Source organism: Megalobrama amblycephala, linkage group LG17 (genome assembly GCF_018812025.1).
Source record: "Megalobrama amblycephala isolate DHTTF-2021 linkage group LG17, ASM1881202v1, whole genome shotgun sequence".
NCBI classification, from domain to species: domain Eukaryota; kingdom Metazoa; phylum Chordata; class Actinopteri; order Cypriniformes; family Xenocyprididae; genus Megalobrama; species Megalobrama amblycephala.
Window position 1 is genome coordinate 40,508,865 of NC_063060.1, and position 143,438 is coordinate 40,652,302.

At 37.1% G+C, this 143,438-nt stretch overlaps 7 protein-coding genes and 1 long non-coding RNA gene across 13 annotated transcripts in view; 3 read left to right on the forward strand and 5 right to left on the reverse strand.

Moving 5' to 3' along the window:
• The window catches only part of map1sb (microtubule-associated protein 1Sb), a 9,393-nt gene extending 7,828 nt beyond the window's left edge, over positions 1 to 1,565 (reverse strand). Inside the window, exons 1-2 of the mRNA XM_048164350.1 lie at positions 1,348 to 1,565; positions 1 to 35 (exon numbers count right to left, since the gene is read on the reverse strand). The exon at positions 1 to 35 is cut by the window's left edge and continues 67 nt beyond it. Of these exons, the coding sequence (XP_048020307.1) occupies positions 1 to 35; positions 1,348 to 1,495 (183 nt within the window). The 5' untranslated portion in view covers positions 1,496 to 1,565. The remainder of the gene's footprint in view (positions 36 to 1,347) is intronic.
• Positions 1,566 to 1,705: 140 nt separating this feature from the next.
• Positions 1,706 to 7,083, reverse strand: LOC125251381 (cocaine- and amphetamine-regulated transcript protein-like). 3 transcript variants are annotated; one of them, XM_048164377.1, is made up of 4 exons: positions 6,868 to 7,083; positions 2,494 to 3,310; positions 2,314 to 2,397; positions 1,706 to 1,985 (listed from the first exon to the last, which is right to left on the reverse strand). In XM_048164377.1, exons 2-4 carry the CDS (start codon positions 2,620 to 2,622, stop codon positions 1,878 to 1,880), a joined length of 321 nt encoding a protein of 106 aa, XP_048020334.1. In that variant the 5' UTR covers positions 2,623 to 3,310; positions 6,868 to 7,083; the 3' UTR covers positions 1,706 to 1,877. The 3 variants fall into 3 exon arrangements, with proteins under 3 accessions (XP_048020334.1, XP_048020332.1, XP_048020331.1); XM_048164375.1 differs by having other exon boundaries at positions 6,860 to 7,083; XM_048164374.1 differs by lacking the exon at positions 6,868 to 7,083 and having other exon boundaries at positions 2,494 to 3,498.
• A 454-nt stretch (positions 7,084 to 7,537) lies between these two features.
• gadd45bb (growth arrest and DNA-damage-inducible, beta b) lies at positions 7,538 to 10,634 on the forward strand. Its single transcript, XM_048164371.1, has 4 exons — positions 7,538 to 7,962; positions 8,056 to 8,157; positions 8,244 to 8,469; positions 9,581 to 10,634. Exons 1-4 carry the CDS (start codon positions 7,910 to 7,912, stop codon positions 9,683 to 9,685), a joined length of 486 nt encoding a protein of 161 aa, XP_048020328.1. The 5' UTR covers positions 7,538 to 7,909; the 3' UTR covers positions 9,686 to 10,634.
• Positions 10,635 to 29,587: 18,953 nt separating this feature from the next.
• gng7 (guanine nucleotide binding protein (G protein), gamma 7) lies at positions 29,588 to 70,824 on the reverse strand. Its single transcript, XM_048162785.1, has 4 exons — positions 70,383 to 70,824; positions 64,397 to 64,458; positions 35,663 to 35,784; positions 29,588 to 32,481 (listed from the first exon to the last, which is right to left on the reverse strand). The coding sequence occupies exons 3-4, from the start codon at positions 35,741 to 35,743 to the stop codon at positions 32,356 to 32,358; spliced, it is 207 nt and encodes a 68-aa protein (XP_048018742.1). The 5' UTR covers positions 35,744 to 35,784; positions 64,397 to 64,458; positions 70,383 to 70,824; the 3' UTR covers positions 29,588 to 32,355.
• Positions 70,825 to 76,164: 5,340 nt separating this feature from the next.
• diras1b (DIRAS family, GTP-binding RAS-like 1b) lies at positions 76,165 to 102,496 on the reverse strand. 3 transcript variants are annotated; one of them, XR_007181010.1, is made up of 3 exons: positions 102,325 to 102,496; positions 81,472 to 82,377; positions 76,165 to 77,141 (listed from the first exon to the last, which is right to left on the reverse strand). XR_007181010.1 is itself a non-coding variant. In XM_048164484.1 (2 exons), exon 2 carries the CDS (start codon positions 82,340 to 82,342, stop codon positions 81,746 to 81,748), a length of 597 nt encoding a protein of 198 aa, XP_048020441.1. In that variant the 5' UTR covers positions 82,343 to 82,377; positions 102,325 to 102,496; the 3' UTR covers positions 79,537 to 81,745. The 3 variants fall into 3 exon arrangements, 2 of the variants coding, with proteins under 2 accessions (XP_048020441.1, XP_048020442.1); XM_048164484.1 differs by lacking the exon at positions 76,165 to 77,141 and having other exon boundaries at positions 79,537 to 82,377; XM_048164485.1 differs by lacking the exons at positions 76,165 to 77,141; positions 102,325 to 102,496 and adding an exon at positions 96,694 to 96,984 and having other exon boundaries at positions 79,537 to 82,377.
• A 10,775-nt stretch (positions 102,497 to 113,271) lies between these two features.
• zgc:101744 (Receptor expression-enhancing protein 6-like) lies at positions 113,272 to 121,544 on the reverse strand. Its single transcript, XM_048164210.1, has 5 exons — positions 121,183 to 121,544; positions 116,900 to 116,993; positions 116,603 to 116,741; positions 113,839 to 113,995; positions 113,272 to 113,647 (listed from the first exon to the last, which is right to left on the reverse strand). Exons 1-5 carry the CDS (start codon positions 121,298 to 121,300, stop codon positions 113,613 to 113,615), a joined length of 543 nt encoding a protein of 180 aa, XP_048020167.1. The 5' UTR covers positions 121,301 to 121,544; the 3' UTR covers positions 113,272 to 113,612.
• On the forward strand, positions 117,000 to 119,153 carry LOC125251237. 2 transcript variants are annotated; one of them, XR_007180953.1, is made up of 3 exons: positions 117,000 to 117,515; positions 118,551 to 118,819; positions 119,025 to 119,153. It is a non-coding gene; the product is annotated as an uncharacterized LOC125251237 (long non-coding RNA). The 2 variants fall into 2 exon arrangements; XR_007180952.1 differs by lacking the exon at positions 119,025 to 119,153 and having other exon boundaries at positions 118,551 to 118,852.
• Positions 121,545 to 127,978: 6,434 nt separating the features above from the next.
• slc1a8b (solute carrier family 1 member 8b) overlaps positions 127,979 to 143,438 on the forward strand; it is a 16,742-nt gene continuing 1,282 nt past the window's right edge. Inside the window, exons 1-9 of the mRNA XM_048164606.1 lie at positions 127,979 to 128,034; positions 130,543 to 130,793; positions 132,189 to 132,268; positions 133,153 to 133,368; positions 135,329 to 135,371; positions 135,459 to 135,669; positions 139,320 to 139,419; positions 140,881 to 141,114; positions 141,934 to 142,128. Of these exons, the coding sequence (XP_048020563.1) occupies positions 130,551 to 130,793; positions 132,189 to 132,268; positions 133,153 to 133,368; positions 135,329 to 135,371; positions 135,459 to 135,669; positions 139,320 to 139,419; positions 140,881 to 141,114; positions 141,934 to 142,128 (1,322 nt within the window). The 5' untranslated portion in view covers positions 127,979 to 128,034; positions 130,543 to 130,550. The remainder of the gene's footprint in view (positions 128,035 to 130,542; positions 130,794 to 132,188; positions 132,269 to 133,152; positions 133,369 to 135,328; positions 135,372 to 135,458; positions 135,670 to 139,319; positions 139,420 to 140,880; positions 141,115 to 141,933; positions 142,129 to 143,438) is intronic.

The window sequence follows — 143,438 nt, forward strand, 5'->3', positions numbered from 1 at the left end:
ACACACTGTCAGGTCCAGATCCCATGCGCGAATACCTATGTAAGGAGACGCAAGTATTCAAAGCATTATCAAAACTCAATAATGTCCTTATTGACACTTACTGTACTGGGTTTATGCCTATTACAAAAACAATGAACGTTGATTTGAGAGCAAGCAGGCTAAACCCCCAGAGCAAAAGCACTGCAGTCAGCATGTCACCGAAACATCATGTGAGACACACTGTGGCTTTTAGAGACAAATGAGATGGTTGGCTGACTGGCCATCAAAAAAAGCTTTGTTTCGTGGCATTGGTCTGCTGTACTCATGAAATATAAAAACCTCTGAACAACACTTTCTCATTTGACCATAAAAAGAAGCGACTCATCAGCTAGCACTGAAATAAATAAATAAAAATATTTTAATTGTCCTGTAAGCTGTTATCTTTTTTTCTTGCTCACTACCCACAGAGACAGGCTCTTTTCAGTTTTTGATCACCCAGACATCTGTGCTATCAACATCTGACATATTGTTAACGCCTCATGTGACTACTTTAAAATGGTACCACTGTCTCTGTTGCTGAAATGTTGATGACTGTCTTGCTGGAAAATCCAGCTTAAACTGGTAGCTTTTTTGTTTTGTAGCATGTAGCTGGCTGGTTTAAGATGATCATTACTTGGCTATCTTAGACCAGCTAGACACCAATTACAGTGTTTCACAATTAGATTAACTACTAGATTAAGTTGGATTTCTCATCAGGGTGATGATGGCCACTAAAATTAATTTACATGTAAGCAAAAAAACGACCGCTGGGGTGGGTGTGTGAACACGCACAGACTGAGACTAAACTGTTGATGTGTGAGAAACACGTTAAAAGAATAATTCGTTTCTATATACTGTATTAACGACTGTCGCGTATATTAATAAACATGTGAGGCAAATAATGTACTTAGGCATGCTGGAAAGGGATGCACAAGGTGGCTATTTTTGATGTTTACTATCTGATGCCATAACACTGCAGTGCAGGGACCGCTGCGTGAATCTTGTACCAGAATAAACATGATATTACTGCTTTGAAAGCTAATGTAGGGTAAGCGGTAGGCTATGTACGACAGCTTGTTGAAATATGCGTAAAAATGTATTGCTGAACGCGAGAGAAAGTCTCTGGCGCAATGAGTCGCACTGTGTTGATTGTGTTTCAGCCATCTCAGTTCACCAAACAACCGTTGAATAATTACAAAATCAAAGAATGGATTTTGAATGCAGTTCTACAACATACACAAATGAGAGATAATGATAATATTCAATATATTATTATAACAGCTTGGATGAACTATTATTATACCAAACCCAAAATTTAAAAGGGAGTACCTCGTTCAATCTCCACCACAATATAGTCCAGTATATGCGGTCTATAAAGCGCACCGATGACAATCAACATCGAGTATTTGTCATTGCTGAATCCAGGATGGGCTGTCAGGTCCTCTGGTTCCATCGCTGCCGTTAGACCCGACGCCATGTTGGAAAGTTATTCTTATGATGTAATACACAAGCATTTGATTCAAGCATTTTTGAAGGAACAGGCGGATAATTTGAATGAAACTGAAGCTGACCAATCGAAGTCCGCCGTGTTGCACGCATCAGCAATCTTCAATATTTAGGCTACTTGTTTTTAAGGAACGCATTTACCATGAATCAAATAGGAAATACATATGAATTAAGTACAATGCATTCACTCTACATTAGAAAAAATGTAGGTGAGGAAAGCAAAACAACCCAACCATTCAATAATTCATGACTTTATTTGGAATTTGCAAGGCATTTTACACAGCGGTAATGTGAAACGAATGCAGTGTCTGAAGTAAAAGGGAAAACGACTAGATTTTACATCATTTATCTGATTAAAGGCATTTCAAAATAAAAAAGTGGCATGATGTTCCTTGTGGACAGCCGCATAACTTGCCAACTCTTGCACCTTTACGCACTGCACACTGCTCACCTGCATCACACTGAAGATAAAAAGAAGACATGTAAGTGATGGAATGGTCAATGCAATTACAATACATGCAGGAAAATATTTTCAGCATAATGATAACATGTCATTTTGTTGTCAACTCGCTATTCTTTGAAAGTAATTAAAGTCAAAGTAGTCGAAAAACTGCTCATTTAATCACTGCAGGTTGCACCACTTTGAGTTTAGCTACTTGAAATGTAAGACAGTAATTAAACTTCAGCTAGAATTTTAAAATGCATTCAAAGCAATAACAGAATTAACTTATGATCAAAATCATTTCACGAATAAGCATTGGGTGTTGAAACAATTGAGTGCTACATTACCGAAGGAAGTAGACTAAACTTTTTTCCAGTTTGTGGGAGTTGTTTATTCTTTAACTTCTCAAGAACCTCTTGCAGTGCCTCTATCTGTAAAATAATTACATTTTTAGATCTATTTCATGAGATTATTCAAGATGGTTGGTTTTCTTCATTCATCTTCAAGACAGAACTTAAATAACTCACCAAATTGTTCTCCTCCTGTGTTTTTATGACACTCTCCAAAGAGCGATTGTCAAATGAATCATCACAGCTCGTGAGGATGAAGGACAGGGCAGAAGCAGCAGCGATAAGGACGATCCGTCCGCTAACCATGGTGCTGAAAGAATTTTTCTTGGTCCCCACAGATGGTCGTTGGTGATGAACAGCTGTTCTTTATAAATGAATTCTACATCACCTGCTACAACATTCATGATGATGACGGCCATATTTCCATACTTATGGTAGTTTGTCAGGAAAAGATATGCTTAACATTACAGATGCGGTTCATCCAGACTAAAAAATACTGGGTTTAAACAACCCAAGGGCTGGGTAAATATAGGACAGAACACATGTTGGGCTAATTTTACCCAGCAAATTTGGTTGTTTATTTAACCCAGCATAATAGGTTGATTTATTTTTACTATAATACTTTTTTTTTTAAACTTCATACATGAATTAATGTTTACAGATTAACATAAATCCTCTAAACTTTTTTTAATACTCCACACAACCACTTTACATGATTATTTTCGATCATATTTTTAGTATATCATATTTTATATAGTTTTACATAAAATACATATTGCCTACAATTAAGCTTGTTTAACAAATATTCGAAGTAAAAAATTAAACATTTAGAAGTAATTCAAGAGTAATCGACCAGTTTCTGTTGTCCTGTTTCCACCGTAACTGCGCTGGAGCTCATGCCGGAGATGACTCGCGTTCAGCGGGGGAACTGATAACTTCAGACCGCCACTCTGCGTCTCACTCAGCTGAAAAATGCTGTGACTGACACCACAACCTGTTCATAAATAATCAGTGTACAATTCTGATAATTTATTTTAACATCCTAAGTATTTATATTCTGTATCTTTTTTAATAAAATCATAAAAAAGTATGCAAGCCATCACGTGAAAAGACCGACAAGACACTCCTAAAATTGACTCACATCGCCCATGTATGTTGCTTTGCACAAATTTAAACGATATACAGAAAAATAACGTTTTTTGGATAAAATAAAACGTACACAAACCTGTATTTTACCGAAGACATGCACCAATTTGTTGGAGTTGCACTGCTCTCTCCTGAAGAGGTCGCAAAAAGCCCGCGATAAATAACTCAACCCTGGGTTGTTATGTCTGACCCAGGATCTGGGTAACACAAAAACTATCCAAACACTGGATAACTAAATAATAATAATAATTACCCAAAAGGCTCAACCCAGGACTTGGGAAGAAACAATAACCCAAGGTTTTTTAGAGAGTTTCCTAACTCAATGTGACCATGCTTTTGTCTGCTTATGTTTGTACACTGTTACCATAAACCAGGGATTTTCCTTTTACAGACTGTGACCCCACCCAAAATCTAAGAAAAACCAGGGACCCCAAAAATCTACATTTTCTCTGTAACACTTTACTATTGCATTAATACCATAAACAAATCATTTACATAATATAATAGGAACTTGCATTCAATTTGGAAATTATAGGAAACTTTGATTCACTGTTTCTGTTTTTACATTCATATGTATATTTGAAGCATTTCTTTATTAATTTTTTATAAAGAAACGTCTTTTTTCCCTTCTTTTTTTAAGTATTAGCCTGGTCTGGTCACCGAACCCCTGCAATACCGTCACAAACCACCAGGTGTCGACTTCCGAACAAAATAGCCTACTAAATAATTGTGTAGACCTTGGCGCTGATATCCAAAGTAAATAATTGAAATAATTTAAACATATAATTTCATGATCATTTTAAATAAAATCTCAAATCTCTGAAATTAACACAATTATTCGAGATATGTGACAGAGGATTGCTTGATCTGGATGATTCCGGGTCAAGTCCAATATTGACAATGATCTGGCGAGGAGGAATAGATGATTGGGGTCATGTATAAAGAGTAACCAAGATCAGTGGCTTTGCTTCAGGTATTAATGAGATAACCTGTAAGGCAGAGACACTAAGGCACTTGGGAAATTCTAGCCCAATTCAGAAAATCAGAAATAAAACTTTAATAAGAAACTTTAATGATCCCATGTAAATATTTAATTAACTAAGCACTAAGTAGCCTACACAAGTTCACTGCCCCTCTATGATTAATCTATCTATCTATCTATCTATCTATCTATCTATCTCTTTATATGTTCATTCATTCATTCAGATATATTTCTATATATCTGGGTCTATATTATCTATCTATCTATCTATCTTTAAAAGTTTGTGATGGCACACCGAAAAGCATTTCAAAGCTTTAAATTCAAATAGAGAATAAAATACTTTTGACATTATAGGTCAGATGTGCTGTCATTATAAAATATAAAGCTAAGAAATAGCCAAAATAGATGAATAGCTAAAGTGAGTGCAATTCTCAAATATTTTAATTAAGTGCATGCATGTTGATATTAAGGACATCAAAATAATTAAGAAATATCAAAATGTAAAGGTTATTTGTAGGCCTACATGAACTACAAGATTTAAATTTTACAACAGGCTACATAAAACTTCTGAGTTTATCATTGCAGCGAGCATGGGCGAGGCTAGCCCCTTTTTAGGGGTGCTTCAGCACCCCTAAAAAGGAGCTCAGCACCCCTAAAACTTGGAGTAAGAAATGTTATTCTAAAATTTTTGTTCGTCTTTTACAAGGTTAAATAATGTCCAAATCATACTCCGTAGTTTGTGGTTTAAAATGTAGCCTATGTGTTAAGGATGAAAATGAAAACATCCCCCTTAGCAAATGATGTCATCCTCTTCTCTTCTTCTACTTCTCCTCTGTACCTGCACCGCTCAGCACGACCGTCATCCAGCGCGAAACACACGCAGAGTGAGAACCCGATATGTAGGCTAGTGTTGTGAATCAACTAAGTTGCTCCAAAGCTGTGTCTCACACTTCTTTCCTTTTACCTAGAGTTGTTCCGATTCCGAAACCATATCGGTGAGTACTGGAAAATATTCCCCCTGGGTGATGCTACTCCTCAAACCACCAACAGAGCATATAAAATACCAAAAATATAAATCTTTTTTTAAAACATCGCCAAGTAAAACGCTCTCTTTACGACCACAACAAACGGGACACTTTTCAGACGCGCGTTCCGACCTCGCCTCAGCGCCAGTCGCAAGTTAAACGAGGGAGCTTCAGTTGAACAACAGTGAACTGCGGTTGAGATGTTGTCAGGCTATGTCGGTAAAACTCAGAAAAATGAACACGACTGTCCAATCAGCCGTTATAGCTACTGTGCTCGCGGCGCGCTCTCAAGAATTGCATGCGCAAATGCGCCGGCGCGTGCTGCATAATTACTTTATTATAGCTTAAATAAAGCGCAAAAGAAACTGCGAGCAATGATGGTCGTTGTTCTGTTGTAAGTGAAGTCATGAAATTGCCAAACATGCGATTAAAGCTGCCTCAAAACTGTGCAGGCATGTATTTGTTGACATGGTTTTAAAGCTATTGTTATCCAATTTGTTGGCCTTAAAACGTCTTAAATGCACATATGTACACCAGGGAAATCTAAATTTTCTCGGGGGAGCATGCCCCCCAACCCCCCTAGGAAACTACATTTTCTGACCTCGGTAATTAAAACCCGGCGTGCGGCCCGGCTTATTCTATCTAATGAAATCTGAGGTAAACGTGCATTTCTCCAAGTGTGCACACTTTTGGACTAAAAGTTTGTGTGTATGCACTGTGATCAAAAATAAATGGGACCAAACACAATTGAATTTGTGTCTCGTTATTCAATTAATAACTAGGCTAAAAAAAAAAGAAAAAAAATCTGGATTTTGGAGTTAGTTGAATCAATGTTAAAATGATAAAGTTATTTTTCAATAGACATATTTTTTGTTTTTGTGTGAAAAGAGGGTGGGTGGTGGCAGTGGGGCTCATTGGGTGCTCAGCACCCCTAAAGCTCTGACCCTAGAATCGCCCCTGGCAGCGAGATCTTTTACTAAACTGAATGCTATTAGCTAACTAACTCGATATGCTAGCAAGGCCTTATGGGTATTAATGCCACTTGAAAAGGATTAAGATGATAAACATGTTGTCAACAGATGATTTGTGGTGCTACAAACTTTGTCAAACTATAATCTTATTCAACTGATGTAATCACAACAGCCCTGATTGATTGATTGTCATGCAAAATGGCGGCCATCTGACAATCAAATAACCTCCGCTCCCGTGTTGCGCTTCACAGCTCATCTTCATTTTGTTATAACACATTATCATCACCTGACATAATTAAAGCTAAACAATTTAATCTCATGATCTGACCCTAATCACCGAAACCAACGAAATCGCGGACTTTAGTATAATTCCCAGATCTAGTTATTAGTTTTGATGTAATCAGAGAATGATTACCTACATGATCACCTTAATTTCTGAGGTACTTGCCCGCACATGTCCCCTCTCCTCGTGATCTCAGATGTCCACGAGGAGGTACAGTAACAGTTCTCGCCACCAGATGGAGCGCTGGACAAAGAAGACCGTCCAGACGCTCATGACGGTTGAATAAATGCTGTTCAAGAATTGGATGACTTTTGCATCAACTAATAAATTAATTATTATTATTATTATTATTATTATTATTATTATTATTATTATTATGTAAATTATCATTTGAGACAATAAATGCAAAAATTTAGACTAACATAACGGTTAAATAATGCGCAATATGGTTTCATATAATTAAATGCATTTTTTAATCAGCAACGGCTTCGAACGCGGCTCAACCAATCAGAATCAAGGGCTGGAACTAACCGTTTTATAATAGAGTTTATAAAACTGTTTGAAGTCCACGTACGTTAGTTGACATTATGATGTATTATTTTTTAAAGATATATATTTTTGCACAACATTTTGCAAAGCCATTATGAGATAATAGAAATTAAAATAAACAAAATATAACGTAAAAATGCAGAGATAAAGTTTTTTTGAAAGTTCAACAATACTTGAAATCTCAGCGGGTGCTTCATGCATATCGTGACAAAAACAAGTTTTAAATCCATCTGTCAGGAACTAACTATCAATATTAATGACTTTTCATTTTTAACAGATTAGTCTGCAGGATTTCATTATGGAGAATAGTTCCTTGATCGTTCCTCACACAAAGACATCAACTGCAGATGACACAATACTTCACACAATAGGAGACTCCATAGAAACCTTCGTGGGCAACTAACTAGCATGAGGTTTCGGCTGCAGTTTCAACCACGCCCACTACGCTACTCCTCCTATAAAAACCACGGGCTCCCACAGCGTGTAGTCAAATACGAGCCGAGACAGCATCTTAGCAACAAGTATCGGAGCAGTGCGAGAGAGAAACCACTCGAAATCTCTGTGGATTACTACCGCCATATACTCTGGAATTATATTATTTGGGGGAATTTCTATTTCTGGATTATAACATCATTTAATGACAAACATGACTCTGGAGGAAGTTGTTGGATGCAGCAGCACTGACAGAAAGTAAGTTACTTGTTTCGTATAGCCTAACTAAGTGAGTCTTCTTCATTGTAACCGTTTCATGAGTTAAAACTGACAATTCATTTTTCTTTTAAGAATGGAAACAGTGAGTGAAGCTCTCGAGGAGCTTCTAGTGGCTGCACAACGACAAAACTGTCTGACAGTTGGAGTCTACGAGTCTGCACAACTCATGAATGTGTAAGTATTTTACTCTTATCTCAAATGTAATTCGCTTTTTTAATCGAATTGCATATTAAATTAAATGCGTTTATTAACTTTTTCAGGGACCCAGACAGCGTGGTCCTCTGCGTTTTAGCGACTGATGAGGAGGACGAAAATGATGTTGCGCTTCAGATCCACTTCACGCTCATCCAAGCCTTCTGCTGTGACATCGACATCAACATTGTGCGCGTCTCCGGCATGAGGCGTTTGGCACAGGTTCTCGGAGAGCCTCTTTCCACTGACAGCAACGCCAATGAACCAAGAGACCTCCACTGCATACTTGTTACTGTAAGTAGCTATTTTTATGCATTTTACAAATGCATATTAAACAGGAGCAGTGTGCGAATTATAAAATATCATTCGAGGGAGGGGTGTAGTTTTTTATATCGCTTTTGTTGTCGTTCATTTATTTGTGATATGTAAATATACCGAATAAATAATAACAGTTTTAACATTTTACTAATGTTCTATCCGGTAATGAGCTTTACTAAATGCAATTCGCACCCTTAAAGGGATAGTTCACCAAAAAAATCATTTACTCACCCTCAAGTTCTTCCAAACCTGTATAAATGTCTTTGTTCTGCTAAACTCAAAGGAAGATATTTGGAAGAATGTTTGTAACCAAGCAGATCTTGCCCCCATTGACTAGCCTACTATTGTATTTTTTTTCCTACTATGGAAGTCAATAGGAGGGGCGAGATCTGTTTGGTTATAAATATTCTTCCAAATATCTTCCTTTGTGTACAGGAAGAATAAATTTCATTGTTCTGCTGTACACAAAGTAATATATTTGGAAGAATGTTTGTAACCAAGCAGATCTTGCCCCCATTGACTAGCCTACTAGTGTATTTTTTTCCTACTATGGTAGTCAATGGGGGGGCGAGATCTGTTTGGTTATAAATATTCTTCCAAATATCTTCCTTTGTGTACAGGAAGAATAAATTTCATTGTTTTGCTGTACACAAAGTAATATATTTTAAGATATCTCGCCCCCCATTGACTACCATAGTAGGAAAAAAATACTATGGTAGTCAATGGGGGGCAAGATCTGCTTGGTTACAAGCATACTTCCAAATATCTTCTGTTGTGTACAGCAGAACAATTAAATTTATTCTTCCTGTACACAAAGGAAGATATTTGGAAGAATGTTTGTAACTAAGCAGATCTTGCCCCCCATTGACTAATATAGTCAATGGGGGCGAGATATCTTCAAATATCTTACTTTGTGTTCAGCAGAACAATGAAATTTATACAGGTTTGGAACAACTCAAGGAGGAGTAAATGACAGAATTTTCATTTTTTTCGGGGTGAACTATCCCTTCAACACAGATCAAGAAAGTACCAAAAAAGCTATTGTGAAAGATTTGCAATACTAATCATGTTTCTTTCCTTCTCATAGAACCCACAAGCCGAGCATCTCAAGCTGAAGGAGGTGGGAAGTTACTGCAAGGAAAGCCGTTGCAGGAACCAGTGGGTGCCCTCCATTGCCCTGCAAGAGCGCTGAGATATTCTGCACTGAAATGTGCTGAAGAGAAAAGGAATATTGATGTCGTCCTTCAGCTGTCATGAGGACACACTCATCAGTTCAAGGGGACTGTCTAATAGTCCATTCCAGAGCTTCCACCTCCATGTTTATGGAATTCGAAGTGTCAGAGGATACTAGAGACATTGGTCCACGTTCCTCATAATGCATGATCGGTGTTATCGCCATTTGGAAGGACCGAACGAGCATCAGGGTGGTCGTGGACATTGTTGTACCTCTAAAGGGATGCAGCAAGGATGCTGGGGATGTTTCCAGACGCCGGCGTATGGCCGCACTTTGCACTCCACGAGGAGGGTGAATGAATAACACGTGACTCAGACCTGGGTCTACAGAGGAAAAGTCAATAAGAGACTGCTATTCAAGGACTGAATTTGTCTTACCATAATTTTTATTTATGCACAACACTGATGTCATTCAAAACAAATAATATATTTGGATATTTATGAATTTGCAAAGTGTACTTTTTCTTATGAAATAAATTTTATGCATAATTGTTCAAAAAATTAACAGCTCCCGTTGTGTTTTTTATGTCAACTTTTTGGACATTAGAGGAAAAACCGTCACAGGAGTTCAGTTTAGAGCTGGTCATAAAGACAAATTAGTTAAAAATACTCTTGCTTCCTTATTGGAATAGCCAAGTATCATTTCAGATGTTATTTTAAGCTCACAATAAGGAAGAGATGGACTTAAATTGTTCTGTGGGACAACAGACACTTACGATTAATGGTAAAGAAACATCATTCCCAAGGAGATTGCTGTTCACATATTGACACCTGTTTTTTCCCCCACCTGTATCATGAATCATGCAGCCTAGACGCAGCACTATGTGTACAGAAGTAAGAGGTTCCTTATCTGTTTCTCAAACAAAGGGCTTTGTTTGCAAGAGGTGAAAAATATACATGAGAACACAGCTCTGAGGACTTGCTTTTTAATATCTTCCTGCTCAAGAGGATGAAGGAGAAACTACAGCCAGATAAGATCATAAACTGCTTAGCTATTCTTTTTCACTGCCTTTTCATCCAAAAAAAAAACAGTCGAATAGTAATCTTTCAAAAAGAACAATCGATGCCATTATAGACTGGACATGAAAACATGCATAAACATCTTATTAGTCACAGACTCGTGCTGTTTTTCAGAAGACCGAAAAATAGCTTGATCACTCTGACTTAACTGACCTTTTCTTTGGTGACTGTGAAAGGTCAGGCTGCCTGCAGGCCACATGCAGGAGAGATCTGAGATCACACTCCCTGTGATTTTTCCCATTAACTTTGCAGACAGCTAAAGGGACCCTTACTGCACGTGATCGACTCCACATCTTCCTCTCTATGACTTCGGTGTGCTCTGACTACTGCGCTGACTCACACCATATTCCTTTAAAGACATCTGGGGATGATTCCACTACAACTTTAGTAATATGAAGTGATTAATTGATGACTCAGTGTCATCTACATCTGCACAGGCGGAGTATCAACCTTTTCTTGAGAACATGTCATGCCGTACAGAAGGGTTGAATGGCATGTCTGTATTTTCACAGGGAGCCCTGTACTATGTGGCAGTGTTTACAGTTCCCTTGTGCCAAAAGAAAAAAAAAAATTCACTTGCTGAACGAGAGGTTAAAAAAAAACAATAGTGCAATTCAAGAACGGTGATGAGAAGAAAGTTAGTGAGCAGTAATCACCCACTTTATGAAGTCATCAACAGGGGCCATTGTTTAAGTGGGGTGGATCAGTTAGCAACTGACAGATATATTTGTGTCTTCATTGTAAAACCCCGAGAGAAAACAGTGATTTCTGCCCCGAGGCCCTGGTCCACGCACAAAGCCGACGTTGATGGGCTCCTCTGCAGACAGACATGACTAAAGCATGGTGCGTACCCTGGGCGGCTGCTGGGCTGAGCTGCGCACTTCAAGACTGTCTGACGTCAAGCTGGAGAGAGAAAATAGAAGAAAAACAGGAACAGAAGGCTCTTATTTCCATGGCAGCAATAGCACAGCACTTTAACAACGATACTCGCTATACTGAGGTAACAGCCTCTGCCATGAATAGACTGACTGCATGTTCTATTCTTAGACTAGCAGGAGCTATATTTGAGCATGTCACTGACTCAAATGTTCACTGAAAAGCAAAAAGTGGAGCATGCTGGGGTTTTTACATCAGACATAAACACTATAGTCTGAATATAAACACAGCACAGTAGAATTATGATGTCTGCAGTGTTCATGGGGTGATCTATTTTAAGATCATTAAATGAAGAAAATCACAGGCTACTCAACAGTTCTTTTCCATATTTATTCTAAAAGAAAACATTGGTTGAGCTTCAAAAATATGCATGGTTTATCTTATCCACTATAAAGCCACTGTTGTACGGTGAAGGATAAAATAGATTATTATTTGCTATTAAGAATTCATTCGCACTACTTAATTCACGTTTTATTTATTTGTTCCCTCGTTTTAATTTTCCTGTGGTGAAAATCAAGTTTTTAATGTTGTTTATATGTCTTTGAGGTGTTTTTAATATGCTTTCAGACAAACCATGTGCAAGTTTATCATTCAACACCATTGCTGAGTATTTTCTCCTTAAAACTGCAGACGCGATTTGAAATCGCTGGTGTTTCTTATGTCACAAACTACCTTGTAACCAATCAGGTCAACATGTGGGCGGGCTTTAGCATATCATTAGCTCTGAAGCAGGGGAGTCTCAAGAGAAGCTTATCCCGGGATATTTTTATGTTGTAGATATGAAAAATCGGGTACATTTAGCAATATAGCATGTGAATATGATGTGTATTACGATTTTATGATGGACTATGACATTCTCCACTGGCGTTGTTCAAAGCATTTCTAAGGATGCTGATTTTCAGAAGGCAGACTGAGACGGCAAACAGGAACATGGTTTGTGTAACATTAGCAACACATTATTAGATAGTTGTAAAGAGTGATATCTTTGTGCAGCATTTACTACAGTAAAGTTGACTGAGTGGATCTCTGAGCTGGTGTGAGTGAGTGGAGGCGGGGCTAATTTGCATATTCATGACTCCGCGTATACAAAATGAAGCAAGGGTGTAGAGTTACATTCAAGCTATTTTAAGGCATGAAGAAATTTTTTCACAGAAAACAAAAAAAGTTTAAATATGTGATTTTGGTGATCAAAAATTAACATTAAACATTAAAATAACACAATAAACGTTAAACGTCTCTGTACTGTTGCTCAGAAAATATAAACAATAAAATCCCACATACTGCTGAAGCTTAAAAATGAAATATTATATGAAACATTACTTCAATAAATATTTTTTATATTTTTGAGTACTAAATTAACACCCCTCACATGCCTGAAGAGTTGCATCCAATACTTATTGTACATTTAAAACCTTGTTTCAAATATATATGTTTTTTAAATAATAAATATTTGGATGCAACCATTCAGATGCTACTCCGAAAAATTGTAAATAATCTCACAAATCAGTATAAAACATAACAGGTTCAAATGTGCTATGCATGCTTAATGGATGGCCATGTTGTTGAAATAGTATGAAGTCAGAACGAGAGTCATGTGCAGCTGGGTCACCCCTCTCTGTCTGACACACTAATGAGTTCATGTGTTCTGCTGAGCCAAGGTCAGGGGCCGAGAAAAATAAGACCCTCTCATCACTCCGTCCTTTATGAAGTCCACTTTTGTGCGGCAACAAACAGAGTAGGCACATGACTTTTAAGACTCACAAGACATTAAGGGCCAGATTTACTAAAGAGGGCAAATTAGCGTGGGCGCACAATTCCAAAAAAAAGCGCAGATGGGAGTAGATAGTTCTGCATGTAATCTACTGATGTCACACAAATTAAAGAATGCAGATGCAGCCGGATCATTTTTATTATGACCAACGCAATCTAGCAAGAGCAGGGCAAATGAGCGTCTGGTTTAAAACATGTTTTTTTGGGCAGTAAATAATGGAGCAAATACCAATAAACTGACTAGTATAAACCCATAGGTATAGCCTATGGGGCACATTTCCTTCAAGAATAAAAGTAATCCACTGCATCTTCAGCGGCTCTGATGTCAGGAGTACATGAAGACTGTTATGTTCACCATTACATCCAGCAACAAAACACCTGAGTTGCCTACAAGACATTTTTGTTGCAACAGTTGCTCAAGCCCGGAGAAAATGGCGGACTGTGTACAACTCTATCAGGGCGGGGTCTATGCTAATACAGCAGAGTCCGTCAACAGTCGTGGGCGTGGCCTGTAAAACTGATGTCACTTTGTACAGAATCTGCGAACGGCTTGTTCTGAGACACTGCTTATGTTTTATGGAGATTAAAAAAAGGAGTGAGTGGATTTTTATCATTATAGGGTGGTTGTGCACACATTTATGTTCAAACACCATATAAAAGCGAATTTTGCATAATAGGTCCCCTTTAAGGGCCAGATTTACTAACAGCTTGCGCCAGCGCAAACCTTCTTTTGGCATTTAAAAAAAATACTGTCAGGATTTACTAAAGACATGCAGTGAAAAATTTGCGCTGAAAAGGCGTGGACAATTATTTTTGTGGCTAACCTTATAGCATATGCATTTGAAGAAGTTTCTTTTTCAGATGTAAAATTTATGGGAGGAGAGTATTTAAATGAATCATACAAGGTGATTTAATTTGTTTATGTCTGCGTGAATCATTTTATACCAAAGGGACAATAAAAAACAGGTTTTGCTAAAAAGATGTTACTCAAGGATGGATCAGTAAACTGTTTGTGATCCAGGTTATAGTCTCCGGAGCGATAGGCTACTGGCTACGGCAGTAATGTTTTTTAGGATATAAAGTTTAACAGTTTATTAAGCACCTCCTGAAAAGGCACAAGGTCTGTATAGATTTGTTTACTGTTAGTTGTAACTATCATTTTTGTGTCATTCGCTGTGTATGTTGATGATAATGCAAGGGAGTGAGAGTTTATGGATAAGACTTTAACTTCTTGCACTGTTTTTTAATAATAATAAACTTCATAAAACTCATCAGTAAAGTTTTGGCCATTATTCGGACAGGGTCCGCTACAACAGGCTTGTACTAACAGTGTATAAAAGCAAGATGACAACATAATTTATAACTGTAATTAAAATAACTATACCTGTTTTATCTCCATGCAGCATAAATTGGCTCTGTAGGCATCATTGTCCGACTCCTGTTTGAACTGAACACCGCTACTGACAGTTTGTGACATTTTCAGTGCGTGAGATCGTCCCATTTTGTTGTTGTCGGTATGCCGGAGCATGAGCTCTTGAAGCTCCGCCCTCTTCTTGAAAGGGGCTCATTTGCATTTAAAGGGACACACACAAAAACGGCGTGTTCTTGCTCACCCCCCAAAAGTGGCAATTTTAACATGCTATAATGATCTATGGTGTGTTTTAAGCGAAAACTTCACATACACACTCTGGGGACATCAGAGACTTATTTTACATCTTGTAAATAAGGGCATAATAGGTCCCCTTTAATGTCTAAGTAGTTTAATCAGGTTCTGACTGAATGCCAAAGTCTGTTTAAGAATAGATTATAAAGCAGAATTGTACATTTATGCATTTGTGCAATTCAATTTATTCATTTCATATTTCATTTTATTTATATAATGTTTAAACTGCTAGTCCCATAGATAGAGGGCACATGGAGCAAACCTATAGAAGTTCAGACACACTTATTTTAGAACATACAGGTAAAGACAACAATAAATCACTCAATCAATCGTACGTGCATCCCATATCATTTTATTGCTTTTTGCCCAGTGGATGTGCGCACTTATTGTTTAATTCTTGCATCACATGTCATTAACCGTGAAATCCTAATGCTACACCCACCATTCTCCTTGACGCAATGGGACCTTGTTGTCAAATGCTGGGCCTGTCCTATGGTAGATAAACTCATGAGCATGTCATACACAGCTTTACAGCCCACATTTCCTGTTGTCACCACAGCATGTTTCCTTTTACGACACTGGAGATTAATGGTCTGCAAATATGGAAGAACCAGCAAGAATAGCAACACAAACATGGATTTTTGCGACTGAAGGGCACCAGTTCAAAATCAATACAAATTACTCTATTTGTTCACTAAAAATGACAATATACAAAAGGTGTATTGTCATAATTTGAGCCTACTTTAAAGACATTTTCCATTCTATTATGTATATTGTGTATAATTTGCTAGGTTAATTATTGTTTGTGTTGTGTGTATACAGACTATATTTTATGACTTTTCTGTGATGCCGGTGAGTGCAGACCATACCTTGATAAGAGCACTCAGTGGTTTCTCCACTTCCTCTACAGTCTCACACTCAGGAAACACCATATCTGTCTGACTGAGGGTTACCGTTGGTAACAGAGATTCATTCATTAGTCACGTTAAACTGAAGTTGGGAACACATGGACTCCCTCCTGTGACTGATTGATTAGCAGAAGTTAAGTGCACCGGAGCCAGTGGGAAGTCAGGCACGCGCCCGTCAGCTCTGAGTCTGTAATCTGACAGCACACATTGCACAAAGACAATGCCACACACAAAGCCCTGATCAGATGAGGTGGGCTACAAAACTTAAGAGGGCATGTCCACTTCACAGAGACAGAGAACGTTTATCAGCTTTAAACAGTGTCACGTGCTCCTAATCTTCATTTTGTGAAAATGGCTGATCAAACCAACTGGTTTTTTATTTGAAGTTGTAGTGATCTAACTTCAGTGTTGCCTGAAACGAATCAATCAAGCAAACATTTCTAAAGCCACGTATCGTGCTCATATGTGAAAGTAATTATTAGGCTCCTGTTTCCTCAGTAGAAATCAATCAGTCTGGGGCAATCAGCAGAGGCGGAGAGACGACCGCTAACGCCAAACCTAATATTTCTGCAGGGCTCGGGGTCAGAACCACAGTGACAGAAAGAAGGAGTTTTAAGAGCTACTCAAAACACATGGCCTACAATGAACAAAAGTTTTAATTATAGACAAAAATGAAAGATTTCAAGTGTTACTCATAATCAGATCTAAAATGCAACATCTTTAGTGTACACTCTAAAAATTGCTGCATTAAAAACAACCCAAGTTGGGTTGAAAATGGTCAAATCCAGCGGTTGAGTTTAATGTTTGCCCAACATGCTGGGTAGTTTTATTTAACCCAACTATTGTTTAAAAATGACTATATGTCTGGCTTAAAATGAACCCAAAATAGGTTGGAAATTAAAAATCCGACACATAATTACTAGAGGCAACAATAATAATCAAACATATATTAATAAGAAATTTAATGTTTATTGTTTAATTATTACTCATTAAACTTATTAATGTGTTAGCATTCCACTGTACCGCCGGTACACAATTATTAAACATTAATAAATGTTAATTTCCAATATTTTTGGTTCATTTTCTGCAAGCAATACAGCAATTTTTAAACAATATTTGAGTTAAATAAAACTACCCAGCAGGTTGGGCAAACATTTAACCCAACTGCTGGGTTAAAACACCCATTCGCTGGGTTTAAACAACCCAATCATTGGGTTTGTCCATTTTCAACCCAATTTGTTTTTAACCCAGCATTTTTTAGAGTGTATGATTACATCAAGATCATAGCATATACTTAGATTAAAATTAGTCTAAAAACATGCTATTTCAATATTCATGAGTATAACTTTAAATTTGAGCTAACATTTCAGCTAAATCAATATTACTTGCTCAGACAACACTGTAAAAAAGAGAGAAAAACAATGTAAAAATGCTACAGTACTGTTAATTACTTAACTGTAACTTAATGATATATATATATATATATATATATATATATATATATATATATATATATATATATATATATATATATATATATATATATGATACAATACATGTAACCTGTAGAATTAGTACATGTAGAATTACTGTAAAATATTGGACAAATATTGTAAAATTTATACATGAAAAAGAAAACAATATTTGATCAAATATGTTGGTATATTAACATTAATTTCTAAAATTATATCCCACAATACTTGCAACACTGTAACCATAGTGTTTTTATGGTACAGTTCTGGGAACAACAGCTGCTAGATGTACCAAAAAAAAGTGATTTTTCCCACATTTTTTATATATATATATATATATATATATATATATATATATATATATATATATATATATATATATAAAAGAAAACAGGAAACACATTTACAGCTGCTTATTTAGCTGTAAGCAAACCTATTTTTTCCTCTTCCTTGTCTTCTTTAAGCACTGAGGTCAAAGGCCACCTGATCACTTTAGGTCATCAAAGGTCATCTTATTCAGTGAGTCTCTCGAAAAAAGTCTGAGTGAGCAGGTCATTTTAACAGTGCTTGCTCAGGGGAGACAAACAAGAGGGTGGCTTAACTTTCACTTCCTGCAGCTGAGTTCTCTGAATCGTCTCTAAACTAACTGGAAGTGCAAGAGTCAGTATTTTATGAAATAATAAAGAGTCCAATAACAGTAAACAAACAGGCAGATGCAAACAAACACATCTTGTACCGTTCTATTCCACGAATGCTATTGAACGGCAGAGCAGAATCATGTTTACAGTGTTTTCAGATTGCTTGATGCAGGTACAAACATGCATTTCCACGATAGTGACACTAAATACTGTTCTAGCAAAGCATCTTTTATGCAACGACCCGTTCAGAGAACAGACTGTTCAATAATCACAATGAACCCAATTCTAAAAATCAACTGTGTTCCACTGTGAGTAACAGCTAAATCTTCTTTTCACCAAGCTGGGAATGTGTTGAAAAGCATATTTACAATGTTCACAGCAGGCCGTCTGAACCTCCCTGACTAGCTGGCTCACAGCCAGGCGTCTGTGTGTATCGGTGTCTGGGAGACTGCATGATCCGCAACGGTTACAGCCCTGATCACGCAGTCATCACAGTGGCTTAACAAACCTTCAGCGGCCCCAGCTAACTGTCTAAGTCTAGCAGACTCCAGCTAACTGTCTGGCTATGCAGGTAGTTTTTACACTCGAGAGACAAATTAGGCAAACAGGCTAGTAATAATAATTCTAGTGTGTACTGTCTGTCCTTTTGCTGTGAGTATGTGTCTGTCTAGCGCACGTGTAAATCAGACACTGATACAGTAGAATGCCTTTTGTCTCTATCTTGCAATCTTGCAACATACCGTGCTCTCTTTGAAGATGCCAGGAGATGAAAAAGTATGAAAAATATCTTGGAAAGCTTGAGTTAAAGTGCCAAGTGTTATATTATGTGACTACAGATTGGTTGTTCTCCAGTACAGAGATCTCACTCTTCTCAAAATGGCAAAAACAAGCAGAAAATAGGATTACAGCTAAAGAGACAACCAAATTACACAGTTGTTTTCTCTTTGTCTGAGCTACGTAGACACTTTTTTAAAATGTCATTACAGAATAAACAATCTGAGTAATTAGCCACTCCTCGCATTAGGACTTTTTCTGTGATTGCAGTTTTTTAACATTTACACCTCAGAGCTATTTTTACAAGGATTTTTTGTACGAGGTATATTTTGCATATGCACACATTCAATGTTTAAATAAAAAAATAAATTATTAATTATTTATATATAAACCAATCAGGCATAACATTATGAGCACTGACACTGAAGTGAATATGATTATCTCTTCATCACGGCACCTGTTAGTGGGTGGATATATTAGGCAGCAAATGAACGTTTCGTCCTCAAAGTTGATGAGTTAGAAGCAGGAAAAATGGGCAAGCGTAAGGATTTGAGTGAGTTTGACAAGGGCCAAATTGTGATGGCTAGATGACTGGGTCAGAGCATCTCCAAAACTGCAGCTCTTGTGGGGTGTTCCCGGTCTGCAGTGGTCAGTATCTATCAACAGTGGAGAACCGGCGACAGGGTCATTGTCGGCCAAGACTCATTGATGCATGCGGGGAGCGAATGCTGGCCCGTGTGGACCGATCCAACAGATGAGCTAATGTAGCTCAAATTTCTCAAGAAGTTAATGCTGGTTCTGATAGAAAGGTGTCAGAATACACAGTGCATCACAGTTTGTTACGTATGGAGCCGCAGACCAGTCAGGGTGTCCATGCTGACCCCTGTCCACCACCGAAAGAAACAACCGTGAGCATCAGAACTGGACCATGGAGCAATTGAAGAAGGTGGCCTGGTCTGATGAATCACGTTTTCTTTTACATCACGTGGATGGCTGGGTGCGTGTGCGTCACTTACATGAGGAACACATGACACCAGGATGCAAAATGGGAAGAAGGCAAGTGTGATGCTTTGGGCAATGTTCTGCTGGGAAACCTCGGGTCCTGCCATCCATGTGGATGTTACTTTGACACGTACCACCTACCTAAGCACTGTCACAGAGCATGTACACCTTTTCATGGAAACAGTATTCCCTGGTGGCTGTGGCCCCTTTCAGCAGGATAATGCTCCTGCCACAAAGCAAAAATGGTTCAGGAATGGTTTGAGGAGCACAACAATGAGTTTGAGGTGTTGACTTGGCCTCCAAATTCCCCAGATCTCAATCCAATCCAGCATCTGTGGGATGTGCTGAACAAACAAGTCCGATCCATGGAGGCTCCACCTCTCAATTTACAGTCATATTGCAACTTCAGTGCAAGCCCAGGGATTCTCCAAATGTACGCTCTGCAGTACAGGCCAATCGCACTTTTTCCAGAAACTCATCGCTAATAACACGTCATTTGTAGAGCTAACAGGAAGTGGGCTTTGCATGCTGAGCTGAAAAGGTTCTAGATAAACGGTGACAATGCACAGAAAGAGGGAAGTGGCTCTTCTCGTTTTTTTTGTATGAGAGGTTAATCCTAGACTGAATACAGACGGCTATGGGGGTGACGAAATTTGGCTCAGCACGGGGGTCAAAGGCTCCACCGCAGACTGCAAACATAGAAGCTTCATTATAGGGTTACTGGCTGCACAAATACAAGTTAAATGCATCTTGGTAGCTAAAAAATGCATCAAACTAAACCTAAAAACTAGATCTAATTATGCTTAAGACCTTCAAAGACATGTACATCAAAGACAAAAAGCACTGCTGCGGTAAATACTCTGAAGTGGCAGTTAATTCTAAAGAAAGAGGGAAAACATGAGGTCAGAATTCCCCATCCCACTGTCAGTAACACACGGATTGCATTCCTTACATTCCACATTCCAAAGGTCACTGCAGGAGGCCGGTATACAGTACTGACTACACCCTGAACAAGTAACTGCTTGATATGCAATTGTACAAGTCTGATTGCCTCCAGAAGTTTGTGCAACGTGTTCAGCATTCCTGTCATGCATTAGACGACTTTGACCATGCTAATTGCCTAATTTCATGAGTTTCGATGTCTATATTTAAATCAATCCTGGCTTCCAAAGCCTTGATAACTGTCTTGTTATTTGTCTCTTTTTCTGAGGTGTGTCAAATCTGCTTCTTTTTCTTCAACAATGATAATGTTAGCAAAACTGCAGTCAATTATTGCATTTAGAATGACTTGTTGACTTGTTGTCAACTTGATACAATCAAAGTGACCGTACACACCCTCACACTGCAAACAAATCATACACCCACCCGCATAAATACACACATTTGGCCTTAAGAAGATTTCCGAAGCTCAGTGTAAAAGCTGCAGTTCAATGGGGTCCAGTGTTGCATGGACAAAAACTTCAAAAAAAACTTCTTTTGTGTTTTACAGAGAAAAGAAAGTCACAGGTTTGGAATGATGTAAATGATGAAAGAATTTCCATTTTTGGGTGAAACTATGAACTATGCCGTACAGACAGTTTGTACCATCATATGTCAGTAATGAAGTATCAGGATAAGACATTTTCAGGTATTTCATCTTGTACATTCTTATAATTCCTTGTACATGCCACTGATGCGGTTGACAAACTCAGTTTCTAGACACATGCCGTTACATGTTTTACTGAAGCATAATTGCTAACTGTTACCCATATATGGGTGTCATTTATAACAGAAACTTCCTGGTATTTCATTGTCTATGTAAATAATTGACTGTGCTCAGGATGATGGACATACTTTATCTCTGAACCTTTTCAAATCATGCTATAAATCTGACATGAGCTTCAGAAGAACTGCCATCTAAGGTAGTTGCTTTTAGACCAGGCTTATTGGAGCGAATGTGCTTCCTTTTTAAAGCATATTTAATTATTGCAGTGATAATGTAAGTGCCCTTTGAGGGCAGATGGATTCCAGTGTAAAAAACGCTCATGTCACTCAGTGTCAGCAGGGGAACGAGTGCTCATTATCTGAAGCCCACCTGATCAGCAATGTGAAGACTTATAGATCATTTATGTAACCTTCCATGTGCAGCGACTGAAGGGGTTAGCAAATTCTGCTAATAATACTGGAATTACACTAATAATTTATTGTTTGCTTTGAATATCATAAAGGCACCTCTAACATTTCCCAGTGAATTATTTTATTCCTCTTCCATAATGGTACGGTAAGAATTTTTTTTTCACTGGCCAGTAGAGATACAATATAATAGTGTCTGACTGGTCATGTGATCAAATATTGCCCCCTAGTAATTGTACAAAAAGTAATTTTTTTATAACATCTGTCTGAAATAATACTATTTTTGCAATTATATACAAATTATATGGGTGCACTTTTAAACAAACGTCTCCAACGGCACTCCATCTTTCTGCTTTTCTAGGAGTCTGAAATATAAAAGAGGTTTCATGTGATTTTCTTTCTTACTGTTGACAGCATTGACACCGTTTAAAGGCATAGTGCTTACAAAAATTAAAATTCTGTCATTATTTACTCACCCTCATGTCATTCCAAACCTGTATGAAACCTTTCCTTCTTCTGCAGAACACAAAAGACGATATTCTGAAGAAAGTTTAAACGTTCAACAAAATACTGGTCTCCACTGACTTTCATTGTATAGACAAAAAGAGCTCTGTCATGACAACTCTTGGAGTGTTTGGCATGCTAATGGGTATAACAATGTTGGTATGTTTTGTCTTGGTGGAATAAATCTAAGACGCTGCTGCTGCTGCTGCTGCGGTTGGTTATTCCTTCTGCTGCTGCTATTATTGCTGCTGCTGTTATTGCTGTTGCTATTACTGCTGCCGCTGCTACTTCTGCTGCTGCTGATATTGCTGCTGCTGCTATTACTGTTGCTGCTGATGTTATTGCTGCCACTGCTATTATTACTGCCACTGCTGCTATTACTGCTGCTGCTGTTATTGCTGCTGCTATTTCTGCTGCTGCTGTTATTGCTGCCACTGCTATTATTACTGCCACTGCTGCTATTACTGCCACTGCTGTTATTGCTGCTGCTATTACTGCTGCTGCTGTTATTACTGCTGCTATTTCTGCTGCTGCTGTTATTGCTGATGATATTGCTGCTGCTGCTGCTATTACTGCTGCTGCTGTTATTGCTGTTGCTATTACTGCTGCTGCTGTTTTAACTGCTGCTATTTCTGCTGCTGCTGTTATTGCTGATGATATTCCTGCTGCTGCTATTACTGCTGCTGCTGTTATTGCTGTTGCTATTACTGCTGCTGCTGTTAATACTGCTGCTATTTCTGCTGCTGCTGTTATTGCTGATGATATTGCTGCTGCTGCTATTACTGCCACTGCTGTTATTGCTGTTGCTCTTACTGCTGCTGCTGCTGCTGTTATTACTGCTGCTATTTCTGTTGCTGCTGTTATTGCTGATGATATTGCTGCTGCTGCTACTATTACTGCTGCTGCTGTTATGGCTGCCACTGCTATTATTACTGCCACTGCTGCTATTGCTGCTGCTATTACTGCCGCTGCTGTTATTACTGCTGCTATTACTACTGCTGCTGTTATTGCTGCTGCTGCTATTACTGCTGCTGCTGTTATTACTGCTGCTATTTCTGCTGCTGCTGTTATTGCTGATGATATTACTGCCACTGCTGCTATTACTGCCGCTGCTGTTATTGCTGCTGCTATTACTGCCGCTGCTGTTATTACTGCTGCTATTTCTGCTGCTGCTGCTATTGTTGTTGCTATTACTGCTGCTGCTGTTATTACTGCCACTGCTATTATTACTGCCACTGCTGCTATTACTGCTGCTGCTGTTATTACTGCCACTGCTATTATTACTGCCACTGCTGCTATTACTGCCACTGCTGTTATTGCTGCTGCTATTACTGCCGCTGCTGTTATTACTGCTGCTATTTCTGCTTCTGCTGCTATTGCTGTTGCTATTACTGCTGCTGCTGTTATTATTACTGCAGCTGCTGATGTTGCTATTACTGCTGCTGCTGATATTGCTGCTGCTATTACTGTTGCTGTTTTTGCTGCCACTGCTATTATTACTGCCACTGCTACTATTACTGCCGGTGCTGTTATTGCTGCTGCTGCTATCACTGCCGCTGCTGTTATTACTCCTGCTGCTGCTATTACTGCTGCTGCTGTTATTGCTGCCACTGCTGTTATTGCAGCTGCTACTATTACTGCTGCTGCTGCTATAATTGCTGCTGCTGTTATTACTGTTATCACTGCCGCTGCTGTTATTACTCCTGCTGCTGCTATTACTACTGCTGCTGTGATTGTTGCTGCTGCTGTTATTACTCCTGCTGCTGCTATTACTACTGCTGCTGTGATTGTTGCTGCTGCTGTTATTACTGCTGCTGCTGTTATTACTCCCACTGCTGCTATTACTACTACTGCTGTGATTGTTGCTGCTGCTGTTATTACTGCTGCTTCTGTTATTACTCCTGCTGCTGTGATTGTTGCTGTTGCTGTTATTACTGCTGCTATTACTGCTGCTGTTATTGCCACTGCTGCTGCAGAGCAAGTACGGGACTTGCTACTGCCAATACATACACAACACGCTACTGTGAGCAAGTAAGACATGCTGCTGCTGTACAATATAGCACATATGAATTATACGTAGCAGATCTATACAGGTGGAGCTGGGGAAGGTGGAGGGTTTCTGAAAGCACTTTGCAACTGCTACAGCAAATGCTGACCAAGTATTTAAAGGTTGAGCAGCAAGCTCATTGGCTACTGATACAGCAGGAACCGATCAGCTGTGACCTATAGAGAATGATGTGCTTGCAAGCAGATTGAGTGACCAGCCTGCGCAATCTAGAACTTCGTATATTTATTTTTGCACACAAAAAAAGAAAGTCTTATCATTTTTTTTTAATCTATTCCTTTAAAGGTGCAGTATGTAATACTGACAGCTAGTGGTTGAAATGGGTACTGCAGTCCAAATTTATTGGAGAGAGTTCCTCCTCCTCAGACTCGACACTCACGCAGGTTGCCGGTTTGAAGACATGCAACAGGAGCAAGCAAGGTCAGGTAGAATCTGTGACCTCTGACCTAGTTTGTTTGCTGCATGGCTTCTGTGGCTACAATATGCTGTGTTTTTCGCAACCCAGGGTGTCTAAATACTATTGGGTAAATTGGCAGTGGGTAGGATTACATGTACCAAAACAAAAACAGAACTTCCGAACCGGAACACACATTTCAAAGTAGAAGAACTGCCTGTAGCATTGTTTTTCATTTAAAAAAAGAGTATGTGAACTTCTTCAAGCATATTGTGGTACTTTTATGCTTTAATACAGTCCAAAAAATGTACATGCAGCATCTTTGAGTAAGTGTCCTTAATTAAAATTTTCCACACAGATGCACATTTATAATCTCAGACTTTCAGTCAAGGCAAGGTAAAACATGTTATTTTGCCAAAGTTGTGAGAACAGGATTAGTGTTAAGGAGAAAATCAGTTTGTAGTGGAGAATGTGCCTGCATGCCAAATAGAGGAAGGTCTATTGTAGAAGAAATGTGATAAAAACTAGCTTAACTTGTGGAGAGACAGCAAGCAAATCTAAATTCCAAAGCTTTTTGTTTCCAGCATCTACCCATGCCCATCCTTTACTAATGACTTTAGTAATGCATGACTGGTTAAGGCTGTAGAGGATAGTAGTCTTTCCTGAGGAGCCAGGGCAGGACAGCGACGGGTGCCAGGAGTGCATTTTTGTCACGAGACTAAATGGATTTTATGGGGAGTGTCAGAACTTACAATGTAAAATATTCATAACACGTCTTCCATAGGAAGCTGTAGGTGGAAGTGGAATGTGGCATGACAGAAAGCAACCGTCTTTCTTTTTCTGTCCCCCCATCCAGTCTCATCCACCCCCTCCAACATCAGGTTTGTGCAGGCCGGGCAGACAACAGGCTCAGGGAACGTCTGTTTTGATCATCTGATAGCATAATAAAAGCACGCTCTGTGTACGGCTGACGTAAAGCCATTCAAAAAACCACCACCGATAAAATCATGCAGAATGCTGACCGAATGATTTAGTCATGCTGTACATATCTGCGTATCACTTACTGTACGCTCTGCTGGTTGCAATGAAAGTATGAATCAACATCAATCTTTATACTGTCGATAAACATGGCAACCTTTTGAGTGATGTTGCCAGGCAACATTACTGAACATTTGCAGTGAGAGAGACAGGGCGTCTGTGCACAACTGAGGCTGCTGTTATTGTTGATCCCATGTTTTGCTGTTCTGTAAAGTGTATATTTGCATTGTATAGGGAAGCACCGATATTAAAATTTTGGCCGATATTAATAAGCTAAGAATTATTTTCATGTCATGGATGATAACAGATAAATGGCTGATATTAATGGCAGGTATACTATTTTGTAAAAAATAAATAAATAAATAAATAAATAAAATTAAATATAATAATAAAACCTCAAACTTTCTAAAAACTCTAAAAACCCAAAACATCAAAAAATTAAAATATCTAAGATTATAATGTACAGTATGAAAAATATATATTCATTTTGAGATGCCAAAAACTTAACAGTCTAAACATTTTTAAAGATTAACTTTGAAAAAGTGTAATTTTTTTGAGTCATTTCGGATTTTTTTTTTCTTTTGAAAGAAAGAAATTAATCATTTATTCAGCAAGAACACATTGAACTGATCACATTTACCACAAAAATATTAAACAGCACATTGATAATAATAAGAAATATTTCTTGAGCAGCAAATCAGCATCATCATGTGACACTGAAGACTGAGAGAAAATTCAGCTTTGCATCACAGAAATAAATTACATTTTACAATATATTCAAACAGAAAACAGGTGTTTTAAATTGTATTAATATTTTACAGTTTTTATATATAAATAAACATAATGCTAATATTATTAAAAAGATATAATTTAATATAAAATAATAATATTGACTGATTAGCAATATGCATCCATTGTACCTCAGTATGAAAATGCAATTAGACTACATCATGAAATATTTATCTCAACACTTCTAAAATATTTCTTATGATCTCTGTTGTTGTTGAAGTTGAATCAAGACAAAATATGTTTTAGAAATTAACAACTGTCAAAAAAAAAAAAAAAAAAATGTTATACAATCCTCTGCTTGGCTGAAACTTTGTTTTGCTCTGTTTTGGCTGCTTAGTCCGACAGGCAGTTTTTCCAGTGTATGCAGCACACTAGCCGTAGTAAACAAAGGCAAGCATGCATACACTTGCACATGCTCACGGATCAGTCTTAAGCCCTTAAGACGTTAACTATTGCTTTGCAACTGCGTGTTAATGATACAGACTCGATCCTAGCTAAACCAACACCTTTGCAGCGTGCAAAACAACAACAGCTGATGGTGGTCACTGTCATTTTTCCACCACAAAAACACTGCCTGTCCCTCATAATCCCCCTTGTTTTTTCTGCCCCACCCTGCTGCATGTTTTCTCTTTAAGCTTGTACATAAAGATCAGGTATTTTTGCAGAATTTTTTTGCATGGATGTTTAGTCACCCGCAGCCGATTGCAAGAGTAAGTGCATGCCAAAACAAAACAGAGGACAAATGTCCCCATAGTTGACCTCAAGAACGTTTTTTCCTCTCTCTCTCTCTGTGATATGGTTGTCAATGTCTGCACACACGTTCTCCACTTATGTAACATCCCCAGTTTCATGTACCACCCTGAGCTCTGTTGTCCTCCCCTGAAAAGAGCAGCTGAGCTGGGAGTTGTTTTGGCCCTACCCTAATGTGTATTTGACACATGCTCAGACTCCACTCCCTCCATACTCACATGTCAGGGCAGAATACTACAAGATACTCACACTCTTACTCACATGCATCTCCAGGTTGTTTACCATCTACCAGTTTAGTCACTCTGGCTTTATTGTAACAGACTGTTCCAATTTCACTTTTGCACCCTTTATTCTCTTTCATGTCTTATTTTATAAATATAGATGTACTGTAGAACAGTCGGTGACTTACAGGGTGACCACATCTAGAGCACAAAAACAGATCGGCAGATTTGTTGTATAGACACTGTCCTGAGGAATATTTGTGCAAGTCTAAAATGAAAACCAAAAGTCAACAGTATTATATAAGATCTCATCTATTTCAAAAGGTGCATAGCATGAATAACATAAAAAAGCATTGCAAAGCATGTGCCCTTAAATCATAAGTGTGCAGGGCTTTTTTTCTTACTGGTATTTTTCACAGATACTGCAATATTGGTTTCTCAACATTGTCATCTAGTATGCCATTGGTAAGTGAATTAATGTAATATTTCTATGGAATTATTTGACTTTTTACATAAAAGCCATTCATACTTTAATTGTTACAAAAATAGATGATATACAGTACTGTGCACAAGTCTAGGCCACCACCAGCTTTGTTGTTTTAGCAATGTTTTAATGACTATTCCATATTTATATTATTATACTTACGGAAAAAAACGAAACTGCCGCCACGTTCGTTCCGTAAGTAGAATAGGGAAGGCGTAGGACATACAGCGTAAGCATTTTGAAGAATGCTGAAAGCAGAAGCATGTGCAAGGAGATAATTTGTGTTTATAAAGCATATACAGTTATATTTTTTTCAAAAATGACAGATGGTTTCGCTAGATAAGACACTTATTCCTCGTCTGGTATCGTTTAAAGCCCTTTAAAGCTGCACTGAAACTGTCATTTTGACCTTCAACCGTTTGGTGCCCATTGAAGTCCACTATAAGGAGAAAAATCCTGGAATGTTTTTATCAAAAACCTTCATTTCTTTTCGACTGAAGAAAGACATGAACATCTTGGATGACATGGGGGTGAGTAAATTATCAGAAAAATTTTATTTGAAAGTGGACTAATCCTTTAATTCGTACATTTTATGCTAAATCGTGCATATTATATGAGTTGCCAAATTCGAATGAATTCGTATGAATGACCTACCCCTAACCCCGCCCCTAAACCTACCCGTCACTGGGGTTTAGACAAATCATATGAATTCGTACAAATGAGTTTGTACGAATTAGCCACCTCGTAAAATACGTACGAATTGGTATGAGATTGCGTTGCAAAAATCAGTATTTATCATTGCTAAAACAACATCTAATGGTGGATTTTTGCACAGTACTGTAATCTCTGAGCTAAATTATTATTCTTATAAGTATTCATATTATTAGTAAACATTATGTTCTTATTGCCATAATTATCTAATTATTATGCAGAAAACAGCAGTAAAAGCAAATTAAAAAAAGAAATAAGATAAAGGGTAGATATAAAATGCAAGCAGATTAGATAGATAGATAGATAGATAGATAGATAGATAGATAGATAGATAGATAGATAGATAGATAGATAGATAGATAGATAGATAGATAGATAGATAGATAGATAGATAGATAGATAGATAGATAGAAAACCTGTTTGAAAACAACCATTACTTTTGCAAATTCATTTGGTCTTGCAGAAATTAATGCAAATGGGACTGCAAAATATCCCAAAACATATTTGCACAACATATTTAATAATTAAAAAAATTATGTAATTTACATCTGTTTTCATAAATTGTACTGTTACACCATTTGCTTAGAACAAATCAGTCAAACACATTGAATAAACAGATCCGCATCAATGCAGAGTAACATTTTGTCTTTATTTTATTTCATCTACTTTTTCCGATATCATCATTTTTAAACAGCAATATCCACAAAATATTAACATTGTGCAAGAAAACATGATTTATGGCACATCCGAGAAGAACAATTACAAAAAATAGATATATTTCTTCATAATCAAGGCAGAAAGATACATATGCATACACAGGAAAAAACACAAAGTTAATGGGACAGGCTGAGATTGAAATCTACTGGCTAAGGACTCGGCTACAGATATTACCCACACAAAGCCTAAATCTCACCTCTCATGGTCATGAAAGAGCTCGATGGTGTGTGAAGTCAAACAACGTCTGGGAACGAGGAATTGAGGTTAAGGTATCACGGCCTTCTGAGCACCTTAAGTGTTCTCGCTGCGCGCAACGCTCACGTGTCCTGGCGCTCGCAAACAACGGGTCTCACGATTTAGCAAGACGTTTTCTTATTACACCTAAGTGTGGGGTGTTACTTCAGGACGTAAGCGCTTAAAGTGTATCCCGACACTGTGAGTCAAGATGGTGGAGAACTCAATGCTTACAAGCTAACTTAGCTGACGTTCACAGTGTTTGCTCCAGTGTAATACCATCAAATGTGGTTTGGTGACTGGTCAAAAGTAGCGCTAGCTTTGAGAACTTCGCACTTGGCCTGAAATGCGGACTTCAGTGTGGCTCTTCCTTTGCAATAACATGGCTAGCAATGGAAAAGTCAGAGAATTAACGGAACACTTGAAGCGATTCAATTCTAATCATTCGTTATATAACACGATGCTTTTTCTCCATCTCTCTCAAGTTATTTTGAAATGAAAAAAGCCACTACACTGCTCTGTTCAGGACTGACAGGAAGTGATGTCGCTGGAGCAGCTCTGTCCACTGAGCGATTCTGTTGTTTGCTGGATGACTCACAGCATCTCGTGACCTCCACATGCCTTAGTCATTCTTAATACAGGAGCTGATGACAGTTCAACAGCACAAACCCCCTCTGTCCCACTACAGGACCCTTTTTCCTGCACTATGTTGTTATTTTCCAGCATATGAAGCGGGACAATGGGGGAATTCTGTTTTTAGCACTTATCTGAAGACTGTTCCGGGATCGTCACATGCAAAACCGTCACTTTTGGTGACCCAAAACACTCTCGGTGAGTACACATTGAACATTCAGAGTTGTGGGTTGACCATGCCACTCATCTTTTGCATGTGACTGTTTAGGTCGAGCCAAACCCGACGGCCGGTTGCATAACACTGAACATCCTGCCCTTTAGATAGACTTAACAACACGGACCACCTCATGAAGCGTGCCTCGAACAACGCCTTAAGCACCTTGTGTGGGCATCGTGTCAACAATCTGTTCCACATTCCCTCAGAGGGAGCAGGTAACCCTTTTACTATCACATGTGCAAGCACTGAAGCCGTCCATCAAATCCTTCGCTCGTGTCTTTTGCCTCACCTTAAAGAGGACAAACTCGATGGTTAAATATGAATGATGGAAGAAACGGAAATATTACACAAAGATTACAAAAAGATAAAACATCCACAAAAAAAAAAAAGAAAAAAAAAGAGAATGCGCTTTAGTTATCAAACACTGTACAGTTTCATACTCAATGACCAGATTCCATGTTTCCATAGAAAGAAGAAATTGGAACAAAAACAAATCCAAACAGCTATTCTCAAAGTTAACACCTCTGAACATATCCAAAAGAAAGTTTATACATTTTTTTTTTTTTCCTTCTGTATGGATTTTACAATCAAGTTTGGTTTCAGAGAAAAACAAAAACGGCCTTTGCAGGGGCTTTGAAACGACTAAATTTTATGGGGCATGTCCAAGCCTCTGCTGTTAGGATAGTAAATATTCATTATTATTTGATACCAAATTTTGGCCTTCAGCTTGTATTTCACAAATAATAGGGCTCAAATTTTTATATAGAACTGCACTTTAGGAGGGGGCTGGGAAGGATAGTATTAGGTAAATATATTTTCTGCATTATATAAAATCATTCCTTTATAACTGTGTTTGAGGATAGTATAAACATTAGAAAAAAAACTAAGAATTAATCCTAATGAGTTTTAATCGATGAAAAGAAAAACTACAGCTCACAAACGGACTGAGGAAGAAAAAAAAAAAAAAAACATGTAAAAATATTGGCAACTCTGGTTAATGTCTTGAATCCCTTTCGTAGAACATGAAATGTGCGGTTTTGATAAAGATAAGCATACCTGGATTCAATTTTGGCCATACAAATCTAAAATGAACCTTTAGCTTGCAGATTCGACGTAACAATGCAGGGTTAATACTGAACAACCGTTTACCACAGTGTGACTGGGCTAGCCAGCTAGTCAGTCAGCGTAACCATGACTGTCTTCCTTTACTCTCCTCCATCACCTATGGTAACAAGGTCAGCTGCTGCACTGAAAAAACATGCTGGAGGATCTCTCAGTCTCTGTGTAATCTTTTGAAACAGTTTAGAAATTCCAAATCTGCCACCTCCTGTTAAGTGCGTCTATATGCATGAACGTAAACAGGCGCGCTGTGCAGATTCATTCATATAGATTCACTCGACGCCGGGCTACATGACGCTAGGTATACAGATATCGCCCCTTTTTGTTTTTACCGAGAGAGTGTGGCGTTTATTTTCTGGAGAATACCAGGTAAAAAGAAGTGTTGGACTGAATTGCCCATTGACTGGGGATGGGCGTCGGTTAAAGTGGGACTGGGGTAGCTGGGCTAGACAGAGTAGCTATAGAATGATGCAAGGCTTCTTGTCTTTGAAAGGATTCTCTGAGGTGGGAACCCCCACCAGCAGAGGGTCGCTGCGGGCATGCTGCTCACAGTAACTCATGAGGTCTGCAGCAGCCTTAGACACCTGGGGAAAAGACAAAGAGAGATGTTGATACAAGTGATAAAGTGCAAGTGATAAAAATCTTTCTTCCCATTTTATTTTTGTCACTTTCACTTTAAAAAGAGTAAAAGAGGACTGGAAATGAAGGGGAGGGAGGAGGTACACTGTGGGTTTTTTTGTAATTTTAACAGAAAAATACTGTTAAAGGTGTTATGTGTAAAATTTGGGAGGATCTATTGACCGAAATGCAATATAATATAGCCTACATAAACTATGTTTGCAGTGGTGCATAAAGACCTTACATAATGAATCGTTATGTTTTTATTACCTTAAGGCCTGTACACACCGGGACGAATATCGTACGTGTTTATCGCCAGCGATTTGAGACGTTTTTTGTGTTCATACCCAAGGCGATGCGCAGAACATGCAAATTCACTCCATGACAGTATATGGCGCTTGTGCTTAACGGTAGTGAAAATAAACATATTTATGATATTAATAAAGTTAAAGAAGACAAATATGCAGATATAAAATGGCATATACATGACAAGAGGAGATGGTAGTCAGAAACGGTAGTGCAAATAAGTCACAATGACAGTAGTGCAAGTGAACGGTAGTGCAAATAAACATATTTATGAAACAGACATTCTCAACTATATTTCTTGAGGGAAAAAAACAGTAAAAATACAGAAATAATACACATCTATTGGTGTGGCCAAGAACTGGCAGAGCACCTATAGCGTGCATCTCAATCAGCTCCCTAGTTCAGTAGTCAGGGCACTGATCAGGGAGTCGGCCACATTCATTTACACGCAGAGATAGTTTGTATGGGTCTTCCTCGTCTACTTACTTCCTCTTTGTCATCTTGGTATCCATCTGTGCTAGGCAAGAAGGTTTTGTGCTTGAGCACCACCAAGTCGTGTTTTACTGTAACTTCGGCAGCTCCAGGCACATGAACAAATCCGGCAATCTCATTGGTCTGCCAGTTTTTAACGTGGCGCGTCAAAGCAAAAAAACTAACCCGAGGAGTTTTTTAAAAAATTACGCTTTTACGCCTGGCGTTTTTTGCGTCGTTTTTCACTCACATTGGCGCCCTTTGTTTAGTCATGAGGCGATAATCGCGCGCGATATTCGTCCCGGTGTGTACAGGCCCTTGAATGAGCCACTTCTATCTTCATGCACCACAGGTTCCCCCTCCATGTCAAGTCGCCATTATGCACCAGCATGTTTCTACAGTAGCCCTAAACGGACAAACTGCTCTACAGAGCGCGCTTCGTCACTATATTGTTCTTCTTCTAAATCATTAGTGTTTTTAGAGGCTTGCATCGTCACTACGTTGAATACACACGAAGTAGTAGTAGTAGTAGTAGTAGTAGTTGTCGCCTGGTTTATTAGAAGCAGAGACCGTTCTTAGTTAGAAGTAAGAAACCTCATTGCTTCACAAAGACTACTCTCTGCTGTCTCAGACAACGACATCTTTGTCTTGTGTCGGCCAGACGGCCACCGTAGCTTCTCCGAAAGGGAGGGGTACGAGGGGTGTGCAACGTTAGTTGCAGTTCACAACCTCAACTCTAGATGCCGCTAAAATTTACACATTGCACCCTGATATACTCATGACGAAGTTCTTTTTCATTCTTTAATTAGGGGTAAAACGAAGTTCGAAATACGTGAGCAACGAAATACTGTTGGCGAACATCTAATGCCACACATGACCCTGAGAGAGACATTTAGATGAATATGTAAATATGCACTGCACTCCAGTAGTCAGGTCATGTTTGTTTATATAGCACTTTACACAATAGATTGCTTAAAATCAAGCAGCTTTACTGTATTAAACAAGAAAAACAGTGCAAGTGTCTCATTTCATCAGAAGCTTTCTACTATAAAGCGGCTCTCCAATAGTGAAACAATTACCAATTGTAAAAGCGCTATATAAATAAATTTGACTTGACTTGACTTGATGGGCACTTTTGAAACACTGCTTCAGGAAGCTTTGAAACCTTTATGAATATTTTGTTTCGAATCAGTGGTTTGGAGTGCGTATTGACACTGTTGTGACTAGCAGGGGTCTCCAGTGTGTGGCATTTCGAACGCTTCGAAACAGTGAATTATTTTGTGCAGAAATTGGTTCAATTAATTTGAAGCTTTGAAAAGCTTCATTTCTCCCATTACTACTATCCTGTGTGTTCATGTTTTCACTTGCGGACGTCTGACCTCGACGGACTGAACAGGAGAAATAAACCGGAAAAGAGTTCCATGTGAAAGGAGGCAGAGCCTCAGTGCACATATACCTACTCATTATGCAATCACCACGGACCAATGGTTTTTCGAAGGTGTTTACCAGCCGTAGCGAACTTTTCAGTAGAATTCGCTTTGACAAGACGTTTCGAACTCCCAAATCGAACTTCCCTGATTTTGTTCGAAATGACATTTGTTCTTCAATTTTGCTTTAAGTATATCAGGGCCTTTAAAATGCTACAGTAAACGTAGTTAACTGGTTACCATATAGTTGTAAAAGGTTTAACATCTCATTATATGTCAAATTAAATATGTCAAATTTATGGTTTGAAAAACAGTAAAAGGACATTCCCAAAAGTCTCTGCATGACACTTCACATATCATCATATTTTATGGAAATGTTTTTTTCTTATTTTTTATCATTAGTAATATACATTATGGTATTTTGCGTTACATTTTTGTGTTTATTTAATGTTTATTGCATTTTTGTTTATTTGTTTTGTATTTGTGTGTATGAGCCTGTGCATCATCTATATATGAGTATTGGTCATGTGTTAGGGACAGGCTGCTTATGATGAACTCTGATTCATCAGGTTGCTTTCTCTTGTGCCACCTGTATTATTATGGTGGGTATCAGTATTTTAATGTAAAAAGCAGGTGATAGGTACTGAATATTAACATTACATCACCTCATGAAATATACAGTTATAAGCTGTAAAATAAACAGGCATCCCGTAATATCAGATTAATTGTCAAAGCATTTTTATGGTGAATTTATGGCAACCACAGCTGCTATCTTTTACCGTACATATAACAAGACATTTTTTTACAGTGTAGTATTCAAACACCACAGTTCAAGCCAACGTAGTAACCACTATGTCACGCCTCCAACGTATCAATAACAAAAAAAGCTATTGCTATGGGTTGAAAGCAAACATGTTTTACCAAATAATGAAACCTTGTGTACCTTAATACGTTCGAAGCCTGCCTCGATCCTCAGCTGCTCCACCAACTTCCTGGCCTGGGCTATGTTATTAGTCGTCGACATTCTCTGCCATCGGTTATCGTGCCAAGTAAAAGGAGAAAATTCTACAAGAAAACACAGATACAACAATATTAAAATGGAAGCAGCATTTAAAGAATGTGCAGTATGACCTATGGACAATCTATGTAATAAATGAGATAAAATGCTTCTTGAGGTGCTTTCAAACTCACTACATGCCTTTGAACAAAATCTCAAAATGTCATGCAGGGAGTACAAATAAAAGTGTCATAATTAAAGGGATAGTTCACCCAAAATTAAAAACTGTCATCATTTACTCACCCTTATGTTGTTCCAAACTATAATGTATTTTGCAGAACTCAAAAGATGATGTCATCGTATTATTATTATTATAATTTTTTTGTCCATACAATTAAAGTCAGTGTTACAATGTTGTTTTGAACTAGTGTTGCCACGATACTGAAATTTACAATACCTTGAAAAAGGTACAGATAATACCGATAATTTGTTATTATCTCATAATTTTTCGATAATTTGGGTGATTTTGTTGTAATAGCTTACACACACAGAGCAGGGAGGCTTTATTTGAATCATTGAACTACATTTGCAAAAAAACAAAAACAAAAACAAAACAGACGACTACAGAAATTAAAGGTGCTACAGAGGATGTTTTGTTTTATACATTTTTGCAATATTACTTGAAACTGTCTTTACTAACTGATAAAAGACTATTTATTAGGTGCACTGAAAGGAATAATATTAATATACATCATCTGTGCACGAGGTAGGGCCTTAAAAACATCAGCCAAGATTGGCCCTCTGGCTTGTCAATCACTGCCGTGACGTTCCTTGTGCGAGACGAGCGCGGCTGCGCGCTCCAGTAACTTTCCACACTCCACAGGCGCCGCATGCAATGTTTTTGTCAGGAGACAGGAGTAACAACTGCAGATTATGAGTTACCTGCGGTGAGTCCGACATAATGAATCCACTAACACGACACAGCGAATGCCGGTGGTAAACACTCGTGTTCCAATACTCGTGCACGAATTTTGTGAGGCGTTCCTTCGAAGGAGGGGGGTTGTTCTTACGCATGCGCTCATTTCAAAAACTCAGTAACAGTCTTTGGTTTCTCAGTCGACGAAAAGATCCTCTTTAGCACCTTTAATGTAATCAAATAAGTAAAATAAAACTGAATAGTTTTCAAAAATTCAATGCAGATTAATGCTTACAATTAAAGTTAAAAGTTATTTAGTCAAGAGCATAGAGTGATTTTCTCTCTTGTTCTTTGATTAACATGACAGACAGCAGCAGGTTTATTATGCTGCTGTCACTTTAAGAGCTTATGCACTGATCCAATATACTGTTACACAAAATGCGTTTTCTATCAACTGTTTACGTTCCAAAACTGTCTGTATTTACCTGAATACTCGGCAAGACATTTTGACATAATTTTGTATGTAATTGACTGTTTAAGCACAATAAGCCACGAAAAAGAAGTGAATTTGATACTCATGAACTGTTTGAGAGGTGGCTTTATGAGAGCATCATTATATATTTCAGTGGTGCGTGCGCTTTTGGTGTGAGGGCAAAACCTGTGTGAATGACTACAATTACGCGCAATACAAGCACTATGTAACCGGAGCGAATAAGATGAAAGAGTGACAGGAAGCGGGCGTGTGTCAATTTGCCATCAGAAAGAAGACGCGCAGCTGGTATCGGTGTATCGATATGGCAGAAATATACCGTTTCAGATATTTCAACACTGTTTTGAACCACACTAACTTTCAGTATAAGGACAAAAACATTCTTTAAAATATATTTTTTGTGTTCAGAAGAAGAAAGAAAGTAGTACAGGTTTGGAACAATATGAGGGTGAGTAAACAGAATCTTTATTTTTGAGAAAGTCTATATAAATGATATGTCAATCAAGATATTTGTCAGACAGCTCCCGACCACACAACTACCCCGAAGCATCAGTTCAGACCACCCAGTTCAGGAGGCCCATCAATCAGACTAACGGTACAACTGAAAACAGGTGCGGCTGTCCTCTGAGGCCAAGCACACCGGCTTATCTTCTCCCTCCTTATTTTAGGACCAAGTGTTCTGAAAACAAAACGCATGAGGGAAGAATGCGCACTCTTAAATTAAAAAGGGATAACAAAATAAGACTCAGAACATTTCCATCATGATTTTGAAGAATGTTTCAACTTTTTTTTTTTAATGGGGTCCATAACAATACTGGACCCTATTGTGCCTAAAGAAAAAAAATATTTTTGAGTTCCACAGAAGAAACTCAGTCATACAGGTTTGGAACAACATGAGGGTGAGAAAATGATCCCTATCTCTTTAAATACAAGCCTTTCATACAACAACATCCTCCAAAAGGTCATTTTAAAAACCACTTAGCAACACCAAGTCAATTTTAATATCAGCACACCCACAGAGAGGTGACTATCAAAGTAACCGCAGAAACAGAGGAAACACTGGAGGCAGTGAAAGGTCTGGTTCTTTCTGGAGACAAGCACACTCCTTATACGCCCCCCTCCCCTCCCTTTGCTCCACGCACGCGCTCCCAAACCAGCGCAGCACCCCTGGCATTCCAGGACGTTCCTAGAAGGGGCCGTAGTTCTAAACACATGTTGCTTAGTGCCTGGGCTTTGTCTTCTCACAGCAAACACAGTCTCTTTCACGGCTCCGTGTGCTGCATTCCAGGAAATGGGCACAGCAGCCCTGCATACATAATTGCAGCACTCTTAGAATACATTGGCATATTGATTCAAACATACAGGTCTCATAAAGGACGATGTCTCCCTTCACAATTTTTTCCAACCACATCTTCCTTTTTTTAAAAAGAAAACCCTCACAGGAAAACTGCTAAAAGGCACAAGATTTGGATACACAGAGCCGTAGTGTGTACTAAGTAGGCTCCATGTAGGCTGCTGCAATTTAATCTCGTCTACTGAAAAGTTTTACATGCACAAAAGTGAAACATTTAGCTTCAGTATATTTGGGTATAAATAAGAATGTTGCAACTGAATACTTGGTCATTTGATTTTAATATGCAACTAAAAATTTCAATTCGACTAAGATTGTTTTTGTAGTCGGCAACTAGAAGTGTGCTAGAAAAAGGGAATCTACACAGATGCATTATACTACAACAAACAGACTGCATTGCAGCTAATTTTAATACTGCACCAGTGTAGATTAAAACAAGGCGGTGCATTACGCAAAGTACGTTTACATGTGCAGTTATCATCAAGCTACAGCTGGGTTTTGCGTAGTCAATGTACAGTCTTCATCTTACTGTCCAAGTATACATGACACAAATATTTGGATGAAATGCATATCCGACGTGCAATTGCATGATCTAGATCTGCTAGTTTGAAAAACTGATACGATTTCTATTGGATTACCCTTGTGAAAAAGAAGTGCGCTTAATTGCATTTAATGTGCACTTGTAGTGTACTTCAAATCTTACAAGTACACACTTAATTGTACTTAAATTGGAGTACATTAAAAAAGATTGTTGGTTTAACTTAAAAAAGTAAGTTACCTGGTTGCCTTGAAATTAAAAATTTGAGTTAATACAGTAAAGGCAACTGGTTTAATCAATAGAAACTCAAAATATTATGTTATCTGAACTATATTATCTAAGTTGACTTGACAAAATGTCAAAAAAATTTTGTTATAAATCATGAAAATATTTTTTTTACAGTGTACAGTTTCATGACTGTTTATTAACACAATAAGCACACTTTTGCACTTTTTAAATTGTCAGTTTAAAAAGTACATTTTAAATCAATGTTTTAATCTTTTGTTGTTTTTTTAAAGTATTCTGACGTGTTGATTAACATATTGAAGCACTTGTAAAGTACTTTAGGGTTAGTTCACCAAAAAATGAAAATTAAGTCATTAATTACTCACCCTGTCGTTCCACACCCGTAAGACCTTCATTCATCTTCAGAACACAAATTAAGATATTTTTGATGAAATCCGATGGCTCAGTGAGGCCTGCATAGCCAGCAAGATAATTAACACTTTCAGATGCCCAGAAAGCTACTAAAGACAAAAACAGTTCATGTGACTACAGTGGTTCAACCTTAATGTTATGAAGCAACGAGAATACTTTTTGTGCACCAAAAAACAAAATAATGACTTTATTCAACAATATCTAGTGATGGGCGATTTCAAAACACTGTTTCATGAAGGTTTACGAATCTTTTGTTTCGGATCAGTGGTTCGGCGCGTGAATCAAACTGCCAAAGTCACGTGAACTATTGAAATTTTGAAATGTTTCGAAACATTTATGACATAACGAAGCCTTGTTTACTGAAATCATGTGACTCTGACAGTTTCATACCTGCTCTGAACCACTGATCTGAAATAAAAGATTCGTAAAGCTTCGAAGTGTTTTGAAATCGCCCATCACTAGATATTGTTGAATAAAGTCGTTATTTTGTTTTTTTGCTGCACAAAAATTGTTCTTGTCGCTTCATAACATTAAGGTTGAACCACTGTAGTCACATGAACGGTTTTAAATGTTTTTAGTATCTTTCTGGGCATTTGAAAGTGTTAATTATCTTGCTGTCAATGCAGGCCTCACTGAGCCATCGCATTTTATCAAAAATATCTTAATTTGTGTTCTGAAGATGAACGAAGGTGAACTAACCCTTAATTATAATTTCAACTGTAGTGTGTTATGAAGTATTGCCTATGAAATGCACTTAAGTGCTTTTTAAAAAGCACTCTAAAGCTAATTGCATTTAATTATAAATATTACTAAGATATTTTCATTTACTTGCAATTAACTTGCAATTACGAGTCTGAAAACATTACAATCAGATGGCACTCAAGTATTTTCTTAGTACATTATTATTTCCAGAATAAGTACTCTTTTTAAAAGTATGCTAAAGTGTACTTCTTTTTCACAAAGGGTTGCCAGATGTGCATCTATTGGCATTTTACAACACGTTTACTCTACAAAAAGTGGGTTAAATCAAAGAGGTTTAGACCGTGTCACAAGACAGTGTGCTGAACTCCCTATGGATCTTTATTTTCTCCTCAGAGTCAGTCAGGATTATTAACCCTTATCCATGACTTACAGACACACACATACACACTCCTCATACTCGCTCTCTCTGAGCTGGAATCAGGCTCACGTGCAATCACACGCTGATCTTTCACATAACTGTGCGGTCTGCAGCACCAAGGAGAGTCTCCAAAACAGGCGTCTCTTTCTCCACTCTGTGGAATTCTGATCCCGTGAGGAAGAGGAGGAGGAGGAAGGGGGGCAGTGGAAAACTGCACCCCACCCCAGAGTCCCTAAGCTCCATTTTAAGCCACTTTGAGGTGTTGCATATTCAACAACAATACAAATGTATTCAGTGAACAGACAAGGTTTAATTTGTTAACATTAGTTGACGAACACCGAACAACACTTTTACAGCATTTATTAATCTAGGTAAACGTTCATTTCTTTATATACAGTACACTAATGTATTTCTAAAGTCGCAGTGAACCGGAAGCTACGACTTTATTTCAGTATTGTGACGTATTTTCCAAATTAAACGGAATTTTGAATGAGAAAAAGAGGGCGTGGCTTGTTTTTTCCCGCTGGGATTTGATTGGATCTATAAAAGTGGGTGTTCCATTTAGCTCATGATCAAAGCTCACAGCAGACTGACAGTTGGAGGGGATGTTCTTCCCAAGCCGTCAAACTGATATCTTCATAGGAAGGCCAATCTAGTAGGGAAGTATATTTTCAGATTTTAATCAAAGATTACAAAGACAAAAAATTGTGAATCAACTTGCACGGATGAATTGTTCACCACAGGACTAGTAATGTGCACTAACAAAGTAAATAGGGTCAATTTTGATTTCATGCCGACTATATTAAGATTAGTATTATAAAAATAAATGAACAAACAATGAACAATATGCTAACTGATATACTAATATCAGTGGCGGCTGGTGCAAAAACTTTTTGGGGGGGCACAAAAAAAAATAAAAAAATTAGAAACATAGGAATTAAAGGCTAATTGTTAAATAACCATTTAACAAGTGATATAATAATGTATCTTTACTGCTTATCTAAAACATGGAAAATTCAGTATTTAAAGCATGCCATAGGGCTGGGATCTAAAAAAAAAAAAAAAAAAAAACTGTATTTAATTAACAAAAAATGTTATTTCACATCCGGCCCAATATTGTCCTAGAAACAATGTTCATATTGAAGGCTATAAAAACAAGATATGCTATATTATGTGCAAAAATGGGGTCAAATCACATTAGGCCTAGGCTATATTCTATATACTGTAAATTTACAATCTAAAAACAATGTTTTAAACAAAAGAACAGACTAATTATTATTATTATTTTGATTACCCTACAACAGTCACTATATAGTTACAGCTATCATACAAATACACTTAGTTGTAGGTTCGAAATTCTACATATGTCATAATTATTATGTTCGCCCCAAAAAAAAAAAAAAATCAACAACAAATATTTTTAGCAAAATGTATTTTACTTAGATTGAACTCCGTCTATTTGGCGCACATGCGCGCAGCGGCGCTCATTCACGGAAGTTTGTGCTTGCTGAAGGCTCGTCCACGCCTGGCTGCAAAATGGAAATATTTTCTCGACTTTATAACATTTACAGATGGAGAATATGTCTGTGAAATGTAAATTATGCACTGAAATTATTGGATGTCACTTTATCTTAAAGATTATAAATAGAGACGTTTCCACCAATCGCTGCACAAGTTAAGGTTACGTATGATGACGAAAGCATGTTAGTCCTCCCGGAACCCATAGAGATTGCATTGCAGTGCCTGCAGTTCGAAAAAAAAGTTCTTTGAATGGAAGTCTATGGGAGCAGTCGGGGCAAATCTCGGCCAGACTGAAATCGCCCAAAAAGAGGCGGTACTCCACAGAACGTGACTCGACGCTGATTGGACTATATCCAGAGGCAGAACAAACAGCCTAGCAGTGACAGCTAGCGTAACTCTGTGGTTGAATATGATTGAAAAATCCGTCCCTTTCTCACTTTGGTGGTGCGTCGCCCTATTGCCCTAATTGCCCTAAGAAACCGCCCCTGACTAATATACTAACCGCTGATTCAATACGCTGATTCACAACGCTCCTATGCTTCCTGAAGCAGTGTTTTGAAATCGGCCATCACTAAATAAGTCGTTATTTTGTTTTTTTGGCGCACCAAAAATATTCTCATCGCTTTATAATATTAATATTGAACCACTGTACTCACATGAACTGATTTAAATATGTTTTTAGTACATTAATGGATCTTGAGAGAGGAAATGTCATTGCTGGCTATGCAGGCCTCACTGAGACATCGGATTTCAACAAAAATATCTTAATTTGTGTTCTGAAGATGAACGAAGGTCTTACGGGTGTAGAACGGCATGAGGGTGAGTAATTAATGACATTATTTTCATTTTTGGGTGAACTAACCCTTTAACAAACTGAACTTATTCACTAACAGACCACACACATACACACACAAAACAAAAAAACAAACAAAAAAAACATGCATGCTTCCCATACTTTCTTCCTTCTGATCTCTTTGGCATGTCCCTGAAGCATCTAAAAAGCACTGATAAATCCAGGAAGCAGCATGTAAACAGTGGTCAAGTGAGAATCTGAAGTATGCATCATTCTGTTTGGTCACAGTCTGCTCTGATATGTGCAGCTTTGCAGGCAGACTTTCTTCTCGAGTTCAAAGTGAGGCGGCAGTTCCCGCCAGCTTTCCAATCAAGCGGCAGTATTAAATCAAAAAGCCCTTGCCTCTAACGGACACCTGGTGGCAACGTGCCGGCTCTCTGAGTAATCTCACCAGGCACCAGATGCTTCCTACATTCCCGCTCTTTGAGTGCTCGGCGGGAATACCGTGTATTACTGTTCTAAACAAGGAGCGTGAGGGAGGAAAAGAGGCGGGGGGAGAGGAAAATAGAGTGTTCTGGCCGTCAACAAGAGCTGACCAACGGCCCTTCGAGTCTGGCCGGGAAAGATGCCTCATATGGACTACCAATAAAATTTGAGCCTTGGTGATTATTTAGGTCATTGGCATTTGTGCTTGCTCATTACTTAAGCATGTGAAAATAATAGCTGCTAATACTAGTTTATGCTGTACTTAGATAAGTTGTTATAATTGTACTTAAAATAGCTTAGAACAAAAATGCAATCAAATTCATCATCTTTTCAATGAGTAGCAGTAAATGGGTAGTTTGATGGCAAAATATTTTACGTACCGTGCAAAACTTTGGAGCCAGTGCGTTTTTACTTTTTTTTTTTGAAAGAAGTCCCTTATGCTCACCAAGGATGCATTTATTTGATCCAAAAACATACACCGATCAGGCATAACATTATGAGCACTGACAGGTGAAGTGAATATGATTATCTCTTCATCACAGCACCTGTTAGTGGGTGGGATATTTTAGGCAGCAAATGAACATTTTGTCCTCAAAGTTGATGTGTTAGAAGCAGGAAAAATGGGCAAGCGTAAGGATTTGAGTGAGTTTGACAAGGACCAAATTGTGAAGACTAGATGACTGCAGAGCATCTCCAAAACTGCAGCTCTTGTGGGGTGTTTCCGGTCTGCAGTGGTCAGTATCTATCAAAAGTGGTCCAAGGAAGGAACAGTGGAGAACCGGCGACAGGGTCATGGGCTCACTGATGCACGTGGGGAGCGATGGCTGGTCTGTGTAGTCCAATCCAACAGACGAGCTCCTGTAGCTCAAACTGTTTAAGAAGTTAATGCTGGTTCTGATAGAAAGGTGTCAGAATACACAGTGCATCACAGTTTGCTGCGTATGGAGCCGCAGACCAGTCAGGGTGCCCATGCTGACCCCTGTCCACCGCCGAAAGAAACAACAGTGAGCATCAGAACTGGACCACGGAGCAATGGAAGAAGGTGGCCTGGTCTGATGAATCACGTTTTCTTTTACATCACGTGGATGGCCGGGTTCAGGAATGGTTTGAGGAGCACAATGAGTTTGAGGTGTTGACCTGGCCTCCAAATTCCCCAGATCTCAATCTAATTGAGCATCTGTGGGATGCGCTGAACAAACAAGTCTGATCCATGGAGGTCCACCTCGCAACTTAAAGGATCTGCTGCCAACATCTTGGTGCAGATACCACAGCATGCCTTCTAGTGGAATCCATGCCTCAACAGGTCAGGGATGTTTTGGCAGCAAAAATGGGACCAACACAATATTAGGAAGGTGGTCATAATGTTATGCCTGATCAGTGTATATATGTATATTATTTAAAATATTATTACAATTTAAAATAACTGTTTTCATATAAACATTCATCAATTCACACATCAGTTGTGGTAAACAGAAGCTCACTCATGTTTGCTTAAAGCAAGAGAGAACCAATGAGGTTCGTTCTCATGCGTTACGCAGCATGTTTGAGGTTTGTTCTCGAGCATTAAGCAAGTTCGTTGAGCTCTTTTTATGTTTGCTGATAAATGTTTATATGTGAATAAAAGACTAAATTCAATCGGTTATAAAGTGATCGTGTCTCTTCAGTAAATTTGGACTAAACCGCTCAATCCATATGGATTAGTTTTACAATCTCTTTATGAACTTTTTGAAGCGTTGAAGTGGTAGTTGCGTAGACTGTCAATGGAGGGACAGAAATATTTCAGATTTCATCAAAAAGATCTTCATTTGTGTTCCGAAGAGGAACAAAAGTCTTACAGGTTTGGAACGACATTTGCGGAATGTTTGGTTGAACTAACCCTTTAAAGGTCCCGTTCTTCGTGATCCCATGTTTCAAACTTTAGTTAGTGTGTAATGTTGTTGTTAGAGTATAAATAAAATTTTAAAGCTCAAAGTTCAATGCCAAGCGAGATATTTTATTTAACAGAAGTCGCCTACATCGAACGGCCAGTTTGGACTACATCCCTCTACTTCCTTCTTTAATGACGTCACTAAAACAGTTTTTTGACTAACCTCCGCCCACAGGAATACACAAGAGTTGCGTTTGTAGAGTGTGTTTGTCGCCATGTCGTCGAAACGCTGTTATTTTCATCCCGCAGTCCAATCACCGGGTCTGATTCCGGCTCAGATTGATAGGGTAAAATTAAAGACATGTTTACAATAACACTGAGCGCGTGCATCTCCACGTTATGGTAAGAGGCGTGACCTTTCCGGGCACGGTGCGCTCAGAGCTGTCGAATCACAACACAGGAACCGCTGGCACAATAAGAACTCTTTACGTATTTCTGAAGGAGGGACTTCATAGAACAAGGAAGTCATCAGCCCGTTTTTATGACAGTGGAAACAGCGGTATACAGATAAGTAAATTATGTGAAAAATACTGTGTTTTTTTACATGCGAAACATGAACACATGTTATATTGCACACTATAAACACAATCAAAGCTTCAAAAAACCACGAAAAACAGGACCTTTAAGACATAATAGACTGTTTACAAGCAATATGGGCATTTTGACATCATTGTGTGTGAATATATCCGTTCAAGCACAAGAAGAAATCAATTCAGCATTTGCACTCTGAGAGGTGGCTTTCTGTGTGAACACTTCACATGTCTGTTGCACACACAAAACTTTACACAGCGTGCAAATACTGAATTGAGTTCTCTTTAGAGTCTTCTTGCGCTTGAATATTTAAACTGGCAAAGCTTAAAAACATGTGCAAATTATAAACGTTCGTGACAACACAGTGACAGTTGCGTCAAATTTCCAGAGCACCGTTTACACTGCCCATGGGCCATCGGGCAGTCTTTAATATCGCCTCAAACATTTGCAGACAGAAAGAGTATAAACCTAAGAAATTATGACCCACAGTCACCTTCTGTTTGTTGACAAAGTGGAGCTGAAATTACACTATATTTTATGCACACTATATAAGAGCAGGGAGTTCATGGCAAGTTCACAGAGTAGCAACGCTGCACCACTGTGACTCCTAATGACGGTTACGTTCCACACCCTTCCTCGATCCTGACAGGCTCAGTCAGCTGCAGCAAAGCTTCTTACAAGAATCAGAAACTGAAAATACACAGCTTGATCAGCTGCCAACAGAAATGCCAGAAGTGTTTTCCTCAGCTTACAGGACTTTCCAGCAGAGCAGCACACTAGAAGGGGGAGGGAAACGAGGGGCATGGAAGGAAAACGAGAGGAAATGAATGGGATTTCTCATCTCCCAGCTGAGATCAAGTGAGGGAGTGTTTGCTCACGTCAGCATGCATATGCACAGAGGGGTCACAGAACATTCGTGAGCTTGTGAGGGTGTGACCGGTGGGGACGGATCTGTAGAGACACACCGAGACAGACAGACTCGTGACCGGGCAGACAGAAAAATAGACAGAGGGGCAAATGACTGAAGTGGGTGGAAATTGTTTGGACAGGCTTACACAACATGTTCCCTGCAGAACCATTACTGATACAGTTCTGGCAGACACATGCGGCATGCAAAAATACAAAGACCTGATACTGTAAAAATGAGAATTATGGCCTTTTGTTTATAAAAAGGTTCTTAGCATCAATATAATGAGCTTACAAATTAATTATAATGATGATGACTAAGTTGAATTCTTGAGGTCAGGGACCGGCGCAACATCTCCAACACCCCAATGAAATGTTTGATCAGACAGGTGGAGCTGGCATTGCCAGTGTGTGCATCACTCTGTGGTACCTACACCACCCTGTTACAAACTTGTTTTAGAAAAAAGGCAGACAAAAGAGGGATTTGAAAACGCCTGAATAGCCACTTTATGATAATACCTTTCAATAGTCATACAGTGAAAAATTGTTGCTAAGGAATTCATTAAGCATTTGTTTAATAGTCGGAGGAATTGTAGGAATGCTGTCCGAAGCAATTTGTGTTAAAAGTTACAAGAAGCTATTGTGACCACAAATCCAGTTTTCACAACACATGTAAGCCGTAAATACTCTTAATGGGATACTAATGCAACGTGCAATAGTGAACATACTTTAAAACAGGGGTCTTCAGACTTTTTAGGAGCAGTGGTGTATAGAGAGATGGTGCAAAAAACTGAGAGTTGCATTTTTAGCCTGATTTGTATCTGTATTGAATTGCCATCTGAACTGATGTACAGCCATACTGTATGTGTGCTTTAGATTTTTATTTTACATTCAAAAGTTGGGATTGGTCTCTTATGCTCAACCAGGGCTGCATTTATTTGATCCAAAACACAGCAAAAACAGCGATATTGTCAATCATTCCTGCAATTTAAAATTAGAGATGCACCGATTTATCAGCCAATAAATTTTCACACTAAAAACACTTTAAAAACAGCCGATAGCCAGTGCCAATATATCCTGTCAATAAAAAGAGGGCAAGAAAATGCACTGAATTTGTTTGAAGAAAACACTAAGAAACCAGTCTGATGTTCAATATTAATAGTAATTATATGAATTAACATTCAGAAAGTCAGAATTTTGTTAATGTGTGTTAATATTAATTTGAGTAATGTGTTTATGTTTATAGCTGATACCAGTTACTCTGAAACAAGTTGATGAAATGGAGAGAATCAAGTTTTTATTTGCATTTCGTTTCAAAATATAATAAATAAAAATATAATGATTCATTATTAATTCTAATGAATTTACCATTAATTTAAAAGAAGGTATAAAAAGCAGAACCCCCAAACTATCGGTAGATATCACTCTGAATGATCGGCTATCGGGGTGCATCTCTATTTAAAATAAATGTTTTCTAATATAATATAAATATAATATGTTTTTAAAAGTAATATGTTCCTGTAAATGTCAAAGGCGAATTTCCAGCATCATTACTCTAGTCTTCAGTGTCACATGATCCTTCAGAAATCATTCTGATATGCTGATTTGATGCTTAAGAAACATTTCTTATTATTATGATGAACTTTCTTTGATGAACAGAAAGTTCAGAAGAACAGCACTTTTTAATGGTAGTGGATATGTAAAGTATTTTAATGGATGTAATGTATCAAAATTAAACAAGAAGAGGAAATTTATTACATTTAGAAGACAAAAAGTTTTCGATTTACATCGTCATCAGTGTTAGCCTTATTATCATTTTGCAGATACCTGCATAAAACCATTTGGAATATTCTCTTAGATCAGCAGAAATAGAATGAAAACAGACACTGAAAGAGAGCAAGGCTATATGCATGCAAAACTAACTAACCAACATATGCAATATGCTTAATTTTAATTTTCTGCTTACAATCTGCAAGTGAATTTGTATGCAAAAACATGCAAACCGACAGCCACTGTCAAACTGCACGGTGAAAGGTTCACTCTACCAATGACAGATAGTGAAAATAGAGGCAAAGTTGAATATGCACAACACCCCGTCTACGAGCAGGCAGCTAATGCCAGAACAGCACAGAAACATGTTTCTCTGGTGTCTTGGGAGGAGGCCCCTATTTTGACAACTCAGCAAAGTGAGGTTGAGGTTAAACTGTGGGCAGGAGGAAAGATGAATGATAACCTTGCTCCTACAAAACCTGGAGTGAAGGTGACTGAAGGATGAGGTCAGGAAGTGCATCTAGGCAAAACACAAAAAGCGTGTGTGGGAGAGCCATACACTCTCCGGATCTGCTTCATAGGTGACAATTCTTTCCACTCATGAATGGAAAGAAACTGAAGAATAAACTGTTTTTCTGAAGTGACGAAATATTAGGTTGCACAAAAACCGGATCTAGAAACATGAGAAACCCTACAAGAGCAACTCTACGTGACTCAGGAAGGTGCATAAGCTGATAAACATCTGCAGTGGAACAAAACAAAAAAAAAAAAATACTGTTTCTTGCCCTCTTCCTATTCTGAGAATTGAGCATTTACAAGATGGCACAAATCATGACTGCCTTTTTTTGTGATTCACGGACTCCAGGAGAATGTTAGATCCTTCGTGATTGAGTGAGTCCATAAGCGGGAGACTTGGTTCACTCACCGAGTCACTCATGCAAACATGTGGTTCCAGCATGATGTGTGCACATATTGCACACAAACAAGGCCTTTGAGGTGGGAATCGGAGCCAGGTGCATAGCAATTAACCATTGTGATCAGGCAGTAAACAAGCAGACAGGGCAGAGGAGAGAAAGTGACTAACCGGCCTCTTTCACAACAGCCAACTTCCTCCCCCGGTCTGCTTCCTTATAAGGGCAAAGGAAGCTGAATAGACTCAAATGGGGAACTCCTAAGGGGTGCGACGCAGCTTACAGTAAGTATGATTGGCACTTGTCTGGGGGATTCTGAGTCGACGTGTCCATTGCCTTATATAGCATTTCTGTCTGTTTCCCTGCTCCTTGAAGTGCACTGGAAAGTCTGCAACAAATATGACACATTTATCACTATGAGCTGTGGAGAAGGACGACGTGTTGTGGAAACATTTGCCATGTTCTCCTCGATGTCTTTCAGAGCTGTGCCAGCTGCGGAGACAGCGTGTTTGGACTGAAAGAGACTTAGATGGGACAAATTGGTTGGATATGTCCTTGTGGGAATGTACATGTGTGGAGGTTGGGAGATATTTGAGATGACGTGAAACATGTCTGGTCAAGGCAGCCTGTGACGCAAGAGCGCTGCGCATGTCTTTCCTCTTTTGCCCCCTGATAAAACTACAGCACTGTTGGGAACACCGATAACTTAAAGTCACACTGAAATCAAAATGGACAATTCTTATTTTTTAATGAAATGTTGCAGTGTTTGTTATAAATAGTTTATCTGTGCACATCATTATTTTTTTCCCATGCTCTATCAATTACAATGACATCACTGTATGGGGGCGGGGAAATAACCTCTCCCCTCCAGCAACCCGTCACTCACATGAGATCGCAGCAGTTAGCAAGCAACAACAAACCAATGATGCAATCAGTTCCTGATAGATAAAATAAGGTCCCATTCATTATTTTATGTTCAAGAGGTTGTTTCACTCGGATGTGTGTCACAATAGGTTCACAATTTTCGGTTCATGCCGACTTCAAAGGAATGACATCAACCCATCAATCACATGTAAATAGAAAACACATTTTGCATTAGTCTACATTTCAAAACGCTGCTTCATGAAGCTTCGAAACTTCGGATCAGTGGTTCAGAGCGTGTATCAAACTGCCAAAGTCACATGATTTCAGTAAACGAGGCTTCGTTACATCATAAGTGTTTTGAAATTTCAATGGTTCACCACTGGGGGCATGACTTTGGCAGTTTGATACACGCTCCGAACCACTGATTCGTAAAGCTTCATGAAGCAGTGTTTAGAAATCGGCCATCACTAGATATTGTTGAATAAAGTTGTTATTTGTTTTTTTGGCGCACAAAAAATATTCTCGTCGCTTCATAACATTAAGGTTGAACCACTGTAGTCACATGAACTGTTTTAAATATGTCTTTAGTATCTTTCTGGGCATTGAAAGTGTTAATTATCTTGATAGAGGCCTCACTGAGCCATCGGATTTTATCAAAAATATCTTAATTTTTGTTCCAAAGATGAACGAAGGTCTTACGGGTTTGGAAGTTGGAACAACATGAGGGTGAGTAATTAATGACAGAACTTTCATTTTTGGATGAATTAACCCTTTAATGTACAGTATTGTAAATGCATATTCATTTTGTTATTTAATTATATATTTTTTAAAGATTTGGTTCAAGTGAGCGTTAGATGACAGCATATGTAATCTAAATGTTGTTAATGTTAACTAAAACTATTAAAAATCGTTTTCAGTAGTTGAAATGAAATAAAATTAAATAAAAATATTAGATAAAAAACTAAAACTTTAAAAACTTCAAAGAAAATTTTAAATGTTGCTTTGGCAACTAACTGAAATAAATAACTGAAATAAAAATGAATTAAATATATATAGAAATAAAAAATGAATAAAAATGACAAAAAGCACATACAATTACTAAAACTACAGTTAAAAAGAAAATGAAAATCTACAATTAAAATATATATATACACATATATATATATATATATATATATATATATATATATATATATATACATATATATATATATATATATATATATATATATATATATATATATATATATATATATATATATATATATATATATATATATATATATATATATATATATATATATATATCCGTGCAGGAATTAGGGCTGCACGATATTGGGGGGAAAAAAAAGATAATGCATTATTTAGTTTTTCTGCGATACATATTGCGATCAAATCAAATGTAAAATAACACTGCATAAATTAAATGTAATTGCACTACAAAAGTGATTTTCTCTTTGCATTTTGTTGTTTGATTAACAAATGACACAGACAGTCTGCTGTCACTTTAAGAGCTAATGCACGGATCCAATATAATGAAGAGAATGGAATTCGGTGTTCACTTTTGCATCTTTGTGTGCTCGAATGGCTTAAAATTGCTTGAATGTTTAAACTGAAAGAACCTAAAACATGTACAAATTATAAACTTTCTCTTTATGATGATTAAACTTTGCAATTAACCCGAGATTCACATGCCTTTCAAACCGTGGTGCCTGGTCCGTACGGGTCACAGATCAACTACGATCCCTATACTTGACATCGTGAATGCAGCCCTTCCTGCATTCATCCCAACCTTCGCCCCTGTGCAGAACCCCTGCAAAGCCATAATATAATTTATGACTATGCAAACTGTCCAAGGCTACAAGTAAGGCCAGTTTCATCTTTGATCCAGAGTCTTGCATTCTTTCTTGGAAACCCTTCCTTTTTCTCTTTAATCAGATATTACAACTGCAGGAAGTGACAGCGTGTTGTTCTGCAGCACCACAGAGCTTGTCTATCTCTCCAAACAGCACACTAGATGACCTTTGTGACGACCTCTGTGACATCTTACAAGTGCCAAAGTTCTGCTGACACCAGCCCCCGCTGACCGCTGCACTGCTTTACTTGAATCTGCAGTCCATGACGCACATTACACGCATCTCCGACGAGCTCTATATATACAAACAAGAGACACATTAGCATGGTTCAACACACGGTTCAGCTAATGTTCTCCACTCCTTCTTCAAATATAAATACAGACCTCTTCAATGACTATGACATGGACAACAAACTAATAATCTCTTAGTGCTTTATTGCAGTTTGACCCACTCGGTGCACTGAAAAGCTGCAATGAAGCCACTCAAGGAAAGCATTCTCCTATTGTAAACCAACACTGGTGATTTGTGATTTTTAAGCACATATGATGACTTACATAATTGATGTGTTACATAATTTACAAACATTTCAGGCCAATCCAATGCCAGTAGAACCCACAAACCACAAATGAACAGAATAAACGGACGGTCTTAAGATGTGTTTTTTAAGATTACATTTTTTTATATATAGGGATGTGAATTGATAATAAGAACAGAACTAATAAATCCCATGGTTTTATGTGCACCAGTGAACTATGTTTCCCCTGCTTTTATGTGCATTTTGCATTCGAAACAAGTGTTGGAAATGTCAAATTATCAAAAAAAAAAATCCCTTAATTCACAAAAAAGTTCTTACGTTCGCTTGAGGTGGTTTTTGACTTGAGATGAAAATGCATTTGTCGAATAAATTCTGACCTAGCGAACATTAAATTCACATGACTAATCAGCTGTTTCCGCTGATGGTGTTTTATTTAATGTTGGTTACTTGGTTACCAATACCACCGTCATCCCCTCGAACAACTTCATGGAAATGCAACTAATTTGCAGTTGTTTGTTTTTCTTTTTTTGCGAACCTTGAAAAGATTTGCTTCACGTTTGGATAGAAACCTACTCTTTTCCTGCCATTGGCAAAATTTTCAGTAATTTATGACACAATCCTTCCCCGCCATTGACGAAATTTTCCAGTAATCCATGTTTTCACTGCTTTATGGTAGGGGGCGCTATTACGCATCTTCCAAAAGAGTACAGAATCTCCGGATCAAAACACAAGCAAAGCAGCAGCAGAAACAAGCAATAGAAGCATTGCTAATGCACATGTAAAATAATGTGATCATAAAACATTAAACAGCATATAAATTAAAACCATTTCGATCATCATTCGCTAGAATAAAATGTTTTTTTATTTGTTTGTTTGTTGGCTTCAAAGCAGAGGCTCTGTTCTTTCTTTTGACATATTGTATGTTCAGATATTTATACAACAAAATAATCTGGGGGCCATAAAATATTTATGAAAACAATCAAAAATGCTGGCGCTGACTGCCGATTTAAAAAAAAAAAAAAAACATGTTGACACGGAAAGAGTTAACTAAACTAAACTAGTTAACTAACTAAGACTATCAAACATTGTTTTCATTAATTGAAATTAAGCTGAAAAAAAAAAATCAATATTAGATGAAAAGCAAACAAAAATGATAAATGTTTTTTTTATAATTATAAATATATATAATTATATATATTTATATTATAAATATATATAATTATAACTTACATAAATATATATATAATATATATTTATATTTGTGTGTGTGTATATAGATAGATAGATAGATAAAGTTGAAGTTTAAGTACTGAAATGACAAACTGAAATAAAAAATAAATATCTAATAACTAATATATAATAGTAATAACTATCATAACTAATAAAAATGACAAGCATATTGCAAAATTACTAAAACGTAAACTAAAATTAAAAAGGAAAACTGCTAATTCAAAACATTAATAAAATACTATAATAGTATATAAATAATACTAAAGTAACACTGATGTGCACAGATTGTGCAAATATATCTACACATTGAATGCTAAAATTATTGTACAATCAATATAAAGGAAGAATAATATCCATAATATTTGGTGTCTTCTAAAAGTTACTGATGCTTATGGCGACTCCAGTCCAACAAATCACAACAAAAATAGTGGTGCAAGCTTACCTAGACTTTTTTTATTGAGTTAGCAGTTTGTTTTTGTACCTTTCGAACAGCATCCATCTCATGCATATATACACAGACCAACAAATAGTGCAGTTCCCTTTCCAGAGCAACTGATTTATCTGTCATGTAGTGGAGTATAAGTCACAAAATGATTGAAATGCCTTCCCTTAGGTAGAACAAGTTATTATTGTACGAGAGATGTTTCCTAACTGAAGCACATGGAATCAATTGCACATGACTTGTAATGGAGACAAATCTTGATAATTACTACAGCAGGAATGGAGGCAGCTTTAATAAAGTGACCATTCACTAATGCCACACAGTTTTATAAATGGTGACCAAGAGGGAGAGAGGGAATGAGACGGAATGTTTAGAGTCGGTCTACGGTCGCTCTCTGCGTCTGTCGCCACCTAAAACAGCAGGGCATTAGGGAGATATACGGCAGGCCGTTTCACACCTCTGCCGTGAAACTGCGTAAAGCAGGCGGTTCACATGCACGGCAGAGGATTCCTGACCTGGTCTCCATTGGACTCCTGCTGAGAAGGGCTGTTGCAGATATCAGCTGCACAGGTGTCAAACCTCACTCCTGCTTTCCCAAACAAGCCACCCTCAGTGCAAAGAGTGTTACTGACTTCTCTAACACATGCATCCGCCTGTTTGAATAGAACACAGGGAACCAGGACTGTTTACATGCAAAGGACCAATGTGGAAAAATTAGATATGTTATCAGGACAGGTGACTAGGTGTGAAGTATTTTTGTTGTTGTTGCAGTGAAATGAAGGCAGTACTGTTCCTGTAACTGTTTAAGAAACTCAGTACACATTAAATCATGCATGCAACACATTTCCTTGAGCTGAAGCAGGTAAACAAATGAGAAACATTCTTTGAGCTTCTTCCTCAAGGAAGGAAAGGCCTGGTCAAGTGCCAACAATGCTGTTTTTTTTTTTTCTCTTGAATGCATGATACTGACCTATTCTATCTTAAATGTCATGTCCTTTCTCTTGCATTGATCAAACTGCACAATTAACTATAAAAATAATGATAATTTGATAGTATTGATTAATAGATAAAACAGCAATGAAATAATGCAGAAATAAATTAAATGTATAGCATCATACATGTTTTATTATAAAGAATTCTTTAAATTTAAATTTAAATATTTGAATAATAAATTAAATGAACTGAATTACTAATAAATTAAAATTATTAAAATATTTGAATATTATAATATTTTATATTTTTTAATCAATTCTACAAATTGAAATTAAAGGCACGATATGTAATTTTTCACCACTAGAGGTCGCTTATTCAAAAAGCCGTAGCTTGATGACGCCTTGATTTTGCAGAATCATGGGAGGTGTTGTCTTCACGTTTACAGCCGGTGGAAAAGAATTCAACGGGACTTCATATTCATGGATGAGCTAATGTATTAAATTTATTAACATTACTGTAGCATACTAAGCAGGGTGTGGCTGAAAGCCGCCAGAGCGGAACGAGGCCGCTGGAGCGATTGCTAATGAGAGATGAGCGCGACACACGGCACGAGAGCTTTTATTATGCCGCAGACAAGCGCTTCTGCTTCTTCCAGTCAAGCATACGTGAGGTAACGCAGCGCTGTTTATCATATTAGATACATTTGTGTGTTGAAAGCTGTTATAATGCTACTCTGTGCATTCGCTCGGCGGCTGCTATGAGACACTTTTTGCACACTGCAGTAAGATAGATCGATATTAGGCATGGTAAAACATGGCGGTAAATCAAGAAAACGAGATTTAAACAATAAGACTAAATGTGTTCAGCAATATAACATGATTCGTTTTCTGTCAATGAATGCATCCAAACAGTTGCTCACCTGTCTAATAAAACATTTAATATATTAAAGCGTCTTTGGCATTTCCATGGTTTCTCCAAAATAAAATGAGAAATCGATGGTAGCGCGGATACGACGTCATTGATAAGTAATGCACGGACACAGTCCGTGTCCTGCTTATTTCTCTGGATTTAGACATTCTTGGAAACATTTAGGATAAAGTATGTACACAAGTCAACAAAATATATAACACTGTTCTAGTGATTTTTGGATATTTCACTCCAAAAATCCTACATATTGTGCCTTTAATAATCAAGAACATAATATTAAGGAGAAAAAATATATATAATAATCAGCCCCAAGATCAAACTTAAAACCCATTAAAACTGGGTTTTTTTTCTCTCTTGAGCAATTATGTATGAGTATTAAACCTTTGGCCCTGGTTTGCAGGACTGGACTCAGTGTTGGGAAGCCACACCTCTTCCCTCAAATCTTCCACATGGTGAGGACGTTCACAGAGCATGGAAATGCCCTTAAATTAGGTCAACGCTCCTGGAGATTAACCTACTTGCTTAAGTATGAGAGGAAAACTGTATTTATCACCTCACCAACATATCTGCCAAGCCTTTAAAAGTGCTGAAGAGAAAAGGAGTATGATTAGTAATTTCATATAAGAGAGTTTGTTGTTTCAAGTGTTTGGCTGTATGACTGAAAAGTGTGTTGGTGGCAAAACACCCAGGTGTCAGCTGCAGCACCCCCGTACCCGTGATTGTGCTCTGTCTAGTCAAGAGAAGGGTCAACTTGTGTCAGACTTGGGTCAAAGTTCAGTCTTGGACCCTGTTTACACCTGGTATTAAGATGTGGTTTGGTCGATCCGATCACAAGTAGATGAGGGAGACATGTTCCCGTTTACACCTGGTGTTTTAATCCGTCTCTTTTGTCCACTTTCGACCACTTCTGTCCTGATTTCTTAACTCTATGCAGCCTGATACAATAATGAAGAAGAAAACATAAATAAAATAACAGCTAATATCACTTTCAGTTAATTTGCTACACTAGCAATGGTAGGTCGAGCCAAGCAAATTGCATTGTGGGATACAGTATTGTAAGGGTTGTATGCACATTTTGGCATGTATTATATAATCCAGGCACTCTATGCATACAGAAACAGTATACATACTGCAGAATGATATATAATATGGAACCACATCTTAATACCAGGTGTAAAATTCTGAACATCCCCCACATCTGTAACATGCAGCCATGATGCAAAACAGTTCCGAATTCACAAGAAAAGTGAAACACTAACAAACAGCCTGTGTTCCTATATTTGGATATCAGCTGACTTGCGCATTATACAGCTGGCTTACTCGGAAAGGTAAGAGATAGCAACATGAATGCTTATGAACTTTGAGTTCAGTGATGCTGCAGAAGCTTTACATAAAGGATTAGAAAGCAGGACAGACAGTAGCTTACAGCTAGTACACCAGACGAGACGTTTAGAACACTGATTGTGCTATCAAATCAGCTGGTGCATGGATAGAACAATAGAATAAACACAGTTTGTTATGTTTCTAATGTAATCATCAACTTAGAACATATAATACACCTCCTGAACAATTCCTTTCAGTGTGCAAACCAAATAAACTGGCTGAGCTTTAGGTTTACAAGAAATAATTATTCAAATTCCAGTAAGATGAACGTTACAAATGGGAACAGCATTCCTGCAGCTCTTCAGTAGTTCACTGGAACTTAAAGCTATTAAAACTATGTGTATTTCCTCTAAGCAGAAGTGCAGCACAGACATGGATGAAAACTTTCATGCAAATGTGTTTGGCAATGCAAACAGAGCCCAGGCAAGTGATGACGGAAATATTCAATTATTTGCTGTAACACCTTATTGAAATACTAGCATACTGCTTATTATACATTCTGCGTTTTTACAGATTCCAACAATAAATGTTTTATAATAATCATATAGCAACTATTATATTATATATATATATATATATATATATATATATATATATATATATATATATATATTAGTGATGCACCGATATATCGGCCAATAATCGGTATTGGCCGATAAAAGCTAATTTTCACACTATCAGCTATTAAAAACAGCCGATAGTCAGGGCCAATATATCCTGCAATCAAAAGAGGGCAGGAAAATGCACTGAATTTGTGCTTTGTGTAAAGAAAATCCTAAGAAACCAGTTTGATATTCAATATTAATAGTAATTATATGAATAACATTCAGAAAGTTAAGATATATTAATTTAATCTTCAGAATTTTGTTAATGTGTGTTAATAATATATATATATATATATATATATATATATATATATATATATATATATATATATATATATATATATATATATATATATATATATATATACATATATATATATATATATATATATATATATATATATTGCATATTGCAAAATTACTAAAACTAAAATTAAAAGGAAAACTGCTAATTTAAAACATTAAAAAAATACAATAACAGTATATAAATAATACTAAAGTAACACTAATGTGCACAGATTATGCAAATATATCTACACATTTAATGCCAAATTATTATTATTTATTAGAATTTTATGAAGCTTATTATTATTTTTTGAATAGTGATGTTGGCTCTGTGACAAATACATTATGCTCCTACAAAAGTGTCTGCTAAATGCATAAATGTAACCTAAATGTAATAAATTAATAGACAGTATACTATTATTAATGCAACTATGAGATCTCTGCAAAGGTGCATATCAATGTATTTTGCCTACTAAAACAGCCCTAAATAAAACACTCTATAGGAGGAGGAGGAGGAGTGATGGAGGCGGTAGTGCGCAAGTAGTCTATGCGCAATGCACTGAACCCCCAGCTGCGATGCATGAGCGAGAGTGGGCCGCTCACCCCCCCTCCGCACATGTAGGTGAGAGTGGGAGACTGATCTATATGCTGGGGAGTATGTGAGCGCAGCGCAGGGAGGGAGCGCATCAGCAACCGTTACTCACATTCCTCTTTCAACGACCAAAAATGAAAGCGAGTAAAGAGCGGCAGGAATGCGGCCAACTGTCGAGCTGAATAGGGATTTCTGAATGCCAAGGAGATTGTGAAGAGGCATTGGTGAAAATAACAACAGACTCCTAATGCTACCGAGTCCAAATCACTCTTTATTTTTAGATAAGCTGTTATGAGTGCTCGCGTCTCCAGCGCTTGGCATGCCACTCTTTGTCTTAGCTGCAAACATATTATATAGCACGCCATAAAACCTGCTACATAACCCTGCCATGTGGGGCTCCAGGGATGTGATATAAGCTGTTACAAGACAAGTGCAATCCCAAGAGATCCACAACCGGCTGTTTATGCAACAACTACCGGCACCTGTCATGTACCTGAGGAATATAAAATGAAGTGCATGTCGGTTAGTCAACATTTTTCATCCACTCTGCTGCAAACGGAGGAAAAAAGCAGAGGTGCTGACTCATATTTTGAAAGCTCACTACAAAAATAGCAGAGTCATCATGACCCAGCACTTTTGAAGCGTTTCTCTCGCCAAACCTTTCATAACACGTTCAGCTCTTTCACAACACAGACAAAGTAAAGGACTTAAGTGTGGGGTATTCACCACACTTCATCTGTTGAATAACAACCTTGCCAAACACCACAAAATCTATCACATGTTCTGTAGCTATTTTCAGCACTGCACTTTCTGATATTTTGAGCATTCTGAAAAGCTCAAATTGAATTTACTGCATGTATTATTTGAGCAAATTATGTCACATGCTAGCAGGGTTACATATGGAGTTATCCAAAATCTCAATGTTTGGTCTGAAAGTTGCATGCATGACTTGAGGCTGACCGACGGACGGTCTATCAGTCACTGACAGGCGTCTAGTCACCGTATGGCAAAAACAGAAATACCACAGTCCCCACGGTATATTTCCTGTCTGCCTAGAAAATATCTTCTCTAGATAAAACCAGACACCGTGTTTGTGTGAAATTCAGACTGATGTCTCGGAAGGTGTTTTCCCTGAAGCATGTTTTTCCAAACAGGACCCCATACTTTCCCCCACAGTCTGTGAGTCAGTCAGCTGACGCAAGACAGCAGGAATCTGGTCAGGGGTTTTGTCCCGTCTAGACCGAGCAGGACGTAACTAGAGATGGAAAACACAGTGGAAAACAAACGCAGAGCCTCAGCAGCGAAGCCCAATACTGCCACTCTGTGGTGTAGTTTATGTGTGGCACACTTAGCCTTGACTACTGTACACTGTGGATGTTTTTATATAAGATTAACATATTCTAAAAAAAAAATGTGAATTTACAACTGCAAATTTACTGTGGACATAATTTTATATATGCACAGTGAGGTTTAAAAGTTTGCGACATTTGTGACAATGCTTTTATTTTTATTTTGAATATTATTATATAAAATAAATCCCAATACAATTTTTTCTTTAAGCATAACAATTTGAGTGAAAAGTTGAATTGAAAAATTAACTTGAATTTTCAGGCTCAACACTGCAAGCATTTCACTCACATTTGCGACTAAAAATAGATGTGTGCGAACTGTAAAATGTAGGAGTATGTGTGCAAAAAAAAAAAGTAGGTGCCCACGTATCATTAAAAAGTCAGTTTTATCAAATGTAAGGTCATAAAAACTCTTAAATGTCTTTACATGGCATAACAAAAGTTTTAATATGATTATTGGTGATGATTTAATTCAATAAATATGAGTGTTGAATGTTCAAATTAAAAAACATGGCCGTCACACGTTTGAGGTTTCAGAGCAGTTCGCACTCAGTGATATCACACATTTATATCACGCATTTATGCTTATGATTTACTGTAAATGAATTATGACAGTGTTTAATTTATAGTATTGTAATATGTTTTAGATGATTGTAAGTATAGATAAGCACAAGTAGATGCCACATTCAACCGCTAATTGTCTCCTCATATCTCTTTATCAAGAAATTTTTTTATATAGATTTTCATTTCTCCCCTAAAGTTATTTATGTGCTCCTAAATTTTTCAAAATGCGCCTTGGGGAAAAGTATGAATCAAGCCCTGATTTGATATGTCCCTTTTGCTTTCATTGTATTTTACAGCGGGTACGGAAAGTATTCAGACCCCCTTACATTTTTCACTCTTTGTTATATTGCAGCCATTTACTAAAATCATTTAAGTTCATTTTTTTTCCTCATTAATGTACACACAGCACCCCATATTGACAGAAAAACAGAATTGTTGACATTTTTGCAGATTTATTAAAAAAGAAAAACTGAAATAATCACATGGTCCTAAGTATTCAGACCCTTTGCTGTGACACTCATATATTTAACTCAGGTGCTGTCCATTTCTTCTGATCATCCTTGAGATGGTTCTACACCTTCATTTGAGTCCAGCTGTGTTTGATTATACTGATTGGACTTGATTAGGAAAGCCACACACCTGTCTATATAAGACCTTACAGCTTACAGTGCATGTCAGAGCAAATGAGAATCATGAGGTCAAAGGAACTGCCTGAAGAGCTCAGAGACAGAATTGTGGCAAGGCACAGATCTGGCCAAGGTTACAAAAACATTTCTGCTGCACTTAAGGTTCCTAAGAGCACAGTGGCCTCCATAATCCTTAAATGGAAGACGTTTGGGACGACCAGAACCCTTCCTAGTGCTGGGCGTCCAGCCAAACTGAGCTATTGGGGGAGAAGAGGTAAAGAAGAACCCAAAGATCACTGTGGCTGAGCTCCAGAGATGCAGTCGGGAGATGGGAGAAAGTTGTAGAAAGTCAACCATCACTGCAGCCCTCCACCAGTCGGGGCTTTATGGCAGAGTGGCCCGACAGAAGCCTCTCCTCAGTGCAAGAGACACGAAAGCCCACATGGAGTTTGCCAAGATGGTGAGAAATAAGATTCTCTGGTCTGATGAGACCAAGATAGAACTTTTTGGCCTTAATTCTAAGCGGTATGTGTGGAGAAAACCAGGCACTGCTCATCACCTGTCCAATACAGTCCCAACAGTGAAGCATGGTGGTGGCAGCATCATGCTGTGGGGGTGTTTTTCAGCTGCAGGGACAGGACGACTGATTGCAATTGAGGGAAAGATGAATGCGGCCAAGTACAGGGATATCCTGGACGAAAACCTTCTCCAGAGTGCTCAGGACCTCAGACTGGGCCGAAGATTTACCTTCCAACAAGACAATGACCCTAAGCACACAGCTAAAATAACGAAGGAGTGGCTTCACAACAACTCCGTGACTGTTCTTGAATGGCCCAGCCAGAGCCCTGACTTAAACCCAATTGAGCATCTCTGGAGAGACCTAAAAATGGCTGTCCACCAACGTTTACCATCCAACCTGACAGAACTGGAGCGTTTAGGATTATACCCGGAAGACTCTAATGCACGTCAGCTCATTATCTAACCAATCATCACATGACCTGGAATGTTCTGCACCCACTATTATGTTCGCAGATACCATCGCTGGCGTTCACCCCCATCCCCAAACCAGGTCGGTTCCTGTCCATACATCGGTGTGCCCCTGCCTTCATCTTCAAATCTGCACTTGTACCCTGATTGTACATCGGGGCCTACGCCAAAGAACTTCATTTATCATTGATATTTACATTCAACTGTTGAATAAATCGACTCATCTTTCTGGCTGGAGAGGATCTGCAAGGAGGAATGGCAGAGGATCCCCAAATCCAGGTGTGATTGTTGCATCTTTCCCAAAGACTCATGGTGTATTAGATCAAAAGGGTTCTACTAAATACTGAGCAAAGGGTCTGAATACTTAGGACCATGTGATATTTCAGTTTTTCTTTTTTAATAAATCTGCAAAAATGTCAACAATTCTGTGTTTTTCTGTCAATATGGGATGCTGTGTCTAACATTAATGAGGAAAAAATGAACTTAAATGATTTTAGAAAATGGCTGCAATATAACAAAGAGTGAAAAATGTAAGGGGGTCTGAATACTTTCCGTACCCACTGTATATGTTTCTTTAAAATTGTCAATTTTTCTAAATCAAAAAAAAGAAAGAAAGAAAAGAAAAGAAAAAAACAAATGTTTACTTTCATTAGATTTTGAATCTCATTAGTTTTTCAAGGGGGTCTCAAACTTTAGTACTACACTTTATGAATACAGGAACCTGTATTTTGAAATGTTTTGGGTGACAACGTTTGAATTTTTAAAATTACAAAGTAGGTGATATTTCTGTAGGCCATGACATTTAAAGACACACAACTGACTGAGACACTCTTCCTCAGAAATTCAATAGAGCACTCCTGTAACTATCTTGCATTTAATGCAAACAGACAGTCATCTTTTGAAACTCCTGACTAAGTGTCACACTCAGAGTGGAATCAAGTATACACATCTCAACCGTTACATTTACATGCACCAAATAATCTATTTATAATCAGAATGACGGCTCAATCAGCCTTCATGAAAACACCTTAATCTGCCTTTTCCATTATTAGTACATCACTGTTGTGTAAGCATTCACTGACTCTACAAACAAAATCTTAGCTATACATACAAAAAAATGCAGTTGAAGTATGGTTAACGTAATGCAATCAAAAAAATTATGGCAGCTCTTTTTTAATTATTAAAAAAAAAAAAAAAAAAAAAAAAAAAACATACATACATAAAGACCAAATTCCTATCAAATGTGCAAACAACATGTCAATTACAAGCAACATGCAATTTAGAAGTATGTACACATGAACTGTCTATATATCAGCACAATGAGGCCTCATCTATCTCTATTGTCAAAGCTGAACTGTGGACTGGGTGGTTGCTATGGACACAGCTCATTGTAGGCTGCAGAGAGTATATGCACGAATCAGTTGAATATTGTTACATTGACACCCCCGTGTGGTCAAAAGTGGTCAAGCTGCATCAGATAACCTGTAGGTCTATTTATAAAATTCCCTGTCATCTAAGTACAAACACAACCTGTATCTGCATTCTTAATTAGATCAATATAACTTGTATTTGGACTTTGTCTTACCTGGATGATGGAGAGGCTGTAGACTAAAACTGGCTCAGGGAGATGCAGGTAAGTTTGCTTGTCTAGAAAACATAAACACAATACACATATCATTATTAGAACAAGAAAACACTCTTGTAACATGTTATTTACCTATTTGACTGTCTATTTGAGGGGTCCCTAGTACATATTCTTATTCTGTAATAAAATTGTGTTTGATCTGTGAATAAAAGTAGGTACTGCTTAAACTGCTATATTTCAAATAAAAAGTGACACAAATATAAGGAACAAAAAAAATTTCAAAAAAGCACGTCACAAACACATAACTGTGCAATCATAAACTTTAGAGAGAAAAAAATGATTATGATTATATATATATATGCACCTAACATTTAAAGTTTTCAATGTATTTTTATATTGTAATAATTTCAGAATTAATGTAGAAACAGCAAAGACAGTATATTTTAAATATTTGATCTAACAGGTAGGAAATATATAGAAGTTGAATAAAGGTTTATTAGGCTGCTGTCACTTTAAGACCTGAAGCACATGACACGGATCTCACGCACTTAGCAAACTGGCAGTAAAATAAAAGGATTCATCTTGAATTCTGTCATGTAAATTATGTATAAACCTTAGATAAACGATTTAATAATCAATTAAAAATTAATTTATACCTGTATTATATTAAGCTGTACGCCGAAGACAAGCGGTTTGTAAAATGAATGAATGGATGAATGGATGATTCAGCTGCGGGCGCCATCTTCTGCCGAGACATGGGAATGCATTCGGCGTATGACTCTCACAGTGCATTATGGGTATTCTCTAGCCATTGAGCGTACATCAGTTGTTATTGCGGTGCATTGTGCGACTAAATGAGTGCACTCGATAATGTCCACTAAGTTTCAGACACCACTAAAAATAGTCAAATAGCGCCCTGTTTAAGGGTATGGGGCGATTTCAGACACAGGGTAAGACTTTATTTAACTCATTTAAGACTGTGCTTACGAGGATACTCGACAACACATGCATTTTGGCAAACTTTTGTGTTTTTGTCCGTTCAAGCATGAAAAAGAACCGAAGCGGCTTTCTGTGCGCATGTGTGTCTGTCAGATAGGAGATTAACAACAGCACGGCAGTACAGATTTAAATTAGTTTTTTTTTTTGCTTATCGTGTTTGAATGGTTTAATAGCACTTGAATGAATGATAGTGTGATCAAATAATGTAATCTTAGCTAAAGGATGACGTAAAAAAATGGATGCTGCGTTAATTGCGTTAAATATTTTTAACGCGTTAAACTGAAAAAAATTTTATGCGTTAACGCATTAATTTTGACAGCACTAATATATATATATATATATATATATATATAGTGATTTGTTAGAAAGAATGAATTTAAAAAATTTCAAATTGATTCACAGTGTCCTGATGCACGACCACTAACATAATTCATATAATACAGATTAGGTCAGAATTAGCATTATTGCAATCTTAATCTACTTTTAGTAGCTATGCAGAATTAATCTGCCCACCACCATCTGTGAGGTTTTTATCCCTCTCTAATCATGACACAGAAACATGCTCAGACAGGCTTTATCCAGGCGAGTGTAAACATAATGTAAATTCTACCCAATTTTCACATGGGTAACAGACTGTGAACTGGTACACCTTACACACAGTATCATAACTGTGACAACTTTTTCTTTATAATCCTCTTCTTTTTTTGGCAACTATTATTGCCAATTATTGACTTAAATGATATGGCATTATGACCAAAAAAATAAACATTTCAAAATAAATCAATTCTATAAATATGCAATACTGCATTAAAAATAAAATAACTCAACATATTTACAGTCTAATCATAAATGGCCGCACTTTCATCATACAGTTTCAAAGTTGTACACGACGAGATGGTGAAATAATGTGCATTACAGCTATAACCATTATTCATGTTGTCAAAACAAACATTTCCAACCAGGCAAACCAGAGCAGAAAGAGAGAGAGATGTGAGGCGGCAAAATCAAAACCTATGAATAATTAATCTCATCTCATTCAGTGGAGCTCCGAGTATGATCCTAGCCAAGCAACACAAAGTGGCTGGACATTTCACTACCCATCTGTTGTAACTGTATACAGAAAATGCATGTACTGTGTAAAAGAAATGTATGTTTTAATTAGGGTTCCTATGGAATAAGTGAGCAAGCTGGTTCTGTAATTAGTGCACAGGAGCAGGTCCAGCTGTAATTATGTTCGCATCCCTGGAAGACTTCACACTGGAAAAATATGGGTCGCTTCAAGCCATCTGATTAGCTTGAGCTAATTGATTTGAAAAACTTTGTATGTTTGGTAATACCATTAATATACACACACTACACAATTTGTTCTGATAATGTGCAGAATGTGTGTGAAATATATTCTGCACATTATCAGAAGCTTTATCGGATCAAATAACCGTTCTTTTACAACGTGTGAGTTCTGGAACAAAACCAATATGGGCATGTGCCTTTATATTGTTATGTTTTGTACATACAAAAGAGGGGGAGGTGGTACTTGCACCTGCACTAGACAATGTGACACATAACAGACCTGAAATACATTTAGCATCTGTCAGGAGAGTATATGGTACACAGCATTAGATGCATTGATAAGACATGGCAAACTGGACTTTGTAGTGAATCTAACCAGGCCCAGTGCACTGTGTACTAGCACACTGTGAATTCTGTGGCTCAGTATGGTAATGTTGCCAAAATCATGATAATGGCTCACCGTGAGGTCACTTTCTATAATAGGCAAACAGGAGCGATATATCAGCTCTATAAATGTAATACATTCCATTGACCAGAGCAAAGCAAATACTTTATCTGTTGAATCTACTTGCTCTTTCTGTTCAGGAAGAAACCTAGTTATTTAAACCCACTCAGAGGTTTCCCTATAAAGGAGAACTATGAAAACAAAAATGAAACTTCTTGAGCATGCAGCACAAAATGCACATTATTATACAACAGAGCAGCGGAGAAGTGTTGAATGTAAAATCATATTTTTTCCATTAGCTAAAAGCACAAACTCAAACGGGTCTTTCTAGATTGCCATGCTGTATTGTTGTATTAGGGTCATTGACGAATAAGGTTTTTAAAAGTGTAAAAAAAACAATGGAGATATAATTTTGTTTTATTAAGTGTTAACAATGAGATTATGTAGTTTTTATAATCAATTAACACTGCTTTTGTCATTTTTACAAGATTTGACACAAAAAACATCATTCGGTTTAACCAAAATTTCGGTTTTACCGAATGACGATATTTTCAAACAATGCTAACAGGATGATCTCTAGCTAGCAAAAGGACAATCAAACATTTTATATTTAGTACAAGTTTTTAAAATATTACAACATTTTCTATGTTTTATAGCGGTTGTACCGAATGACATGATGTTTCGGGACATGCGTATGAGCACGTGAAAACAATTTTTCAAATAGTTAAGAGAGAGTTAGTTACTTTGTTTCAAGACCATGTGGTCCTTTGCAGGTGTCTGAATGATGTCACATCCTGTCACATGATACTGACTGCATGACTTGATCCAAAATGGTCGCTTTATATTGGTTACTCCGAATGACATCAATGAAATTCATTTTTCCGGACATTCTTTCTCATAACAAAGCAAAGACTTCGACACATAATTGTAATACCATTTTGCACTATGTTGATATATGATGTTATAAAATCATGCCAAAATAAAAAATATATAGATTTATAACATTAAGATATTTTAATCACAAATTAAATGGCTATATTGGCCTTTGGACGGTTTAACCGAATGACCTTTTGACACTTCAAAATCTTTAAAATAGCTTTATATGTAGAAAAATATAATTAAAAACCTTTTGGATTCAATAAAAGAGATCTAGTTGTACTACCTTACATACTTTGAATGTCATATCTTTGTTTTTTATTATTATTAAGGCCTTCGGACAACAAAATGACCCGTCACGTCATTGACCCATTAATGAAAAACTTCAATCCTAGAATCAAATGTGTATATTATATATATATATATATATATATATATATATATATATATATATATATATATATATATATATATATATATATATAAAATATCCAGGGCTTGACAACTTTTTTGCTCACCAGCCACTGTAGCTAGTGGTTTTCCAAAAGTTACTAGCCACTCAGCATTTTCACTGGCCACAATTTTGACATCAATACCATGGGGAAATACACTGCCATATAGATATTTTTAATATTATCTCATAATTTAGCAGCAGGTAAATTAGGCTGCTGTCACTTTAAGACCTGACACACAGATCCATTATACTGTTACACATGCGTTTTCTTTCTCAACTGTTTACATTCACTTAAAACATAACTGACAGCGTTTACGTGAATACTCACCAAGACCGGCATTTTGACATTATTTTGTGTGTATTTGAATGTTTAAGTGCAATAAGCAGCAAAAAAAGAACTCAATTTAATACTGAGAGTCGGCTTTATGTGTGCGCACTTTAGGTGTGAGCACAAAATCTGCCGGGGATGAGTAAAATTATGCGCAATCCCACACGCCGAAATTCAAATGTGTGTCAACTCGCTGTCGGAAAGATGAGAGAGCGAGAAAGCGCAGCTAGTATCATGTATCTATTCAGCGGAAAATGGTTAGCATATTGAAAGCATTTCAGATATTTCAGTATCGATATGCATTGAAAAAAAATCAATACTACATTGCACTTAATTTTATTATTTAAGATGCCTTTTTAAAAGACTACAATTGAAAAATGTCTATATTATATATAAAATTCAACCCACCAAAGTGGCTAACAGGAGTGACTGCGTTACACACGCAATTGGCAGTTATTGGCGGGTGTTAATGTCAAGCCCTGTATATATGTATATATATTATTATTATTACTAGAGATGCATCACTGACAACTGCCTTCAAAGACTATAAATTATTAATTATCTTTACATTATCTAAATGTGATTAAACATGACTAGTAATAACCACACTATGGAACTATATCATATTTGGCATATGAACATTCACTGTAATACTCTTGCCAGAGGAGGATGGGCTCCCCCAGCTGAGTCTGGTTCTTCTCAAGGTCCAACCTTCCCGTTCATCTAAACATCTTATGGAGGTTTTGTTCCCTTGCCACAGTGGGATGTTCACTAGGTGATATTCTGTACAGCTACTATGAACGAGATGTAAGAAAACGCACATGCCTATTAAATCATGCACAACCTTATAAGTGAACTACAGCAAGAAAATAAGGAAAAGCAGGCCTGTGGAGCTGTTATTGGTGCTGCTCGGCTGTTTTTGAGTGCATTCAGCCAATATTTTATCATGACATCGCCACATTAAATCAGCCAAAAGCGATGCAGAAGTGCAAGCAGTTGCATATCTGCCATAACGCACAGTATTTTGTTCCAGAGCTCTGTTGCTGTTGGTAGGCCTTGCTCACACTGATGGAAAGACAATGCGGGCATTTTGACAAACGGTACACTATGTACGCCTCCCTGACTATAGCTCTGAAGACTCCATCAAACGATATACACAGTACACAAGCCTATAATGACCCGGCGCTGCAAATATCTGCCACAGAATTAGATAATTTGTAAGGCGTAAAGGTGTTGACAGGAGGCGCAGGAAAGCTTCTTCTCGCTTCAGTTTGAGCCAGAGCGCAAAGCTTGATTCACGCAAACACCCAAATGCCAATCTTGCCCGCACGTTTTTTTAAAAGCAGACATATAAAATGTAACAGTCTACTAAATGTTAGTGATACGAAGCCCACTCCCCACCCCAGCGGACAACGCTCAGAAAATGCAAGCGGTTTCGGATTCGTGACACCGGTGGAGTGGAGCGCCGCGCGCCCTGCCTAACGCAAACGCATTGAAAAACACGGGCGTTTCGGCAAAGCAAACGGATGCTCGATTACAAACATAAAGGAAGGAAGGAAGGAAGGAAGAAAATAAGAGCTTGTTGTACACTCACCTCGTCTACAGTGATTGTGGAGGTAATTTAAAGGGCCAGGTTCGCGCAGATTGTTACCCCCCCTACCAAACAAACACCACCCCCTCCGTGCACCAGTGTCCACCCAGTCAGTCCCCCCACCACTGGTGACAGCGTTCTCGCACACAAACTTGCTTTTCTCTCCTGGGAAAAAGCTGAGTCGGTTCTGAGTCAAATAAGGCGGCTCTTCGTTAAAATCGAAAACCAATCAGTTTCGCCCTCTCCACCCTCATCGAGTGCCAACGGGTTTGGTTGCGTCCGTCGGTGAACTGTTTCGCTGCTCGATGGGGTTGTTCGGGTTTTGAGCAGCCGAGCGGTTTAAGAAGCACACTTTACACAGCGGTTCATCGACCCAGTCTTCATTAGCCAACACATTTGGGCGCACCGAACTCGAGCCCGTCTTGCACCGCAGAATGCAGTAACGCCTACTGGCCCAAGAGGGCGCTAGTGCACAAAGTCTGTTCACACATGGAGGAAGAGCGACAACAGGAAAACAACATATATTCGATAATCTTCTTCTCAAATCTGAAACCAGTTAAATATGTTATGCTTACTGACTTTTCTTTTTAGATTATTACCAATTTATCTTTTTACTTTGATATTTTCTTTCTTTCTCTTTCTTTCCTTCGTGTGTTGTAGAGCCACTTTCAATTTTGTCCTCAAAAAAAAAAAAAAACACTCCTTTGTTTATGTCACTATAGTACTTGGTTGTTGTTGTTGTAATGCTAGTAAGTATTTGCTGCTAGTATCTTTTTTTAATTTCACTAGTAAGCCTAACTATTGATATATATTAACTAACATTAACTAACTAACATATAGTAGCAATACTATTAGACTACAAGATGTTATTCCAACAGTATAGCATCTGTTAGCTGTTAGCTAAACCACACTCTAAAAAATGTTGGGTTGAAAATGGACAAATTAACCCAGCAGTTGGGTTAAATGTTCACCAAACCTGCTGGGTAGTTTATTTAAAGGGTTAGTTCACCCACAAATGAAAATAATGTAATTTATTACTTACCCTCATCATGTCGTTCCACACCCGTAAGACCTTCGTTAATCTTCAGAACACAAATTAAGATATTTTAGTTGAAATCTGATGGCTCAGTGAGGCCTGCATAGCCAGCAATGACATTTCCTCTCTCAAGATCCATTAATGTACAAAAAACATATTTAAATCAGTTTATGTGAGTACAGTGGTTCAATATTAATATTATAAAGCGACGAGAATATTTTTGGCCGATTTCAAAACACTGCTTCAGGAAGATTTGGAGCATAATGAATCAGCGGTTCGGAGCGCCAAAGTCACGTGATTTCAGCAGTTTGGCGGTTTGACACGCGATCCGAATCATGATTCGATACGCTGATTCATTATGCTCAAATCTTCCTGAAGCAGTGTTTTGAAATCGGCCATCACTATATAAGTCGTTATTTTGTTTTTTGGCGCACCATAAATATTCTCGTCGCTTTATAACATTAATATTGAAGCACTGTACTCACATGAACTGATTTAAATATGTTTTTAGTACATTAATGGATGTTGAGAGAGGAAATGTCATTGCTGGCTATGCAGGCCTCACTGAGCCATCGGATTTCAACTAAAATATCTTAATTTGTGTTCTGAAGATTAACGAAGGTCTTACGGGTGTGGAACTGCATGAGGGTGAGTAATAAATGACATTATTTTCATTTTTGAGTGAACTAACCCTTAAACTCAACTATTATTTAAAAATTACTGTATTGCTTGCTTAAAATGAACCCAAAGTATGTTGGAAATTAACATTTAATAATATATATTTATTAAATGAACATTTATTAAATTGCTTATTAATAAATGTTCACCTTTTGATTATTATTGCCTCTAGTAATTATGTGTCTGATTTTTAATTTCCAACCTATTTTGGGTTCATTTTAAGACTGCCAGTAATTTTTAAACCATAGTTGGGTTAAATAAAACTGCCCAGCATTTGTTGCATAAACATTTAACCCAATCGCTGGGTTTGTCCATTTTCAACCCAACTTGGGTTGTTTTTAACCCAGCATTTTCTAGAGTAGAGAATTTATTAATTAGATACTAGCAGTTCCTTACCAACTATAGTCATTATTCCATTGCTAGAATTCAAAAAATGTTTGAATGTTCATTGAATTCAATCTAGTAGTTGTTGCTGGTACCTATTTCCAATACTTGTAACTGTTTTAGAAAGCATTTATTTCCAAGTTTCTCACTATCTATTCCAGCTTTACTAGTACTTTTGATTAGATACTATTTATCAGAATTGTTGCTATTGGAATAAGTAGCCTACTTTAGTAGGCCATCTTTGTAGTTAAATGATACTATAGAAGAAGTTTAGTAACAAAAATAGAAGCTAGCTAAAAAATAGCACTTGGTGGCATAGTAAATAAAGAGTTAGTTCACCCAAAACTCATTTACTCACCTTCATTTCATTCCAAACCTCTATGACTTTCTTCTGTGGAATAAAAGAAGATATTTTGAAGAAACCGTGTTAGTTGCCACTGACCATTGTATGGACAGAAACACTGACGCATTTATCAAAATATGTTATTTCAAGTCATTCAGCTTTGGAATGACATAAATGATTGGTGAACTATCCCTTTAAAATACTCCTCTCAATGCAGTTCTCTTGTGTATTGCTATTCCATTGGTATTATTGTTGCGTACACAACTGTGGGTGGGATGTGTTCTGCTTCTTCGAGTAAGCCCTAGGTATGTGTTAGATACTGTAGGTGGATCTGCACCTCCAGGCAAATTTGGCACTTGGCAACGGATCAGAGTGAGCCAGCCTTAAAGCCCTGTGGTTCTCATCTGAACTAGGCCTTTCAAAGCTTTGAAAATGCAGACTGGGCAGTTTAAGAGTAGACTGGACCCTGTGGCAGTTAAAAAAAGACATTATTATTTAGTGAAGCAGCTAATATAGTTAGTGGATTGTTAATCTAACATAATACCTTTTTAAGCACAGAATATTGAAAGAGTGTCCAATGGGAGTTTATATTCACTGTCCGATAAACAGGAAGTCTTTCAGATTTGAAATCTGAAATTTAAAACAAAAAAATATTTCAGGCCTTTTTAATTATGAAACACATAAAAACTGACCCATGTATATCCATCCACCAGTTTTGCGCTAGTAAATGTTAACATGTTTAGCTTTATCTGTTTGCTTTGAGACACTCTACTGTTTTATTCAAGGACTGTGCAGACGATTTGTCTCTTCTTTCTGCTTCACTTCACAGCCTCCCTTAGGAGCCCCAGGATTCTCATTGTGCCTTTGGATTCTCAAAGGTCCCAAATGACTTGTGCTAACATTTGACTTGGCACAGCATAGTTGCTGTATTTTTATAGTGGGATGTATTAATAGTAAATGGGGATGGAAAATACTTTACTGCATTGGCGTTATGTCCTCTGGAACATGAAATTTCGCTGATGGCAGTATATTTTCTATATCATTTTCTCATGCTTTTAAGTCATGCAGTTCTCTCTCCTCTCTCTCAGATAGCAGCAGTCCATCTCACAGAAACTGCAATACTGCTGAGAAAGGAATGAGGTGATGCAGCTGTTGGGAGGCGGAGGGCAAATAGAGAGAGAGAAAAAAGAGAATGAAGCAGTGGATCACAGTCACAGGAGATTTGATTCATGCAGGTTCCCTGGCAGACATTTTTTCGTTCTGTGCTGCTGGTTTCATTCTCAAAGCATATAGTGAAGTTCCTGATTCAACTTGCCATGTTTCTGCTCCCTCCTTGCAGGTTGCCTGCATGAGATACACAGTCAGTAGATCATTCAAATCTTTGCAATTAGAAAGAAACTGACAACTCAGTTTACATTTGGCATTAGTGTAGGGTTTGCACCCAAAGCCCATATGCATACAGTATATGAGACAGTAATTGCTTGTTGCTTATGTGTTTTTCCCCCTTCATATTCAACATTAGATTGGCATGTACTATTAAAGGGTTAGTTCACCCAAAAAATGAAAATTCTGTCATTAATTACTCACCTACATGTCATTCCATACCTGTAAGACCTTCGTTCATCTTCAGAACACAAATTAAGATATTTTTGCTGAAATCCGAGAGGTAGATGACTTGCCCATAGACAGCAATATAATCAACACTTTCAAGGTCCAGAAAGGTACATCATTAAAACAGTCGACGTGACTGCAGTGGTTCAACTTTAATGTTATGAAGCGACGAGAATACTTTTTGTTGGCAAAAACAAAAATTCAACAATAGACTTCAACAATATTTTCTTTTCTGTGTCATTCTCATACGCTGTTTATGTCCAGTGCTTCCAGGTTCTACGCCAGAACGCCGACTCATTATTGGCCGGCTCCACAAGTATGCATCATGCTGCTCACGTGACCAGCCTCTGCCAGTAATGAGTCTGACGGAGAAGCGTATGAGAATGACACAGAAGAGAAGATGTTGTTGAATAAAGTCGTTATTTTTGTTTTGTTTTTGCACACAAAAAGTATTCTCGTCCCTTTATGAACCTTGAAAGTGGTGGTTAAATTGCTGTCTATGGACAAGTCATATACCTCTCGGATTTTCATTTTTGTTGAACTAACCCTTTAATTATTAAATGATAATAATTTTTTATTACCTTTTCCCTTGAAACAGTAAAGTAAGTAATATCTCTTAATGTTTCTGTAATTGAATTACAGTTACTTCTGATGTAATTGCATGAAATACTGTATAGACTAACAATTCTACATAAAATAGTGGATATAACATTGAAATTTAACATCTAATGTTAACGATTATGTTATTAATGTAACCTTCTACCTTTAAATACTTTGGTCAGTTCAAGAATAATCTATACAGTTTTATATTATCTATTTAAAAGAATTAAAAGAGCAGTTTCATGTCTGTCATTGTACTGTTCAACTGGTTGAGGTTGATATAGGATTTAAAAGGTGCAGTGTGAAAATTTTAGCAGCATCTAGCTGTGAGGTTGGGAATTGCAATATAGAGAAGCTACGGTGGCCAACACAGGACAAAGATGTCGTCATCTGAGACAGCAGAGAGCAACCAGACAAGCAAATGCACTCTGTAGAGCAGTTGTCCATTTAGGGCTACTGTAGAAACATGTCGGCGCAAAATGCCGACTTAAAATTTAAGGGGTATGAGATAGAAATGACTCATTCTAAGGTTACAAAAACATAACAGTTCATTATGTAAGGTCTTTATATTCATACTATTTTAGAGTAACTTGCCCAAATATCTATCTATCTATCTATATATATATATATATATATATATATATATATATATATATATATATATATATATATATATAGTTATTGTTAATATTAGTTATATGAAATGTATTTCTTGTATAATCATTATAAACATTAATTGAAAGCATTGGACTTCTGGAACCTATATTGAATGATTATAAGAATCATTTTAGATTCCTTAAATTAGCCAACATTTGCCTTAATAGCATCCATTTCACGCTCTTCTGCAGCACTTACACCTAGAAAGGACTCTTTAGACTTTTATTTTAGACTTTTTTAGGACTCTTTCAGATAGCTTTACACTGACTTTTCAGTCTTCTTTGTCCCATAAAACCCTTGACTGCATGCAGCACAGTCCAGGCTTTGCTGAATGTGGCTTTATGCATTACTGCTTTGTAAATTTGAGTATCCACACCTGGGTCAGCTGAAAGTGTAGTGCTCCTCATGATGTTGCCATGGAAACCAGGTTTAGCACATGGGGCTACATTCAGATGATTTGAGGGCGGGGAGAACAATAGTTTTGATTTAATTGTTTTTATTATGAAAATCAATTTGCAGATTTATTAGAGAATATTTGCAGCTATATATCTATACATATATTAGTACATGTACGCAGTATTTTCCTTCATTTGGGATGCGTGAGCACAGCATACCATGTCTTAGGAAGACTATTGCTAAAGGACATATCATACATAGTAGTTGCTAATAGCTATAATTAAAAAGAACTTTTGTAAAATATTGTACAAAACAAATGCAAAGGATTTAAGTTGAAAAGTCAATCAAATGCAAAGAATTTAAGTTGAAAAGTCACTTCACAGTTTTGTTGCTCGCCCTCATGCTGGCTAACATCAAGTGGGACCATGCGTATCTGAACTATGAAATGGAGGTCATCATTTACATACGTTTCACAGTACATTCCATTACCCTTAGGCATTTAAAGTGCTCACTATGTGTAAACCAGATTTAGGATACCAGCGGAAAAATGCATGAATGAGAATCCAGATAGATTTACAGAAAGTCCCCTGCGGTTCCAGCCAAACACATGAACAGTGAATGAAGAGGTTTAAACAGAATTGTGTCCATGGCTCATCCGATGAGATTCAGTGATGATTTCTTTACGTAGTGTTAGATTCTTCTTACATACAATTTACAAGTATTTACAATAAAAAGTGCATGATGTGGTTCACAAAATTATTTTATACACAGAACTGGTGGGCTTTGGCATTGCGTAGGCAAGTCCATGTTGTCAAGCCAACCAAAAGGATCGCAGGTAGCTGACACTCAGACTTCTCGTGCATGTAAAATGCAAGAAGCTCTGCAGTTTTCTTCTCGTGCAGCTTGATGGTATCAGCAGTGTGACTCATGCGCCAGCTGAGTGGGCTTTATAGAGATTGGACACGTAGATTCAGTTATAGTGGCACTGAATACAGTCTGAACTTCAAACACAAGATGGATGAGGCGTTGTCCCCAATTTAGAAAAATCAGCAAAACTCTGCAAAGAGGTGATGAAGAGGGATTTCTTTTTCTTTTTTATACAATGATGATATAAACCATGCAGAGCAGAACTACTGTCACCAGTAGGGAGATGGTAAATTATAGCACCATTTTTAGGATGAATGTGCTGGTGGGGCATCCAGGGAACTAATATTAAAACTTTAATCATATACATCAGTCAGAGGAAACGAGCTGTCTTAATATTAACTGACAGTAAACCGGAAACTATAAATGAAGGATGTTTTCAGTTCTATTGCAACAATGCATGTCATATAAAGTGCAACATAATCAACAAAGATGTTGATCCTGGAACAACATTCCAATCAACCAATCAGATTTGAGGGACAAGTTTACAGTTTATGTGAAATTAGGCTTAGTAGCAAGGTTAGGTGCTTGTACGTCAGTGTTATTCCCTCTGATTTTAGGGATAAGTTATAGGTAGGTTTAGGTTTAGGGGTAGGGACTACATTTTTGGACAGGAATGTTGTTCCAGGGTCAACAAAATATGTGACCCGTGCTGGAAAATGAGTTGCAGTGAGCCTATTGTTTTTTTCACTTTCCCTATTAAAAAACCTTCAAAATGATGTATGATGTGTTGGAATCAGTCAAAAAATGAATGAGCTACACCTCTAAGTCGATAGAGTCAATTTTGAGTAAAATCGAGTTTTCAGAAGGTTGTCAAACAAAATCACCAAGCAACCATACCTTAAAATCCCTGTTAATAACACCAAATTTGGCACAAACCAAGTCAAAACCAATTATCTATAGGAAAAATAGCCTATATATTCAACTTTTTCCCCATGTCAGACAGCATATATATTAAGAGCTACTGTACCGCACGGATCTAATATAATGTTACACATCAGATGTTTTTCCCCACAGTTAGCCAAACGTTCAGACATAACAGATAATGTTTGCGTGAATACTCGCCACAGATAGTTTGAAATACTGTAATTCTGTGTATATCGGGATCACGCGCTGTCTGAGGCGTCTTTGTGCGTGGCTTCAGATGTGTCAGTCAGCGCGAGGAAGATCGTTTTGTTTACATCAGCATGAGTTTGAAAATCACATTTCATTGGTTCAGACTCATGCCATCGAGAATTCGCTATGAATATTCACAAAGTTGGAACTTGGACTATTCCAAACTTCAGTCATCGAGAAGCAAGCAGAAAAAAAGAGATGGTCCTCACTGCAGAACACGAGATCCAGGGGGCGGGATCCAACTCCTCCCACTTTACATATCCCTAAACCTACCCATCTCTGCCCACTTGATCTAAACCTACCCGTCTCCACGTCCTGGATCTGGATCCAACTCCTCCCACATTACATATCCCTTAACCTACCCGTCTCTGCCCACTTGATCTAAACCTACCCGTCTCCACGCACCCTGGATCTGGATCTAACTCCTCCCACATTACATATCCCTTAACCTACCCGTCTCTGCCCACTTGATCTAAACCTACCCATCTCCACGTCCTGGATCTAGATCCAACTCCTCCCACTTTACATATCCCTTAACCTACCCATCTCCACCCCCTTGATCTAAACCTACCCATCTCCACGCACCCTGGATCTGGATCCAACTCCTCCCACATTACATATCCCTTAACCTACCCGTCTCTGCCCACTTGATCTAAACCTACCCATCTCCACGTCCTGGATCTAGATCCAACTCCTCCCACTTTACATATCCCTAAACCTACCCATCTCCACGTCTTGGATCTAGATCCAACTCCTCCCACTTTACATATCCCTTAACCTACCCGTCTCCACCCCCTTGATCTAAACCTACCCGTCTCCATGCCCCCTGGATCTAGATCCAACTCCTCCCACTTTACATATCCCTAAACCTACCCATCTCCACCCCCTTGATCTAAACCTACCCGTCTCCATGCCTCTTGGATCTAGATCCAACTCCTCCCACTTTACATATCCCTAAACCTACCCATCTCCACCCCCTTGATCTAAACCTACCCGTCTCCACGGCCCCTGGATCTGGATCCAACTCCTCCCACTTTACATATCCCTAAACCTACCCATCTCCATGCCCCCTGGATCTAAACCTACCCATCTCCACGTCCTGGATCTAGATCCAACTCCTCCCACTTTACATATCCCTTAACCTACCCATCTCCACCCCCTTGATCTAAACCTACCCGTCTCCACGCCCCCTGGATCTAGATCCAACTCCTCCCACTTTACATATCCCTAAACCTACCCATCTCCACGTCCTGGATCTAGATCCAACTCCTCACACTTTACATATCCCTAAACCTACCCATCTCCATGTCCTGGATCTAGATCCAACTCCTCCCACTTTACATATCCCTAAACCTACCCATCTCCACATCCTGGATCTAGATCCAACTCCTCTCACTTTACATATCCCTAAATCTACCCGTCTCCACGCCCCCTGGATCTAGATCCAACTCCTCCCACATTACATATCCCATAACCTACCCGTCTCCGCCCCCTGGATCTTGTGTGTTCTGCAGTGAGGGACTACTGGAAAAAAATGGCTTTTCATGGACAAAGGAAAGGTATCTCCTCTCAGACAAATAAAGATACTTTTAGATGTTTAATGTTTAATTGCTATTCGGAGCATTGGGATCGCTAGACGAGAGCCTAATGAACTCATTTTTGTGAAAACCTCAAAATGACATTTTCACTTGTTTTGTCTGTAGCTCGTAATTAGCCTGTACGTGCGCATACTCATTTTGCCAGCATGGGTCACGTATGTTGACCCAGGAATGCGTCTAACTCGGCAAAATCAACGTGAACAGATTTTGCTGTGCGTTCCTGGGACAACATATTTTGTTGATCCTGGAACAACATTATTATCTAAAAATCTAATCTAATCCTAACCCTACCCATAAGTTATCATAAGTTAAGAGGAAAATGATAGCCTAGGTAAATAATACTGATGTAGAAGCAACTAAACCTGGTTGTAAGCATAAACTGTGGCTCAAATCTGATTGGTTGATTGGAATGTTGTTACTGGATCAACAAATTGTTTATCCAGGAACATATTGCACTTGATGAAATCAGGTTAGATAATTAACATTTGAATTTAGTTAGGTGCATATAATGTTTCATATATTGTATATACTTATTTTTAGTAGGTTACTTTTTCATACAGGTCTGTTATTATAATAATATGTGTCATCCAAAAAACTTAATTTACAGTACAGTTCAAACAAAATAAACCTTAAAAACCTCTACTCACTTCTGGTGAACCCTGTTCAAAAACTTGCTTTTTACATAACATGGATAAAATAATGTTGTCTGCCTTTATACTTAGAGCTGTAATGCATGACCTGAAAACATATTAAAGGGGCTCTTTCGTGCATCACTTGTACAAGGCAGTCGGCTGGTTAAATAAAAATAAAATGCTATACACAATCAAGGCCCTTTTTGAAACCAGAGGTTTCTTTGTCAAAGGCTGATTTGCAATGAAGGACACGAAAACTTATTTTTTCGGACTGTAATGCAAATAAAATGGTTCATTCTGCAATAAATGTTTCTTTACCATAAAACTTTTCAACTCTCACAAACTCTTCATATTATACAATTTTCACATTAGTCTCTGATAAATAGGGTGAGAAGACTTGCTTGTGTTAGTAAAGCCTCAATTTAGTTTTGCTGCCAAAACGCACCTTCTGAAAATGTATTCATTTCATGATGGACTTTAAGAGAGCTACATTTGTTATTGTCTCAATTATACTTGAAAATATGAGCAGTTCATCTTGAGAAATATAGAAAAAGAAGATGGAGATTCTGGCTCACTTCAAATTAATAGGGAACCCATAAGTGTCTCAATTTTGAGCAGCTGAATGCCGATGATGATGATGATGATGATGATGAAGAGTGCTTGCTGCTTTAGATAAGCATGAGTGCATCTGCATGAACAATGAAGTGTCTACATATGGTTTCAGAGTTTACAACTGCCTTGATGTCACTGAAGGTAATAATTTTATAAAGCATTGAACATTTCTCTGGTGTTTAACATTTTAAAATGATTGTCTTAAATATTGATTGGCATTATTTAAGATATAAGGACACAATCATCAAAATGTTATGAGGATAACTAATAAAAGTGGATTCTACACAACCCGAAACAAAGGATTAAAGCGAGGCATGACTGTTATTGTTATATAATGACATTATTTCCTCAATCTGACGAGAACTTTTGAAGAAAAATACTCAAAACAAAAGTTATATGGAAAGTCTTATGTTTGGATAACATCTCATCACCCATATAAAGCCTTTATCTGCTTTAGCAATGCAGCTGCAAACATTCAATTAAAATATTTGCATTATGAACTCACTTGTTTAGCAACCGATTGCTGTCTGAATATTCCTCAGATGTGAGAGATGGTGGTGATGCTCTGTAATAGAAACAGACAAGGCAATAATACGAATGGGCCAGTGCTTGTTAAGGCCGAAGACTGATGGTGAAGGATGAAATCTATGAAGTCAGAGTGAAAATAAGCATGAAATGTCAAATAACACCATCTCCATTCATTTTTTTCTTCTCCTTGTTCAGTTACTTTCCTTTGACATTTTATTAATCTATCTCTCCACTATGTTCCGGTTCCACCTCTACATGATGCTGCATTTCCCCTTCAGCTTGTCAGCCCTGCTTTGCTTTCCAGAATGCTTGCCGTCGATGTTCAAACTCATGTTCCTCTTCTTCTCCAAGTTGAGAAGCTCCTGGAACAGCTCAGTGACATTGTGGTTAGTCTTAGCCGAGGTCTCCATGAACGCACACTTCCAGGTCTTGGACTGTGCCTCTCCATCCTCGGTCTTGACTTCCCGTTGAGTCTCATCGCTCTTGTTCCCCACGAGCATGATGGGGATGTTCTCTATGTTGCCTTTGATGGCGAGAATCTGCTGGTATATGGGCTTTAATTCTTCCAGGGACTGCTTACTGGTGATGGAGTAGACCAGGATGAAGGCATGACCCTTGGAGATGGACAGACGCTGCATGGCAGGAAACTGGTGGCTGCCAGTTGTGTCTGTGATCTGCAGGGTGCAGACGCTCTTGTCACAGCTGATCACCTGCCGATACGTGTCCTCCACCGTCGGGATGTAGGTGTCCCGGAAAGTGCCTTTGACAAAACGGAGCACCAGTGAGCTCTTCCCCACACCCCCTGCTCCAAACACCACCACACGGTAGTCGTTGCTCTGCTCGGGCATCTTGAGCCTTCACTTGAGCCGCTCGCTTTTTAGACCTAATAGAGAGAAAAGAAACATTTAGATGATTGTGTTTTGTATAGCCTGGGTTTTCAAACTTTTTGACCTCCAAATATGATCCTCTTCCTAAAAACAAAACCAGTTATATATTTACATGTACCCATTTATATTAAGATAAATTCATTTGATTCATTTAAATACAAAAATAGTACTGTTGTTATGTTTTCCCTGGTTTTGTGTTTCTTGTGTTTTTGTTATGTGTTCTTTTCATTTGCGTTTTGCCCTGGTTCTGTTCCTGTTTCCTGTCCTGTGTGCCATTTTTGTAGTCATTTCTTGCTTGATTAGTTCCCTCAATTAAGTGTGTCTTGTTAGACTATTACCCTGTGTGTATACAGTGGGTACGGAAAGTATTCAGACCCCCTTAAATTTTTCACTTTTTGTTATATTGCAGCCATTTGCTAAAATCATTTAAGTTCATTTTTTCCTCATTAATGTACACACAGCACCCCATATTGACAGAAAAAACACAGAATTGTTGACATTTTTGCAGATTTATTAAAAAAGAAAAACTGAAATATCACATGGTCCTAAGTATTCAGACCCTTTGCTCAGTATTTAGTAGAAGCACCCTTTTGATCTAATACAGCCATGAGTCTTTTTGGGAAAGATGCAACAAGTTTTTCACACCTGGATTTGGGGAGCCTCTGCCATTCCTCCTTGCAGATCCTCTCCAGTTCTGTCAGGTTGGATGGTAAACGTTGGTGGACAGCCATTTTTAGGTCTCTCCAGAGATGCTCAATTGAGTTTAAGTCAGGGCTCTGGCTGGGCCATTCAAGAACAGTCACGGAGTTGTTGTGAAGCCACTCCTTTCGTTATTTTAGCTGTGTGCTTAGGGTCATTGTCTTGTTGGAAGGTAAAGCTTCGGCCCAGTCTGAGGTCCTGAGCACTCTGGAGAAGGTTTTCGTCCAGGATATCCCTGTACTTGGCCGCATTCATCTTTCCCTCGAATGCAACCAGTCGTCCTGTCCCTGCAGCTGAAAAACACCCCCACAGCATGATGCTGCCACCACCATGCTTCACTGTTGGGACTGTATTGGACAGGTGATGAACAGTGCCTGGTTTTCTCCACACATACCGCTTAGAATTAAGGCCAAAAAGTTCTATCTTGGTCTCATCAGACCAGAGAATCTTATTTCTCACCATCTTGGAGTCCTTCAGGTGTTTTTTAGCAAACTCCATGCGGGCTTTCATGTGTCTTGAACTGAGGAGAGGTTTCCGTCGGGCCACTCTGCCATAAAGCCCCGACTGGTGGAGGGCTGCAGTGATGGTTGACTTTCTACAACTTTCTCCCATCTCCCGACTACATCTCTGGAGCTCAGCCACAGTGATCTTTGGGTTCTTCTTTACATCTCTCACCAAGGCTCTTCTCCCCCGATAGCTCAGTTTGGCCGGACGGCCAGCTCTAGGAAGGGTTCTGGTCGTCCCAAACATCTTCCATTTAAGGATTATGGAGGCCACTGTGCTCTTAGGAACCTTAAGTGCTGCAGAAATGTTTTTGTAACCTTGGCCAGATCTGTGCCTTGCCACAATTCTGTCTCTGAGCTCTTCAGGCAGTTCCTTTGACCTCATGATTCTCATTTGCTCTGACATGCACTGTGAGCTGTAAGGTCTTATATAGACTTCCTAATCAAGTCCAATCAGTATAATCAAACACAGCTGGACTCAAATGAAGGTGTAGAACCATCTCAAAGATGATCAGAAGAAATGGACAGCACCTGAGTTAAATATATGAGTGTCACAGCAAAGGGTCTGAATACTTAGGACCATGTGATATTTCAGTTTTTCTTTTTTAATAAATCTACAAAAATATCAACAATTCTGTGTTTTTCTGTTAATATGGGGTGCTGTGTGTACATTAATGAGGAAAAAAATGAACAAATGATTTTAGCAAATGGCTGCAATATAACAAAGAGTGAAAAATGTAAGGGGGTCTGAATACTTTCCGTACCCACTGTATGTGTTTGGTTTATTTTGTTTGTTAATATTCTAATAAATTCCTCTGTACTTGGATCCTGCATTCACTCTTCTCTGAGAGCTTGTTGTGACAAAAGTATTATATTGTTAATTATTTAAATATATGAAAAATATTTATTGAAAAATATTCACATTTTCCCATTAGCTAATAAAGGAGACAAATAAAGACTTTTTCACAATACTACATGCATATTTTTAATTCTTATTTTATATACAGAATAAAATATTGATTAATCTCATGATTTATGAACAAAGTATATGTGTTATTAACCATTTTTAATTAATATCTTAAGTAAATATGTTGATTTGGAAACCCTAAAAATAATTTCGTGATTTTTTTCACAAATCCTTTTTCGCAAATCCTCTAACACCCTCTTGTGGCCCCGGCCCCTAAAATCACATAGTAAAATACTAAGGCTGCAATCAAAATCGCATACTTCCCTACTATATAGTAGTTGGAAAACAGTATGTGACAAAAAAATAGGTCCAAATTCACAGTACTTGGATGACCTACTACTTCTGGCGAGATCCTAAAGTGTGCATACGATGGACACTTTACAATCCCATGAGGCCACGGGAGAGGATTTGTGAATGGTGGTGATGCGACGCAACAGACGCTGGTAGGTCTCATGATAATGACAACATGGCAAATGTAGTACATCCAGACTATATTCATACTATGACACACAGGGGTCTCCAAACTTGGTCCTGAAGGGCCACTCTCCTGCAGAGTTTAGCTCCAGCTTGCCTCAACACACCTGCCTGGAAGTTTCTAGTATGCCTCACTAGACCTTGATTAGCTGGTTCAGGTGTGTTTAATTGGGCTTGGAGCTAAACTCTGCAGGACATTGGACCTCCAGGACCAAGTTTGGAGATCCCTGATTTAGAACATACTTTTTAAGTGCTCGTTAAGTAAGTACTTATTCAAAATAAGTACCTACTCAAGAGAGAATGTGATTTCGGAGGCAGCCTTAAGGACATTGTAATGGTGCGTTCAAGTCCTCCTGGGAAGTTCGTTTTTACGACGTCAGGTGCATTCAAGTCAAGTACATTCAAGGAGTACAATGATGGTGTCCCTTCTTTTAATTAACTACACAAAAATACAGCAAGGTTTGTAACTCTACGCTTCTATAAAGAATAAGGAATGTGCATCAGGTGTGTTTTGCTTTTTATATTTTTAATTAATTTATGAAGCCACTGTAACTTAATTGTTATATATTATATCGTTATATTACAATGCTATCATATTTTATGCAGGCAATTAGCTTACTTCATTGTAAATAAGCCAACAATATCACTGCTAAATAAGTATTAAGTACTCGTATTAATGACATTGTGGTGGCGTTCATGTCCGTTCAACACGTAAATGTGATCTTTCCGATGTACGGTGCCTTCCAAATGGGATATATTGCCTTCCGAAGGGCACTTCGGAGTGAAAACAATCATGGCCGCCATAATGAACGGTCGTTCCAAACCGAAGTGCTCAAAACTGGCCACTTCAAAGGGCCCTTCGGAATTGATGGACACTTCGGGCCCCCATTAACTTTTTCAAAGGGAAGTTGTTTGGTGTCACAGAATGGGTACAGGAGGCTCGGAGTTTGATTTTACCTATAAATGTATGTAAAGTATTTTTCTATACTACTGTAATGTATACGAGTTACATTATTATGGTCAAAATGACATTGTACTTCAACAAAAATACTTTACAGCTCCCTTTATTAGTCTATTCAAATGTTTAAAATACATAGACACAATATACATTATATTTAACATAAAAAAGGCCTTGGTGAGATGAACCAAAAATAAATAAATAAACAAAGGTTAAACAAAAGGCATTGCTTGCACAATCTACTCATCATTCAGAGCATTTTTGGGAGGCAACCAGCATACAAAAAATGTGGGACAAAGGCATCTCCTTGATTGTCTTGTTAAGATGACATAGAAATGCATTCCAAAAAAAAAGAGTATTTTTGACCCCTACACCCTTCATCCCTTCGAAGCTCTAACTCCGGAGGGTAAACCCTTTGAAGGGATTAGGGCATAGGGATGAGCCCTTCTGAATTGAACGCAGGGGTAATTCGTATATACTTAGGATAATCATTAACTGACAGTTTGTGGAAACCCGATTTCTAGAGAGGAACCGATTTGTCATGACACCGACATGACTTGACACGCGGATGATTTTAGGAAGGCTGTATGGTTCGTCACACAGCGTGCTCAGTGTATACAGAAAAATTGCTAGTGACTGGAAACACATCACACATATTCAGCACACACTGTAAGTCCTATTTAAATCTGTCATGCTTTAAACATTTAACATGATCATCATTTATTTACTGGGTATTTATCTTTACTAATTCAAAGTTACAGGTATGACACACAAGCGCATTTAGACATGTTTTGCTTCTAGTCAGGACTCAAGTGGCTTTTCTGAAGCAAGACACATGAGTCTTGTCATCCGTCATGCTATTATGAAATCACAATGCAACTCATCATAATGTATCTGCGTTGCCCTTAGACACTCTCTTGCTTTCACTGCAGTTTATAACAGTGCATTATTTATTGCCTTAGAGCCAAAACAATCATTCTAAACAGTTTTCTGCTCCCGAGCACACTAGCATTCAGATGGTAGCACTATGTATCTGTCTGAGCGTAAAACGGGTTTTAGATTTTTTTTAAATAAGCTCTTATATGTGCAATTTAGCGTTCTCATGAATAATTTACCCAAGAAAGAGACCATATCCATCAGAACCACAAACACAGAACACATATCGAATCTTGTAAAGATTATGCAGAAGCAAGCAAGAACACAATTTCCAGGCTTTAAATTCACACCGATTTTATCCTCAGTAATCAATACCTTAATTTCACACTAGCAGGTGAGGGATACTGAGACAACTTCAATGAAACTACCACGGTGTTACCAAGATTTCTGCTGAACTTCCATCAAAAAGTACAGATTAACCTGGAATTGCATCAGACATACTATTCATATGAAACCAGTATGTGGAGGACATGACCAGCGTTATATGGGTCAGAAATCTTGAGCTGATTATATAACAACTATGGTGGAGGGATTCTTGTCCAATTACGGTTTTTAACAATCACTTTCTCTCTAGTCCTTTTACAGTGATGTACATGTAGTACCATAATGAAACTTGCATCGCATATTGCATACTACAATATTTAATGATTGTACAAACAATTACACAGTGAAACTATTGCTGTCTTGTGAATGGGTGATCTAAATTAGCATATATTATTTTACAGTTTTTATAATTGCTAGGACCCATTCATTTCTCAATACCTTTTTATCACACTGTGAGCACAACAGCAGTCTATGTGGGCTAAAATGTGGATTATTTTCCATTGTTTTGGCACATCTTTCAAATTTCATGTATTCTCTTCTCTATCAGACTCAACCAGTGTCAAACCCCTGCGGGCCAATTTGTACGTTTATGCAATTTTTTCAAAAGTGTAAACTTAGAGGGGACCAATTATGCCCCTTTTTATAAGATGCAGTTTAAGTCTCTGGTGTCCCCAGATTGTGTCTGTGAAGTTTCAGCTCAAAATACCTCACAGATCATTTATTATACTATGTTGTAAATTTTTGAGTGGAAGGAAAAACATGCTGATTTCGTGCATGTGCCTTTAAATGCAAATGAGCTGCTGCTCCCCACCCCCTTTGAAGAAGAGGGCGGAGCCTACAGCTCCTGTCTCTGATACTAACAAAACATCTGTTTGGATTTAATTAGCATCTCTATCATGGTCACGCTCACATGACATTGCAGTTCTTCATCATCATGAAAGTTTATTATCTGCATGCGTTATATCAGTCTAAACTTCTGATAGATGGTTTTCTGAGTGCACACATCCAAATTACACACATTGAATATTAAACTAAGTTCTCTTTTACATGTTATTGCACTTGTCAAAAACTATGTCAAAAATACACAAAGTTCACATAAACACAGTCAGTTATGTCTGTGAACATAAACAGCAAGTAAAGAAACTGCATGTGTATTTTACATCTAAAGTGACAGCAGCGTAATATACAGTACCTACTGCTGTATGCTGTTAATATGAATCAAACAACAAAAGAAAAACAGAAAATCACTCACTGCTCTTGATTGAATTACTTAGGAGATTTAATATGAATTAATTACTTATTTGAACGCTGCTGTTAAATGCTCTGGTGAGGAGATAAACGTGTACAGCTCATTGAGGTCAAGGTCTATGCATAAGCAGTTGTGGGCAGGGCTTAAGCATGTGTGATGTCACTGCAAACGGCTTGTTCTGAGACACTGCTTATGATTTATGGGGATTAAAAAAAGAGGAGTGGGTGGAATTTTACCATTATAGGGTGGTTGTGTACCAACACATGTTTATGTTCAAACACCATGTAAAAGTGAATTTTGCATAGGACCCCTTTAAATTCAAAATCCTAATACATAATACAAAACAGAATAAGGGATTTTACCATTCTGCTTTTGCTATTTTCCATTGTTTTTCAATGTAAACAAGCACTAGATGGACATCTTTATCCATTGCACTTGCACTAGCGTTCTGAAATTGTGGTGCTCAAATTAAAAGAAGTTCAACATTTACTGTTTTTTTTACATTTGCTAGGACCCATTTCTCAATACTTAGGTTTCAAAACTCTTCACACAGTGAGCACAAGAGCAGTCTATGTGGGATAAACTGTGGATCATTTATAGCACAAAATGCATTCAGTGATGACATCTTTCAAGTTACATGAATTCTTTTCTCACTTCTTTTCGAAAAGAGAATATGCACACATCCAAAAACTTTAGGCAGGTGCTCGATCAGTTAAAGCACTTTACTAAAAACAAACAAGAATCGGTGAACTGCCACTGCTGCTCCCAAAGATCAATTTATTAATAACCAAATGTCTTCGTCAGGCAAACAACAAGCACATAAAGATACAATTTAAATCAGTATGATCCATCAATTACCCAATCATCCAAAAAAGTCTAAACTTCTTTTCGACAAAACCACAGACAACACTCTATATACAGTGGGTACGGAAAGTATTCAGACCCCCTTACATTTTTCACTCTTTGTTATATTGCAGCCATTTGCTAAAATCATTTAAGTTCACTTTTTTTCCTCATTAATGTACACACAACACCCCATATTGACAGAAAAACACAGAATTGTTGACATTTTTGCAGATTTATTAAAAAAGAAAAACTGAAATATCGCATGGTCCTAAGTATTCAGACCCTTTGCTGTGACACTCATATATTTAACTCAGGTGCTGTCCATTTCTTCTGATCATCCTTGAGATGGTTCTACACCTTCATTTGAGTCCAGCTGTGTTTGATTATACTGATTGGACTTGATTAGGAAAGCCACACACCTGTCTATATAAGACCTTACAGCTCACAGTGCATGTCAGAGCAAATGAGAATCATGAGGTCAAAGGAACTGCCTGAAGAGCTCAGAGACAGAATTGTGGCAAGGCACAGATCTGGCCAAGGTTACAAAAACATTTCTGCTGCACTTAAGGTTCCTAAGAGCACAGTGGCCTCCATAATCCTTAAATGGAAGAATTTTGGGACGACCAGAACCCTTCCTAGAGCTGGCCATCCGGCCAAACTGAGCTATTGGGGGAGAAGAGGTAAAGAAGAACCCAAAGATCACTGTGGCTGAGCTCCAGAGATGCAGTCGGGAGATGGGAGAAAGTTGTAGAAAGTCAACCATCACTGCAGCCCTCCACCAGTCGGGGCTTTATGGCAGAGTGGCCCGACGGAAGCCTCTCCTCAGTGCAAGACACATGAAAGCCCACATGGAGTTTGCCAAGATGGTGAGAAATAAGATTCTCTGGTCTGATGAGACCAAGATAGAACTTTTTGGCCTTAATTCTAAGTGGTATGTGTGGAGAAAACCAGGCACTGTTCATCACCTGTCCAATACAGTCCCAACAGTGAAGCATGGTGGTGGCAGCATCATGCTGTGGGGGTGTTTTTCAGCTGCAGGGACAGGACGACTGATTGCAATCGAGGGAAAGATGAATGTGGCCAAGTACAGGGATATCCTGGATGAAAACCTTCTCCAGAGTGCTCAGGACCTCAGACTGGGCCGAAGGTTTACCTTCCAACAAGACAATGACCCTAAGCACACAGCTAAAATAACGAAGGAGTGGCTTCACAACAACTCCGTGACTGTTCTTGAATGGCCCAGCCAGAGCCCTGACTTAAACCCAACTGAGCATCTCTGGAGAGACCTAAAAATGGCTGTCCACCAACGTTTACCATCCAACCTGACGGCATAGATAAGACGGCATATTGGCTACATTTCTACAGTAATACCATATTGAAATATATTCTGAATCTAATAAATGAAATGCTATCAAAACATTAAAATGTAGCTGAACACCTACACAGGTTTTAGTCTTTCAATATCATTACCATCTATATAAAAAATGATGAATAATTTTGTTCTGTAATACAAACATGGATCATGTCACATATACTGCAATGAATTCTAAACAGTTCATTTTTGTTTTGTAAAGTAAGCATTGTGTAATCAATGCTACCTGTTGTTGGTGTTTTTTAGGCTTTTGTTTCATGAATGTTTGTTGGGTGACAACCTTTGCTAGTGTTATGGAAAAATGGCTTGATTTTAGACATGTATGAAGTGTTTTGGTAGCTTTAGTGCATTTTGAGAGTGAAATTAACTGCTGTGCCAATTTGAAAGCTGTGTGAATAGTTTTAAAAAAGTCACCTAAGTATAGAGAAATCTGTCCTAGCGATTGTATTGTATTTCATGATAAATAAGTAATTTAAACCAATCATTCTGCAAGTGCAAGATTTCTTTAAAGATATGAATGCACAATGCAATGTTTTGAACATTGGGCAGCCTACTTGTGATGATCAATTTTGAGTTTTGTAAAATGACATCAAGATTCTGAAAGTGAATTTAAAAAACTGTGTGATGTGAATGTGGCAATGTCTCTCAAAGCCCTCACAATATTCTTCATATTTTCATCCAGCATTATGACACTAGGCTGCTTGCACTCAGGGTTTAAAGTGCAGCGACATGCTTGGCAGGGTGCAGCAATCCCAACAGCAGTCAAGCTCTCATCTGAGAGAAGCCCTAGTGCCTCTCCTGCTCTCTCTAACACCCTGTGTGCTGTCAAATCAATGAGCAGAGGACACTGAGCCTTTGATCAATGCTGGTGTCTGCGGATTTCAGGCCTCTGACAGCCTGGTGCCCCCCTCTCGCCCCTCTTAAGGTGTCACGCTTGTTTCTGCGCTGTGATTGATGTCAATCTCCCTCGGAGTGCTGTGTTATCTATTCTACGAGTCCCTCGCAGAAGGACGGGAGAGCCGCTGAGGTTATTAATGCCGTTACAGCATCTCGCTATTCCAGCAAAACTCTATTATAGATTAAGTTTGGCACGAGGAGAGATTATAATGCATGTGCTTCATTCAAGGTATCCCAAGCGCTCTCACAGCAATGCGCTGATGTCGCCAGATTTAGGAATGACCTTGCTTTTACCGAAGTGAATGTGGAATATATCACTCAGACATTAGGATTCGAAAGGTAATGTTTGCTGAATAGCACATGGGCATCGTGCCACATACTCTTAAACAATCACAGTAAATGGAAGTCTGGGCTCAGTATGCTGGCGGTTCTGTCTGCAAACCACAGTGCTATGCATGTAGAAAATGGAGTCGGAATAGTATATAGACATAGTATAGTATGGTATAGTATATAGTAGACATAGTATAGTATATATACCCTATTTTTTCTGGTTTTATTGTGAGTGAATCATCGGTGCATGTTTTTCCAAAGAAACTAAAAGTTCTTCACAGACTTGAAGCAAAATGTAATAACTTGCTCTTCTTTTGAATGATTTTCCTTTTCTGCTGTTGTCACCTATAGGACTCACTAGATAATGTTAACTAATAGCTAAGGTTAATAAGCTCGCATTTGGTCTGGGCAAGCTTCAAGGTTTGGCTGGCCTTGTTACCCCCCTGCTGACAACAGAATCTTTCTTAATTTATGGCATTAAATAAAAATTATTTATTTATTTATTTATTTATGAAAAGCCTATTTAAAATCATGTTCTTCCACTTCTAAATATGTCACATTATGGAAGTAAAATGACCTGAGAATGCCTGAAATTGAAGTAAATTTGAAGCAAGCAGGATTCAGAATTGCAATTTATGTAAAGAAGTAGAAATTAAACTAACTGATATTTCAGTTTGTGAAATAGAAATCTTACATTACTTCTGTAATTACAATCTTAACAAGCAACCATTGAATTTTCCCAGTAAACAATTTAGAGAATGTTTAGAATGTTTTGAAAAACGAGCCAAAATAATTTAGATAGACAGACAGACGATGGTAGATAGATAGTGTGGCAAGCAGGACGAGGCCGAGAGCCATGGGAACGAGCGAGTCTCACGGAAGGAGAGCCAGATGAATAAAAGGAAGAGAAATGACAGTGCAAGACGAGAGAGGACCAGGCCTGGGACATTTACGTTTTGTTTAAGTTTATGCGGCAGTTGTCCATGAGGGGCTGTCGCTTTATGTTTGTTTTGTTATTTGAACGTTCGCTGGTTCCTGCCTCGTCCTTCCCTTATACAGAAACTGTGTTACATTGGTGGTGAAACCTGGGATGAAGGATAGACACTGTGCGGTGCTGAGGCGGTGGTGCTGGAGCAATGAAAGACCCGGTGGGACAGAGAGTTCGCTGCCGTGCTTCTGGGTCAAGGAGGGGTGGCTGCCATCCTAGAGGGAGCAGAGGAGTCACTCCTGTTTGCTGAGGCTGGAGCCTGCTTCTGTCCTCCATGATGGGGAGGAGCAGGGAACGGAGGACTCGCTGCAGGCTGCCCTCAAATGGAGGAGCCATCACCAGGAGGCGGAGAAGGATCAAGCGTTCCACCAAGGAGTGTCCAGTACCATCGCATGGAACTGCGAGTGAGAGCCTCTCGGTTGGCAGTGTGTCCTGGAACCAGACCAAAATTTTTCTTTTCCACTCTCCCCTCTTTCCTCTCTCTCCATCTCCATTCTCTCACCCCATCTGTCCTTACCCCCAGGTGCTACTAAATTGTGAATAAAAAAGGAATGCAATAATTTACAAATCTCATAAACTATAAAAATATTTTATTCACTATAGAATATAGATAACATATCAAATGTTAAAAGTAAGACATTTTGAAATGTCATGCCAAATATTGGCCCATTTTGGATTTCATGAGAGCTACACATTCCAAAAAAGTTGGGACAGGTAGCAATAAGAGGCTGGAAAAGTTAAATGTACATATAAGGAACAGCTGAAGGACCAATTTGCAACTTATTAGGTCAATTGGCAACATGATTGGGTATAGAAAGAGCCTCTCCGAGTGGCAGTGTCTCTCAGAAGTCAAGATGGGCAGAGGATCACCAATCCCCCCAATGCTGCGGCGAAAAATAGTGGAGCAATATCAGAAAGGAGTTTCTCAGAGAAAAATTGCAAAGAGTTTGAAGTTATCATCATCTACAGTGCATAATATCATCCAAAGATTCAGAGAATCTGGAACAATCTCTGTGCGTAAGGGTCAAGGCTGGAAAACCATACTGGATGCCCGTGATCTTCGGGCCCTTAGACGGCACTGCATCACATACAGGAATGCTACTGTAAAGGAAATCACAACATGGGCTCAGGAATACTTCCAGAAAACATTGTTGGTGAACACAATCCACCGTGCCATTCGCCGTTGCCGGCTAAAACTCTATAGGTCAAAAAAGAAGCCATATCTAAACATGATCCAGAAGTGCAGGCGTTTTTTCTGGGCCAAGGCTCATTTAAAATGGACTGTGGCAAAGTGGAAAACTGTTCTGTGGTCAGACGAATCAAAATTTGAAGTTCTTTTTGGAAAACTGGGACGCCATGTCATCCGGACTAAAGAGGACAAGGACAACCCAAGTTGTTATCAGCGCTCAGTTCAGAAGCCTGCATCTCTGATGGTATGGGGTTGCATGAGTGCGTGTGTCATGGGCAGCTTACACCTCTGGAAAGGCACCATCAATGCTGAAAGGTATATCCAAGTTCTAGAACAACATATGCTCCCATCCAGACGTCGTCTCTTTCAGGGGAGACCTTGCATTTTCCAACATGACAATGCCAGACCACATACTGCATCAATTACAACATAATGGCTGCGTAGAAGAAGGATCCGGGTACTGAAATGGCCAACCTGCAGTCCAGATCTTTCACCCATAGAAAACATTTGGCGCATCATAAGATGCGACAAAGAAGACCTAAGACAGTTGAGCAACTAGAAGCCTGTATTAGACAAGAATGGGACAACATTCCTATTCCTAAACTTGAGCAACTTGTCTCCTCAGTCCCCAGACGTTTGCAGACTGTTTTAAAAAGAAGAGGGGATGCCACACAGTGGTAAACATGGCTTTGTCCAAACTTTTTTGAGATGTGTTGATGCCATGAAATTTAAAATCAACTTATTTTTCCCTTAAAATTATATATTTTCTCAGTTTAAACATTTGATATGTCATCTATGTTGTATTCTGAATAAAATATTGAAATTTGAAATTTCCACATCATTGCATTCTGTTTTTATTCACAATTTGTACAGTGTCCCAACTTTTTTGGAATCGGGTTTGTAGATAGATAGCTAGATAGATAGATAGGATTGTTTTTGAACTGTGTAAACAGCCCTTTAGTGTGAATCACTGCACTGGATTCCACAGGATGCCCATTAAGCCGAGTCCATTAGCCAGACTCTAATCTGAGTGAGAAGCTTTGCAGCATAATATACTGTCTAAAGAGCCGCTTTCTCTATCAGTCAAACCAGGCTTTCACTCTGCCACAAATGGCTTTTTCCATTGTTATATCTGCATAGATACCAATATTCTATTGAAGAAAAAAAGAGTTTTTGGCTCAGAATTGACTCTCATTCTGTGAGAATCAGATATGCCTCGCTTTACTGCATACTAAAGATACTAATGTGTGATGCACACATTAGTGCTCACATGAGCACTGGGCTGAGAAGAGAACCACGGCTGTGTGCACACATATGTCTGAATCAACTCTCTCTGGTCTGTTCTGGGAAATCAAACTTGGGTAAAAGTGTTTGTTACCGCACGCATATAGACTGAAAGAGAGAGTGGGATAAGGAAGAGGGAGGGATGAGGAAAAAATAGCCTAGGTTCCATTAAATGCATGATTTAGTATTATGTGATTAAATCTTTTTCTTGTGGTGAAAAATGCGCTAAGCATATTATTTTTGTAACTGTGATCAAAACTGAAATTTCTAAACAATGACTAAGTCAATCAAGGAAGAAAAACAGATCAATGAGTTAAAAAAAAGAAGAATGTGAAAACATTTTTAATTCCACCCCAGGTGTTTCTTTTGGTTGTTCAGGTATAATATTCAGATGCATTGCAACAATGAAGAAATACATTTTAGAGAACTGAAGACAAAGAATGTAAAGTGATAATTTGCCAAAAATTAATTCATCCTCTTATTGTTTCTTTCAGAATATCTACCTTTGTGTTCCACAGAAGAAAGAAACTCATACAGAATCTATCCCTTTAATCCAAATGTCTAACACTCTACACAGTTACTATTGTTCTAGAAGTCATTGATGGATCTTTATGCCACAATATGTATGTTTGTGTAAACAGTATTTAGCAGCTAAAAATTCGGACTCTTAGGGGAAGCAGGGCTACGGCCTAAAAATACCCCATATGCCATCTGCCATCTCTCTGCACCAAATGTTGCTGGATTAGCCCAGACTCATTCATTCAACTGTGCAGGGGCTTGAGAAAATACTGTTTTGATCTAAAACAATGTTGTAAATAAATAGTGGCCAGACTAAATCTAACTCTTGCCTTCACAGCAATCAGCTGGGCCTAATCAGATTCTGTTAAACAAACTATCAATGTAAAACATTTCCAAATATGTCTAAATCATTGATGCATATCCTGACAGCAAAATTAACTTCAGAGCATATTATTTTAAGACATGCTGCTGTAGATTCCAAAATGTTTAAGGGATAGTGCACATAAAAATTAAAATTATGTCATCGTTTAAAAAAAAAAAAAAATGAAAACGTTTTTGTTCATACAATGAAAGTCAATGAAGTTACATTTTTTAATGCAAAAAAACAATGCTGCACAAGAAAGTAATCATTAAAATCATTGAAAAGTAACAATAAATGAAGTCAAATGCATGTTAACAATATGCCTGACACCATAATGTGACACTCTAACTTCATGAACTCAGAACAAATGACTGCTTCAGATGACTGGCTAATCACTCTGTAATATTTTACCTTACCATGAGAGTTCTGCAGTTTTACTGTGTCCCTGCCAGCATTGCAAGAAACATCTCTCTTGCTCTTGTCGATCAGTCCGTCAAACAGATCGCTCCTCTGTGGACTGGGCTTAGAGGCTAATCATTGCGCTTTACCTCGTCTGTCCTGCTGGATGTGCTTCCCGTGACCCAATTCAAAGGATTTAAAACTGCCAGCACGCATCCACGCCACAAAGCGGCTGAGGGACAGAGTGCATGAAGATCTGATATATTAACTATAAGATCATGCAAGACCTTTGAAATGGATAAAGATCACTGTAAACTATAAGTTGTGTTTTTGAGAGGCTTTGTGTTTCATTTCATGCCAAACAACTAGCATCTTAAAACCTTAATACTGAGACTTACATTTAAACATCAGCTCAAGTATTACGAGACCTTAGGGTGTGGAGCTAAATCAAATGTATGGATTGTCCTCCACAAATAAACTATTGATTCACTAGCTGAGAACTTGAACATGGATTTGTCCTAAGGCTAGTCCAGGTGCTTCTTCTCCATTAGCTGATATACCTCAAATTAATTTTTAATTGGCATTGCATCTCTCTAGGCAGGAATTTTCTTGGCTTAACTGGTGGGGTTAAGTGGGCGGTAAACTGTATGGGTTTAGATACTTAATCAGTTCATCTCAAATGAGCATGCTTATTAAATACATCATGAGCATTTCATAATTTTCAGGGATAATTGCATGTGAAACAGTCACATGGCTTGATCTCTCCCCTTTGAGCTACATCTGTCTAGGTAAATTTTTGATATATTTAAAGAAAAAAATGTTAACACAGATTTGGGCTGTGTTTAACTCCACTTTTAGACATACACTCACAAACTTCTCTAAGCACTTCCCCTCGCGGGAATCCCCGCCACCATTTTTAAGTGCGTTCACTTTTTTTTTTGGACAGACCCTCGACCCCTAGATTTGACTGAAGGAGCAAGTCTACTCAATATGTACACTTCAGGCAGATCCATAGACCACAATGTACCATGATTGTGACCTCACAGCAGATCACGCTTAATTTACTCCCACCCCACACTCTGGTGTAACAAACTGGAGTTATTTTGACATTAAAATGCTTTTAAAGGGGACCTATTATGCCCCTTTTCACAAGATGTAATATAAGTCTTGGTGTCTCCAGAATGTGTCTGTGAAGTTCCAGCTCAAAATACCCCACAGATCATTTATTATAGCTTGTCGAATTTGCCCCTATTTGGGTGTGAGCAAAAACATGCCGTTTTTATGTGTGTCCCTTTAAATGCAAATGAGCTGCTGCTCCCCGCCCCCTTTCCAGAAGAGGGCGGAGCTTTAACAGCTCACGCTTCGGTTGCTCAACAACAACAAAGCTGGAGAATCTCACGCAGCCAAAATGAGGATTGTCAGTAACGGTGTTCAGCCTTACATTGTTCAAACCGGAGTCGACACTGATGGAGAGACTCAGGAAGAAGTTACAACTTTTAGAATGAAACTGGACGTTTCTGAATGGTTAGTGGATAAATTTATGTAGTTGCTGTTGAGTTGATTCAACTCATCCACTAGCATGTGCCGTCATGTTCATCTTTTGTGCAAATCCAGGGTTGAACTGACCCTCGTTTGTGAAGCAGTCCGGCGTAAAATGATTTGCGCAAATATATAACACTTTACCGTCTTTCTTCGGCACATTTCCTTCATAAATGAAATTCAATCATGGTGTCCTCAGGGGCTCAGATGCCGGGAGTCTACGGAGACCCTTGTGTTCATTGGCACATCCAATAACATTGTACATCTCCAGCTGCTACAGAGAGGAAACAGAAATGGCGGACTGCTGCGGCTCACTCAGATCTACGCTAATATGGCAGACTGTCACCAGTTGTGGGCGGGGCTTCACCCTACTCTTACGCAAGAGTTTGGAGAGACTGTTTATGATTTATGGGGATTATAGAAAAAGGAGTGGGTGGATTTTTATCATTATAGACTGGTTGTCTGCAAACATCTGTGTTCAAACACCTTAGAAAGTTAATTTAGCATAATAGGTCCCCTTTAATTCTTGTCAACAACCCAAGCATACATACAGCCCTACAAAATGGTGTGTAAAACAAATTCATAAGGAGAAAAAAAACTATAAATAATAAATCAGCTCCATTGCGGATCAAGGGCTTAGGGCGTTTAAACACATTGCAACGGTTCCACTAGTAGTGGGCACTCGTGCAACGTGAGCAATGACATACATCCAAGTGAACGAGACGGAGGGAAGTTACCAAGGGAAGGGCATAAAAATGGACTTTAAACGCAGCCTTAGACAGCTCGTTTTATCACAATATGATTTGACATCAATTCTCTTAGCCAGTAATTCGATATTTGCAGATACCTCAAAAAAAAAAAAAAAAAAACATGCCATGATACTATTACAATTCGATTCGATTCAGGGGCCTGTGATTGATATATCGATATCTGTCACTAGATTCCTGAGAGAGAAGAATAGACCTAATCTAAAGAACCCACCAGGATAACACCTGACCTCCTCAATACAGCAATACTGTCTTAAAGGTGCACTCAGTAAGGCTGTGTCCGAAATCACCCCCTATAAGTCTTATATAGTGCAGTTTTTGAGAGGACAGCCATTGTCGAGTACACCCATTTAATCCCAAAATGCACCTCAGTAACGAGTGTATCATTACATACACTCAAAAGCTAGATGCTAAAGAATACCCAAGCACTGTGAGCATTGTGCCAAATGAAATCCTGCTTTTCACAGCACTGCAGTGTCCGAATTCACACACTCATTTTCATTCACTCATTCAGTGGACTATATTAATGGAGTAATGCATGAATTATGGTATAGGGGGAGATTTCAGCTTAAGCTATTATTTACTTCTTATTCGTCCCAAAAGTACAGCAGTTTTGGACTTCAGAGGCCGTTACCATATTGAACATTACTATTGACCAATTTTTTTTATAAAGCATAAAGCAACAGAACAGTAAAGGATATTCTAGGTCTAATAAGAGTTGGGAAATAATCATTTAAACTATTTGCAAATAATATTTGCATTAATTTGCATTAAAATTTGCATACATATAGGCTACTTTTTTGTACGCATAGGTTTCTTATCTCGTCACACTAGGTTATAAATTACATGCTCAGGTCCTACTTGCCCCGCTGTGTGCGGGCCTCGAACCCAGGTCTCTGGTGCGGGAGGCGGATGGACTAACAAGGAGGCAAAAGGCCGCAGCCTCTAACATGCTACTTGAGATCAGGGGAGTGAGGTTTTACCTGCACAGCTCTTACTAGCTGGCCTCCATTACACTCACCGCCCTAAACCTCACTCCCATCCGGGTCACGGCACCAATGTAACCCCTCAGGTCTTACTCACCCCACTCTGTGTGGGCCTCAAACCCAGGTCTCTGGCGCGCTAACAAGGAGGCAAAAGACTGCAGCCTCTAACACGCTACTTGAGATCAGGGAAGTGAGGTTTAACCTGCACAGCTCTTACTAGCTGGCCTCCATTAAAACCTCACTCCCATCCGGGTCACGGCACCAATGTAACCCCTCAGGTCCTACTCTCCTCGCTCTGTGCGGGCCTCAAAACCAGGTCTCTGGCGCGTTAACAAGGAGGCTAAAGACCGCAACCTCTAGTATCAGTTGCTAGTGCGCCTCTTGAGATGAGGGAAGTGAGGTTTTACCTGCACAGCTGGCCTCCGTTACACTCACCCCCCTAAACCTCACTCCTATCCGGGTCATGGCACCAATGTAACCATTCAGGTCCTACTCTCCCTGCTCTGTGCGGGCCTCAAACCCTGGTCTCTGGCGCATTAACAAAGAGACTAAAGACCGCAGCCTCTAGCATCAGTCACTAGTGCGCCTCTTGAGATCAGAGGATATAACTGACATGTATCAAATGTTTTGTTATTTACATCTTACCTCACTCTCAACGTTAAACTGACACTTTGCGCTAGAATTTACGCTCTGCTTCTGTGAACAGTAAACCCCACCTACTTTGATTTGATTGCCAATCATTTTGACATTGATGAGCTCTGATGGACCGCTAAGACAGATTAGACTAAAAATTAACATTTTCTAACATCATACAGAGCGCTGCGTAATGGCGTGCAGCAGAGTGGTTCAAGAATTTCAAATATTGGGGGGGACAATTTGGGCATTTCTAATGATCATCTTCTGGCATGGATGCATGACTTTTCATATGTTTTGCACCTTTTGTTTTGTTCTTTTTTCTTCACATTTTTGTCTACACAAATCCATTCTCTAACTATAATCTTTAAGTAATGCAAACCTTTAATCTATTACTTTTTAGCAATTTTGTCAATTGCATGACTGGGCATGTGATGTCAACATGGCGACATCCACAAGGGGTGACCCCCCGCCCCCTGTGTGGAATATAGCTTTATTTCCAGAAATCAGATATGGCTGAAGTCATCTCATGTGATTGTATACATCATTTTAATAACATTTCTCAAATGTACAGCTCATTTAAATATGTGCAAAACTTTTTAATTAGCAAAAAAATACTGAGTGCACCTTTAAATGCAATGGGCCAGATGAGGAGCAGAGGTCTCAAAAGGCTTCAAACATTACTACTATTACTACTTCTGTTACTTACAAAAGCATAGCCTACTAAAGTTTCTCGTTCAGCACGTTCAAGCATCCTATTATTGTCTCTGGTGCAATACTAAAAACGGTCTGCGAGTTAGTCTCAATATAAATTGCTGCATTAGATTCCATTATGAGCGCAGCCTGCATCATCTTCCGCAACAAGACTGCCATAAGGGTCATGCATTGGCTCTATACGATGATATATTATTATACTAATGCATCCAATAAGACGTCAGCAGCGCGCGGGTCCTCTTTCTCAGTGTTCACCTTGCAAACCAAATCTTTAGCCTGTTTTGTCACCAAATTCTCCATATCTAATTCCATTAAAAGGCTTTTTAATGATGCAAAGTGACATGAATTTATATAGCCTGTTTCCCACTGAATGGATGACTGATCCCGTGCATGTGCTGGTTTACTGTTTGTCGCACACACACACACACACACACACACACATACACATACATCTATCAAATATTGTAAATGTAGGCTGTATGCTGCTATATGCACAAGCTCAAGCGCGTGTAGCTAAATGGAAATCTCCACGGTACAGTACGCATGTATCTTATATCATCACGGGGCAGGCTGTTGGACACAGGAGTAAACTATGAGTTCAGCAGCATCACCATATCATACGCAGCCCGTTTCATTCATAAAGAAGAGACTCTCCATGTCACTGGTGGTGCGGCGATTCACATGCCTTCTTTGACGGCTATATGTAGGCAAAACGCGTTTCATTCAGAAGAAGCATGTTTCCTCCTCAACATTTTTCAGTTTCATTACTATTTGTTGTCAATGTCGTCATGACAGTTATGGTCAATGCCACCAACACATGATGTCCACACAAAACAGAAAATGCTGCAAGTAGGCTATTCAAGCAGTCAAAGTCTAACTGAAATCTGTGTGGCTACTGCTTGTCCGGGTCGCATATGCTGTGCAATAAAGAAAAAAAAGACACAATATGCCAAAGGCGCTAAATAAATGAATTGATTTCATACGTCGGCGCGCGATTCGACTCACCTACCTGAACTTAACGTATCCCGCGTGACTGATCTTTGACTGACAGCACAGATGAATGGCAGGCTGCGCTAATAAGGTACTAAAGCATTTTAGACTAATAATGAAGACGTGATAGAGTCCAATCTCAACGGCAGTGCTCTCTCTCCCTCTCTCTGTTTCGCACTCACTCACACACACACACACACACACACACACCCTCCTCCTCAGAATCACCGCTGGCTTCAGATAGAAGGTGGGAGATTTTTTTAACATATTGCCTACAGGAGGTGGACAAATTACAGAAGCTCCTAACAATATGTGACAGTTTCATATGTTAGAAAACACAATGGAAAAATATTATAAAAATAACAATATAAAATATAAAAATAAATTTGACCAAATCCACAAAATTTACAAAAATTGTATGATAAAATGTACTCACCCTCAAACCTTTAAGACCTTTGTTTATCTTCGGAACACAAATTAAGATATTTTTGATGAAATCTGAGAGGGTTTTTTTTTTATCCTCCATTGAAAGCAATGGAATTAGGCTACCACATTCAATGTCCAGAAAGGTACTAAAGACATCGTTAAACAGACGATGTGACTGCAATGATTCAACCTTAATGTTATGAAGTGACGAGAATACGTTTTTTGCACAAAAACAAAACAAAAATAATGACTTTATTTAACAAATTTGTCTCTGTCCTGTCATTCTCCTACGCTGTTTTCATTGCAGCGCTTCCAGGTTCTACGTCCGAACGGCAGCTCAGTATTGGCTGACGCTGGTCACGTGAGCAGCATGAGGCATGCGTGTGATGCTGACGCAGGAGCCGGGCTAATAATGAGCTGGCGTTCGGACGTAAACATGGAAACGCAGCACTGCACCAACTGCGTAACAGACTGACAGGGTAGAGGAAAACATTTTTGAATAAAGTCATTATTTTTGTTTTGTTTTTGTGCACAAAAAAGTATTCTCGTCACTTCATGACATTTAAGGGTTAGAAAATTCTGTCATCAATTACTCACCCTCATGTCGTTCCACACCCGTAAGACCTTTGTTCATCTTCAGAACACAAATTAAGATATTTTTGATGAAATCTGATGGCTCAGTGAGGCCTGCATTGACAGCAAGATAATTAACACTTTCAATGCTCTGAAAGCTACTTAAGACAAAAACAGTTCATGTGACTACAGTGGTTCAACCTTAATGTTATGAAGCGATGAGAATACTTTTTGTGCACCAAAAAAACAACAAAATAACAACTTTATTCAACAATTTCTAGTGATAGGTGATTTCAAAACACTGCTTCATGAAGCTTTACGAATCTTTTGTTTCGAATCAGTGGTTCGGAGCGTGCATCAAACTGCCAAAGTTTCGAAACACTTATCACATAACAAAGCCTCGTTTACTGAAATCACATGACTTTGGCAGTTTGATACATGCTCCGAACCACTGATTCGAAACAAAAGATTCGTGAAGCGGTGTTTTGAAATCGCCCATCACTAGATATTGTTGAATAAAGTCATTTTGTTGTTGTTTTTTGGCGCACAAAAAGTATTCTCGTCGCTTCATAATATTAAGGTTGAACCACTGTAGTCACATGATCTGTTTTAAATATGTCTTTAGTAGCTTTCTGGGCATCTGAAAGTGTTAATTATCAATTGCTGTCAATGCAGGCCTCACTGAGCCATCGGATTTCATCAAAAATATCTTAATTTGTGTTCCGAAGATGAACGAAGGTCTTACAGGTGTGGAACGACATGAGGAATTAACGACGTGAGTAATTAATGACAGAACTTTTCATTTTTGGGTGAACTAACCCTTTAAAATACATTAAAATACCATAAAAAGCAAATTGTAAATACTTTGGAAAAATACATTTAAATAAACATTAAAAAATAAATTTAAAGAAAAAACTTTAAAAATCAATTTAAATAAAAACTTAAAATACATACAAAATATATTTTTAAATAAAAAAAAATATAAGTAAATTATTATTCACATTATTCATGGCAGATTTACTCTGGGTTGCTAAGGTTGTGAGGTGCACGAATCCTGCAGGATACTGAAACACACAGTCCACCAGGGTCACAATATCACTATAAAATTAAAAACATACTTTACAAAACATGTGGGGCTCCTCAGACTGCAACTATAGCAGGTGCCTCAAATGTGTACTCAAGGGATTTCAAATCCATTTCAAGTGCCTTTAAAAGCATAGGTTCTCCATGAGGGTTTAGCATGGCAATCTGAGGGAACCCCAAACAGTGCCTTAAGTACTTTTTCATTGTTACAGTGTTTTGTGCACCCTCTCGCTGAGTCTGGAGGTGTTTTGGCTCTGCCTATGGCTAACAAGTCAGACAGAAAAACTGTAGAAACATCCCTGTCACAGCATCTGAATCTCTGTGTTGAATCTTAGCGGGTAATGGTGCAGAGTTCCTCGAGGCAATTCAGTTTCTTCATCTGGCAAGTGTGGTCCATCTTAATCTCAGTTTTATATAATAATCCTTCACAAGGCACATTCCCATAGACAGAATATTGTATAAAAGTCTGTATAATACTTAACAGGTATTAGTATCAAACAGTATGATTACAATATCAAACAAAGACAAGGATAAGTCAAGAACTTAAGCTTTAAATGTGTATAACCTGACATTGGGAGTTCATTAAACATGCAGAATCTTTTTGTGTGGAGAGATGGAGGCGGTAGACAACCCAATATAATCACAATTGACAGGCTGGGCTGTGCAGTTTGATAATAGCTCGCAGGAAGCAGGAGGCCAGGCCGCAAACAGCGTGTGGATATTAGTCACCTCATAATAATGCCTGTATATTCAATTCTCTCTGCTCCTTATATTCCTTTCCCTTGCAAATGAAAAGAAATTAAATTGTAAAAACCCATGTCAAATACTAAGCAATAACAACAACAACACCAACAGAAAATTAGGTTGGGCTTTAGAGTGAGTGCTTTAAGCGTTTCTTTGAGACATTTACATTTACATTTCAATAGGCAAAGATCATTTTATGCATTTGTGTTTCTCGCTACAAATGCAGTGCAGTGTTATTAAAGTGCCTGATTAATTGTTGGTATGTCAGATTACATCAGACATCACAATACAACTGTGGTGCCGTTTGTCTCCCTCTTCCTGTAAGAATCAGTACTACACTGTCAAAAATCGCTCTATATTATATTCAGAAAGAGATAAAAGGTAAACATTATTGTCAATACTAATACATATATTCACTTTTACATTTATTTCAGACCAAAAGCATACAAACTTGAAACAAGCACACAGGAGTGTGCATCCATGTGATGCTGTATGCTCAGATACAGTAGTATAGGCCCTGTTTACACCTGGTATTAAAGGGTCCAAAGGGTCTGTTACGTCCCCCTGGCGTCTAGAGGATATGGAGACGTAACATGAGAAAAGATTAACTATTAAAAAGCTGTTAAAAGAATGGACTCATTTATTAAGGAGATGTGATGTGTGTAGTAAAGAAACAGGCAGAGAAGAACTAAATTTGTAGTTGCTTTTAGTAAGGGAAAAATAATTCAATGTAACAAAACACCAATGATACAATAAGCAGTGAACCAAACATACATCCAAAACAAACAAATACCTATTTACAAATTATGTACAAAAGTAAAATAAACGATAACAAAGCGAGGGACGAGAGCGGTGCTAAAACAAAAAAAATCAATAAAACAAAACAAGTTAACTAAACCCCAACAAATTCTAAACTAATCAAAAGAAAGCAAGGAAAATAACATCTTCAGTGTAGGACACCGCTATCTACACTAACTAACAAACATAAATACATAAATTGGCACCCGCTCCTAAACTAGTGTGTTTAAACAACTTTACTCTACGTGTTGCGAGGTGTAAGTCACGTGACATACTAACCTGGTCCCATCACTATGTATCGGAGAAGGACTTGAACAAACTCTGACAAATCAAGAGTCGAGTCACGCCATAATCACAGTATCAGTAGTAGGGCATGATGAACACAGTTTCAAGTGAAGAAAACACACAATAAACAAATCAAACTAAACAAGAGCAAAAACACGACAGCAAACGCAGGAGAGCAAACAAAACAAAGCAAACGCTTCTCCCGCGCTCGTGTCGCATCCGGGTCTTTATACGCGCCCACTAGCGTCTCATTGGTTCTCGGGATGTCGCGAGACTCCGATGACTGGCCGCGACGTCATCCAATTACGGGACCTGTAACAAGTGACAGTGAAGGAGAGAGAGAGAGAGAGAGAGAGAGAGAGAACGCTACGGGACGTAACAGGGTCTTTGCAGAGGTGTAAAGTGTAGGCCTACCTGAAAACCAGTAAAAGTAAAGATACCTTACATCGAAAATGACTTCATTACAAGTTACAAATAACCAATTCCAATACGACTCGAGTAAAAGTCTTAAAGTATCTGATTTTAACAGTACTTAAGTATTTTACTCATACTGAATGTATGCTCAGAGATGCACTAGTCCTCGACACCTGAGAGACATGCCAGTGAAAATAAGAAGCAATTGATTTGTAAGAAGAGAAATCATGTTTATTTTGAACACCTCAATTCTGCAATAAATCAAGGTCGACACAACAACCTTTTATACGTCTATAAACTCTCAAGTCTCAGTTAAGCTTAAGTGCACAAAAAGACCATACGTAAAAAAATATCCGTCAAAAAGGTCTCGTCAATATAGCGGATAAATAAAATAATGTTACGTAAAATTACACAGTCATTGTCTACTTGCACTAGATGTGCTGGTTTCAGCCTCATCTCCTAAATCAAACACCTGCGATTCAGAAACTACCTGCTAATGCACACATTCACATAAAGTACACTGTAAAAAAAAGAAATTCCGTAGTTTTTACAAAATAATTTTGGCAGCTGTGGTTGCCAGAATAATTTTGTAAAAAATACAGAAAAGCCGTAAACACATTTACAGATCAATCTGTAAATTTTACAGTATAAAACTGTAATTTAAAGGTGCCCTCGAATGAAAAATTGAATTTATCTTGGCATAGTTAAATAACAAGAGTTCAGTACATGGAAATGACATACAGTGAGTCTCAAACTCCATTGCTTCCTCCTTCTTATATAAATCTCATTTGTTTAAAAGACCTCCGGAAAACAGGCGAATCTCAACATAACACCGACTGTTACGTAACAGTCGGGATCATTAATATGTACGCCCCCAATATTTGCATATGCCAGCCCATGTTCAAGGCATTACACAAGGGCAGCCAGTATTAACGTCTGGATGTGCACAGCTGAATCATCAGACTAGGTAAGCAAGCAAGAACAATAGTGAAAAATGGCAGATGGAGCAATAATAACTGTCATGATCCATGATATCATGATATTTTTAGTGATATTTGTAAATTGTCTTTCTAAATGTTTCGTTAGCATGTTGCTAATGTACTGTTAAATGTGGTTAAAGTTACCATCGTTTCTTATTGTATTCACGGAGACAAGAGCCGGCGCTATTTTCATTTTTAAACACTTGCAGTCTGTATAATTCATAAACACATCTTCATTCTTTATAAATCTCTCCAACAGTGTGTAATGTTTGCTTTAGCCACGGAGCACTATCAAACTCATTCAGAATCAATGTAAACAATATAACAGTATACAATACTCACATAATCTGACGCATGCATGCCGCATGCATGACGAACACTTTGTAAAGATCCATTTTGAGGGTTATATTAGCTGTGTAAACTTTGTTAAGGCACTGTTTAAGGCAAGTGCGAGCTCTGTGGGTGGAGAGCACGGGATTTAAAGGGGCCACAGCATAAATCGGCACGTTTATAATGATGCCCCAAAATAGGCAGTTAAAAAAATTAATAAAAAAAAATCTATGGGGTATTTTGAGCTGAAACTTCACAGACACATTCAGGGGACACCTTAGACTTATATTACATCTTTTAAAAACATAATCACCTTTAAACAAAATACTTTCAAATGTGGAGTGTCACACAGGGAATTGTGGGAACAACAGTTTACAGATTTTGACTGTAAATTACACATTGATTTTGTCTTTTTTACTTATAAAAATAATAAAATTTACAGCATTATACTGTGAAAATAGAATGAATGCCTGGTTTTTACAGTTTTCCCTGTATATAATACAGGAACTTACCGTTAACCTATTTACAATTTTTTTTCGTAGCGTTTTTACAATATTTTACCGTTAAAATCACATTCATTTTTTACAGTGTAGCCTTGTTGACAAGTTTGGGTGAGTAAAGGCGAAACGCTCAAGATATAGTACCTTCAATGACTTTAGATGGTGATATATCGCTTCTTCATACTCAAACAAACTGCTGCAGAAAAAGTTAGGTGCCATGCAAAATGTAATGTGTAATTGCATGACTTATCAAATGTACTGGAGTAAAAAGTACATTTACTTGTTCAAAAATGTAGTCAAGTAGAGAGTAAAAGTTGCCAATATCTTTGATACTCAGTACAACTACAAAGTAGCCAAAACGATACTTAAGTACAGTAACTAATTATATTTACTCAAATACTTAAAACCTCCCAAGAACTCAGAGGTGTATTCATCTTCAAACAAAACTTGGGTCTTCAGCCGACAAAGTTTAAATCCAGTCTGGCTAGCATGCTTCACATAATGTTTACACATTAAGTCAGTAGGTGGAGAGTAGGCAGTGTTTAGTGGCTGTTTGAACACATTCGACAACATGAGCGTACGAAATCAATCCGGTCGAATGCTTTTTGTGACTTCCTCTGGAAGTGGTCGAAAGTGGACAAGCTCAAAATGTTATGTAGCATGCCATTAGAGGAGATGTCATGAAACTTTTTGGCATCCCTGTATCAACTATCCCTTGCTTGGGCCATTACCTCCACCTGTTTAAAGACAACAACTACTGATATAAAAAAGAAAAGGAGAAAAAAAGGAAAATGATGTTTAAACGTATTAATGTAAACTGTCAGTATAAGAGCTTCAACCGAATGAGCATGACTCAGATACAGAACCATATCTCAGTGAGTTTGCTTAGTGTACTAACAGGTGCACTGAGAACACCGTCTCCACTGCCATTCACATAGTCCTCGTACAATACAAAGGTAACCTGAGAACGCTGTTCCTCTATAGCTCAGCTTTTAACATGATTAAACAATCAGACAGGGCTTCACATCCTTGTTTACTTCTTGCTCGGAGTCCCCGTGGTATACTTGAATTCCCACTTGCACTACAACTGTTGCTCTCCTAGAGCAAATATTGCACATACTCAGTGTCATTGCCCAATTAAACAACATTGCACACACTCTGTTATGGCAGACACTTGACCTCTGTATATGCACACTATGCACTTGCACATTAATATGCAAGTGCACCTATTATTTTCATTATACTGTATATATTAAATATTAAATGTATATAAATATGTATTAAATGTGTGTACATGTAGATTTCTTGTTTTAATTAATGCCGCCAAGGAAACATTAAGATCTTCATGCTTTTGCATTCTAATTCTTAAAATATTAGTATAATGGCCTATAAAAGGATACATAGGATTTGAAAACAGACACATTGTATAAGATATAATATCCCAGCTAGTTATATCAAGCTAAATACTGAATCTGTCATTTGGTTATCACATACTTTATATATACTTGTTTTATGTAGCATGAGCAGTGCAAAAGCAGAGCACTGCAAATGTTACTATATGTTGATTTTAAAGGTAAGGGTGGTGCACAGACTCATTTCAAAGTCCTTTCATCAATTAGAACTTTTCAAAAGACCAAAATAACCACTCAAATTACACTTTTACAATATAGACATCAACACCAATGTTTGTTTGTGGTTTCATTTAATCAGATCCTTAAGTTACTTAAAAGATTGTAGACAAATAAAGCTTCACAAATGAAAAAAAGTAAATTTGTATTGACATTAATCACTGACAGCTCTGACAATGCTGGATGTGAGTCACGTGACAGGTGCAGTAAAAAGAGCAAAAGTACACACATTATCTTTTTGATTATTATGTCCAATATCTTCTGTTATAAAGAATGACTCATGAAGCAATGACTTGTTTTTTTCCCCACTGATTCTTGCAGCTTGAGGAGGTATAATTAGTCTTCTCAAGTTCAGCATACTGAAAGGGTAAAATGGCTTCAAATTTCTCTGTGCACTATGGAAAAACTGATTAATATAACAGCTTTGTTGCATAACACCTTAATGCCAAAAGGAAATATTATACTGTTTCCTAATACCCATGTATAACACTTTGATACCTTTACTGTTTAAAGGTGCTATAGAGGATGTTTTCAACGACTGAGAAATCAAAGACTGTTGGTGAGTTTTTGAAATGAGCGCATGCGTAAGAATAACCCCCTCCTTCACAGCTCATTTCAAGGGAATGCCTCCCAAAACTCGTGCACGAGTATTGGAACACGAGTGTTTACCACCGGCATTCGCTGTGTCGTGTTAGTGGATTCATTATGTCGGACTCACCGCAGGTAACTCATAATCTGCAGTTGTTACTCCTGACAAAAACATTGCATGCGGCGCCTGTGGAGTGTGGAAAGTTACTGGAGCGCGCACGTCTCTCACAAGGAACGTCATGGCAGTGATTGACAAGCCAGAGGGCCAATCGTTTATGCGATGATCACACAAATGATTGGCTGATGTTTTTAAGGCCCTACCTCGTGCACAGATGATGTATATTAATATTATTCCTTTCAGTGCACCTAATAAATAGTCTTTTATCAGTTAGTAAAGACAGTTTCAAGTAATACTGCAAAAATGCATAAAACAAAACATCCTCTATAGCACCTTTAAAAGGGGACCTATATTGCCCCTTTCACAAGATGTGATATAAGTCTGTGGTGTCCCCAGAATGTGTCTGTGAAGTTTCAGCTCAAAATCATCACAGATCTTTTATTAGCTTGTCAAGTTGCCCCTATTTGGGTGTGAGCAAAAACATGCTGTTTTTCGTGTATCTATTTAAATGCAAATGAGCTGCTCCCGGGCCACTTTCCAGAAGAGGGCGGAGCTTTAGCAGCTCATGCTTCAGTTGCTCAACAGCATCAAAGCTGGAGAATCTCACGGAGCCAAAATGAGGATTGTCAGTAACGGTGTTCAGCCTTACATTGTTCAAACCGGAGTCGACACTGATGGAGAGACTCAGGAAGAAGTTACAACTTTTAGAATGAAACTGGACGTTTCTGAATGGTTAGTGGATAAATGTATGTAGTTGCTGTGGAGTTGATTCAACTCATCCACTAGCATGTGCCGTCATGTTCATCTTTTGTGCAAATCCAGCGTTGAATTGACCCTCGTTTGTGAAGCAGTCTGGCGTAAAATGACGGCATGACAACAACACTCTACTACAACAACTCTTCCTCTTCTCAACTACTACTACTTAAGTAGTACTCTACTCAACTACTTACATCACTGAAGCCATATACATGCCACAACTTCAAAAGTCTGAAGTTCAAGGTCACAATTTAAAATACCTGCACCTCAGCATCAACCTAGAAGCACATAAATACACTGACCTTGATCTTAAAGAAATGGAGATGATGCATGGAGTTTGAAAACTTTAGTTATCATCCACGTGACCCCCAGAACTAAATAACAGAGCAAATTCACCATCATATATAAAAACATATGTTGGTAATTCCCGAAACTAATACACTGAAAGAGACAAAATTATGAAGACAAGCCTATTTAAGGTTTCCAGAGACAAAACAGAAACAATTTTAAAGGTGCACTGTGTAAATTTTAGGAGGATCTATTGACAGAAATGCAATATAATATACATCAGTGGTGTATAAAGACCTTACAATGAACTGTTATGTTTTTATTACCTAAGAATGAGCCATTTCTATCTACATACACCGCGGGTCCCCTTACATTTTAAAAGATTAGTCCACCTTTAAATAAACTTTTCCTGATAATTTACTCACCCCCATGTCCAAGATGTCCATGCTTTCTTTCTTCAGCGAAAAGAAATTAAAGTTTTTGATGAAAACATTCCTGGATTTTTTTCATATAGTAGACTTCAATGGGCACCAAACAGTTGAAGGTCAAAATTAGTTTCACTGCAGCTTCAAATTGTTCTTCATGATCCCAGATGAGAAATAATGGTCTTATCTAGTGAAACCATCGCTCATTTTCTGAAAAAAATTGAAAATTATATAGTTTTAACCATAAATGCTCATCTTGAACTAGCTCTCTTCTTCTTCTTCTCTATTAGAATTCCAGCAGTGTAGACACTGCTAAGTGTATTACTGCCCTCCACAGGTCAAAGTTTGACTAATTGTTATATACTCTGAACTAGCATATTGCATATAAAAATTTGTTCAAACTTTGACCTGTGGAGGACAGTAATACACTTAGCAGTGTCTACACTGCTGGAATTCAAATAGAGAAGAAGATAACTTGTTCAAGATGGGCATTTCTGGTTAAAATGTATAAAATTAAAATTTATTTTAGAAAATGAGTAATTCCTTCTCTTGATAAGACAATTATTTCTCATCTGGGATCGTGTTGAACAATTTGAAGCTGCAGTGAAACTAATTTTGACCTTCAACTGTTTGGTGCCCATTGAAGTCCACTATATGGAGAAAAATCCTGAAATGTTTCATCAAAAACCTTAATTTCTTTTCGACTGAAGAAAGAAAGACATGGACATCTTGGAAGACATGGGGGTAAGTAAATTATCAGGAAAAGTTTATTTAAAAGTGGACTAATCCTTTAAGTTGGCATTTTGCGCCGGCATGTTTCTACAGTAGCCCTAAACGGACAAACTGCTCTACAGAGTGCGTTTGCTTGTCTGGCTACTCTCTGCCGTCTCAGACGATGAAATCTTTGTCCTGTGTTGGCCACCGTAGCTTCTCTATATTGCAATTCGCAATCTCACCGCTAGATGCCGCTAAAATTTACACACTGCACCTTTAAGTAATATTTGGTGAAAATAAATGAAGACTACTAATATAAATTTGGATAACAGGTTTTATATTTAGGCATTGCTCTTTCCAGTTTTATTCATTAAAAGACAGTGACTTAAACATTTCTTTCTTTGGTCAAAGTGCTAAAATAATGTATAGGATGAACAAAACAGAAACGTGAAGTTGAATTAAATAGTATCCCAAGAACATTTGTGGACCATCTGAGAAATGTAAGAACGTTTAAGGACCATTTTGGGAGTGATTGCGCTGCCTGGCTCAGATGCAGTAAAGATGAATAATTTCAGTGGGTTTTAGTGACTAAATAAATGAAATGGATGTAAACACAGGGCTCCTGGTAAAATGATTCTCCATATCCCCACCTTCGAATCATTTATTCTTATCACTGTTCAGCAATGTCAAGCCTGTTGGAAAAAGGCAGAGGAAAATAAACCTAAAGTTGGGCCATACAGATTGCTGACAATGCCTGAATATGAATTAGCTTACACCAATGCAAAACTGAATGAATTACATTAGATAGACACAAGCACTAATTTAATAACAGACTGAAAATGAACTGATGATGGATTTCTGAGAACTGGGAGTTATTGTTTACCTTCCATTGCTGCACTTTTGGCCTTGCCACTCAAATCGCTGACAACGTTGTCAAATACTGCTTCATGCTTGAGGAAGAAAGGTCTCACCACACGTGTGTATATGATCTGAGAGCCATTCCATGAGACCGGAGCCATGCACCACAGCAGAAACAGGGACTGAAATATGAAAAAATGCAGAACATATGTCTCAACTTCTCAATTTCTGGCATTGTGATCAAAATAATGACTTTGTGCATATTTAATTGTACTTTTTGCAGGCTTATGTATACACCGTGTGCAGAATTATTAGGCAAGTTGATTTTCTGATCATATTTTGTTTCCAAGCACATTTTACCAATTCCAAACCACATCAATTTTGTATTTAATCATCTATACGTAATATATATTTGTTCATGAAGGCTGGAATTGGAAAACGCCTCATATTCAGGTGTGCAGAATTATTAGGCAGGTTTTCTTTTACAGGTAAAACGAGTCTCTTGTACCACTGTTTGAAGAATTTATCTTCCAGAATCTGGCAGTAAGGTGTGGGAGTTCATTTTTAGTCCATCTCCTTTCCTGAAAAGTCTGTCCTGCAGATATGGACTAAAAATAAACTCCCACACCTTACTGCCAGATTCTGGAAGATAAATTCTTCAAACATTTGTACATGAGGACATGGTGCTGGTCCTTCAAGAGTCACTCTCAATCTGTCTGTCTATAGAGCCTATAAAAAACCCAGTCTTCATGTATTTTATAACATGTCAGCTTTTGATTCTTATTAAGAGCGGGTCATTTTTTAGGATTCTTTAGCTAACCTAAGTCTCTGAGATCCTGAAACCTTGCACTTCTGGAGACTCCAGGTAGATTGCAGTTCTGGAAAAAGGGTGGCGCTGGGGACTAAAGGGTTCCTGATGGTTTTACACTTAACTCTTAATTATTTTACAGTTAACATGTGTCTTTTCTTTTCCACCTGTTTTTGTCTGACCCTACTGACCCAATGAGAGTTTCGCTGTCCAATGATCATGCTTTAACTTTGCAGTTTCTAGTATTGCATTAGTATTGCATCTTTCTCATGGGCATTTAATATTTTTTGACTTTTTCAATCTCTTTTTTTGGCTCATTTTGCCTGTAAAAGAAAATCTGCCTAATAATTATGTACACTTGAATATAAGGCATTTTTCATTTCCAGCCTTCATGAACAAATATATATCACTTATAAATTATTAAATACAAAATTAATAGTAGTTATGGAGATTGATTTTGGTTTGTAATTAGTAAAATGTGATCCACATCCATCCTTGTAAAAAAAAAAATTTGATCAGAAAATCAATTTGCGCCGATAGCCTAGTGGGCAGCATGCCGTCACACAGCGCGGTAGCGCTTCGGGCGACACGGGTTTGAGTCCCGGCTTGTGGACCTTTCCTGATCCCTTCCCTCTCTTTCTCACAATTTGCTTCCTCTCAACTAACTGTTCTGTCTCAATTTAAAAAAAAAGGCAAAAATGCCAAAAAATAAATCTTAAAAAAAAAGGAAGAAAATCAACTTGGCTAATAATTCTGCACACGGTGTGTGTGTGTGTATATTTTATATATATATATATATATATATATATATATATATATATATATATATATATATATATATATATATATATATACATACATAAACACACACAGCTTTGTCATTGCATGAATAAATTACATTTTAAAATATATTAAAATCGAAAACAGTAATAAATTGTAAAAATTTCGCAATATCACTATTTTTACTGTATTTTTTATTGGCAATCATGAGAGACTTCTTTCAAAAACATTAAATCTTACCAACCCCAAACTTAGAACAGAATTAAAATGCTCTAAAATGTGGTGACATTTGAACCTCAGGTTAAAGAAAACAGTATGCAAATTCAGATTTTAAAGTATAACTGAACATTCCTTGTGGTTTACATCAACATAGCTGGTTGTTGGGTGCTGAAACAGCCCTTGGCCTTTTGGCAAACTAATTAATACGTTGCTTTAACATCTACCCTGTAACACTTTACACTAAGGTCTCATTTCTTAACAGTACTTAATGCATTAATTAAAATGAACTAACACTTAAAAAATATATTTGACAATATTTGTTAGTGTTAGTTAATAAAACAGTCTGTTCATTTTAGTTCACAGTGCATTAACTAACATTAACAGATACAACTTCCTATTAAAAATGTATTAGTAAATGATGAGATAAACATGAACTAAGACTAATAATGCTGTAGAAGTATTGCTGATTGTTTGTTAACTTTTACCTAATGATAACAATTGAAACTTTACTAGTACTCTTATAAAGTGTTACCATCTAATCACATCCACATCAAACGATCCAAATTTATTAGACAGATCATGCCATCATGAGCATCTCATTAAAAAATATTTTTAATTAGAAATTAAAATTGGAAAAATTAATGATTTTTTTTTTTTTTTATTTTCATGCATATCATGACCTCAGCTCAACTTAAGTCAGCTGCTAGTTCATTTGTATAAATTGGCTATAAAGCACTCAGTCAAATTTAGAACAAGGATCAAAATTGAAATGAGGCTGTTGGTCGAGTTGGAAGTTGCTCAGGCATACTAAATATACACTATGCAAAACCTCTAAGCGTGACCTACATACCAATACATTTACAGTTTATAGTCCTCCTACAGCAACCTACATACAAAGTGGATGGTTTCTAAAACATATCTCCAACATACATACAAATACAATCAAATAAATGGAATATATTTTGATACTGAAACACCATACCTTCCCAGCATAGTAAAAGGGAAACCAGAAGAGGAAGATATCAGAGAAAAATTCAGCCACACTAAAGAGTCCATAAACCACCCAGTATGTTAGCCATTTGGTGTCATCATCTTTATTGTTACTCTCGATGGCTTTGATGCTGCAGGAGGAACACAATGAAAACAGGCCAATTCAGTGTGGGTTGCTCTCATTATTGTGCTGTGGAAACATACATGTGGGATTCTCCAGGTCAAGAATCTTCACCAGTAACAATAAGCATATTACACTCGTGAAATGTGACAAGTGACGTATACTTACGAGGCATACGCTGGGTATGCGAAACCAATCAAGTTGCAGAGGAGAGAGGCACCATATCCAAATATCAAATAGAGAGCCACAATAGACACGGCACCTGCAGCACAAACAGAGACACGTGATCACTGCCATTATTCAAATGAAGAAGGGAATTTTGGAGCCCTGATGACTTTGCATTTGATGTCATTGTTGACACCTAACAGGATAGAACAAGAACAAACAAAGCCAGCTCAAACACGCATTGTTTATATCCTCCTGGGACCCAGGCATAGACTTTTCTCCTCTGTAGACAGAGCACATTATATTTTAGCTATTTCTCGAAGACCATACATGTTGGTTTTAAAGAGCACATGTGCAACAATAAAGAGCACATTCAGGGCTTTTCAGAGATAGCAAATGACACTGAATGATCAAATTTAGCACTCTTATGGAAATATGATAATATTTTGTAATCATCATTTAAGTAAATTTGAGTAATTTTCTAATTGTTTGTCGTAAATAAACATCTCAGGAAAACGTTATGGGGTTTCAAATCAGAATACGACTTTCTGTTACGAAACAGGGCATCGATTTCATACATGTCCTCTGTAGAAGAAACCAGGACTTATCAGGCATTTTGGTGAGTAGGGAAAGAAATTATAATTTCTGTGAAATATGAGATATTCTTATAAAAATGTAGGCAAGTTATTACTCCCATTATTACACTTCTTTTATTTCATTAAATGTTGTCCCAAGAACTCATTAATATGCAAGTTAGATACAATGTATCTCCATTTTATACACAATCTAAAAAATGCTGGTTTAAAAATAAACCTGGTTGGGTTGAAAATGGGCAAACCCAGCGAATGGGTTGCTTTAACCCAGCAGGTTGGGCAAACATCAACCCAAACGCTGGGTTAAAACAAACCATTTGCTTAGTTTGCCCATTTTCAACCCAACCAGGTTTATTTTATTTAACTATTGTTTAAAAATTACAGTATTGATTGCTTAAAATGAATCCAAAGTATGTTGGTAATTGACATTAATTAATGTTTATACTTACTAATAAATGTTCATTTATTAATGAATAATAATTAAACAAACATTTATTAAATTGCTTATTAATAAATGTTCACCGTTTGATTATTATTGTTGCCTCTAGTAATTATGTGTCTGATTTTTAATTCCGAACATATTTTGGGATCATTTTAAGCCAGTCATATAGTCATTTTTAATCAATAGTTGAGTTTAATAAAACTGCCCAGAACGTTGGGCAAACATTTATCCCAATCGCTGGGTTTGTCCATTTTCAACCCAACTTGGGTTGTTTTTAACCCAGCATTTTTTAGAGTGTACATATTGCATAAAGTATACAACAGAATGATTTGATATCTTTCATAACAGTTGAGAATCATCTTTATACAAAGTTTGGTTAAAAATAGCCTGAAACCTAAAAATTGATTGGTAAATGAAACAAACAGAAAAACATTTTTTTGCCTATACCATTTTATTTTCTTAAAGGGGGGGTATAATGCCATTTCATGTATTCTGACTTATTTATACTGTTGAAGAGTTGGATTCTCATGCTAAACATGGCCAAAGTTTCAAAACACGAGTTGGACGTATGATGGAGTATTTCTGAGCCAAAAATATTCCAAATCCTCTTAAATTTCAGGAACTTTTTTTCAAGTATGTGCCTATGTGACATCAGAATGGTCAGAATTCCTTGTACGGGCATTTCTCCCAGAAGAGTGCGCGCACACGTCGACCAGAGCGAGAGAGCAAGAGCATGCCCATCAACACGCTTCGTTCGGGTTTACGGAAGTCATCGGCACAGGCAAAGTTAACGCTGCACAGGTCACAGGACTTCATGAAATCAACAATGCTCCGCTCACACGGCACGCCTCCAGGCGCTCAGCTGTTTTCGGAAAGACTCGGTACAGAGTATGTATCTTTCATAAATATGATAAAACTAAACAAAAAAACAAAAAAAAACTATTTGTTTCTTATGCTCCAAACAATGTAATGACATAAATAAATGAATAAATAAACATAAATATGTCATTTATTTATGACATTAAAAAATATCTGGTTCTCTCAGGAGTATATGTGAATGTAAGAGAGACTGTCATATTTTGTCCCCAATCAGGCTATGTAGTCTAGCCACTGCAATTCTGCACAGACACTTGAGGACATACTACACATTTAAAAATAACCCTTGGGAGTGGCTACTGGAAGAAGAAATTAGACCCAGAGAGGTCTTACAAGGAGCAGCCACATCACACATGATTAGAGAGACATTTCAGGTAACCAGTCAATGCAGTTGAACTACTGGACCCATTGACGCATCTGATAATGGCACTTCAGATCATCTGCTTGATGTTTCTTAAACCAGCATGCGGTTAAAACAAAAAGCAATATAACAGATAAACAGATGTAAATGCGCCAGGAAAATGAGAGATAACCCTCAGGGGGAAACGGTTCGTGCAGCATCTGTTCTTGCCACACACACGCAAAGCAGAGTTTGATTCATGAATGAGTCATTCTATTGATTCGAATTTCTTTAATGAATCAGTTCAACCGATTTTCAAATCCAGTCTGAACTAATTCTTTAAAGGGAGAGTTCACTCAAAAATGAATTAATTACTCACCCTCATGTTGTTCCAAACCCGTAAGACTTTAGTTCATCTTCGGAACACAAATTAAGATATTTTTAATAAAATCTGAGCCAGGTCTCCATTGACAACACACAACTACCACTTTGACACTTCAAAAAGTTCATAAATTGATCGTAAAAGGAATCCATATGAATCAAATGGTTTAGTCCAAATTTTCTGAAGAGACTCGTTGGTCTCATTGGTTCTTGAGGAAGCTCAAACATGATGCGTAACACATGAGAATGAACACCATTGGTTCTTGAGGAAGCTCAAACATGATGCGTAACACATGAGAATGAACACCATTGGTTCTTGAGGAAGCTCAAACATGATGCGTAACACACAAGAATGAGCATCATTGGTTCTTGAGGAAGCTCAAACATGATGCGTAACACACGAGAATGAACCTCATTGGTTCTTGAGGAAGCTCAAACATGATGCGTAACACATGAGAATGAACACCATTGGTTCTTGAGGAAGCTCAAACATGATGCGTAACACACAAGAATGAGCATCATTGGTTCTTGAGGAAGCTCAAACATGATGCGTAACACATGAGAATGAACACCATTGGTTCTTGAGGAAGCTCAAACATGATGCGTAACACACAAGAATGAGCATCATTGGTTCTTGAGGAAGCTCAAACATGATGCGTAACACACGAGAATGAACCTCATTGGTTCTTGAGGAAGCTCAAACATGATGCGTAACACACGAGAATGAACCTCATTGGTTCTTGAGGAAGCTCAAACATGATGCGTAACACACGAGAATGAACATCATTGGTTCTTGCACGTCAAGCGAACATACTTGAGTGTCCATTTATCATAACTGATGTGTGCACTTGATGAATGTTTATGTGAATAAAAGCCTAAATTAAATCCATTCATCATATAAAGCAATCATGTCTCTTCAGAAAATTTGGACTAAACCACTCAATTCACATGGATTAGATTTACAATCTTTTTATTAACTTTTTGAAGCATCAAAATGGTAGTTTCGCAGCTGTCAACGGATGGACAAATCTCTCGGATTTTAGCTTATTAAAAATCTTCATTTGTGTTTTGAATATTAACGAAAGTCTTACAGGTTTGGAACGACATGAGGGTGAGTAATTAATGACAGAATTTTAATTTTTGAGCGAACTACCCCTTTAACGAAACAAATTGAATCGGTTCAAGCGAGTCAACAACTGTCTATTGGTAAAAACTTAATCTAAAACCGAAATAAACAACAGCATGTGCTACAAATGTAATACCATGCCATGATATCGGGAACCGCGTAAATATAATTACATCAGAGCGCAAAAGAACCTCTGAATCGTTTGTTTTTAACCGGCACTTTAAAAGAACCGATTCGGAGAAATGACTCGGACTTCCCTATTCTAGCAGCCCCGTGAAGTGTCTTATCAGTATGAGCCCTTTGCACTCCTTTGCAACATTCAACAAATGCTTTACATATGTGTCACTTCAGTCACTAATTAAGAGAATGAACTCATACTTTTCTAAATAAAATAAATATTCGACGGTAATGGATACAAAGAACATTTAAGCCCATCAAAGATAGCCAACAAAGCTTAAATACATAATGTATACGTCTTACTATTCCTGACTAAATAATTAAAGCTGTGGTTTAAAACCAGTCACGTACCTGTTGCAATGTACTGTTTCTGAACTCCAGTTTTCTCCTCTAAAACTGATAGAAAATCCGTTACCACGTTCTTCTGCTTAAAAAACGCGTCGTATCGTTCTGTAACAGCGTTTAACATTTTGTCCCTCCTTATTTATAGTTCAGCAGACCGTATTGACCAGGACCAGAATTGTAAACAGTTTTCCAAGCCAAGCAAACTAACAGTATAGGCTACTTGGGGGAAGTTTGTCCCCTCTCAGAGGCAGCACGGGACTGGCTCGTAACTCGATGACAACCAATCGAATCTAATAAAAATATATGTTTCCACCTCCCTCACAGGTGATCACGATCCTGCTGAATGCTGACTGAGCTGCGCCTCTGACTGACTGAGAGCACGGCTGCATTGAAAGAAGTAGGCGTTGGAGAGTAATGAAAGTGGCTTTGTTTGTTTTTCAGGAGAATGAAATGTGCTCTCCAACTATTTCCCTCCTACTATTCTAATTTCTAAAATTTAGTCATGATTTTTTAGGCCAACTCAAAGCTAATTCGCAATAGGGTCCCTCAGACTAGGTAGGTGTAGTCATCACTTATCAACTGAAAATCACTTCTTCTTTTTTTATTGATTTTACTCATAAATTCAAAACCACCATTCTTAAAACTCTAAGAGAAACTCGTGGCTCTGATCTGCTAAAAACACCTAATCATCCTACATAAAGTCAGTATTAAAGGGTTAGTTCACCCAAAAATGAAAATTCTGTCATTTATTACTTACCCTCATGCCTTTCCACACCCGTAAGACCGTCGTTCATCTTCGGAACACAAATTAAGATATTTTAGTTGAAATCCGATGGCTCCGTGAGGCCTGCATAGGGAGCAATGACATTTCCTCTCTCAAGACCCATTCATGTGAGTACAGTGGTTCAATATTAATATTATAAAGCGACGAGAATATTTTTGGTGCGCCAAAACACACACGCAAAAAATATAACGGTTAGTTATATAGTGATGGACAATTTCAAAACACTGCTTCAGGAAAATTCGGAGCATAATGAATCAGTGTGTCGAATCATGATTCGGATCGCGTGTCAAACTGCCAACGGCTGAAATCACGTGACTTTGGCGCTCCGAACAGATGATTCGACACGCTGATTCATAACGCTCCGAAGCTTCCTGAAGCAGTGTTTTGAAATCGGCCATCACTATATAAGTCGTTATTTTTTTTATTTTTTTTGGCGCACCAAAAATATTCTCGTTGCTTTATAATATTAATATTGAAACCACTGTACTCACATGAACTGATTTAAATATGTTTTTAGTACATTAATGGATCTTGAGAGAGGAAATGTCATTGCTCCCTATGGAGGCCTCACTGAGCCATCGAATTTCAACTAAAATATCTTAATTTGTGTTCTGAAAATTAACGAAGGTCTTACGGGTGTGGAAAGGCATGAGGGTGAGTAATAAATGACATTATTTTCATTTTTGGGTGAACTAACCCTTTAATATTTCATTTTAAATCACCTATGCTAACTGGATTTTATAAAATGGCCTGGTCTTTAGCTGTGTATTTCAAACACATCTGACTGGCATTGTTAAAATGCTCCAGGAGAGGGCACTCTTCTCTTAGTTGATAGTTTCTTCATTCAGCTCTGTGTGCTCCCAAGTGAAAAAAAAAGTACATTTCTATAATGTACTTATAGTGCTTTATTTTCGTGCACTAATTTTGTACTTAATATACTAAAAAATTTTCTTAAGTACTTCTTTAGAACATCTAAGTGTACTCAACTGTGCTATTTTGAGACACCATGAAATATGAACTTAAATGTGCTTTTAATATACTATTTCTGTATTTTTAAAAAAAATCTATTTAGATACTTTTAGATACATTTGAACCCATAGTGTACTACAAGTGGTAACTAAATATTTTAAATACAGAAATAGTATATTAAAAGCACATTTAAGTTCATATTTCATGCTGTCTCAAAATAGCACAGTTGAGTACACTTAGATGTTCTCAAGATTATCTTAAGAAGTACTAAAGAAGAATTTTTAGTATATTAAGTACAAAATTAGTGCGCAAAAATAGAGCACTTTAAGTACAAATGTACTTATTTTTTCACCTGGGCTGGTCTCATTTTATGTTGTACCTAAAGAAATGTTTGCTCTTTAGTTGATTGAACATCTACACATTTTATATCCTACACTATTGGGTTGTTTTCTCCCAAAGGGCTGGGTAAATATAGGACAGAACACATGTTGGGTTCATTTTACCCAGCAAATAAGGCTGTTTATTTAACCCAGCATAATGTGTTGATTAATTTTTACTATAATACTAGCTTATTTTATTATTTTTTACGTCATACATGAATTAATGTTTATGGATTAACTTAAATCCGCTAAACTTTTTTTTAAATACTCCACACAACCACTGATTTGCATGATAATTCCTTTATTTTCGATCATAATTTATAGTTTGGTATATGTTATAAATACATATTGCCTACATTTAAGCTCGTTTAACAAATATTAGAAGTAAAAATTAAACATTTAGAAGTAATTCAAGTGTAATTGATCAGTCTCTGTTGTTCTGTTTCCACCGTAACTGCGCTGGATCTCAGGCCAGAGATGACTCGCGTTCGGCGGGGGAACTGATAACTTCAGACCGCCACTCTACATTTCACTCGAAGATGGAGTTTCATTGATTGTCCTTTAAACATCAGAAGGCAATACATAACAGACATTAATAACTGCCCCGAGAGTATGTCATTCTGAAAATGTCTTAATTTGCCTGAAAGTATAGCCCATGTGATCAAACGTCAACATTTAGCCACCTATCTTTGTAATATAAGAATATGAATCACCTTTAAAAGGTTATTTTTTTCATTAAAAATATAATATTGAAGAAAATGAAAAAAATGCCACATATGCTACTATGGAAACAAATTTGACAATTTCTCACTTCATCAACCATGTAGTTGCTTCTATAATTCAAGGTCCTGTTGTGCTACAGCAGAACAAATTATTGAATGACTGAATGAATGAATGAATGAATTAATTAATTAATTAATATGTTGCATAGAGAAATATATGAGATGATTGGTAATAAAGTCTGTGATCACCTCTCTTATGTGAGATATACATTCAGCTTTATTTCTGTATAGGGGGTCAATGTGGATAGATATAAAAAAGTAAGTAAGTAATCATTTGCACTAAGAAAATTATAATATCTTTATCATCATGGGTTTTAGCAGCAAGGAAAGCTCTTGTGTTGAATTAGTAAAATGAAATCCAGATATTAATCTCTTAAGCATTTATACACCTGACACAATTCATTGTTTTGATCAAATAGATGGACATGCATGCATAATTTAATTGATTGATTGTGAATTAATATAAATAATTTAGTCATAACACATTCAGATCAGATTTTTTTTTCTGTCCTCCAGTTATCCTTATTAAAAATTTCCAGGCATACACAGGAAACACTGATTCCTCGTGGTGATTTTTATTTTATTTTATTTAGCTGTCACACTTTTGTCATGGTCAAATCAGCAGTAATCCATTTAATCCCTTTAATACTCAGACCAGTATTAAAACACCTCTGGTACACGCACACTCCTACAATTAGGTGATCTAATTGTTGGGTGTCTTATCATTAAATAAGTATACCTCCTGACTGCTCAAAATGCCAAAAATGTCACTGAATAGGACAGGCGTGTGTACCCTAACTCTTAAAAAGTCATCAAACCAAATTACATAATAACGCCATGTTGTGCCTTCGGAGGATGTGCTAATTGTCCAGAGGACTTAATCCTCTTTTCACAGAATTGCGGAAGACTTTATAGCTGATCATTAGCACAGCCAGTGCTGTGTGAGAAACTGTCATGAAATGTCATCATGTTTAAAATATCTCTCTATTACTAAAAATTTGACTGATCTCCACTATGACATATACACCGATCAGTCATAACATTATGACCACCTTCCTAATATTGTGTTGTTCCCCCTTTTGCTGCCAGAGCAGCCCTGACCCATCGAGGCTCTCTGAAGGTGTGCTTTGGTATCTGCACCAAGATTTTAGCAGCAGATCCTTTAAGTCCTGTAAGTTGTGAGGCGGAGCCTCCATGGATCAGACTTTGATCAGCGCATCCCACAGATGCTCGATTGGATTGAGATCTGGGGAATTTGAAAGCCAAGTCAACACCTCAAACTCATTGTTGTGCTCCTCAAACCATTCCTGAACCATTTTGCTTTGTGGCAGGAGCATTATCCTGCTGAAAGAGGCCACAGCCACCAGGGAATACTGTTTCCATGAAAGGCTGTACATGGTCTGCAACAATGCTTAGGTAGGTGGTACGTGTCAAAGTAACATCCACACAGATGGCAGGACCCAAGGTTTCCCAGCAGAGCATTGCCCAAAACATCACACTGCCTCCACCGACTTGCCTTCTTCCCATAGTGCATCCTGGTGCCATGTGTTTCCCAGATAAGCGGCCATCCACGTGATGTAAAAGAAAACGTGATTCATCAGACCAGGCCCCCTTCTTCCATTGCTCCGTGGTCCAGTTCTGATGCTCACTGTTGTTTCTTTCGGCGGTGGACAGGGGTCAGCATGGGCACCCTGACTGGTCTGCAGCTATGCAGCTCCATACGCAACAAACTGTGATGCACTGTGTATTCTGACACATTTCTATCAGAACCAGCATTAACTTCTTGAGCAATTTGAGCTACAGTAGCTCGTCTGCCAGCCTTCGTTCCCCACGTGCATCAATGTGCCATGGCCCTGTCGCCGGTTCACCACTGTTCCTTCCTTGGAGCACTTTTGATAGATACTGACCACTGCAGACCGGGAACACCCCACAAGAGCTGCAGTTTTGGAGATGCTCTGACCCAGTCGTCTAGCCTTCACAATTTGGCCCTTGTCAAACTCACTTTTCCTGCTTCTAACACATCAACTTTGTGGACGAAATGTTCACTTGCTGCCTAATATATTCACCCACTAACAGGTGCCGTGATGAAGAGATAATCATATTCACTTCAGTGTCAGTGGTCATAATGTTATTGGTGTATGTGTTTACGTACACTGTAAAAAATTACCGTGATTTTAACAGTAAAAGACTGTAAAAATGCTGCGGTGAAAAACTGTTAATTGGTTTACAGAAAGTTTCCGTACTATATACAGTGAATAACTGTAATAGATCTAACGGTACATTTAATGTAATTTTACGGTAAAATACCGTTAAATTCACAGTTTTTGAAAGTGAAAAATAAAAATTCATTGTAAAATTTACAGTGAAAAACCGTAAATTGACATTCCCACAATTCCCTGCGTGACACTTCACATTTGATATATTTTTGTTGAAATAACTCTGTTTCTTCTTAGTTTTTCTCATTTTTTTCTAATCAGTTATGTACATTAGGGTTTTATGTTACATCTAATGTTGTTAAATTAATGTTTATTGCATTTTTAAAATTTCATGCATGTTACCATGATGGTGTTTAGTGTGTGTGTGAATGACACTGTGTGCTCCTTCTATATATTAGTATTGTCCTCCTCAGCTTATGGAAAAGCTGCTTGTGATGAACTTTGATTCATCATGTGACTCTCATCACCACTGTGTTTGGTGACTGTCAGTGTATTATAAAGATACAAAACAGATATTAGTACTTCATTAGGCTGGTAAATTAACATTATATCAGTTAATGAAATATGTTATTTTACCGTAAATTTTACTGGGATTTTTTTTACAGTGTACTGAAATCCAATGTTAAATATACATATTTAAAATGTAAAATTCACATGTAACTCCGTAAGTATGTTTACGGTTTGATGTCATTTTTACAGTATTGTTCTGGTAACCACAGCTGCTGGTATTTTTCCGTAGAAACAACGGGATTTTTTTTACAGTGTATACATTCTTCATCTTTCTAATCAAGTCACACACAGTCAGTGACTAATGATCATTAGGTGTCTCATTCCTGTACTTTACGGGGGGTAAAATGTTGTGACGTCAAAGCAGTTGCAGTGGTTATTTAGGTTGACGATGCAGTCAGTGAATATATCCGTTCCCAGTAAACGGATTAGCGTTTGACTGCAGCTGAGACACCGCTGTCGTCACTTGTGATGGTCTTCGTTACATTTGGAGAAAGTCCAGCCTCTCAAGTCTGATTTCACATGTATAGCCAAGCGGGTGGGTCAGCGTCCAATCGGGAAGTCACATGTTTAATGATTTTTTGCATGTACACAATAAATAAAATCTGAAAATTATTTGAATTTGATCCAACATGCATTGGTTCATGAATAAATAATACAGATTTACTGTTTAACTGCACTACAAAAAAAATGTTGCTGCCTTAAATTTGTAGGAACAATCAACTTAGCTGTACAAGTCATTTCAACTTAAATTACATTAAAAAGCAAACTTATTTTGATGGGTTAAAGTAATGTAAAAACATATGTTGTCATAACTTATTGATCATATACATTTTTACAGTATGTTTACATGATTGTTTCTGGTTGCGCTGTCACATTTAGCTGTTTTCTTGTCATGTTTCATGTACCCATGTCTGATGTTGAGGTCTGCGTATGACAAATTGTAAGTCAAGGTGTTTTATGTGTGTTTTTGTTTCATAAGTCTTCATTTAGACTATTTGCATCTAGCCTTTTAAATTGATACAACTAAAGAAATCAGCTTAGATTTACTGTTTACTTTGTTTCTGAGTCAGCATTTCAGATCTTGTTACCTCATTCTGAGTCTATATTTCAGATTTTGTTATGCATTAATATAAAAACCATGTTCCTTACAGGCTCTTTTACCTTTCACAACCAAAACACCTTCATTTCCTGGACTGGAGTCCTTCCAGTGCTGTCAGGTAATTAAATCAATACCTGCTGTAAACACTGGTGTCGGAAATGCCTTTAAAGAAATCCCATTAAGGCATGACGTTCACACTAATAAGGGGCATGTCCTTCATCTCCGAATAGCCTCCACCCCATGTGTACTTAGTAAAAGCAGTGCAGCCAAATGAAAGAACATCCTTTTTCCATGTGAGCAAGGAGTGATGTAGGAAAAGGATAACTTGATATATTGTTTATTTGTTTTATCTTGTAGAGTATCTTATATCCTGAATTCTGAGGAGGTGCAATTTTTTTTTTTTTTTTTTTTAAATCAAGCCCACTCAGACCATCAATATTCTTCAGAATATGACATGTGGAGCAAATATGTCTATTAAACTTCACTTCTTAACCTCACTTCTCTATTAAACTTAAGAACTCATGCAATAATACACTTTTAATGATTCTCTGGTTTATCTAGATAGACCTGAGTGTTACATACTACTAATTTTGTAAACTTTTAAAAATTGTTTTTATAACTTAATTACATAAAACTATGTTTTGTTTATGTTTAATCCTCATGTTGTGTTTCAAGATTTTCTTCCCGAAAATGCAAGTTAATGTTTTTCGCATTGAACTAAAACTTACTGGTTTTGCTCACACAAGGTATAACATAATAATTTTTTGACTTTTCTGTGTTCTCGTTATGCTGTTATTACCAAATATTTAATATTCAACACTATAAAAATGCTGGGTTAAAAACAAGCCAAGTTGCGTTAAATACGGACAAACCCAGCGATTGGGTTGTTTTAACCCAGCGGTTGGGTTACATATTTGCCCAACGTGCTGGGCAGTTTTATTTATCCCAACTATTGTTTAAAAATGACTATATGTCTGGCTTAAAATTAACCCAAAATAGATAGGAAATTTAAAATCAGACACAATTACTAGAGGCAATAATAATAATAATAATAATAATAATAATAATAATAATAATCAAAAGGTACACTCTAAAAAATGCTGGGTTAAAAACAACCCAAGTTGGGTTGAAAATGGACAAACCCAGCGATTGGGTTGTTTTAACCCAGCAGTTGGGTTAAATGTTTGCCCAACCTGCTGGGTAGTTTTATTTAAACTAACTATTGTTTAAAAATTGCGATATGGCTAGCTTAAAATGAACCCAAAATAGTTGGGAAATTAAAAACCAGATGCAATTAGAGGCAACAATAATAGACAAAAGGTGAATGTTTATTAATAAGCTTTAATATTTTATTAATATAAATTGAATAGTTTAATAGTTTATTAATATAAATGTATTAATAAGCAATTTAATAAATGTTTATTGTTTAATAATTATTCATCGAACATTAATAAATGTTCATTTCCAACTTATTTTGGGTTAATTTTAATTAAGCAATACAGTAATTTTTAAACAATAGTTGAGTTAAATAAAACTACCCAGCAGGTTGGGTAAACATTTAACCCTACCGCTGGGTTTGTCCATTTTCAACCCAACTTGGGTTGTTTTTAACCCAGCATTTTTTAGAGTGTAAACATTTATTAATAAGCAATTCAATAAATGTTTATTGTTTAATTATTATTAATTAAACCTATTAATAAATGTTCATTTATTAAACATATTAATAAATGTTAATTTTCAACCTATTTTGGGTTCATTTTAAGCAAGCAATATAGTGATTTTTAAACAATAGTTGACATCAGTAAAACTACCCAGCAGGTTGGGCAAACATTTAACCCATTCACTGGGTTAAAACAACCCAATCGCTGGATTTGTCCATTTCCAACCCAACTTGGTTTGTGTTTAACCCAGCATTTTTTAGAGAGAAATATTCAATCTTTTTATCAACTTTTATCAACCTCATTTTTGGAGGTGAATTAGCTTGAGTTAATTTTTTTCACTCAAACACTGAGGTGCATAAGGTCAGATCAATACGATCAATCAGATGCAAAAAGAAATACAAAACCTGTGCTAATTGAAAGAAAGCAAATTGACAAATAAAGCAACAAAAAAAAAAGCATTTACAAACTATTTAGAAGGCTGGTCATTTTTTGACAGAGAACACCAAAGTAGGTTAAGGATTTTCAACACAGCACAAGGGTTAATATCATTTTTAACTCAAAAAGTAGGGTTAGTGGTTCCAGATGTTCAGCTGCTCATGTGGGTTTGAGCCTGTGTCAGAATTCCAAGTCATTCTCCCCCAGATTGCAATGTCATACTTTCATTGCGTTTCCAAAAATAATTCTAAAAATGTAACTTTTTTTGAAGTAAATCTTCACTTTTTAAACTCAAAATGTGTTGACCCACACTGACCTTGGCCTCTTATTCTAGGATTAGTGCTTCACCACTTTATCTTTCCACAGTCAATGGCCTCCAGACTCTTGACTAGGTTCTTTTAATACCCTTGTAATCGCCTCTGACTGTGCTGTCGTGAAGGCAGTGGTTTGGATCTATACTTGATTGCTTAATCTGTTGTTAGAAAAGGTTTACACCGAAAAGGCTCTCACAACACTTCCTGCCCACACAGGTCGAATCATGGATGAGAACCGGAGTAGCTCAAGGCCGGCATCTTCCCAGTGCCATTCCCCTCCCGCGGGTCCCTGGAGAAACATGGTGGAATATTTCAAGAAACTTATCAAGAACTCAGTATCATCAAAGTTTCAGGCATGGATAAAGGACTACTGCAAAAGGAACGGCTTGCTCACCTTGTCAGTGTTAGCTGTAATGTCAGGCTGCGTGGTCGGATTCGGGTTGAGAAGTTTGAACTTGTCGACACAGGTAACTTGACATCTAAAGCTTCAAATTTGTTATCACATTCATGAAGAAAAAACTGTTTTATATTATATTAATAAGTTGTTTTTTTTCCCCCACGTAAAACATTTGCATGATACACAAGGATATTTGAAATGCATAACCAGAAGAGCAAATTGTCACCGATAATAAAGCTTCAAAAAAGTTGTTTTTAAAAATCTTTTCAAAACTGATGTAATGCATGTTTTTGAGTCATGAACTGTTTAAACAAGTTTCAGTTGTTAAATAACATTTCAACGTGTTTAAATGCATTTTTTTGACTGTTTTTATGTCAGGTGGTACAACCAAGTTGTATGTATATAGTTGTACCTCCTGACATGGAAAATGTACCAACCTAGCCATACTTGAAATTAGCAGTTTTTACCAGTATTTGAGAGAGATCTACAAATCTGCCATGTTTACTGTTATTACCTTTATCAATTCATAATAAAAGTGCCATGATTGCAATTGTGCCACCCTGACATTCAAATTGCTGGACAAATGTTTTTCGATTATTTCAACAGCTTTAAAACTACTGATATTTATAAAATGTTTTTTATATGAAAGGTTTCAAACCTAAAATGATGCCATAGTCTTTAGTTTTTAATTTTTTATTATTAAGACATCATTTTAAATAGTTTTCTTGTCTGTTCATTTGTTCGGACAGTTGCACCACCTGACATTTTGGGGTTTAAGATAACAAAACATAAAATAATATGTATTAAGTATTTAAATGCACTAAAAATAAATTCAAACTAAGTAGGTTTTATAGAATAAAGTGATATATGTCTTGAATTTATCATATTATTTTAAAAAGAAATTATGCACTTGGACACAAAAATATGCACTTCATGTCAATGACCCATAGACAACTTTACAGAACAAATACAAAATTTTGTACATAAAAATGAATGAGCTACACATTTTTGCTTTTAAAAGTCTAATTTGTTTGCTATAACTGACTTAAAATTATTGTCTTATGAAAGTGATATATGCTGTCAATTAGATCTTAGCTTATTTAGAAGCTGGAAAATTCCTTTAACGTTAAGATGTTGATGACTTTTCCTCTTAAAGACGTCATATATTTCCCAGCCTTAAGCATGTGGCATGCAGACCTTATATAAGGTACTTAAAACCTGGTAGTCCTCCTGCTAAGAGTGTGAGCATCTGGCTTTTGTTATCTAGAAATAAACTCCAAACACCTTACAGGGTCAACTTAGGAGAAACTCGCAGTACTTAAAAAAAGTCAACTGACGTCATCCTCCAGGGATTTTACTGAAATAGTAAACATATTCAAAGTCATTGTAGTAGGGTTTAAATGTTGGAAATGAAATGAAATATTTCAATATGTCACTCAACGTCATGTTTTCCCTTTTAACTCAGGCAAAAATCTACTTTTCTTTTCCTGGAGAGCTTCTAATGAGAATGCTGAAAATGTTGATTCTTCCTCTCATCACATCCAGGTAATCGGCATGTCAGTTCTGTTTGGTTGCACTTTCATTCAAGATATCAGCATTTCTGAGGCCAAATTGTATTTGACATTTTTGAGAAACCAACAAAATATCCATCAGAAAAAAAAAGTTCCATCATAAGAAATGCTTTACTTCTGAAGTTCATCTGTTTTTAAAAACCTTTCAATAAATATTGGGATAGCACATGAAAAAATACTATGATTTATAATGAATACTAATAGTGTTTTTGAAACCATACTACAGTAAATTGTAGTATACTATATATATTATATTATTTGCAACACTTTAATGAATGCTACAGTATTAACTACAGTGAACTGATAAACTGTAATAAATACTGTAGTATACTTTAGTTTTTACTACAGTAAACTGTAGTGTATTGTAGTATAATATACCCTATATTATATACCCTATATTTAGTATAATATACCCTATTATATTATCACAGCAACTATAGAATTACCACAGCAAACTAATTCAAGTACTTTACTATAGTATGGTTCAAGAACACTATAGTATTTACTATAAATTACTATAGTATTTTTTCATGTGTTGAAGGAATATAGCCTATTTTAGAGTCTAACAATTACAAACAAAAAACACTATGCAATTCTACAAATTATAGAGATGAGCTGCAGCTGGCCACCATTATATTTAAAAAAAGGATCTTGTCTGCATACAGGAGTGAAACTTAATAATAATAGCAGACGATCGGTGTATTACATCAAAGTACCGCGAGAGTGATTCAAAATCATACGGAACCGCGTGCTTTCTAATCGCTCTCGCGGTATTTTGATGTCATACACCGATCGGTCTGTGCGTCACGTCGAACATAACTAGGCTATTGATTTAAAACTCCAACACTTTCCTTACAGTTTAATGTCTGGCTTGTCTGCTATGGACACTAAGGCCAGTGGACGCCTGGGCCTCCTCACCATCACATATTACCTGTGGACTACCTTCATTGCTGTAATTGTGGGGATTATTCTGGTGCTGATCATTCATCCTGGAACTGGTACTGAGAAAGAGGGACATAAAGCTGCAGGAGGGCCAGTGATGACGTCTGCCGATGCCCTGCTTGATTTGATCAGGTAACTTTAATTACAGTAATATCAGAACTTAACTGTGGGTTTTAGAAATCGCAGCTCTCAATATGGCGGCTGTAGGAAAGGAAGCAAAGGAATGAAAAGTCTGTCATTAATTACTTATCCTCATGCCGTTCCACACCCGTACGACCTTCGTTAATCTTCAGAACACAAATTAAGATATTTGTGATGAAATCCGATGGAGTACAGTGGTTCAATATTAATATTATAAAGCGACGAGAATATTTTTGGTGCGCCAAAAAAACAAAATAACGACTTATATAGTGATGGCCGATTTCAAAACACTGCTTCAGGAAGATTCGGAGCGTAATGAATCTTTTGTGTTGAATCAGCGGTTCGGAGCGTCAAAGTCACGTGATTTCAGCAGTTTGGCGGTTTGACACGCGATCCGAATCATGATTCGACACAAAAGATTCATAACGCTCCGAAGCTTCCTGAAGCAGTGTTTTGAAATCGGCCATCACTAAATAAGTCGTTATTTTGTTTTTTTGGCGCACCAAAAATATTCTCGTCACTTTATAATATTAATATTGAACCACTGTACTCACATGAACTGATTTAAATATGTTTTTAGTAAATTAATGGATCTTGAGAGAGGAAATGTCATTGCTGGCTATGCAGGCCTCACTGAGCCATCGGATTTCAACTAAAATAACTTAATTTGCGTTCCTAAGATGAAGGAAGGTCTTACGGGTGTGGAACGGCATGAGGGTGAGTAATTAATGACATTATTTTCATTTTTGGGTGAACTAACCCTTTAAGTAGAGAAACCTGAAAATGATCATTTCAGCATTTTCTGTCAGATTTAATTTGTTATCATTTCAAATATGTTGTTGATGTTAGTTTCTCCATTCAAGCAGAAGTTCCTTCCTAGTCAGAAAATGCCCAAGATCATCACTTTTGTGATCATAAAATGTCTTTGAAGTTCACATGAAATCAAAATGGACACTGTTTATGTTCTTAATTCCTTAATTTCGTTCTTAATATTTCTTTCTAGGTCTTATTGTGATTCATCAGTGTTTGTATTCATAATGTTAAATCTAAATATAAAAAACGTGGTCATTGTATACCTTACTAAGGCAGAAATATAGAGAATAGCCTAGTGTTAACCAGTCGTCAAATAGCTATGTAAACATTGTTTTAGCAAACTATCATTGTTGTATAATGCCCCAAAATCCCATCAAATCCTCATGGATTTTCTGGAAATTCTGCCCTGCATTATTTCTCATTGATTATCAAGTTTCACTCTGAAGTACACACTAACTTCTCTCTCTTGAATTTGAAATCTTTTACATTATTTAAATGTGTGAAAACTAGTAGTCCACTAGTCGTGGAGACACCTTGTATAAAACTGTAGTATAATTTTTAAAAAGCAAACAATGCTTAGTATACTGTAAGCAATTCATTTCAGTTTTATTGATCAGCAAAACACATTGAACTTACATAACTGCTTTCGAGCTGCAATTAAGTCTGCAAGGCTTAAAAGCTTCCCTTCTGCGCTATCCCGTCACTGGACAGAAAGATTGGAATTAGGTATATTTAGAGAGCTACTCAAGAGGATGTGAATGACACGGCTTTTCTCGAGTGCGAAAGATGCTCCTGAGCTCCGGACCAGATTTAATTGGATTTCATTCAGGGACACGCCAGTGGAATTGGTACTTTATAAATAAAGCAGTAGCCTGTAGCCTTTGCCCTCCAAGTCTTTAGGCTGAGCTAAAACAGAGCTGCTTTTTTTTTTTTTTTTTTTTTTTTAGCCAGCAGGAAGTGCCACAGCCTTATACAATACTCAAATCCAGTGATTCTGAAAACAAACAATGTGCCATGTGTTGGCCTCAGAAATTAGGCCAATAGTATATACTAGCCCTTTTGCTGAAAGGTCTATGATTGTAAATAGTTTTAAATCTGTGGCCCCACATAAGATGGATTTTGTGTATTTTCCCAACAGGAACATGATTCCATCCAATCTGATTGAAGCCACATTTCAGCAGGTGAGAGAAACATATGAAGAACAAGAGGAATTAATCCTCTAGAGTTTTTGTACCTAATCCTTGTCCATCTGTGCTCTTCTGTTTCAGTATAAGACAGATCTTGTTCAAAATTTAAAGAAAAGTGCAAAATCATCACAAGCCAACTTTGTGTACATCATGCCAGACTATGAAAACCCCAAGATGGGTCACCCAGTGTTTCTGGAACTCACTCCTCCTCCTGAAATCCACTATAAGATCGTACCAGGGAAAAGCAATGGGATGAATGTGCTAGGAATCGTCATTTTCTCTGCCACTATGGGTGTGTATGGATTAGGACTGTTATATATCACCATGCAACCCTGCTGAAAAGGTCAGCTCAGACCAGATTATGCTTGTTGCTTTGGTCAAAGAGTTCACCAGTAAAGCTAGCCAGTTAAACTCAATTAAAATGTCTGGTGGGAACACTAGCTTCCCATATTTGTGCCTAGTGGCCAAAATACAACATATAATGGTGACAGTGGTGATCTTTTCAGCAGGGAAGCAAAGATTTATTGTACAATTTGAAGTGTTTAAGAACAAAAATACATTAAAAACAGAAATATTGTGAAATGTTATTACAATTGAAAATGTACATTTTTTAGTATCATTACTCCAGTCTTCAGTATCACATGATCCTTCAGAAATTCTAATGTGCTGATTTGATGCTCAGGAAACATTTCTTTTGCTTAACAATGTTTAAAAAAGTTATTCATATTTCTGAGGACTAGAATATGGAAAAGGATTAGGGCCATGCAAATTATAAAAAAATAAAACCATCTAGAGATTAAAGTTGTTAAATTTCGAGAAAAAACTTGTTAAATTTCAAGAAAAAAGTTGAGATAAAATGTTGAGAATAAATTCGTTAAATTATGAGAAAAAGTCGTTAAATTACTAGAACAAATTAGTTAAATTACGAATTTGTTCTCATAATTTAACAACTTTTTTCTCATAATTTAATGACTTTATTCTCATAATTTAATGAGATTATTCTCAACATTTTATCTCGACTTTTTTCTCGAAATTTAATGACATTTTTCTCATAATTTAACGAATTTGTTCTCATAATTTAACGACTTTTTTCTCATAATTTAATGACTTTATTCTCATAATTTAATGAGATTATTCTCAACATTTTATCTCGACTTTTTTTCTCGAAATTTAACAACATTTTTCTCATTTAACGAATGTGTTCTCGTAATTTAATGAATTTTTTCTCGTAATTTAATGACTTTATTCTCAACATTTTATCTCAACTTTTTTCTCGTAATTTAATGACTTTATTCTCATAATTTAATTAGTTTATTCTCAACATTTTATCTTGACTTTTTTCTTTAAATTTAACGACATTTTTCTCATAATTTAACGAATTTGTTCTCATAATTTAACGACTTTTTTCTCGTAATTTAATGACTTTATTCTCATAATTTAATGAGATTATTCTCAACATTTTATCTCGACTTTTTTCTCGAAATTTAACAACATTTTTCTCATTTAACGAATGTGTTCTCGTAATTTAATGAATTTTTTCTCATAATTTAATGACTTTATTCTCATAATTTAATTAGTTTATTCTCAACATTTTATCTTGACTTTTTTCTCTAAATTTAATGACATTTTTCTCATAATTTAACGAATTTGTTCTCATAATTTAACGACTTTTTTCTCGTAATTTAATGACTTTATTCTCATAATTTAATGAGATTATTCTCAACATTTTATCTCTACTTTTTTCTCGAAATTTAACAACATTTTTCTCATTTAACGAATGTGTTCTCGTAATTTAATGAATTTTTTCTCGTAATTTAATGACTTTATTCTCAACATTTTATCTCAACTTTTTTCTCGTAATTTAATGACTTTATTCTCATAATTTAATTAGTTTATTCTCAACATTTTATCTTGACTTTTTTCTTTAAATTTAACGACATTTTTCTCATAATTTAACGAATTTGTTCTCATAATTTAACGACTTTTTTCTCATAATTTAATGACTTTATTCTCATAATTTAATGAGATTATTCTCAACATTTTATCTCGACTTTTTTCTCGAAATTTAACAACATTTTTCTCATTTAACGAATGTGTTCTCGTAATTTAATGAATTTTTTCTCATAATTTAATGACTTTATTCTCATAATTTAATTAGTTTATTCTCAACATTTTATCTTGACTTTTTTCTCTAAATTTAATGACATTTTTCTCATAATTTAACGAATTTGTTCTCATAATTTAACGACTTTTTTCTCGTAATTTAATGACTTTATTCTCATAATTTAATGAGATTATTCTCAACATTTTATCTCTACTTTTTTCTCGAAATTTAACAACATTTTTCTCATTTAACGAATGTGTTCTCGTAATTTAATGAATTTTTTCTCGTAATTTAATGACTTTATTCTCAACATTTTATCTCAACTTTTTTCTCATAATTTAATGACTTTATTCTCATAATTTAATTAGTTTATTCTCAACATTTTATCTTGACTTTTTTCTCGAAATTTAACAACATTTTTCTCATTTAACGAATGTGTTCTCGTAATTTAATGAATTTTTTCTCGTAATTTAATGACTTTATTCTCAACATTTTATCTCAACTTTTTTCTCGTAATTTAATGACTTTATTCTCATAATTTAATTAGTTTATTCTCAACATTTTATCTTGAAGTTTTTTCTCTAAATTTAACGACATTTTTCTCATAATTTAACGAATTTGTTCTCATAATTTAATGACTTTATTCTCATAATTTAATGACTTTATTCTCAACATTTTATCTTGACTTTTTTTTAAATGTAACGACATTTTTCTCATAATTTAATGAATTTGTTCTCGTAATTTAACGACTTTTTTCTCGTAATTTAACAACATTTTTCTCATTTAACGAATGTGTTCTCGTAATTTAATGAATTTTTTCTCATAATTTAATGACTTTATTCTCATAATTTAATTAGTTTATTCTCAACATTTTATCTTGACTTTTTTCTCTAAATTTAATGACATTTTTCTCATAATTTAACGAATTTGTTCTCATAATTTAACGACTTTTTCTCGTAATTTAATGACTTTATTCTCATAATTTAATGAGATTATTCTCAACATTTTATCTCGACTTTTTTCTCGAAATTTAACAACATTTTTCTCATTTAACGAATGTGTTCTCGTAATTTAATGAATTTTTCTCGTAATTTAATGACTTTATTCTCAACATTTTATCTCAACTTTTTTCTCATAATTTAATGACTTTATTCTCATAATTTAATTAGTTTATTCTCAACATTTTATCTTGACTTTTTTCTCGAAATTTAACAACATTTTTCTCATTTAACGAATGTGTTCTCGTAATTTAATGAATTTTTTCTCGTAATTTAATGACTTTATTCTCAACATTTTATCTCAACTTTTTTCTCGTAATTTAATGACTTTATTCTCATAATTTAATGAGTTTATTCTCAACATTTTATCTTGAAGTTTTTTCTCTAAATTTAACAACATTTTTCTCATAATTTAACGAATTTGTTCTCATAATTTAATGACTTTATTCTCATAATTTAATGACTTTATTCTCAACATTTTATCTTGACTTTTTTTTTAAATGTAACGACATTTTTCTCATAATTTAATGAATTTGTTCTCGTAATTTAACGACTTTTTTCTCGTAATTTAATGACTTTTTTCTCGTAATTTAATGACTTTATTCTCAACATTTTATCTCGACTTTTTTCTCGAAATTTAACGAGTTTATTCTCAACATTTTATTTCGACTTTTTTCTTGAAATTTAACAACTTTAATCTCGAGATGGTATTATTTTTTTATTATTGCTTGGCCCTAATCCTCTTCCGTACTAGAAAGTTCAAATCTTTTATAAGACTGTAAACATCTTTACGTTTGATCGATTTAATGACCTTTTTTTAATTATTATTATTTACCCCAGGTCTTCTGCTTGGTAGAATGGGATCCAGAGGTTCACCACTGGTGAATGTGTGTCTTTGTATCAATGAATGTGTCATGAAAATCATCAATGCTGCTATGTGGTGAGTAGACATGGATCAGATTGCTTAAAATGACCTACTAGAGATTTGTAATTTCAAATATTAGTGGTGGGGGGAAAATCGATTCACATATGAATCACGATTCTATCTTTTACCGATTCACATCCATTCACAAATGTTCAAAAATCGTTACACTTCTTTAACGTCGCAGTACTACTTAAAGTTATTGACATGTTAGAGTGTTATTAATCACAATAAGCTGTGAAAAAGGATTCAATGCGGTGACGGACACACAGATAACCGCCTCTCAGATGGCATACGATCCCAAATTCAGTTCTCTTTCACAGATTATTGCACTTGCATGATCAAAATGCACACAATTATGTCAAAATGCACATCGTGTGGAGTATTCACGTAAACTGTCTGTATCCTGCTACACAAAAGTTCACAGAAATTCAGATGTGTAACAGGATATTAGATCTGTGCATTAATTCTTAAAGGGACAGCAGCCTCATAAAATGCTGTCTGTTTCATTAACATTAATTAAAAAAATTACTCACTGCTTCTGACTGAATCACTTTTGTATTTTTAATATGAGTTAATTTATATTTAATTTATACAGTGAAGACTATACAGTGTTTTATTTTTTACATTTGATTATTCAATTTCTGTAGTATTTCTTTATATATGTTATATAAACCAGGTTACTGTAACTGAAAAACTAAAGTAGCCTATTTAATTTGTATATTTTTTTTCCAATTGTATTTGTCCTATTGTTTGTAATTTGCTTCTTTGTTCCTATTTTTAATATAAAAAATAAAATAGAATTGCCTGCCTTGCTTCATTACAGAAGACTGCCAGTCATGTGTATAATGATTGTAGTCAGCTTAAATGGCATTTGTTTTTATAATATTGGGTTGACTAAAATGGGAAGAAAAACTAAATACATTTTCGCATTAAAGGTTTACATTTAATTCGATAGGATATTTCTTCAAGACCTATTAAACTCTCTATCGCAGTCAAATAAAGTAACGCAAAACAGTAAACTAGAATCAAATCTATGCATATATCAAATCTAAATTTGATTCAAAATCAAGAATCCATTTGTAAGGTATGCCAAAAGATTCCCACCCCAATTATATTTACGACAGAAATGCTCACTTTTAAGTGTTATATCACTTCTGGGACAGTCATTATGTTTTGTCAGGCAAACGTGTGAAACAAGCATGTGACTGGCAAATAAAGCTGAATCCTAGACCAAAACAAACGGAGAGCCAAGCAATCTCTTTAATCCACTCTACAATACGTCAATGTAATAGTTTAAAAGCAGCTCTGAAAGCAGCTTCCTCATTCCTATTAAATGATGTTGGCAGTGGAAAGATGCTCTGCTTTGAGTCAGGTCAAATGAAAAGCTGATTTAGTCATGCAGTCATGTGCATGCACCTTCAGTAAGCAAACTACTGTAAATACGTATAGTTTTAATACTCAAGTCTTTTTGTACAGGTACTTCCCATTTGGAATCGTATTTCTGGTTGCTGGGAAAATCCTGGACATGCATGATCCTGCAGTCCTTGCGGAGAAGCTGGGAATGTACTTCATCACTGTTCTGGCGGGGCTGTTCGTGCATGGGGTGATTTTGCTGCCGACGTTCTTCTTCCTGTTTACCAGGAAAAACCCCTTTAGCTATATCCGTGGCCTCCTCCAGGCTCTGGTTATTGCATTGGCAACTTCATCCAGGTAAGGAAGCCATTTTGAACAGCCTTTTAGCTCACTACAACATTAACGAGGGTTAACCTGTAATCTATTTCCAGGAATAGTTCAATTAAATCACATTAAAATGAATAATTAATTGGTCTACCAAGGGATGCAATGTGAAAATTCACTAAATGAATCTTAACCAGAATCTTATAACAGTTGAAATATGGAATGGTTTTATTTCTACAGAAGAGGATTAGGGCCAAGCAATTATTTGTATATTTAAATAATAAAATGTTGAGAATAAACTCATTAATTTACGAGAAAAAACTTTAAATTCTGAGAAAAAAGTCGAGATAAAATGTTAAGAATAAAGTCATTAAATTATAAGAATAAAATCATTAAATTACGAGAAAAAACTAGTTAAATTCTGAGAAAAAAGTCGAGATAAAATGTTAAGAATAAAGTCATTAAATTACGAGAAAAAAGTTGTTAAATTATGCAAACAAATTCGTTAAATTATGAGAAAAATGACTTTAAATTTCGAGAAAAAAGTCGAGATAAAATGTTGAGAATAAACTCATTAAATTATGAGAATAAAATCATTAAATTACGAGAAAAAAGTCGTTAAATTATGAGAACAAATTCGTAATTTAACGAGTTTATTCTCAACATTTTATCTCGACTTTTTTCTCGAAATTTAACGAGTTTTTTCTCGAAATTTAACAACTTTAATCATTTAAAGTAAAATAATAATTATTAAAAATATTTATTAAAAAATAATTATTGCTTGGCCCTAATCCTCTTCCGTATATTTCTTATAAACTCATTTGTATATTTAAATAATCCTTCTTTCTCCAGTTCAGCTACTCTGCCCATTACAATGAAGTGCTTACTGGAAAACTGCCACGTGGATCGGAAAATCGCTCGGTTTGTGCTTCCTGTGGGTGCTACTATCAATATGGATGGCACAGCACTATATGAGGCAGTGGCAGCCATCTTCATTGCACAAGTCAATGAGTACGAGCTTGACTTTGGACAACTTGTTACTATTAGGTAAAGTATCTCGGTTACATTAAGAATGACGTACACAACCGGGTTAGTTCACCCAAAAATGAAAATTCTCTCAGTAATTACTCACCCTCATGTCGTTCCACACCCATAAGATCTTCGTTCATCTTCAGAACACAAATTAAGATATTTTTGATAAAATCCGATGGCTCAGTGAGGCCTGCATTGACAGCAAGATAATTAACACTTTCAGACGCCCAGAAAGCTACTAAAGACGTATTTAAAACAGTTCATGTGACTACAGTGGTTCAACCTTAATGTTATGAAGCGACGAGAATACTTTTTGTGCACCCAAAAAAACAAAAAAAACTCTTCAACAATATCTAGTGATGGGCGATTTCAAAACACTGCTTCATGAAGCTTCAAAGCTTTACAAATCTTTTGTTTTGAATCAGTGGTTCGGATCGCGTGTATCAAACTGCCAAAGTCACGTGAACTACTGAAATTTTGAAACGCTTATGATGCAATGAAGCCTCGTTTACTGAAATCTTGTCTTTGGCACGCCGAACCACTGATTCAAAACAAAAGATTCGTAAAGCTTCATGAAGCAGTGTTTTGAAATCACCCATCACTAAATATTGTTGAAAAGTTTTGTTTTTTTGGCGCACAAAAAGTATTCTTGTCGCTTCATAACATTAAGGTTGAACCACTCTAGTCACATGAACTGTTTTAAATATGTCTTTAGTATCTTTCTGGGCACTAAAAGTGTTAATTGTCTTGCTGGCAATAGAGGCCTCACTGAGCCATCAGATTTTATCAAAAATGTCTTAATTTGTGTTCAGAAGATGAAGGTCTTACAAGTGTGGAACGGCATGAGGGTGAGTAATTAATGACAGAAGTTTCATTTTGTTTGAACTAACCCTTTTAATGCTTTTGAAAGAAGTCTCTTATGCTCACCAAGGCTGCATTTATTTGAAAGAACTGTTTTCAGCATCATTACTCCAGTCTTCAGTGTCACATGATCCTTCAGAAATCATTCTGAATGATGAAAGAAATTAATACTTTTATTCAGCACTGATACGTTTGATCTTAATTGATCAAAAAATGTACAGTAAAGACTTGTTAAAAAAGATTTTTATTTAAAATAAATGCTGTTCTTTATAGCGTTCTATTCATCAAAGAATCCTGAATAAAATGTTGAGCAGCAAATCATCATATTAGAATGATTTCTGAAGGATCATGTGACACTGAAGACTGGAGTAATGATGAAAATTCCATCACAGGGATAAATTACATTTTAAATACCAGTATATTAAATTAGAAAAGAGTTCTGAATTCTGTATTCTTGTTCAAAT

Excerpts from the sequence above, each read along its gene's own strand:
- LOC125251381 (XM_048164377.1), bottom strand. The coding sequence starts at position 2,622 with ATGGTTAGCGGACGGATCGTCCTTATCGCTGCTGCTTCTGCCCTGTCC. Across the intron at positions 2,398-2,493 it reads CACAGGAGGAGAACAATTTG|ATAGAGGCACTGCAAGAGGT; the intron begins GTGAGTTATTTA and ends ATTATTTTACAG. Across the intron at positions 1,986-2,313 it reads AGTTTAGTCTACTTCCTTCG|TGTGATGCAGGTGAGCAGTG; the intron begins GTAATGTAGCAC and ends TTTTATCTTCAG.
- gadd45bb (XM_048164371.1), top strand. The coding sequence starts at position 7,910 with ATGACAAACATGACTCTGGAGGAAGTTGTTGGATGCAGCAGCACTGAC. Across the intron at positions 7,963-8,055 it reads TGCAGCAGCACTGACAGAAA|AATGGAAACAGTGAGTGAAG; the intron begins GTAAGTTACTTG and ends TTTTCTTTTAAG. Across the intron at positions 8,158-8,243 it reads TCTGCACAACTCATGAATGT|GGACCCAGACAGCGTGGTCC; the intron begins GTAAGTATTTTA and ends TAACTTTTTCAG.
- gng7 (XM_048162785.1), bottom strand. The coding sequence starts at position 35,743 with ATGTCGACGACTAATAACATAGCCCAGGCCAGGAAGTTGGTGGAGCAG. Across the intron at positions 32,482-35,662 it reads CAGGCTTCGAACGTATTAAG|GTGTCTAAGGCTGCTGCAGA; the intron begins GTACACAAGGTT and ends TCTTTTCCCCAG.
- diras1b (XM_048164484.1), bottom strand. The coding sequence starts at position 82,342 with ATGCCCGAGCAGAGCAACGACTACCGTGTGGTGGTGTTTGGAGCAGGG.
- zgc:101744 (XM_048164210.1), bottom strand. The coding sequence starts at position 121,300 with ATGTTAAACGCTGTTACAGAACGATACGACGCGTTTTTTAAGCAGAAG. Across the intron at positions 116,742-116,899 it reads GCATACCCAGCGTATGCCTC|CATCAAAGCCATCGAGAGTA; the intron begins GTAAGTATACGT and ends TTCCTCCTGCAG. Across the intron at positions 113,648-113,838 it reads CAAAAGTGCAGCAATGGAAG|GCTTGACATTGCTGAACAGT; the intron begins GTAAACAATAAC and ends TTTTTCCAACAG.